Source organism: Schistocerca nitens, chromosome 5 (assembly GCF_023898315.1).
Source record: "Schistocerca nitens isolate TAMUIC-IGC-003100 chromosome 5, iqSchNite1.1, whole genome shotgun sequence".
In the NCBI taxonomy this organism is placed as follows: domain Eukaryota; kingdom Metazoa; phylum Arthropoda; class Insecta; order Orthoptera; family Acrididae; genus Schistocerca; species Schistocerca nitens.
In genome coordinates, this window is record NC_064618.1 from 716,045,790 (window position 1) to 716,189,968 (window position 144,179).

At 42.6% G+C, this 144,179-nt stretch overlaps 1 pseudogene; it reads right to left on the minus strand.

The window, feature by feature from the left end:
• Positions 1-101,337: 101,337 nt before the first annotated feature.
• Positions 101,338-101,455, minus strand: LOC126261112 (5S ribosomal RNA; annotated as a pseudogene).
• Positions 101,456-144,179: the final 42,724 nt, after the last annotated feature.

Here is a 144,179-nt window from a genome sequence, read left to right on the forward strand (position 1 = left end):
AAATAGTTGTGGCAGAGGACAAGATATAGTAATATATTTCAGCTTTGGACGTAGTCTGATATTTTAAGAAAGTATGTTTAATTTAATCTACGGAGGCTTTGACGGGCATGCTGCTGTATAAGTTTACTATATACTGCTACTTTAACCTCATCATGAGCTTTAATAATTTAAGTAGAAAAAATGTTGTGTAACTGGTTGCGGTATTTTTATAACCTTCTCGTATATTTGGAACAGTCACAGTCGATTAACACTAAGAGTCGCTTTAAACTGACAAGAGATCATTGACATGACTGTAGTTTTGCGTACATTGTACTGGGGAAGGCATTGGTATCCGGACCTATGTCTATTTGCTTGTTACATTGTCCTCTGTCGTCCCCTTTCGTTTGTATGAGTAAGGGGTGATCAAAAAGTTTTCGTTTGAAGGTCAGAATCGGTATGCCGATCAGGAGCTGGAGTTGATTTGGGGGAGGAGACAAACTGGGAGGTCATCGGTCTCATAGGATTAGGAAAGAAAGTCGGCTGAGCCCTTTCATAGGAACCATCACAGCATTTGCCTTAAGCGTTTTATGGACACCCCGAAAAACCTAATTTAGGATGGCCGGACGCGGGATTGAACCGTCGTCCTCCCGAATGCGAGTCCAGTGTGCTAACCACTGTGCCACCTCGCTCGCTGCACGCTGATCAGTAAAAATCGGCTTGAGCACTGTGGCAATAGTCCTATCGCCATACCAGGTTCAAGATATCCGTTTGATGGAAATAAAAGACTGATTTAGGAGTGGGATTAAAATTAAAGGTTAAAAAACATTGGTATCCTGACTGAAAGCGAAGAAGAATGAAATCATCTGTTGAGTGAGCAGTCCAGTGAGTATAAAATATTGACTGAGAGTAAATCGAAGATAGAAAGTAATGAGAAGTGGCAGAAATGAGAACGGCGACAAAACTCAAGATCACGATTTATGGTCACGAAGCAGATGACGTTACGAAATTCTACTATCTAGGCAGCAAAATAACCAACGACTAACTCAGCAAGAAGGACATAAGAAGCAGATTAGCACAAACAAAAAGGGCATTCCTGGCCAAGAGTAGTCTAATTGTTTGAATCATAATCCTTAATTTGAGGAAGAAATTTCTGAGAATGTACATTTTAAGCACAGCATCGTATGGCAATGAAACATGGACTGCGGGAAAATCGGCAGAGAAGAGCATCAAAGCATTCGAGGTGAGGTGCAACAGACGAATGCTGAAATTAGTTGCACCGATAAGGTAATGAAAGAGGACGTTCAGCACAGAATCAGAGAAGAAAGCCCTATCGTTTTTCCTTCGCCTTGTAGGCATGGTAATGTGTTCTGTTTGTGGTGTTTCCATATTTACGTGCACTCCATTTATGTCTTGTCCCGGGGTGTCAGTTAACTAAGTGTCACCACATTCTCGCTGAAATTTTCAGCATAAGGAAAGATTATTAAAATTTAAAGTTCTGTCGAGAACGACGTCTGTAGAGGCGTACTACCAACTTGAATCAATTTTCAGCATAAGGAAAGATTATTAAAATTTAAAGTTCTGTCGAGAACGACGTCTGTAGAGGCGTACTACCAACTTGAATCGTATATGGACGAGGAAGATATTTTTATTTTGAAAGAAATTAGTCTAGTTTTAGTCTAAAACCATTCGCGGAAGCCCCGGAAAACCAAACTCTGGATGGGTATTAGGGGGGCCTGATCTCAGCTTCTCCGTCCACTACCGTAAGCGCGGCTAGTCTTTGCTCGAGTCTTCGCATTATTGCTGCTGTTCCTCGCTCTAAAAAACAATGGAAATTCCGCATACCTTGTACCTACAAGAAGATTTTAATTTTTGACATAACAATAGTAATGAACTTAATGACTTCTGGAAGGAACTAGTCAATGAAGAAAAGGAGGTGCATAATTCTGTTCCAAAAAGAAGTGAACAAAGTCATTACTCGTTGTTATGTTTTGTGCCGTTCCTCAGTTACTGAAATCTTAATATTGTAAGAGTCATTTGCACGATGTACGCAATAGGTTGACAAGTTCTCCTGGGAGTGCGGCCTTTCGTATAGGGACAGAGGACTCACACCACCCCACTAAGACGTATGGGACTTCATAGATACACCCGACTCTTGAAACTTCCTGGCCGATTAAAACTGTGCCGGATCGAGACCCAAACTCGGGACCTTCACCTTTCTAGGACAAGTTCTCTACCGCCTGAGCTACCGAAGCACGACTCACGACCCGCCCTCACAGCTTCAGTTCTATCAGTACCTCGTCTCCTACCTTTCAAACTTCACAGAAGCTCTTCTGCGAACGTTGCCGAACTCGCACTACCGGAAGAAAGGATATTGCGGAAACATGGCTCAGCCACAAAATGGGTGATGTATCCAGAATGAGATTTTCACTCTGCAGCGCAGTGTGCGCTGATATGAAATTTACTGGCGGATTAAAACTGTGTGCCGGACCGAGTCTCGAACTCTGGCAGGTTCTGGAAGGTACCGGCAGAATTGAAGCTTTGAGGATGGGTCGTGAGTCGTGCTTGGGTAGCTCATTCGGTAGAGCCCTTGCCCATGAAAGGCAAATGTCCCGAGTTGGAGTTACCGTACCGCACACAGTTTTAATCTGCCAGGAAATTTCATATCAGCAAACACTCCGCTGCAGAGTGAAAATCTGGACCCTCTACTCTTACATGCCAATAAATCGGCCATAAAAGATACAGGTCGCTTCATGCAGTACGAAAATGTTGAAAGTCTATGAGTCGACTTCATCTTTTCGGGGCGCCGTGCTGAAAGAAGCAGTTGAAATTCGTTTGGCGAATAATTTAATTATCAGATAGCAGTTTCAATCGAGACAAATCATGGAATCCTGTCCTTTCCTTAGCAAACTCTCAAAGACTTCGCTATAGTTTAGGTAATGGAAGTAACCCTGTGTTGGTTACTGTTTAGGGCTGACTGATTTGCTTTCGTCAGTATGAAAAGGGAAGAAATTTGATATCCACCACCATCAAGAGGATGTACATTGTTACTGTGGCACAAGAGTTACGGAACACTAATTTACTTTGGTCGTCGTTCACATACTAATCAGATGCCTAATCTCTAATAAATACAAGTGTTAAGAAAATTATGTAATAACCCTACCAAAATATGTGAGCTGTAAAAAGATGTTAACTGTTGATCACAGACCAAAAAGACAACATGCTACTCTAAAACAAATATATTCATTTCTGTAAGGACAAAACTGATACTTCGATGATGACGCAGAATATTAGAGTGCCAGATTGTACAAAAATCTCAAAAAAGTCTCGCTGTTGTTTTGCTAAAAATACACGCCCGTGTTACAGTCCGATCCATAAAAGATAGCTGTTCGCACATGTCGAGGCACAGAAGGGAAAGCATCGTTGACCATTCCAAGCGACAGCTGCGGTGCGCGCATGTGCGTGCTTTGCGCTTGAAGAAAGCGTATATCCTGAAAATTAAGTCTCTCACTTGTTTATGCAGTGTAGGCTGCCACAAACAGCGACTATAGCTCGCAACAAATTCAATCTAAATTCAGTAAATAAATCGCTTTGATCAAGTTTAACGCTCGCATTATCTACAGCATTCACAGCACAGCGCTCACGAGGGAAACTCCACATGCCACCCTCCTCAGATTTAGTGGTAAGATGGCTCTGTGTATAGCCCGTCAGAAACTGAACACAGATCAAGCGTGAAAAAAAGCAAAATAGAAATAATGAACGGTCCAAAAACAATATAGGGCAAACTGAAACAGCGACTGCAACGTGGATAGGTGGTTATGATGTGGGTCTGCAAATCGGATGAGTCTTGTTCAAAACTCCCTCCTGCCCTTGTTTTCTTTTTCACAACATTATGAACTGTCCTTCCGGTCATTGAAATATTTGTTCTCGTTCTCTAGTCTTGGCAGTTGTCGTACTACACTTTGCTTATAGAATATTAGTCATGTGGCAACAATATGTTACCGTCGCAAGTAAATTTGATTAATAGTTGGAGCAAGCGAGATGCGATATAGAAGTTTTACAGAAATGAAAGCAACAAATAAACGTGTGTGAGATATGTTCCCATCAAACAGTTCAAGTCTCCAGTCGTCCGAAACAAAACGCAACTTCAAAAACGTTAAAACATGCGTTTTGGCAGAGCTTAGAGAAACTATGTGATTGTGAAACTGTAGGGTTCATTTGTTGCACTTCATGTGAAAAACTATTATGTTTTCATCATTTCCTTGGGAGTGATCACACTCACATTCATATGAGCACCTAATCGGGCAAGGAGTCCCTCTTACTGCAGCGGCGCGGTATTCTTTCGTCCTATACCAGCATCTACATACATGTTTGTGGAAAAAATGAAAGCCTCAAAGCCAAATATTTAATCACATAGTGTTGTTTGATCTTTGGTAAGAAGGGAATATTCAGGTTTACTGTGGATTTAGTTAAATTGTGGGAGGTAGTAAATGTAATTTTGTGAAGTTTCAAAGACACCTATTTAATCGTTTACTTGAAAGTAGAAGACTGTGGTAATAACGACAATTTTCTGTTCCTTTTAAAGATTAAAAGTCCTTAAAACTGAGGCTTATAAAGTTTTGCTTAGTTTATGATCATAGTGCTGCCTGCAGTAAATTTTAAAAGGTGAGTCAGTTTCTTGCAAATTTGTCAACGTTGTGTTTCACTGTAGCAAAAGTGGAAAACTACAATAGTAGAAAGTTATATATTCATGTTTGCTAAGTCTTTGTCTCTCTTGTGTATTGGAAGTGCATATTAATAGAATAACAGGATCCACAGTTTGTCTATTGTGCTAATGCTAGGTAACAAGTAACGGGAAGACCACTATTTAGGAAAACAGTAATTTATTTATTCAAAAGACAGCGAGAAGTAACCTGTTAGTGAATTCCAATTAATTTTCATTTTAAATAATAATGTATTCAATTGGAGAGAGATTTAACCTGTGATCAGCTCATAATTTTGCAGTAAACTACATTTACAATTTTATGTCAGCTAGGAAAATATGTGAAAAGTAAAACTGAACCTCTGTCCAATTTATGATCCTACAGTGAATATTAATAGTAATGTTATAATGACCATTAAGTTTGAATAAGCCCTGAAAGTAATAGTGTGTATTGTTATCTGTTATATTTATGCAAATACACTCCTGGAAATGGAAAAAAGAACACATTGACACCGGTGTGTCAGACCCACCATACTTGCTCCGGACACTGCGAGAGGGCTGTACAAGCAATGATCACACGCACGGCACAGCGGACACACCAGGAACCGCGGTGTTGGCCGTCGAATGGCGCTAGCTGCGCAGCATTTGTGCACCGCCGCCGTCAGTGTCAGCCAGTTTGCCGTGGCATACGGAGCTCCATCGCAGTCTTTAACACTGGTAGCATGCCGCGACAGCGTGGACGTGAACCGTATGTGCAGTTGACGGACTTTGAGCGAGGGCGTATAGTGGGCATGCGGGAGGCCGGGTGGACGTACCGCCGAATTGCTCAACACGTGGGGCGTGAGGTCTCCACAGTACATCGATGTTGTCGCCAGTGGTCGGCGGAAGGCGCACGTGCCCGTCGACCTGGGACCGGACCGCAGCGACGCACGGATGCACGCCAAGACCGTAGGATCCTACGCAGTGCCGTAGGGGACCGCACCGCCGCTGCCCTGCAAATTAGGGACTCTGTTGCTCCTGGGGTATCGGCGAGGACCATTCGCAACCGTCTCCATGAAGCTGGGCTACGGTCCCGCACACCGTTAGGCCGTCTTCCGCTCACGCCCCAACATCGTGCAGCCCGCCTCCAGTGGTGTCGCGACAGGCGTGAATGGAGGGACGAATGGAGACGTGTCGTCTTCAGCGATGAGAGTCGCTTCTGTCTTGGTGCCAATGATGGTCGTATGCGTGTTTGGCGCCGTGCAGGTGAGCGCCACAATCAGGACTGCATACGACCGAGGCACACAGGGCCAACACCCGGCATCATGGTGTGGGGAGCGATCTCCTACACTGGCCGTACACCACTGGTGATCGTCGAGGGGACACTGAATAGTGCACGGTACATCCAAACCGTCATCGAACCCATCGTTCTACCATTCCTAGACCGGCAAGGGAACTTGCTGTTCCAACAGGACAATGCACGTCCGCATGTATCCCGTGCCACCCAACGTGCTCTAGAAGGTGTAAGTCAACTACCCTGGCCAGCAAGATCTCCGGATCTGTCCCCCATTGAGCATGTTTGGGACTGGATGAAGCGTCGTCTCACGCGGTCTGCACGTCCAGCACGAACGCTGGTCCAACTGAGGCGCCAGGTGGAAATGGCATGGCAAGCCGTTCCACAGGACTACATCCAGCATCTCTACGATCGTCTCCATGGGAGAATAGCAGCCTGCATTGCTGCGAAAGGTGGATATACACTGTACTAGTGCCGACATTGTGCATGCTCTGTTGCCTGTGTCTATGTGCCTGTGGTTCTGTCAGTGTGATCATGTGATGTGCCTGACCCGAGGAATGTGTCAATAGTTTCCCCTTCCTGGGACAATGAATTCACGGTGTTCTTATTTAAATTTCCAGGAGTGTAGTTTGTTCCGCTCTGTCAGCTTACAATCTTACCGTGAACATATGCAAGTGTCGAAGTTCATTGCACTCGCATGTGGCAAAATATAGGTTGTGTTTGTCCGTTAAAGTTACTCATACCTAATTTCTTAAACAAGAATGTTAATCATTCTCTTGCCTAATTAGGCTGGCTACCGGTTTCTTTATTCTTTAAGCAGTGTAGCTAGGTAAAATATTGTTTGTTACTGCTTAAATATTTACGTAATTCTGCTTTTCACTTCCGATAAGCCACCTCCTTTCGGTACAACACGATCAACATAACAAAATTCCTCTCAGAGGGTAACACTGCTCTGTTGCTTTATACCATAATTGCTTTAACAATATAGTCTTATTTCACGACCCGCACCCAACTTTTAGGTTATGGTATAGCAGTAGCAGACGGTAGTGTTATAAGTTGTAATCCGTGAGTTTTTATATGCGGACAATGTAGATCTAGTAGCGAACACAGAAGATGAGCTGCAGTATATAATCAACAAATTATCAAATGCCTGTGAAAAATTTGGTCTACTCATCAGCCTTCAAAAGACTAAGATCATGGCGCAGAGCACTACCAACCTTCCATCCATCAGCATTGATGGCAATCCTCTCCAGGCAGTTGATGACTTTGCCTACTTGGGATCCACAATATGTAGCAACTTGTCCATGGACACTGAAATTATTAACAGAATCGCAATCATCTGTCATGGCTAGATTGAAAAACAGAGTATGGAACAACGGACTGCTTACCACAAAAACTAAATTAAAAGTCCACAACGCTTGTGTTATAAGCACCATTCTCTATAGCTGTGAGACATGGACAACTCTTTCTAGGCATGAATCTCGACTCAACAGCTTCTATCTCCGATGTCTCCGGAAGCTCCTTCAGATCTCTTGGAGAGATAGAGTACCCAACACCGAAGTCTTTCATCGTGCAAGTACAACCAGCACCTTTGCACTCCTGAGTCATCGACGTCTAAGATGGTTGTGACATGTCAGGCACATGGATCCTGAACGGATACCGAAACAACTGCTGTACGGAGAACTTCAGGAGGGTGTGAGGCCAGTGGGACGACCGCATCTTCGTTTCAGGGATGTCTGCAAGAGATACCTGACCAAGACCGGAATCAATCCAAGTCGCTGGGAAAGCATTGCAGATGACCGTGTCAAGTGGCGTGTAACTGTGCGCAACGGCGTCAAGCTCTCTGAGGACGAACGCACACAGGAACAAATCAGGAAGAGGACAAAGCGAAGAGACAGAGCGGCTTCTGTTCGAAGTCCCTCAAATTTCACATGTCCAAACTGCAGTAGGGACTGTCACTCTCGAGTGGGACTTTTCAGCCAGACGCTGCAGACTCTGAACCAAGAATGCTACACCATCATCCCTCAAGGATGGACGGATGCCATGCACCGAGGCAAAACCAGCTTTCATCAGAAAACACAACAGACCTACAACCTGCCCTCAAAGGAGCTCTCGCTTCATACCACTGAGCTTGCAAATGGCGATGGCTTGGGGTGAGTGGAACGGCATGCTACAGAGCGTCTGACTCGGTCCTGTTCTTGAAGTAGCCAATTTTTAACGGTTCGCTGTTCATCGCGGTGCCAGCTGCTGCTCAAAATGCTGCTGCAGAAGCAATATAACGCGCCAGAGACATACGCCGAACACGGTATTCAGTTGGCGGCCGCGGTGAGCGAGCGGTTCTAGGCGCTTCAGTCCGGAACCGCGCGACTGCTACGGTCGCAGTTTCGAATCCTGCCTCGGGCATGGATGTGTGTGATGTTCTTAGGTTAGTCAGGTTTAAGTAGTTCTAAGTTCTAGGGGACTGATGACCTCAGATGGTAAGTCCCATAGTACTCAGAGCCATTTGAACCATTTGAACGGTGGTCGGATTTCCCATTTGACCCTCTGGAGCACGGTCTTCTTTTGATTGTACTTTCTCCTGATCACCGCTGCCAGTAATCATTTACAGTGCTACATTCCTGTCTTTGTGCAATAATGCAAGAGAATCATCCAGCTCCTCGTAACCCTGTTACACAACCTCGTTTGAACTCAGTGAGGTGTTGATAATGGCGTCTTTGTCACTTTAAAAACGATTTTGCCTAACTTGTGCTCATCACGTCCAATCACAAACGAAACTAACGCTCACGGTTATTACAGCGTGTATTTCAAAAACCGTATTTGTATCCCCATATTGGCGCTACTAGCGTCACTCTTACGCAACTGGTGCGAAATTTGAATGGAAATAATATTTCAGATGTCGGAGCACGCCTAAACACCTTCGTTTATGTCGTGCAGCTCTTTCTTGGTGTTTCTTTTTTCCCGTATGTTTGGTATAAACGAGGATGTGACCGTATCGCCACTCCATCTTACCCATTAGTTAAATCATCATTTAGCGATCTGGCGGTAAAAATTTGTATTGTCTTCGTTATCTCCAGGAGGACTTCAATCAGTCAGTTGTGTGTGCCAACGACGAGATAGTGCCTAATCGAAACGTGAAATGCTTTGTGAAGAACAATACAGAGATAACGTAAATATTACGTTTTATTACAACCAGTATGTGAACTGAATCCTACGAACAATCGTATGAAAGTAGTGTTGTGATGGGTGCAGAATCCTTATACGAGTGAAAAATGTTTCTATCTTCACTGCTAATGTGCACGAGAGAATGAATCGTGAAACCTTCCCGTCTCCTCTATATCACTTTTTTTTTTCTTACGCAACTTTCCCTTCTACAATAACCTATGAAACCTTTCCTTAGGATTTCTATCTCTTGCTCAATAATAACAAATGAAATCTTCCCTTTGAAAATTATTCTCTTTCTCAATCTTCGCATAGAAAATTAGTTGCTGCTTATTAAAAGCGATTTTCTGATTATTTCGACGAAACATAGAATGTGTCGTCGTCGTGGCCCTCAGTCGTTATCTGCAATAACACAAAACTGTTTCTTAGATTTTTTACTGTTACTGGGTCGGCACCTGACTGCTACATCGAACTGCGACATGAATATACTTACTCTGGTTTATTATACTCTATTTTAAGTGCTGGTGGGCTGTCATAATAAGTGGCTGTATTTATTACCAAAGCTGACGTTATTCATTAATAGCAAAGCTGACGTTATTCTTTAATTAATTTGACTGAAGTTACGCAATTCTTAGCTACAATTTTTCTTGACAGCAATAAGAATTTTGCAAAGTTTTACGTTGATGGTTTTTGGAATGGATTATAATCAGTAATGTAACATTGCTGGCAAAAATTAATTATATTCTGAAAACGTTTCTTCAAATATTTACTGCTGGTAATGAAATGATTTATTCAAACGTTCAAATGGGTCTTACTTTTTACAATAATCTTACAACTAGCATTGCGCAAACATACCTTCAGTAGTCTTGAGTTTCGCAAAGAAAATAAATCAATAATATTAGTTCCTCTTATGATAATAGTTAGCTGATGTCTCTATACATCCGTTTATAATCTCTTGTAAATCATAGCTGGTGGCTGGCAGGCCCACTGCTCCTCTCAACCTCTCGCTTCAGACCTGCTTATTTGTTTATTTATCGTATCCAAGACATCACCATTTTACAAAAAAATTATATTACAATGCAAGAGAAGCAGTTATAATACAATAATACATGGTTATAAAGTAAATTAACTACAATAATATAGAAAAGTATGTAACATATAATGATAAGCGCTAAGGATGCGAAACAGAGCGATTTTCATATCCCACGTGAAGCCCAATACACTGCAGCTTGAATAGCCTTGTCATTTGCTTCAAATAGGTCTTGAGTCGAACACGGGTTGTTTAGTTTCCATATTACAATGCAAGAGAAGCAGTTATAATACAATAATACATGGTTATAAGGTAAATTAACTACAATAATATAGAAAAGTATGTAACATATAATGATAAGCGCTAAGGATGCGAAACAGAGCGATTTTCATATCCCACGTGAAGCCCAATACACTGCAGCTTGAATAGCCTTGTCATTTGCTTCAAATAGGTCTTGAGTCGAACACGGGTTGTTTAGTTTCCATATTACAATGCAAGAGAAGCAGATATAATACAATAATACATGGTTATAAGGTAAATTAACTACAATAATATAGAAAAGTATGTAACATATAATGATAAGCGCTAAGGATGCGAAACAGAGCGATTTTCATATCCCACGTGAAGCCCAATACACTGCAGCTTGAATAGCCTTGTCATTTGCTTCAAATAGGTCTTGAGTCAAACACGGATTGTTTAGTTTCCATATTACAATGCAAGAGAAGCAGTTATAATACAATAATACATGGTTATAAGGTAAATTAACTACAATAATATAGAAAAGTATGTAACATATAATGATAAGCGCTAAGGATGCGAAACAGAGCGATTTTCATATCCCACGTGAAGCCCAATACACTGCAGCTTGAATAGCCTTGTCATTTGCTTCAAATAGGTCTTGAGTCGAACACGGGTTGTTTAGTTTCCATATTACAATGCAAGAGAAGCAGTTATAATACAATAATACATGGTTATAAGGTAAATTAACTACAATAATATAGAAAAGTATGTAACATATAATGATAAGCGCTAAGGATGCGAAACAGAGCGATTTTCATATCCCACGTGAAGCCCAATACACTGCAGCTTGAATAGCCTTGTCATTTGCTTCAAATAGGTCTTGAGTCGAACACGGGTTGTTTAGTTTCCATATTACAATGCAAGAGAAGCAGTTATAATACAATAATACATGGTTATAAGGTAAATTAACTACAATAATATAGAAAAGTATGTAACATATAATGATAAGCGCTAAGGATGCGAAACAGAGCGATTTTCATATCCCACGTGAAGCCCAATACACTGCAGCTTGAATAGCCTTGTCATTTGCTTCAAATAGGTCATGAGTCAAACACGGGTTGTTTAGTTTCCATATTACAATGCAAGAGAAGCAGTTATAATACAATAATACATGGTTATAAGGTAAATTAACTACAATAATATAGAAAAGTATGTAACATATAATGATAAGCGCTAAGGATGCGAAACAGAGCGATTTTCATATCCCATGTGAAGCCCAATACACTGCAGCTTGAATAGCCTTGTCATTTGCTTCAAATAGGTCTTGAGTCGAACACGGGTTGTTTAGTTTCCTGCAGACCAGTAGGTGTTGTGGGTCTTGCTGTTCTCCACACTCGCAGGGCTCGTCTGCACTGATGTAGCCCCATTTTTCCAAGTTTGCTCTGCATCTTGATACGCCTGTTCGTGGTCTATTCAGGGCTTTCCAGGTCGTATATGGGAGTTCAGAGTCAGCTGTGGGTTCTTCCCTGGGGCTATTCCCTGCTCTTCCTGGGTCCACATTGTACAACAGCTCTTCTCGTCGTGCTCTAGGCGATAAAAGAGTTGCTTCAGTTGTTCGTAGGACACTCTTCCTTGATTTAAGTCGGCGAGGTTGAAGATTGTATCCAAACATTGGATGCCTGGGATCTGTCTCCTGTTTACGTTTCTCGATTTCTGCGGCAGTCCTTCTTCTGATGTCTGGCGGGGCTATGCCCATGAGGTGGTACAGCTGCTTTGTGGGAGTTGGGCGGAGGCATCCTGTCACGATGCTTCCAGTCTCATTCAATGCTATATTTACTTGTTCAGCGTGGGTGGAATTTTACCAAGTGGGTGCCGAGTACTCCGCAGTGGAGAAACATAAAGCTAAAGCTGACGTGCGGAGAACTGTAGGTTGCGCTCCCCATCTGCTATTTGTTAGCTTGCGGATGATGTTGTTCCTGGCACCCACTTTCATCTTTGTGGCCAAACAGTGTTCCTTGTAGGTGAGAGCACGGTCAAGTTTAATCCCAAGATATTTTGGTGTGTCGCAGTGAGATAGATGTTATCCCTTCCAGCTTATGTTGAGTTTCCTCCTTGATTTCTTATTACGTAGGTGAAAAGCACAGACCTGGGTTTTTGCTGGGTTTGGCTTGAGGTGGTTATTATCATAATAGTCACCCAGCTTTTCAATCGCTAAAGTTAATTTACTTTCTACCTCTTCAAAGGTTTTTCCCTGGGTGGCAACGACTGTATCGTCTGCATAGATGAAGGAGCGAGCGTCCATGCTGATCGGTTGGTCATTGGTATAAATATTATACAGCAATGGGGCGAGGACGCTACCTTGAGGTAGGCCTTTTTCTGGGTCAGCCATCGGCTCTTCTTCGACTGCAGCGTGACAAAATACCGTCTATTCTGCAACAGGCACTGGATGAATTGCGCCAGTCGGTAGTCTTTTGTGGTGTTATATATTTTTGATATTAACTTACTGTGGCTTATGGTGTCGTAAGCTGCTGTAAGGTCGATAAAGGCTGCACCTGTAATTTGTTTCCGCTCGTATCCATCTTCTATGTACTGTGTAAGGTTGAGGATTTGTCCACAGCATGACCTTCCTGGGCGGAATCCTGCTTGCTCTTTAATTATATTCTTGTCTACATGTTCCGAGATGCGGTTAAGGATCATTCTTTCTAAGACTTTATAGAGCTGACAAAGCAAGGAGATATGTAAAGTGCGGTCTCTCCTGCCAACAATGCTTTCTGGCGCAGACAATCCCTGCTACCATTACAAAATTTATCAATGCGCGGTCTTTCCCGCTCTTTTCTTAAAATGTATCCATAAGCCGTCTCTCCCGCCCTTTTTAAAATTGTATAAATTTGCGGTCTCTCTTGCCTACAATACTTTGGTGCAGACACTCCTTGCTACCACAATTATTTCCATCATTTCAAATATTAATTATTCCTACTTAATCCTATTAATAAAATATAAATATCTTTCATAAATTGTGGTTTGACAATAGACTATGGAAATATACACGTCCTCCAATCGTTATCGAGACTTGTGTAGTCGTGTTACTAACAAGGGAAACTCCCCACCGTAGTGCCCTCAGATTTAGTGGTAAGGGTGGATAGCCCGTCAAAAACTGAACACAGGTCAAGCATTAAAATTGGAAGAAGTTGTACCTCTAACACTACAATCAGTATTGTTAATAATTAATGGTTAATTCTGTATAATGTCAAGTGCATATTCTTTACCATGTGATGTCTTTGATCTACTTTAAAGAAGTGGAAAGGTAGTGTGACATGTTTACACTTCGCAAGTTAAGTTCTTTGTATTATTTCGATAGAAGTGGTATTTAATTATTTATATTTGTGTTGACTGCTTAATATGTTTAAATAATGAGATTTATTAAAATATGTTTGCTGGCAACTATGTAATAACTGATTCATACATAGGGACTTTGTATTGTATAAAGGGAAGGGGAAAGTAGTTCCCCTCTGCAACGGAAGTGAGTTGGCCCGCTAGGAAAAGGTGGATGTGGCGCTCCCTCTGGGCGGCAAGTGAGAGAGCACTGTGTGTCAGTCGGTAGCAAGTAACTGACGAGTAAACAGTGCAGGTGCCTAGTGAGACTTACAGTATTGCAATTGGAATGGAATGGCCTTGGATTTAAAACACTGCTGTTAGAATGGTGCTCTCGATTTGGGAAAAGCTCTAAAAATGATATCGACAACTCCAAGAAGAGATAAATACAGCTAAATACTGCCAATGGAAAGACCACCTAGCAGCCACATGCTCGCCACCACGATTGCGCAACCACTTCTTCACACATAAGAAAAGTCAGAACTGTACCACTGGATGAACCAGTAATGTTGTGTCTGCTTCTGTAAAAATGGAATCCTAATATTCAAAATGTGTTTGAACCATGTATCCATCCTATGCACTTATCTGACAAGGGAACCTCCCCATCGCACCCCCCTCAGATTTAGTTATAAGTTGGCACAGTGGATAGGCCTTGAAAAACTGAACACAGATCAATCGAGAAAACAGGAAGAAGTTGTGTGGAACTATGAAAAAAATAAGGAAAATATACAAACTGAGTAGTCCATGGGCAAGGTATGCAACATCAAGGAGAGTGTCAGCTTACGAGCGCCGTGGTCCCGTGGTTACCGTGAGCAGCTGCGGAACGAGAGGTCCTTGGTTCAAATCTTCTCTTGAGTGTAAAGTTTAATTTTTTATTTTCAGATAATTATCAAAGTTCAGGCACTCACACATAATCAACTTCGCTCTCCAAAATTCCAGGACATGTTCAGATTTGCTTGGACATATACAGGATTTGACGGTCTACGCACGGAAACATTTGAAAACGTAATAAACATATGTTTTGACAGAGCACAGGGAAAACTGTGCGACTGTGAAACTGTTGCATTCATTTGTTGCAGTTTATGTGACAAACTCTTATGTTTTCATCACTGTTTTGGGAGTGCTTATCACATCCACAAGAAAACCTAAATCGGCCAAGGTAGAAGAATCTTTTAACCCATTCGCCAAGTGTGCAAGTTAGGTGGGTCGACAACATATTCCTGTCATGTGACGCACATGCCGTCACCAGTGTCGTAAAGAATATATCAGACGTGTTTTCCTGTGGAGGAATCGGTTGACCTATGACCTTGCGATCAAATGTTTTCGGTTCCTATTGGAGAGGCACGTCCTTTCGTCTACTAATCGCACGGTTTTGCGGAGCGGTCGCAAAACACAGACACTAAACTTATTACAGTGAACAGAGATGCCAATGAACGAACGGACAGATCGTAACTTTGCAAAAATAAAGAAAGTAAAATTTTCACTCGAGGGAGGACTCGAACCAAGGACCTCTCGTTCCGAAATTGCTCACTCTAACCACGGGACCACGGCGCTCATTAGCTCATATTGTCCTTGATGTGGCCTATCTTGCACATGGACTACTCAGTTTGTATATTTTGCTTATTTTTTCATAGTTCCACACAACTTCTTCCTGTTTTCTCGATTGATCTGTGTTCAGTTTTTCAAGGCCTATCCACTGTGTCAATTTATAACTAAATCTGAGGGGGGTGCGATGGGGAGGTTCCCTTGTAAGTAGCATCCTCTCCTTTAAGTGATGAAATCCGAGAATGTCCTTTGCATTAAAAAGCATTAACAAATTTACAATGCATATTATTGATGTGTGGCGAAGTTTTATGCCAGTACACTTAATGTTCCCGACAAGAATTACTTTTTTCTCATACATATAACAGAAACTATCTATGTTTGAATATTTTGATATTTAACTAAAGAATGAACTTAAATAACAGTTTAGGAAAAAGTATTACTTGGATAGAAGTTTCTAATGTTGGTTGCTTTAAAGTTGTTTTCAAAACTACTTGCATCACAAGAGGTATCATAACATTTTGTCTTGAGGTTCTTTGAAGTAAAATTTTACTGGAGATTATGTCTGATTTGTAGAGGTTATTGTCAGGGTAAAGATTGTTCAATTAGTACAAATTTAATGATCTCAGATGAAAGAGTAACCCAATTCTACATTAATGCTACATAATTCTGGAACTGTGTATAGTTTTGTTGCTACAATGAAAGGGATAGTTTGTGGGACCATATTTCTATTCCACCATAACACAAAGGATAAATCAGAATACTACGTTTCTAGCTAATGAATCTTGAAGTCATTACTGAGAAGCAAAGGTAGGAGGTTTGTATGTTGAGTCTCTTTATTGATTTTGTATAGTAAATGTGTGTATTAATTGTACTTGACTATTATCATGTGCTATATGGTATTGTGTGGCTTGTGAAGGGCAAGTTTCGACTATATTAGTTAAAGACAAAAGTAAGGATTAAAGTAAACAAGAGAAAGGGCTCATTTTCAAATCTTGTGACGGCTTTACTGCTAAAGTGACAACTCCTGCTACGCACTGTGTATTTTGTACATTTGGATGTGTTTCATTGCACTTCACAGAACAGTATTTAATGAAAGTTCGCTTTGAATTAGTAAAAATACGCAAGGAGCACAAGACTACACTAAATAGGAGGGCAAGAAAGGTTGCAACGAGAGCACCGGCCTTTCAAGGCCGTTTTCGTTGGACACAAACAGGCAAAAGGAATATTAACACAGCAAGGTTAATTACGCAAAAGTAACAGTAACTAGCCAAACGACTCATGCGATACCGCCTCTACAACGACGATGAAAGGCAAGAAGGAAAACTAGCTTGCCAAACGCAACTACACAGTCTCAGACATTGCAAATTTTGAGACACAGGCCCCTCCTAAGCCCATATGATTAATGGAGAGATGACGTTTGTAATGCCCGAAGGTATATCTAAACCGCACCCAGCTATATTACAAGAGAAAGGTACTTCCCTGATGGTCGAAGACGTTTGGCAGGGAGGTCCACTAAAACCCAAGCATACGAGTGCAGCCATACCATAGAAGAAATACGTCATCGATCAAGCTCAGGAAACACCATTGGCTCACATCAGCACTCAAGAAAAGCAAACAGCCACATTTCAAGGAACGAACTGGTGGTGCAATAGATCAGCTAAGAAATCACAGTGATCGTAACAGACCTATGGGTATCGATAAGAAAATAACAGTTAAAATCCAAAACTTATCTTAAGTTCACGAATCTAAGCTGAAGCTTTAAGGTTCCAAATGGGGCCCAGAATTCAGCACAGCGAACCTGGCTTCAGCTCTCTCATCGGTGTACCACGTCCCAGAGCTGGCTGGTCAGGCTACGCACGAAGACGGCACTCGACGTCAGCCATGGATTCAAATCGGCACACAAATATGCCCAACAACCACTCGCCGGACTCCGTGCGCAAGACGATTGGCCAAGCGCTGCGCTTAGTTACAGGCCGCACCTCTCACACTGTCCTCTCTCCGTTACCACTCCCCAACCCGCTACACCACAACACGCCTTGACCCATCAACAGGCTTACGTAAAGATCTTAGTGGCCTGAAACCACAGGGACGTCACACGACAGATGGAGCTAATGACCCCAGCAATTCGAAAGCCGACGCTAGCAACCCAGCCACGGCCCACGGTCCACAGTACGTCCGACCATTGACTTATTCAAAATTGTGTCTTTGTCGTGGTGTAACGTCTATTTGCAACAGCGAGGTGTGACGAAGGGTCCTCCGGACGCTTTCTTTTCTTTTTAACTCTTAATTAAATTATTAAAATTATTAACAGCCGACCAGTTGCAATGCATAAATAATTCTTTACCTAGGTTTCAACAAATTTAAATTTGTCTTCTTCAGAAGGTGGCCTAAGGACAGTGAACATCATCGCTTACATTAGAAAGGTATGACACTTAAGTCAAGAATAGATTTTAAAACAAATCAGAGAGCTCTTGCATTACAAAAATATGAGAACGACGACTGGTACTTACAATTTTACATTAGTATGGACTGATGTATCATCGCCGTTTTTGGGTCAGGGATTTTCTCTGCCTCGTGATGGCTGGGTGTTGTGTGCTGTCCTTAGGTTAGTTAGGTTTCAGTAGTTCTAAGTTCTAGGGGACTTACGACCACAGCAGTTGAGTCCCATAGTGCTCAGAGCCATTTGAGCCATCGCCGTTTTTACAAATGTCGGCATAAACCCATTTGTCAAAATTAAAATATAACTCTAGAAATAGGGTTTGTCACGTAAATATAAATTAGTACATGGATGTTGCAGAGCTCACAACCAACTGAGTGTTAACGTCCTTAGATAAAGTAACAATAAAAAGAAGGAAAGCGTTTAACACTCCCGTTATAACAGTATGGGAGCCTTGGTACAATTAATGTAGTTATACATCAAAAAGGCAGGTGGCGCTTACGCCGAGAGAGTTACGCACAGTGGCATATACAGTCAGAATATAAAAATTACATTACTATATTAGTGAAGCCCACACACGGTATATATGTCAGAACTTTAAATTTGACAATAATGGCTCTTAAGACAGAATTACGAACCCTGGTCCACAATACAGTTAATACACATTCGCAGGGAACCAACGTTTTAGAGCCAGACAAAATCACTTAAGGGCCGATGTAGTGGCAGCCATTCTTAATTAAATCTTATGACTTGTTGACATTACTTTGATATTGAGAGCGTCCACTTGATCTGATAGACAAAGTTAAGGAGTTGCCTTTTAGATATCCGATGTGCTTTCATATTGACTTTAGTACACAGGTTTTGGTCACTTACAATTGTTTGCTGATCGCTGTCTAACTGTCTGCAGTCTCTCTCTACCTGAACAAAATGCCATCTCAGAACAACATAATCAGCGGATCGTTCTTCTACACATCCACAGATTGGTGTGTTAGTAGATCCGACTCGATAAGGATATTTGTGTTATGGACTGTAACGTGTTAATAGGTGGACCACACCTCGAGAAGGGGCAATGTCGCACAGTTTGAGCCTGTTCATGATGCTTGGGAATATGCTTTAAACACACCTTGCTGTGCTCCTAGTGTCCCAGTCAAACTGCCATTCATCTAACTTAAAGGTTCTTAATATTTATTAGTAATATGTGTTCCTCTGATCCCATACACACGATCATATTTCTCAAGCCTCAGCCTGAGCCAGGACGCTGGCTGCGAAGTCTACAGTGGCGTTGAAGATAGGTTCGTGGTGTGACCGCACCATATGCATCGGTGATTTCTAGTCAGCTGTGCCAGCACGGATGATCTTGTCCCTAACTTTGGCTGCTTTCTGAGTAGCAGATTTTACGTGTTCTACAAAACTTTCTTTTCCAGTCTAGAAGAATCCTAAATATTTACAAACAGTACTGTGTTTTACAGGTATTCTGTCAAGCCTCAGGGAAAGATTTCTGGCAAGATAACTTCTTGTCTTCAGAAGTATGTATGTGGTTTTATGAATAGCTACAGTCAGTTTGTTGCTCGTGCTCCAATGCTGCATCTGAGCAGGTACATCATTTGCCTTTTCCGCAAGTCCCGCCTTGGGAACAGAAGACACAACTACTAGGATATGTCATCTGTGTATGCGACAAAACCTTCAGTAGCATCTGCTGTGTCCATCAGGGGTTCAGTACTAAGACCCCACAACAGTGGACTACTTATGCAGCCTTGAGGACAGACCATGGTAACCTTTCTGATTATCTTGCTGTGCCCCGCAAGGTACTGGACGCTACGTCCACTACTACTATCTCTTTACAGACATCTGGAGACCTTTAGTTTCCGAAGCAGTGCGAATGTCGCAGGTCACTAAAGATTGTCGAATGCGCCTGCGTTGTCAATCATTGCATACTTCGTTATCCAATTTTATACGGTCTGTTGTTGTTGTGGTCTTCAGTCCTGAGACTGGTTTGATGCAGCTCTCCATGCTACACTATCCTGTGCAAGTTTCTTCATCTCCCAGTACCTACTGCAACTTACATCCTTCTGAATCTGCTTGGTGTATTCATCACTTGGTCTCCCTCTACGATTTTTACCCTCCACGCTGCCCTCCAATGCTAAATTTGTGATCCCTTGATGCCTCAGAACATGTCCTACCAACCGGTCCCTTCTTCTCGTTAAGTTGTGCCACAAACTCCTCTTCTCCCCAATTCTATTCGATACCTCCTCATTAGTTATGTGATCTACCCATCTAATCTTCATCATTCTTCTGTAGCACCACATTTTGAAAGCTTCTATTCTCTTCTTGCCCAAACTATTTATCGTCCATGTTTCACTTCCATACATGGCTACACTCCATACAAATACTTTCAGAAACGACTTCCTGACACTTAAATCTATACTCGACGTTAACATATTTCTCTTCTTCAGAAACGCTTTCCTTGCCATTGCCAGTCTACATTTTATATCCTCTCTACTTCGACCATCATCAGCTATTTTGCTCCCCAAATAGCAAAACTCCTTTACTACTTTAAGTGTCTCATTTCCTAACCTAATTCCCTCAGCATCACCTGACTTAATTCGACTACATTCCATTATCCTCGTTTTGCTTTTTTTGATGTTCATCTTATATCCTCCTTTCAAGACAATGTCCATTCCGTTCAACTGCTCTTCCAAGTCCTTTGCTGTCGCTGACAGAAATACAATGTCATCGGTGAACCTCAAAGTTTTTTTATTTCTTCTCCATGGATTTTAATACCTACTCCGAATCCTTCTTTGGTTTCCTGTACTGTTTGCTCAATATACAGATTTAATAACATTGGGGAGAGGCTACAACCCTGTCTCACTCCCTTCCCAATCACTGCTTCCACTTCATGTCTAAAGAGCTCTATTAATCGCATCACCTATAGACTTCCCTTCTCTGAATCAATACTGACAATGGCTTAGACGCAAGACTTTTAATAGGTAAATAGATCTATAGCTTTTCGGTGACGCCAAGTGTTTATCCTTTCCATTTTAAATCAAGCCTCTCTGTTTTCAATGTCTCCGGGATCCAATCTATTCGCAATGCATCGTTTAGTAATGCTGTCAATATTGCACTATCGCCGGACCTACCATCCGCGTAGCATTTGAGTAGACGCCATCTGGTTCAGGTGCCTTTCCAGTTTTGAGCTTGGAAATTGCGGAATCATCTTCTTGTTGAGCGAAATGTATCACAGACGTCCGATTGTCATATTTGTTATCTAGTTCATTTCTAAGATGTGCATGTATTTTCGTATTTGGGTCCGTGTTACAATCAGGAAGTAGGGCGGTAGGCAGATGTTCTGCTGACTGCCTCTATCCAGCCGTCGTTGATTCATCCTCCTTACAAATTGTGGACAACATAGTAGGTCCCTTAACATTTCCGGTCAATAATTTATACAGTCTTCCTTATATGTCATATTGCAGTTGCCTTTGTAGAAGTTTCTGCCAGTGTATTGTTTTAGTTTCCTGAAGCAACGTTTTGTGGCGCATCCTAATTCGACCATGTTCATGGAGCCTAGCAGTGCACTCGGATTGCCCTAGAGCACGATGATAAACTGTCGTTCTCGATCCTATCCTTCGACTCAACGTGGGAAGTTCTGGACATCAACGGAGTGTATCCTGACTGTTGACCTTTCGTTAGGAATATAAATGCCCTGTGCTCTTTGCTACAGTTCAGTTAGTAGTTTCGTAACCAAATCTACATGTACAGTAAGCTATTTCATTGGAAATGCTGTAAGGTAGGCAACTAAGTCATCCCAATCGCTTTTCCTGGGGTCTAACCCAATACTGCTTTCCTCTGTTTGCCTCCCTGTGTTATTGTCATTTCCTCCTTTTATGAAAATTGCATGTGGCCATTGGATGTTAGATACTAGAGCACCTGCCAACTATTAACCTTAGCTGCTGCCATGTGGGTTGATAAAGTGACATCTGCGTTACTGGCTACACCTGCTCGTCCCTCGAATGTTCTCGACAGGCCTTCTAAATCCAAAACAACAGTCCTGTACTGCATCCTCTAGTATCTCACCCCGTTCATTAGTTTGCCTGCTGGGCCGCAGATATGATTTTGCATTCGCATCTGTTGCCACAAGCAGACACACACCTCGTCCATATAGAGCAACTGCCCTGAGTTTTCTCCGGAAAGTACATTGGAATGAGAATGCTGCATGTTTATTCTTACTACAACCCATTTTGTCTGCACGTGGTTGCCACACAGCTGTGTCACCTCTGTCACAGTGAATTTCCTACTTGTAACGACAATGGCAGCCACTGCCTCATCGCGTCCAGCAACTGTTACTATACCGTCAGGAATATGTGGAAGATTATTGTTTCCACAGTACGGTTCTTGCAAACAGGCTACATCAACACTCAGCTCGTCAATTAGCTTTTATATTTCAGCCGTTTACTTCCAGCAGCATTTACCTGTAGTACCTGTATCTCTTTACATGTTTCGAGTGTAAACAAAGCACTTCGGAGAGGGGAGGGCTGGGTTAAGGAAAACGCATTCATACGCATTTACAAAATCCACGTGTGAATTCTCAATGACGAATGGTTCATGTTTGAACTCCGTTGGCAAATTATTTAGTCTCAAAAGAATCCTGTATAATGCTCCGGATGTAACATATGTCATACACTTCGATTTTAGATGGTCAACTCTAATAATATGTCTAAGAGCAACCTGCAGTTCATTTAACTTAACACTCACTTCTGAATTATAAGGACCCTTTTTTTAACTGAAGCACCTGATTTTCAATGCACTTGACTGTTTTGCGATTCTTGTATTCTTCAGTATTATAATGGTCACCAATCTCCACTTCATGCGGAAATAGTGGAGGCGCTACAGAGGATGTCGAAACTGCATGTGTGTCTGCTACTACTGGGGATGCGGTGCTGGTTGCATAACGATGACCACCGTCTTTATTATACCCTTCAGCAGCAGTCCCATGTAGACGCAGCGTCGAAGTGTACGGATCGTTAGTTGGGAAGCCTCCCGTTTCAGGCGTTGCTGCTCCAGGAACAACTCTTCTGTCAGCAGCCTCCACAGTTTGGACTGAAGCAGGTGTTCCCCACATGGTTTCCCCTTGAACGAAGTTGAAGGGTTTTATCTGGTGTTGTTTCGCAGTTGATGAAGATGTGCCACTTCGTTTGCAGCTGCTGTCTCCCTTCTGCAGTGTCGTGTTGTCGATGAAATTCACGAATTCAAGATACTGCTCTCAATAAACTCTGAAGTAATTCGTACTGGAATGTCGTCAAAACGCGACATTCCTCTCCCTTGCAGTATAATCTCAAGTTGCAAACACCAGGCTGTGGCACGACGCCTACTCCTGACTACTGTCGAAGGGGATTTTTGCTTCCGTTTCCTGTGCAACGTATCTTCTGTTTCTTGATTTACGTAAGTTGCAAACACCAGGCTGTGGCACGACGCCTACTCCTGACTACTGTCGAAGGGGATTTTTGCTTCCGTTTCCTGTGCAACGTATCTTCTGTTTCTTGATTTACGTAGGTTTGATATGGAGTTCACCACTCAACGTTTGCTTATATTTTAGAAGGATCCATAGTCTGTTCTAGATATTTCACGTTCTAAATGCATTGCAAAAGTTGCACAGTCTTTCCCTTGTGTACCACAGTTCTGTTCCTGTTTTGACAAGGGATGCAGACAAGTTTCCTGTTGATTTTTTGAGCGTGCACTTTTCTGGTGGTCCTTTGCTCTGTAGTGGGAAGACACTCGCTCCTTACACTTACAGATCTTCTTCGTGTGACCTAAGACACAACATTTATAGCATTTAGGCATGCACATGTAATCATTTATTCCTAAAGCATGGAAACGGACAATTACCTTTTCCATTTGCATCAGAAGCTGAAGAACATAAAGAGTGACTTCCATTACATGACTCACCTATGTTTTGTCGCAGGATCCAGGTCGCACCTCTCCATCATACTCCTCCTTTTGCATGTGCCAAGATAAGTTACCCTCTATCTTTGAGAAGTTCGTTGTCGTTAAGTTTCTTGGGCACATTGTACACAATTAGTAGATGCCTCTTCTTTTTCGGTGGTTCACATTTAATGCTATGCGTCTGATTTGCATTCTCTATAAGCTTTTTGCAGTCATCGTCATTTTCCGTTTCCCCTGTCCGGACTGATGTGATTCTAATCTTGTCTGTCGAATATATTGAATCGCTATGTTTCTTCTATACATCTTTGGCATCCTTGTTCTCTGTTGACCTAAGAAAGAATGTGTTGGTTTTCTTGTTTGATGATTTCTATATCTTAGATGCGCCACTTAGCATTGAGATTTTTGCGAAGCTGCGGTAGTGGCATATAAAAGAATAGACAAAGTCGCTTTTTATGTCAGCTTGGAATTCTCCTGCTCTAGAAACTTAACGTGATCTTTGAGTTCGCCCAAATCTCATCTTTCTTCTTGATTTCTTGACGTAATCTGCCATTCTCCCCTCACAATTCTTGTATCTATCCAAGCAACCTGGATTGAAACATAGTGCGTTTGGGCACTTCCTACATCACTTCGCTTTTTCCTGACCATGTCGTCGTACAATTCCCCCAGCGATTCTCCAGCCACATTCAGTGGTTGGTAAATATCCTGCCTTAAGCATCTGTTGGCACGGCTGCCGAAGCGCTAGCAATCCCTTTCTGTGAGATGGCGTTATCTTGTGGCTTCAGTTATTACCATAGAGAAGCACACTGGACTGCCTGCCTTGGTTGACGCACCCAGTAGTGGGTGTGGTCGCAGAAAGCAGGGAAGGAAGCTGGCAGCCGGTAAATCCTGACGCACCGTGGTGTCTCAGGTGCTGTTGCCGTTGCAGAAGTTGTGGTGACGTGCAGAGCGGCTGACGCAGCGATGCTGAAGCAACCGACTGCTGAGGTGGCGTAATGCAAACACACGCTTGACCGCCAGTCACTTCTCCACATATGCAGCGGCCTAACACACATCATATTTTAATGATGTGTAGTTTACCAAGTCTACAAATCTAACGAATAAACACTGCACTACGGAACACTTTAAGCTTACACAGCTTCAAACGCTGACTGTCAGTAACAAATTATTCCTGAAGAAAACGACACAAATCAGTTGCCACGTTGCCATGTTGCCAGTTGGCTTCATGGGGGTACAAGTGGACCTTTCAGTGCAGTTCAGTGCAGCATTCTGCAACTGAAATAATGTCCCCACACCCCCTCCCCTGTGTTTGTATTTCATTCCAACAATGTATCTAGAGGGGCCATTTCATTTCTTGACCATGTGCACTATAATTTGCAGAACCTTACAGTTGTCAGTAGAGAGCTAGGCAGTTTGCTGTATGGTGTGGTGAGGAAGTAGCTATGCTCAAAAGTGCCAATTGGCAATAACGCACTTATTAAGCGGAAATACAGGATTGTCTCCCAAGGCACAGTACCACAGCTGGGTTGGCGGAGCGGTAGCCTCGTCAGCACGGTGAGGCCAGGTACTGGTCAAATTTCAGTTATCTTGGCGCAGCAAGGTCAGGTGGCAGCATATAGAAATCTGCTCATGTCGCTGGTGGTCTCCACCTCTACCTATTGATATAAAAGCGCTGTTGTTGACAGAAGATTTGCACACAGGAGACAAGCTCCCAGGTCCACGTGGAGCACTCGCTGCCACACAGGGGTCAGCCCTCAGCCTCGATTAAGGGAACAGTAGCCAACACCATTATTGTATGCCACAGGAAAGGGATGAGCAGCAGCAGTGTCTCGCTCTCGAAGGCAAATGATGAACAGTGTCCTGGTCTCTCGGGTAAGGCCACCAGCAGCCCTGCACAGTGATAGCACTTCATCAGCGTTACATCACAAATTGACACTGCAGCTGGCAACAGCAAAGTCCTTCCAGCAGGACTCATGGCTCCAGGGAAAACAGAAGACTGCTAGGCTTGCCAAGAATCGACTCCCATAGCCCACTGGAGAGCTGTAACTGATACAAGTGGTGAAATTATGCATTAGTCAGTCAACAAACGGAACATTTTCTAAGAAGAATAAGGTATATATTCGAGACGTGACGCCGGCCGTTGTGGCCGAGTGGTTCTAGGCGCTTCAGTCTGGAACCGTGGTGCTGCTACGGTAACAGGTTCAAATTCTACCTTGGGCATGGATGTGTGTGATGTCCTTAGGTTAGTTAGGTTTATCCTGCCTTGGGCATGGATGTGTGTGATGTCCTTAGGTTAGTTAGGTTTAGGGAGCTCTAAGGGACTGATGACCTCAGATTTAAGTCCCATAGTGCGCAGAGCCATTGGAACCATTTTTAGCCGTGACTTCTTGCGATGCTCTTGACAGGATAAATTCTCTATAGAAGTTACGCGCTTTGCATCGTCCTGGTTGGCTAGCGCCCTCTATTTAGGACGCCCGCGACTCGCGACGTGGGACTCGGTCGGGAGCAGTGACGGAGACTCGGTAGGCGGCAATGACAGAGGGGTGGCAGCGCACGGAGCATCGCAAGTAGTCAGTCGGCGCTTCGTGTACTGCGACGATGCATGGTGTTGACATTCCGGTGCCTGGATCTGGCGGCGAGCGGAACTGGAGTGTGGAAGCAGTCACCGTTCATGTATCAATTTACATCGAAATATCCCCAGAACCTTAAATCGCAATCGGACATAAGACTGTCAGGTCATAAAGGAAGGTATATCCGTGGAAATCGTGTACTCTTATTGGTCGAGGATTGTAAACTGATGATCCAAAACATTGTGAACACCTGCTTCACAGCTTGTTTTTCGTGTCTGGAACGAAATACATAACTAATCTGCGTATCAGGGATCCGACAGATTGTTGGTAGGTTCGTGAATGTGGCATTAGACGTCTGCGCACAGGTCGCGTAAATAACAGGACGCTGATTTGCCTAGCGGTGATGACACCTGAAAGCGACTCAAATGGGTTCCATACGATGTACACCAGGCGAACTTGGTCGCCGAGAGATCAACGGGAGTTCAATATAATTCTCCTGAAACCACCGCAGCACAGTTCTGGCTCCGAGACACGGGCTCGTCACAGTACGCCAGTCACTACATCTGATGAACTGTGGTATCGTGTTGAAGCTTCATGGGCAGCTGTACCTGTGCACGCCATCCAAACTTTGTTTGAATCAATGCCCAGGCGTATCAAGGGCATTATTACGGTTCTGGGTACTAATTTCTCGGGATCTGGGCACCCAAACTGCGTGAAAATGTAATCACATGTCAGTTCTAGTATAATATATTTGTCCAATGAATACCCGTTTGTCATCTGCATTTCTTCTTGGTGTAGCAATTTTAATGGCCAGTAGTGTAATAATCTGCTTTTAGTCAAAGTCGCTTATCTCCGTGGATTTCTCCCTTTGCTAGCCATATTTTCGCTAGTGTGATGTCCCGTCCGTGTCTGCTCCGCTTACATATCTTTGTTACCACGTTACGTGCCCGCAACGTCACCAGGCGGCATCCAGCGTCGCGGTGGGCAGCGGTCATAACGTGTGTATAAAAAAAATGGTTCAAATAGCTCTGAACACTATCGGACTTAACATCTGATGTCATCAGTCCCCTAGAACTTAGAACGACTTAAACCTAACTAACCTAAGGACATCACACACATCCATGCACGAGGCAGGATTCGAACCTGCGATAGTAGTGGTAGCGCGGTTCCAGACTGAAGTGCCTAGAACCGCTCGGCCACACCGGCCGACTATCGGTGTATACTTGCCAAATAAACGACGGAGCGAGCTGGCACTCGGGACTAAAATTCGGGAGGCTGACGATTCAAATACCAGTCTGGCCATCTAGATTTAGGTTTCCCCAGATTTCTACAAACCACCCGAGGAAAAAGCCGGGATGGTTACTTTGAAACGGGCACGGACGATTTCCTTATTGATCCTTTCGTACTCCGATCTCGTGCTCCGTCTGCAACGACTGCGCTGTCGATGGGACTTTAAACTGCAACCTTCATCTTTCCTACTGAGTAAGTGTTTCCTGGAAATGACAGTGAACAAGAGCTCCCGTTGTGAGAATGTGACTCATGCCATCGACGGAGTGCTCCTTCTATATGGTGCTTCTTTTCGATCAAAACTTCTGTGCTACCTTATACTTTTTTGAGCTTGCTATCTTCCTCCATCTCGGTTGCTATCGCATTCTGCCTCCAATAATTTCCACCCAGCCTCTAAATACTATTTACACAAATCCTATCGCACAAAAAAACTTACCAAAAGCACAGAATCAGTGTTTAATCTGTATTGTTTCTCATTCGTCCACTACCTGCAAACATCATTCCAGTGCTTACTGGGGACTGATCGTCACACTTGGCAATATCCACAAACTACTTTCCAGAAACTGACTGTTATCCTCACTACAAAACAAACCATATAACCATTCATGATTCGCTTTTGTTCCACCCTGTATTTTATATTTTAATTGATAGGCTGAAGAGTGGAAATACAGTTGCTCACAGCAAGACAACTTGTACGTGGAAACGAAATTATCATCACCTGAAAACTCGTGGTAGAAGTTGTCGTTCACTGATTTTCCACCCTTTTTGCAGCTGGACGCCTGAGATGACATTATTGAACTGCTGCGGAGCTATACATTTGTATATTATGCTATCTAATTCATTCAGATTTACATATTTTTTTAGTATGTAAGCCGTCAGGAGAAACAAAGATAATTTCTAGGATGACTATGACTTCCTAAAAGAAGAGGTAAGGATTGTTTTCAAGTTCTACACCATCTGTAGCGCTTGAATATAACGCACAGAACAACAGAAGCCGCGGGTCAGATGGAAATATGTTTAGCTATGTTACATACAAAGTCAACATAAAGCTTTGACTATTCAAACGAAGTTCAGTACTTCATCGTTTTGTGGTTGGGTCGTATTGTTAACACCAAGTCTAGTGACCCGTGATAATTTCTCTCAGAAAAGAACCGTCCTCGTTTTACAGTTCATTCAAGTCGCATAAGACGTCCACGCCTCGTTATTTTTGTTCAAGAGTCAAGGTGTGCAGGATCAACTTTACACACATTTTTATCTTCTTCAAAAGATTCCGGAGAATACCTAAAACACGTCATTTAGAGATGTTCCACTGCGATCAGCGACACAACATCATATACGTACCATGGACCCATGTACGCCACTTACCTCTGCCGTCTCACAGCTGACTGGTCGAGTACAAATCTGTTGTTTACAGCCGTTAGTACAAGATCCCAACGCATTTGCTGTGTTGACACAGCTTACAAATGAAGCTCTACCTGAACAGGCCTCGGAAGACACATCGGTAATGGTATACCGCCGTGTCATCTTTGGCCAAAAGGCGCCATTGGATGCAAATGTGGAGAAGCAAGTGGTCAGTACACCGCTCTCCTGACTGTTGTCAGTTTTCGTGACGTGGGCCGCTACTCCTTAGTCAAGTAGCTCCTCTATTGGCCTGACGAGGGCTGAGTGCACCACGCTTGGCAACGTGGTCAGCGAACATAGAAGGCCAACCATTGAAGTTCTAACCAAGCCAGATAGTGCTGAAATCTGGCGTTCTGACGGGAACCGGTGGTACCGCTGAGGGAAGGCAATTGGCTGACAAAACTAATACGCCAAAAAGAGATCAGTCTCGTAACATTTTGGACGAACAGCGCGAACACGTAGAATATCGTCAGTATCGCTGGAATTCTTACTGATAACTTCCGTATCTGTCCATTCTACGACTCGTGTAAGTTGTTAATCGTACATTAGTGGAAACATATACAGGGTGTTTCAAAAATGACCGGTATATTTGAAATGGCAATAAAAACTAAACGAGCAGCGATAGAAATACACAGTTTGTTGCAATATGCTTGGGACAACAGTACATTTTCAGGCGGACAAACTTTCGAAATTACAGTAGTTACAATTTTCAACAACAGATGGCGCCGCAAGTGATGTGAAAGATATAGAAGACAACGCAGTCTGTGGGTGCGCCATTCTGAACGTCGTCTTTCTGCTGTAAGCGTGTGCTGTTCACAACGTGCAAGTGAGCTGTAGACAACATGGTTTATTCCTTAGAACAGAGGATTTTTCTGGTGTTGGAATTCCACCGCCTAGAACACAGTGTTGTTGCAACAAGACGAAGTTTTCAACGGAGGTTTAATGTAACCAAAGGACCGAAAAGCGATACAATAAATGATCTGTTTGAAAAATTTCAACGGACTGGGAACGTGACGGATGAACGTGCTGGAAAGGTAGGGCGACCGCGTACGGCAACCACAGAGGGCAACGCGCAGCTAGTGCAGCAGGTGATCCAACAGCGGCCTGTTCGCCGTGTTGCAGCTGCGGTCCAAATGACGCCAACGTCCACGTATCGTCTCATGCGCCAGAGTTTACACCTCTATCCGTACAAAATTCAAACGCGGCAACCCCTCAGCGCCGCTACCATTGCTGCACGAGAGACATTCGCTAACGATATAGTGCACAGGATTGATGACAGCGATATGCATGTGGGCAGCATTTGGTTTACTGACGAAGCTTATTTTTACCTGGACGGCTTCGTCAATAAACAGAACTGGCGCATATGGGGAACCGAAAAGCCCCATGTTGCAGTCCCATCGTCCCTGCATCCTCAAAAAGTACTGGTCTGGGCCGCCATGTCTTCCAAAGGAATCATTGGCCCATTTTTCAGATCCGAAACGATTACTGCATCACGCTATCTGGACATTCTTCGTGAATTTGTGGCGGTACAAACTGCCTTAGACGACACTGCGAACATCTCGTGGTTCATGCAAGATGGTGCCCGGCCACATCGCACGGCCGACGTCTTTAATTTCCTGAATGAATATTTCGATGAACGTGTGATTGCTTTGGGCTATCCTAAACATACAGGAGGTGGCGTGGATTGGCCTCCCTATTCGCCAGACATGAACCCCTGTGACTTCTTTCTGTGGGGACACTTGAAAGACCAGGTGTACCGCAGAATCCAGAAACAATTGAACAGCTGAAGCAGTACATCTCATCTGCATGTGAAGCCATTCCGCCAGACACGTTGTCAAAGGTTTCGGGTAATTTCATTCAGAGACTACGCCACATTATTGCTACGCATGGTGGATATGTGGAAAATATCGTACTATAGAGTTTCCCAGACCGCAGCGCCATCTGTTGTTGAAAATTGTAACTACTGTAATTTCGAAAGTTTGTCCGCCTGAAAATGTACTGTTGTCCCAAGCATATTGCAACAAACGGTGTATTTCTATCGCTGCTCGTTTAGTTTTTATTGCCGTTTCAAATATACCGGTCATTTTTGAAACACCCGTATAAAGGCGCGGATATTTGTAAGAAAATTATCTCGGTGGGAATAGCTGTGAACAATGTGAATGCAATAGTATAGAATCCAGAGTACCAACAAATGTAGTCAAATGGTATCGCCCTTGATGCCAGTAGTGTTGTATACATAAGACATCAAAGATTCATGTCGTAGACGGTGGAACTCGGTATAAACGCCGTGAGCTCTGTTCGGTGTTAGTGTTTGCGTGTGTGTCTTTACTGGAGACAAGAAATAGACACCATTAGTGACAATTCATGTTGTGTACGCAAACTACGATTGTGACAATACCACGTGGCAAACAGTTATCATGTGATAAAAAAAGCAAAAAATGGTGAATTCAAGGAAATGGGGCTCTCGAACCGTGAAATCGCCAAGAAGTTGAAGCGTTCAGGTACAAGTACAGAGATTGATAATTTCTTTACGTTGCGACTAAGGAATATACAAAATGGAAAATATGGGCACAGCAGAAAATAATCTGCGGCATCGAAACGGTTACTTTTAATCAGAACATGGGCCACAAACCGTTATTCTTCTCAACTTGTTATAGGTGCTACAGTCTGGAACCGCGCGGCCGCTACGGTCGCAGGTTCGAATCCTGCCTCGGGCATGGATGTGTGTGATGTCCCTAGGTTAGTTAGGTTTAAGTAGTACTAAGTTCTAGGGGACTGATGACCTCAGAAGTTAAGTCCCATAGTGCTCAGAGCCATTTGAACCATTTTGATTTGCAGTTGAAAGTAACTGCCAGACATGTATTACAAAAATTTTGTTTCATGACAGACATGTCGCATTCAAGAAACGACTGCAGAAGCATGCTCTAACATCCAGACTTAAAGAGTCTAGATTGTAATTTCCTGAAAAACGTATGTCACGGAACTTCAAAATGGGATAAAGTGGTCTTCAGTGATGAGAATTTAAATGGGTTGGATCGCTTTCAATATTACTACCATGATCTGGAACAGAGCAGCAGATAGAAATGAGCAGAAATATTGGTGTAGGAAGTGCTATGATTTGGGAAGGCTTTTGCACTAAACATTGCTTGGCTGAAAACAAGAATGAACAGTACGATGAGCACTGAGATACCAGAGACAGAACTGGTTAGAATGTATGGGAACCTAGAGGACTCAAGTCTAATGTTTCAATAAGTTAATGCATCTGTACATGTTTCTGCTACAAACAAAACATGGTTTGAAGATAAAGATATCAATATCTTGCTCAGTCTTGCATGTAGCCCGGATTCAAATCTCATTGAAAACTTGTGTAGAATACTTGCAATGTGTTTTGATACCAATGGAAGACACTTTGTGACCGTATGTGAACGGAAAAGAGCAAGTACCGCAAACCCTAACAAAATCAATACCGAAGCAATATTTTGAAGTAATTAGGAATGACGGAGGTCGGACAAAGTGCTAACAACGCAATAACGCTAAAGTACAATCTGAGCCCTTATGCTAATTCCACCCAGGAACTTCATACAGCATATTTGTTACTTGTGTTGTGAAAGAAATTGTGTAATTTCATCGCTACTGTTTATGTCATGTACATACCCACTGCTTTCATAATAAATTCGATACCCAAGCCTGAGACAATGTACATTTACTTTCGTTGAACCCTGCCTTCATACTGATTTCCACCACCGTATTTGTAAAAATGTTGTTTCTGAACCTGAAGAATGGAGAACCCATCGACAACTGTGGGAACTGATAGTAAGTGCCGCTCTGTTCACTTAGGTAACTGAGCGGAGCTCAGCCCTGAGTTGTGTGGCGTATACTGGGAAGGAGGCAGCTGTGCGCCCGCAGGTGCCGTGGCAGCCACTGGCGACCGAGCCGTGAGATGAGATTATGGAAACGATGACGTGGCGTGACGTCACGGCTCCCTGGTCCGCGCTGACAGCAGCCGCCAAATCTGGTGCCGGCAGCTGACGCGCCGTAATAGGAGACATTACCAGCTTCCAGGCGGCTGGTGAATTATTCACGCCCGCCGCTGGCCAGCTGGGCCGCCGCCAGTTTGTTAAGCCCTGGCCTGTCCCCCGAGGACAGGTCGCAGAGTCGGCAAAGTGCCTCTTCCCCAGGGGCTGGAAAGGGCTTTCGGCCACATTTGGTCCACTCCAACCGGAAAACAACTGGGTGACCTAACTTCGAATTGGAATTACTCAGCGTTCTTAGTTTCACAAGCATATTAGGTATTACCGATATGTTTTGCTTTGAATAAAACTGTTTTGAGAATTACACAACATGCAGTAAATTAAATAACAACTATCAAGGTAAACGTTAATGTTTCGGTCAAAATTTGGCGATACTCAACGGAGAGATGAAATTTCTTCTTTTTTCGAGTCTTCTGGCGGGTTTTATGTGGTCCACCACGACCTCCTAACCTGTGAGAACGTCTTCATCTCAGACTAGCAAAAATGGTTCAAATGGCTCTGAGCACTATGGGACTTAACATCTGTGGTCATCAGTCCCCTAGAACTTAGAACTACTTAAACCTACCTAAGGACATCACACACATCCATGCCCGAGGCATGGTCGCGGTCGCGCGGTTCCAGACTGTAGCGCCTAGATCCGCTTGGCCACCCACTTCGGCCAGACTAGTACTTACAACCTACGTCCTCAGTTATTTGCTGGATGTATCTCAATCTCTGTCTTTCTCTACATATTTTACCCTGTAAAACTCCTTCTTGTACCATGGAAGTCATTCCCTGATATCTTAACAGGTGTAATACCTACCTGCCCATACTTCATATAAGGATTTCTCATATATTGTTGTTGTTGTTGTGGTCTTCAGTCCTGAGACTGGTTTGATGCAGCTCTCCATGCTACTCTATCCTGTGCAAGCTTCTTCATCTCCCAGTACTTACTGCAACCTACATCCTCCTGAATCTGCTTAGTGTAATCATCTCTTGGTCTCCCTCTACGATTTTTACTCTCCACGCTGCCCTCCAATGCTAAATTTGTGATTCCTTGATGCCTCAAAACATGTCCTACCAACCGATCCCTTCTTCTAGTCAAGTTGTGCCACAAATTTCTCTTCTCCCCAACCCTATTCAATACCTCCTCACTAGTTACGTGATCTACCCACCTTATCTTCAGCATTCTTCTGTAGCACCACATTTCGAAACCTTCTATTCTCTTCTTGTCCAAACTAGTTATCGTCCATGTTTCACTTCCATACATGGCTGCAATCCATACAAATACTTTCAGAAACGACTTCCTGACACTTAAATCTATACTCGATGTTAACAAATTTCTCTTCTTCAGAAACGATTTCCTTGCCATTGCCAGTCTACATTTTATATCCTCTCTACTTCGACCATCATCAGTTATTTTACTCCCTAAATAGCAAAACTCCTTTACTACTTTAAGTGTCTCATTTCCTAATCTAATTCCCTCAGCATCACCCGATTTAATTTGACTACATTCCATTATCCTCGTTTTGCTTTTGTTGATGTTCATCTTATACCCTCCTTTCAAGACACTGTCCATTCCGTTCAACTGCTCTTCCAAGTCCTTTGCTGTCTCTGACAGAATTACAATGTCATCGGCGAACCTCAAAGTTTTTACTTCTTCTCCATGAATTTTAATACCTACTCCGAATTTTTCTTTTGTTTCCTTTACTGCTTGCTCAATATACAGATTGAATAACATTGGGGAGAGGCTACAACCCTGTCTCACTCCTTTCCCAACCACTGCTTCCCTTTCATGCCCCTCGACTCTTATAACTGCCATCTGGTTTCTGTACAAATTGTAAATAGCCTTTCGCTCCCTGTATTTTACCCCTGCCACCTTCAGAGAAACTTAACATTAGGATTGGTGAACGCGATGCCCAATTCCTTAGTCCACCCAATTTTCAACATTCATCTGCGGCAGCATATGTCTAACGCTTCGATCCCCTTCTGTACAGGTTTCCACAGTAAATGTTTCACTGCCACACAACGCTATGCTCCAAACATAGATTCTCAAAACTTTCGTCCTGAAGTTGAGGCGTAGCTTTGATAGTAGAAGACTTCTCTTGGCTAAGAGTGCCCTTTTTGTCAGTGATTGTCTGCTTTTCATGTCCTCCTTGCTCCATCCGTCACGGATTATTATACTGCCCACGGAGCAGAATTCCTTATCATCATATACATCGCGTTCATCAATCCTAATGTTAAGTTTCTCGCAGTTCTTATTCCTACCACACTAAATAATTTTGTGTTTCTTCGTTTTATTCTCAGTCCACATTCTGTACTCATTAGACTGTTCATTACATTCAGTGGAACCTGTAACTTCTTCACTTTCACTCAGGACAGCAAGGTCTTCTGTGAATCTTATCATTGGCATTCTTTCACCTTGTGTACTGATCCAACTCTTTAACCTTTCTTTTATTTCTATCATTGCTTCTCCGACGTATAGACTGAACACCAGGGGCGAAACACTTCACCCATGTCTTACATCTATTTTAATCGGAACATTTCATTGTTCGTCTTCGCTGACAAGAGGGAGATTGAGTTAATAATTAAATCACTAAAGACCAAGAACTCTCATGGATATGACGAGGTATCTAGCAGAATACTGAAGTATTGTTCTATGTATGTTAGCCCAGTTCTCAGCCATATCTGTAACTTTTCCTTTAGGAGTGGTCGGTTTCCTGACCGATTAAAGTACTCGGTAGTGAAGCCACTTTATAAAAAGGGAGACATTGATAATGTTGACAATTTTAGACCTATTTCTATGCCATCGGTGTTTGCTAAAGTTATCGAGAAGGTTGTATATACAAGGTTACTAGAGCATTTAAATTCACATAATTTGCTGTCAAATGTTCAGTTTGGTTTTAGAAATGGTTTAACAACTGAAAATGCTATATTCACTTTTCTCTGTGAGGTTTTGGACGGATTAAATAAAAGGTTGCGAACGCTAGGTGTTTTCTTTGATTTAACGAAGGCTTTTGACTGTGTTGACCACAAAATATTACTGCAGAAGTTGGACCATTGTGGAGTAAGGGGAGTAGCTTACAGTTGGTTCGCCTCTTACTTTAAGAACAGAAAGCAGAGGGTAATTCTCCACAATATTGAGAGTGGTAGTGATGTTCAGTCCCAATGGGGCACTGTTAAGTGGGGCGTTCCCCAAGGGTCGGTGCTGGGGCCACTGCTGTTTCTTATTTATATAAATGATATGCCTTGTAGTATAACAGGTGATTCAAAAATATTTCTGTTTGCTGATGACACCAGCTTGATAGTGAAGGATCTTGTGTGTAATATTGAAACAGTAACAAATAATGTAGTTCATGAAATACGTTCGTGGCTTGTGGAAAATAATTTGATGCTAAATCACAGTAGGACTCAGTTTTTACAGTTTCTAACTCACAATTCAACAAGAACCGATATTTTGATCAGACAGAATAGGCATATTAAAAGCGAGACGGAACAGTTCAAGTTCCTAGGCGTTCGGATAGATAGTAAGCTGTTGTGGAAAGCCCATTTCCAGGATCTTGTTCAGAAGCTAAATGCTGCTTTATTTACCATTGGAACAGTATCTGAAATAAGTGAAACTTCAACACGAAAAGAAGTCTACTTCGCATATTTTCATACGCTTATGTCGTATGGTATTATTTTTTGGGGTAATTCTTCTGATTCAAAAAGGGTATTTTTTTCTCAAAAGCGGGCTGTTCGAACTATATGAGGTGTAAGTTCGAGAACGTCTTGTCGACCCCTATTCAAAAATCTGGGAATTCTGACATTGCCCTCACAGTATATATCTTCCTTAATGTCGTTTGTTGTTAGCAATATTAGCCTATTCCCAAGAGTTAGCAGCTTTCACTCAGTTAATACTAGGCAGAACTCAAATCTGCATGTAGAATGCACTTCCTTGACTCTTGTGCAGAAAGGAGTGCAGTATTCTGCTGCATCCCTTTTCAATAAGCTACCACAAGAACTCAAAAATCTTAGCAGTAGCCCAAACTCTTTTAAGTCTAAACTGAAGAGTTTCCTCATGGCTCACTCCTTCTATTCTGTCGAGGAGCTCCTGGAAGAGCTAAAAAATTAAGCAAATTCCAGTGTTACATTGTTGATTTTCTTCATGGTAACTTACGACTTGTCACCTGAATATGTTTTTTTATATTTCATTTTATCTGTTTCTAATATCGTGTTATAATTTCATGTATTGACCCATTCCATGACCATGGAGACTTCTCCTTAATTTGGTCCCACGGAACAGTAAATAAATAAATAAATAAATAAATTGTTGAGTCTCCACACCTCTACATGTCGTATATTACCGATGGTCTAGGGGTAGCAAATTTAAATATTAATTAAAACGTCCTCGGTACCGGGTTCGGAACCCGCCAGCGTTGATATTTTGATAAATAATCGGCACTGGCAGCCAAAGACCTCCGGCATAAGAAGTGACCCTCATTCTCCGTACGGCTTTGTCAAAGAGGGCAGAGGAGCGGACAGGGTTTCTGGGAACTCTCTGTCATTGGGACACTGGGTGAGAAACTGTGTCCTTAAAGGTCGTAGAAGTATATGAAAATGTACAAGGAAGTAGTGGGCAATCATGCATTCTTCGAGAAGAAGTGTTGTCCTCCCGACGGAAAAGCTCTTCACATGAAGATTTCAGTTGATATTGTAAGATTGGTAGTGGGCCACAACAGAGCAGACCCATAGTAGTATCAGTGAAGTCTTGACGAATATTGGTAGAACTGATGCGTCATCACAGAGCAGGCCGACAGTAGCCCTTGTAGAGATTATGATAGTAGTGGGCCACCAAAGGTGCAAACCCACTGTAGTCCTTGTAGAGATGGCCAGCAGCCATCCATTGCGACTATGCAGGTACACATATTACAACTGAACATTCTTGAGGGTAATATAGCAAGTCCATGAACAACCATTGTGCAGTCAGTATTGAAGCATATTACAAGTCCCTGAGCCACCACTTGTGCACTCACTAATATTTTTTTTTCTTGTAGTGCCCTTACAATCATCAATGCTTTTAACCAGTCCCTTGCTGAATTATCAACACATGTGCAAGCAATAACACACTCATATAATCTCTGAAATTTGATGCATATAGTATGAACAACATACAAATGTGTGCAGTAAAATGAATCCTTAATATTAACCCAACTTGAAGAACTGGTGTGTATACAATTACAGTTTAACAGCATACGAATACAATTACAAATGTAAAGGAAACATCATTATAGTAAAGAACATGATAGTATAAATAACATTTGTAGTAATACTAACTTTACAAAAAGAATAAAAATAAGCATATATATGGGTATTACAGGAATTATGATATAAGTAAATAAATTAAAAATTAGAATATCAGTAGAAGTATAACAGAATAAATAATGTGTGAACATCTTCCTTAGGAACACGATACAAAAACAGAGATTAGATTTGAGGATAACAATATTCCTCATCATAGTCCACACAGCCTAGTATTGGAAGGAAAAAATATCTATCAAATTTATCTTATCAGGTAAACGCAAAGAGACAGGAAGAACACAGAGACATACCTGTACACATGAAAATATCGGAATAACACAAAGGAAAGGACAGGATCTGTTTTCAAATGTAAATGTGTCAAAGTGTAAGTGTAACATATGATGCTGCAGTGTATGTGGTGAGCATTTCATACCTCTATTTCATTTTCGTCTTTTTTCCTAATATACTTCATTACTTTCAACAAAAACGACTTAATTTCAAACTAAAGCTTCATTTAGTTCTTGCAGACCTCTCTTACTTCAACATTTGTTTCCACAAAAAATCCTATCTATCTGTATTTATACTTTCAACCAGTGCTTATAGTTCACTATTTTTCTTTCCTCATCATTCGTTTCCAAGAAGATCCAACCTAAACCTGTTGTCACTATTTCCTAGTTATATTTATTCATTTCTACTTTCAGAATAATTGTTTCCCACTATACAGTACTCTTTGGCCACATTATTTCCTTATAGCTTCTCAATGCATTTCTTCCCAACTCATCATAACTCATTTTCTTGTACTGTATACCCCCTTAAGCTAACTTAAATCTACTGAGCTCACGTAGATAAACTAGAGAACGAGGCAATGCAGCAGCACAAAAAAATTAACACAAACAACAATGACAAAAACGACAAATACGCAGATTAGCAAAGCAAGCAGCAGCATACCTAAATTAACAAAGCAAATGCAACATTACAACTAATATAAGGCAATATGCAGTAAACAAGAAAAATGAATCAGTGGTAAAACTTGCTTATCACAGTAATACAAAGTAAAATTCAGCAGGACATTGTCTGATGTATAGGAGCAGCAAATGCAATAACTTATACTTAAACATGACAAAGCACAAGCAGCAAATATATTACAGTAAAGACATCAGTGCACATAAGAGGAATATGTGTGTTACCTTACAATAGCATGTGTGCATCTGCGATCATGAAAACTATGCAAAGCGCCAGCACAAGGAACAAGATGTATACTATCTTCCATGTGAAATGCAATGATTCAGTGTCACATCTTAACAGTAAAGTGGTGTACCACAGCAACTTATTCTACCAAAAAAGATTACCAAGTCCGTGAAAAGATAATTATGTATGTAGTTCCTGTTACTAGTTTCTTCTCCTTGTTATTTTTCTTTCCTTTCCAAGTGCTCTTCTTTAAGAATGTGGATCATAAAGTTATTATTTAATAGATCCGTTGACAGAAAGTGTTCTCATTAGCATATGTACTGAATTTTATTTTATAAAACCAATGCTGCAGCGAAACTAGAAACCAGATATCCAATAAAATAACCAAATATGTACAAAGCAAAACATAAAATTATCATTCAACAGCCATGTGGCATTTCATAAGCCGGTAAAATTCTCTAAAGCCTTGTTGAGAGACACTTGTTATAATCAGGGGTGTAAATGTAAGAATGTTTCTCAACAATTCATAAGCTTTTCAGTATGTAGCACAAAGTAAAAACTCAAAAGTGTAATCATATGTTTAGAAGTAATAGTGTATCTCATGTTTGTAGTGTGTTCTGCAAAGAAATGTCAATAGTCAGGTCAATGGCCTCTCTTTTCTACAGCTATGAGAGAGCTCGTGGGAGTGCAGCGAGCTTAAAAGTGACTGAAGTGGCACAAGTAAAGTTAACAGGTAACACAACAATAGGTATATGTCTTGGAGGCTATCACACAATCCAGCGCAGCGGAGCATTATGTCAAGGTCACATACAATGTATATCACTCATAGCTCTCACAGTATCACAATGGTTCCTAAAGTATATGTGAACAGTTCACAAAATGCAGACAAAGTACAATTTTATAAACGCGAAGTAATCCACGTGTGTAATTACCTAGACATATAATACAGACGTAGCAAAAAAGTTTATTTCTCTCTGTTAAATGACCAGATAGCTGTGTAATTCTGTGATAGAGAACTATGGTACTGATTTATAAGACTGTATAAGCAAATACTATATTAACTAGGGCTCCTTGCCCTTGTCATAAGCATGGTATGCAAAGTAGGCATACCCCCATGAAGGATAATGTAATTACTCCTCAAATCTTACAGATTAAAACTTTGGAATGAAATAAATCACTGAAATTCTCCTCTGTATCATTGTAGTTCCAAAGTATTTCTAATAATATTTCAAGTACAAAATGTCATCAATCAAATGGATGCCATGTAGTGCTAACCTGTATTTCTAGCTGTTAGAAAATTTCTGTCATTGCTTGGCGGAAAAAAATGTGGCAAGTGTCGCAGTTATCGTCGTTCATAAGCCAAAGTTCTCCAAAAATCAACGTACCTCCCTTGTCATGTACAAAAGTAAAGTGCTATTCTTATAAATGTCATAGTTATTACGTTCATTGCCGTGACCTTGAAAGTATTGTATGGTATCGTATTGATGTAATACTTTGCAGACATTAAACAGGTACATCATAAAATCAATGAAGAAAATTATGTCACTCATAAGTAGGGTCGTAATATAATCGTGTATCTGTCAAACAAATCAAATGTTGTGTCATCTGTGACCTCTCAGAAACTACTTGAAATAGAAAATGTTTTTTTTCTTTTTCAAGTAAACACAAATGTTGCAGTAAAACCTCATTAGCAGTTATGTTACAAGAATGTGAGCTTTATAGTCGTGACGTAATCGTGCCACTAACAAGCAAAAATGTACACACAATAAAATTGTGTCCGCTGTTCCCTTTATAAATGAACTCGTGAAATTAGTATCTTAAAATGTTCCATAGGTTCTTGACTAGATAGTAAATTTCAAAACATCGCTGTATAGTAAGTGTGACAAAGTATAATAGTAACTTGAAGTGAAAAATTTTATAACAAAGACTAAGTCAGGAAGCAAATTATTTCTCAATAAACGGTTTTATGTGAGAAAGGTGGCGTAATCGTTTACTTTTCTTAGTACGCAGAGTTTCAACTTCAACGCAATTATAATGCGGTATACGTCGGAACCGGCGGTTAGGTCCATTGTAAATCAGAAAGAATTTGTGACTCAAATGTTTCTTCTTATATGACAATGAATGGGATTTAATGAGAACTTTTTACCATTGTGTAGTTTCTTGGCATTTGTCTTACCGTACAGTTTTTTCCTTTTGTTTGTAGCGGAATTTATAATAGCCAAATCAATTATGTCTTTATGCAGAAGTTTACGTGCACTCGGAAAATGCACAAGCTCTCTGATTCTGTTTGGTGGTTCCTCTATCTTCAGTACAAGAATAGGTGATAAGGCAGTACAGTCATGTGGCATTTCATTCAGTACTTTTTGAAATAAGTGTATGTGTCCCAATACTGATGCTACCTGTGACAGTAAAATCTGCAAACCTTATTAACTTCTTTCACAATGTGTTCAGATGGTATACGATGTGGAGCGTACAATTAAATAAAAACAGGTTTGATCTGAATTGTAGACCTTTATTTGAAATGACCTTCTCAAAGTATCCAACTTCACGCAAGAAATTTTTAACAAAGACGTTGGACACAGAACGTCCAGTGGCTTTGCCTAACGGTGTGAAAGAAACAAATTCTGAAGTAAGTTCAACAGAGACGAGAACGTACGAAAATCCATTCAATGTTTTAACAGGGGGTCCCAGAAGATCAGCAGCAGCTAATTCCTTTAATCTAGTAGGAGTAATAGGAAACAATTGGGCACGATGTGAGATGGTAGACAGTTTAGCTTTTTGAAAAAGTTTACTAATAGACAAAAGTCTCTTAACTCTCTCTTCCATGTTGTTAAAATAACAAGTCGTCCAAAGAACAGGACAACATTTTCGTGGACCAAAATGTGCGTAGCAGAAATGAATGTACCAGATGAGCTTATTAACAAATTCGTCAGGAATACAAACTACCCGTAGCTTGTCATCAACTATGCAACGTTTGAAGAGAATGTTATATCTAACCAGATAATAATGACGAATCTGCATGTGTCACTTTTCATGCCATTTACGTTCAGTATCTTTCTAAATCGGTTCCTTGTCTTGCTTATGCGCAGTGATCTTTAAAGATGCAGTGAAGAAGTTTTCAAAGGCTCTTTTTTTAATGTAAACAATACTAAAATTTTTTTGAAGTTTAGCTTCTGCTTTGCATTTCTCAAGGCCAGGCGTTGCAAGGGACAGTTGGTCCACAACAATGTTTTCCATGCCAGGAATGTAGATTATTGTGAAGTGGAATTCTTGCAGAAACAATGCCCAACGTTTCAACCTGTAATGATTTAATTTTGAAGGCATAAGAAATTGTAATTCTCGATTATCACTATAAACTTATACGTGTTTGCCAGAATGAAAGAAACGGAATTTGTCAAATGCCCAAACGATTGATTAAGTTTCCAATTCAGTGACGGAATAATTTTTCTTAGATTTTGTTAACAAGAAGCTAGCAAAAGCGATGGTTTTCTGAACAGTAATATCATTTTCTATAGCTTCTTGAAATAAATGGGCACCACGACCAACTTTAGAACAATACGTTCTAAGACAGAAATCTAGTGACAGATCTGGGTGAGCTAAGATTGGCCCATTACGTTGCGCTTCTTTGAAAGAACAACATTCCAACTGTGCCTGTTCGTCGCAGTTCCAAATAGTGCTTTTGCCAGCGAGAGAAAAAAAATTGGATCTACTAGAATTCATGAGACCTAGAAAACTGCGAACTTGTATTTTTGTGGGTGGAACTGGAATAGCTGTGATTGCTTCCATCTTTTCAGGATCCGACTGAATGCCCTCAGCAGAAATAATGTATCCTAAAAACTTTAACTTCGTCCTACCGAATTCAGATTTTTCCAAGTTAACTAATTCGTGATTCAGCAAAAATACGTAACAAACGGTTGAGGATAGAATTATGTTGTTCCCGAGAGGCTTCTGCCATTAAAATACCGTCCTCATACGAGGTGATGCGACGTTTTAAAATCTGAGGTAATATGGAATTAAGCTCAGGAATGAATGCTGCCGAAGAAATGTTCAAACCAAAAGGAAGTTTTTGAAATTTATAACAAACGCTGAAACAAAGAAAAGCCGTATATTTTCTACATTCAGGATGAAGTTCAATTTGATAAAAGCTGAATCTGAGATTAATAGAAGACAACACTTTTACGCCATTCAAATTTTGAAGTATTTCTTCCAAAGTTTGCAGCCTGTCTGTTTCAGGAATGCCTATGGTATTTATTTGTCTGGAGTCTAAGACAAGCCTGATCGAACCGTTTTTCTTCTCACAGACATTTAATGGACTATTGTATGAGCTTATCGCTGGTTAGATTGCATAGATTGTATTTCCGTTTTAACACAGTCCTTACAATGTGCCGGAATTATGTATGGTCTGACGTAAAATTTAGTATGCTCTCGAACACGAAATTTGTAAAGAAATCCTTTAATTGTTCCTATTTTGTGAGTAAAAACTGTGGAAAGGTCCTGCCTTTCAGTGTCACTACATTTCCCAATTTTCTGATTTTTTTTCGGAATTAAAACGTTAGTATCTAATACGTCAACAATATCACGTCACTACTCGTAAAGTGGTTATTAGTGTCAAATTCCACTGAACGTTCCAAACTGTGATCTGACTAAGGATAAAGCTGCTTGATTTCCTTTCCATGGTTTGTAAGTCAATCCTCAAATTTCAAAGCTATTGACTTACCTTCTTTCTCTAAAGTTATTACAACGCCATGAAAGTTTAAAACTGCTTTATACTCACTCAAAGAAATCTAAATCTAATATAATCTTCGTCGACAATAATGGAAGAATAAGAAAATTCATAATAAATCTGTGGTTTTGACAAAAGAATTCTAAGTTGGTTTTTTGGCGGACTTCTACACAGTTTCCTAAAATTATTCCTTATACTTTAATCTTACGTTAAGGAAATGTGGGGCAATCGTTCGATTTGTAACATTTACTGAAAGCTATTTCATCAATTACCGAAATAGGACTGCCGGAGTCAAGAACTGCCATAGATTTTATATCATTTGTTGTGAGGTGAATTACATGACACGCAGTATTGTTCTGTTTCATGTCATGTTCCTGGAGTAGAATGTCCCTAATGTCTTCCATTTTTAAGTAATTGACAGTCATGGCAGCTACGTCGTCAGCTTCATAAATACTTTTAGTGGCTGCCTGCAGTGTGAGTCATTGTCTATTATGTCTTTGTTGTCGCACATCGTTACTGGGATTTGGAGGTCTAATTTATACAATTTCAGCTTGTCGAGGGGGCCCTGCCCCATTCGAATCACGCCCGTTCTGACTAAATTGAGGTCTATTGTCATGACTAAATCGTCTGTCGTCTTGTCAGAAATATTAATTTTTTTTTCTTGTCGATTAGGTGGTGGAGACATTCTCCCTGAATCCTAATTACGAGGTGGACTGTTGCATCTGGAGTAATTTTGTCTCCCTTGATAATAACTATTCTGGTTCCCATATTGCCTATATCTGCGGTTGTCTCCACGGAAATGCAATCATTCTCTGTAATTATTGTTATTCTGCCAGTGGCTGTCATACGGGTGGTGTCTGTTTTGGTCACGATTTGCGTTATAACAGTAGACTTGCGTGTGGTTATTATTTCTGTCGTCATGAAATTCTGATGGATGTGACTGTAATTGTTGTTGTTTTCCTGTTTTCGCATCATGCGGTTGTCTGTGTCGATTCCCAGTTCCTGCAAAGGTCCCTGAAAAGCTTCCATATCATTAAGTCTTCAGGCAATTTAATCAAGCAAACGCGAATAAATTCCGAGGGGATGTACGGGTTTGACAAATATTGATTCTTGTGTAACGTATCTTCAAAATAATTTTCAGGGCTGGAAAATTTGGACTGTTCAAAATGCTTCATCATTATAATATTTTGTTTTACTCGATCTTGTGTAGCCTGAGACCAATATGATGAAAGGAAGCCACGATAAAAATCTCCTTCACTTTGACAGTCGCGAATAACCGATCGCATTCTTACAGCTGGTTCATTTTCTAAATAGCCGCACATAAATTCTAATCTATGCTCTAATGACCAATTAGGAGGAAAACAATGAGAAAATAGATGAAGCCAAGCTTGTGGATGTATATCGTTTCTAGAATTCTTGAATGTTTTAAATTTACGTGTTGTGATGAAGAGCTTATAGTCAAAGTCATCGTGTCACCGAGTAGCTAATCAGTCATTGTTACATCGTGTCGGCGGTTCCATCTCAAGGCACGGTGCCCCCTGCCGACTCCTTTCAAAATCTCCGAAATAGCATGTATAATTACTTTGTGACTTTTCCGTATTTCTAGATCCCTCTTGCCGTGTCGGAGCGCGAGTATCCATTGAAATATGTAATTCTTGTATCACTTTCCTCATTTCTCTTTTGTTTTGCACATTAATTCGTTCCTGACTCCGTTTAAATATCATAATTTCCTCGTCTCCTCTGTGTCAATAAAGGCTACCGGTCTTGTATCATTCAAACAATCTAACTTCGTAGATAAATTTGTTAACTGATCCGAAAGTTCAGCTACTTTTTCCGATAATGTGCTGATTTCCTCCGTGTGTTTTTCTTAGCCAAGTCTTAGGGTTTCCGTCTGTGTCTTAATCGTATCTAATGTGCTTTAAGTTTTCCTGGTATTTTTACAGGTTGCCCTACCGCATCGGTAGATGCAACAGAGTCAATTTTAGCCTGCAAGTTGTCGTGATTTTCATGTACAATGGTCTGCAATTATTTTATTGCTGCTTCATGGTTCTGTAATGTGTCTTCATGTCGCGAAAAAATAGGCTGAAAATGCTCACAAATTTTTGTCTATACGGCTTCAGAAATGTTTTGATATGTCGATTCGATTTTGTGTAACTCAGCGGTTAAATCTTCACTTGTTTGTTCCAGTGTTTTTTTTTTTTTAATTTCGTCAATTATGCCTAACTTCAGAAGTTGTTGCTGTGTTTGTTTCTGATTTTGTTCCATTTGTTGCTGTCTCCGTTTCTGATTTTGTTCCATTGTGTCTAACTTTTGAAGCTTTTGTTCTGTTCGATCCAGTACTTGAAAGAAATTGCAATAGCAATGCACTGGTGACTGAAACATGTGTTTTTCGTCAGTGCGGCTGCACCGGAAATATTCGTGTTTTGAAAGCAGATAGTGTGTCTTGACTTCATTGAGAAAAGTGTATGGACGCAAAACCTTAATCTACGGTATTTGCAATATTTTGTTCAGTTATTTCGCATTCCTGAGGCGAACTGTTACCGACATATCCATCGACAATAGTTCCCTCCCTGTTCACTAAATTGTTTCAATTTCAACCCCGATATTTACTGTCTGGTCCATGTGCCGATGCACTGTTACCAAATTATTGTCTTGAGCATTTGCCAGTTCTTTTCTAGGTGATGCTAACAAGCTACGATCGTCGTCGCTGTCGTTTCCAAGTTTGCTTTGCAGCCTAGTTTTACGCTTTTCACTCGTCATGGTTATCACACTATTTTCCACAACAACACAAAAAAATTTTAAAAACAAAAATAAGAATAAACAGTAAAATAGCACTGAAAATAATCCATATCTAATTACGTGCAAAAGCGATTGAGAGATATTTGGTGCAAATCCAAACGCATGCCACAACTACTTTGCTCATGACAATCCTGTACAACAATAAGAAACTGCAACTACGAAGGAAATTCCATACGTACAATTACGCGGTAGTAGGAAACAATAACTAATTTCTAATCACGCGCTAGTTATTCAAACTACATGAAAATCAGAAGATTCCAGTAAAGTATCATCGGCTAGGGGTCGACGGGTGAAACTACTATGTGACACTGAAACCATTGGCCAATTACTGAGTTGCTGACTTTTGAGTAGGTGAAACTACTGTCTCTTTACTTATTTTTATCGTTTCAACACTGACCTACGGAATTTTCCCTGACAAAGACAACTCAAACTTAATCTATTCATTTATTACCCACAACATACAAGCCCCACGCAATCTGACTGCTATACAGTGACAATATGGCTTCAAAGAATTAAAACAAAAGAATGGCCGCGAATTGCATGAAATCTTAATAGTAACCCATACTTTTTCATAAGTCACTTATCTCACAGCAAATCTTCATAACACGAACTGCAGCAATTACGGCAAGCAGCAACTACAGTCAGCTAAATAAAAAGATTCTAATTGCTATAGACTCTAACTACTAAAAGGCAAATGGTTAGCAAAAGAAACATTTAGTTGAAGAGCAAACAATCTGTTTAGAGGATTTTACCTTATTCCTGTGACATCCAGTGCCAAAAATTGTATGGTTGTCAATAATTCCACTACCCAAACATTACCAACTACATCCATTCTCATTTGCGATCCTACCAACACTGAGTCTACACTAAAAATCACGTCCAAAGCCTTCTCTCTCCGCTCGCTAACTGCTAGTCCATCCAACCACAAAACCTCTAGCAGATAGCGCAGAGCGCTGTCAGTGATATTAGTACAGTCTATAGCGCTGCCAACATACAAACGTGGAAACAGACTACTTACAAGATCCCGGAATCAGATACTGGATTCTAAGGCGTACCCAGGAGCAGATATGGACTCAGATCACAACGTAGTACGCTGAAGTTTAAGAGATTAGTCAAGAAGGGTCAGTACAGAAAGAAGTGGAACGCGGATGTACTAAGGAACGGCGAGATACGCTTGAAGTTGTCTAAGGCTACAGATACAGTAATTAGGAGTAGGTCAATAGGCAGTACAGGTGAAGAGGAATGGACATCACTGAAAACGACATTCTCACAAGTTGGAAATAAAAATACAGGTGCAAAGAATGCAACCGCTAAGAAACCATGGGTAACAGGAGACGTACTTGAGTTGATCAGTGAAAGAAGAAGTACTAAAACGTTCTGGGAAATTCAGGAATACAGAAATAAAAGTCGCTGAGGAATGAAATAAAGAGGAAGTGCAGGGAAGCTAAGGCGGAATGGCTGCATGAAAAATGTGAAGACATGGAAACAGAAAGGATTGTTGGAAGTACTCACTCATCATATAGGAAAGTAAACACAACATTCGATGAAATTAAAAGCAAGAATGATAACATTAAGAGTACAACGGGAATTCCATTGTATAATGCACAGGAGAGAGCGGATAGATCGAAAGAGTACATTGAATGTCTCTGTGAGTGGGTAGATTTGTCTGATCTGTTAGAAGAAGAAACAGAAGTCAAATTATATGAGATAGGCGATCAGTATTGTAATCAGATTTTAATAAAGCTCAGCAGGACTTAAGAACAATTAAGGCAAAAGCGATAGATAATATTCCACCAGAATTTCTTTAATCACTGTGGGAAGTGGCCACAAAACGTCTACTCACGTTGGTGTGCAGAATGTATGAGTCTGTCGTATAATCTGACTTTCGGAAAAACGTCATCTATACAATTCCGAAAACTGCAAGAGCTGACTAGTGCGCGAATTATCGCACAATGAGCTTAACAGCTCATGCATCCAAGTTTCTGACAAGAATAATATACAGTCGAATGGAAAAGAAAATTAACGATGTGTTAGAGGCTGACACTGGAAGTAAGACTAAAGAAAAATCAAGACACATTCATAGGATTTCTCGACCTGTAAAAAGCGTTGGAGGATGTAAACTGGTGGAAGATGTTCAAAACTGTGTGAAAAATTGAGGTAAGGTGTAGGAATAGACGATATGCTGAACTATATCTTCTGTTACCGACGGTGTCTTTGCAGTTTGTTTCTTGTACTAATGTTCTTCTTTTCAACTTCTATGATTGCCATAGTTATAGATGTGCATTGCTCTTCTACTCAACTTCCTACTGAACGGTTCCTCAACGCAGTATCTACAGCCTCAGAAATCTTTAAGCGTCTCTCTTCATTTCTTAGTATCCCTCTAGTTTACGGATTTAGTCTGCCTCACTAGTCTTGTAACTTCGACCTTCACTTCTTCAGCAATAAATTCTGACTAGAGTACACCTTGCAATCAAATATCTGACTTCGAGATCTCTGCCAGATTTTAATGTAATGTCGTAGTAGACTACCTATGTCTTCCGGCCTTTTCGTAGTATATTAATTCCTCTTGTGATTCTTGAAGAGGGTATTCGGTATTACTATCTGCAATTTATTGCAGAACTCAGTCTTTCATCTCTCACTTCTAGCACTAAGTCCATATTCTCCCGTAACCCTTTCATTTACTCCGTCCCCTATAACCGTATTCCAGTCCCGCATGACTATTACTTCTTTCTCTGTCTTTACGTACTGAATTACCAATGCAGTATCCTCATACCATCCTCTATCTCATCTTCGACATTCGATGTCGGCATGTATACCTTAACTATCCTTGCCACTGTTGGTTTGCTCTCGATTTTGATGAGGACAGCCTTGTCACTAAACTCTTCACAGTAACTCACACTCTACCCTACTTTTCGATTCATAGCATTACTTCTGTTACATAATTTTCTGCTGCTGTTGATACTACTGTACACACACCTGACCAGAAATCCTTGTCTACTTCATTTCACTTCACTTTTCCCTTACATCTGGATTGAACCTTAGCAGTTCCCTTTTCACATTTTCTAGCTTCCATACTAAGTTCAAACTTCTGACATTCCACGCTCCGGCTTGTAGAACTTTACCCTCTCGTTGGTTACTGAATCTTTTTCTCAATGTCACCCCCTTAGCACTCCTCTCCCACAGATCCGAAAGGGGGAATATTGCAGAATCTTTTGTCAATACAGAGATCATCATGACACTTTATCGATTAGAGGTCGCACGTTCCGTGGATACACATTTATATGTCTTTAATGCACTGGTTCCCATTGTCTTCTGCATCCTCATGTCGTTGATCATTGCTGATTGTTCCGCCTTTAGTGGAAGTTTCCCACCCCAAGGGCAAGAGAGTGCCCTGAATCTCTGTACGCTCTTCCACCATCTTTGATAAGGACGTTGACGGGCTGAGGGTGACATGTCGGAAGTCTCCTGCTGCCATTCATGATGTTTTTTATTCAGAGTTGAAATAGTGACTGGTCTCGAACTCGGGCCGAGGAGTTGCTCCATCAACTGTCAAGACAAAGATTAAGGTTTCCGTCGAAATTTTGCGATACGCCTCTGGAGCCAGATGTACTGTTTGCAAACTACTAAATTTGGCCGGTCGGGGTGGCCGTGCGGTTCTAAGCGATACAGTCTGGAGCAGAGCGACCGCTACGGTCGTAGGTTCGAATCCTGCCTCGGGCATGGATGTGTGTGATGTCCTTAGGTTAGTTAGGTTTAATTAGTTCTAAGTTCTATGCGACTGATGACCTCAGAAGTTAAGTCACATAGTACTCAGAGCCATTTGAGCCAACCAAATTTGGTCTTCCGAAATTGTTTCACTGCGGAATATCGTAATACTGTTCGTTTTTTAGTCATCATGCGAAAATCAAAATGGGAGACATCGAGATAGGCGACCACGTTCAGAAAATCAATCTGCTCAACAGTGTAAAGGCATGTGGCCCACATGAAAAATTTTTTAGGTACTGCATAAATGATATATCCGTCCTCCCGTTATAGAGGTGTTTTATCGTAAGTCACTGGAGCAACTAACATCACCTAACATTGGAAAATAAAAACACAAGTTCCTCCTGTCGCCAACAGGGGTCCTCCGACAGATGTTGATAATTATAGACACATATCTCTGATGTCAACATTCTGTAAAATTATGGAATAAATTTGGTGGTGACGAATTACGACAATATGGAAATTGAGAATTCCCTGCATAAAAATCAACATGGATTTCGGAAACAGAGGTTTTGCAGTAGTCGGTCTTTCTGTCTGTGAGATCGGGAGCACCGTAAACAAGTGTGTCTAGGTTGATGCCGTGTTCATTGACTTCAAGAAGGGACGTGATGTAGTCCTGCATAAAATATGAGCTTACCGCACATCGGTTTACATTTGTTACTGTGAAAGGGCTTACTTACAAGAACAGCTCAATACGTCTTTCTTAACAGAACCAAATTGAGAAGTATGAAGGTAATTTCGGGGATGTCCCAAGGGGTATTAACAGTTTATGAAACTATTCACCGACGATGCTTTCGTCTAAGGGAAGTTTGTAAAGCCAGAAGGCAGCGAAGTATCGATGACAGATACATGAATTTGCTTATAAATGCGTACAAACAAACGATGAGATCCGCCACTTTTCAATTATGCTGTTAGCAATAAACCACTGGAATCTGTAAATACACTCCTGGAAATTGAAATAAGAACACCGTGAATTCATTGTAACAGGAAGGGGAAACTTCATTGACACATTCCTGGGGTCAGATACATCACATGATCACACTGACAGAACCACAGGCACATAGACACAGGCAACAGAGCATGCACAATGTCGGCACTAGTACAGTGTATATCCACCTTTCGCAGCAATGCAGGCTGCTATTCTCCCATGGAGACGATCGTAGAGATGCTGGATGTAGTTCTGTGGAACGGCTTGCCATGCCATTTCCACCTGGCGCCTCAGTTGGACCAGCGTTCGTGCCGGACGTGCAGACCGCGTGAGACGACGCTTCATCCAGTCCCAAACATGCTCAATGGGGGACAGATCCGGAGATCTTGCTGGCCAGGGTAGTTGACTTACACCTTCTAGAGCACGTTGGGTGGCACGGGATACATGCGGACGTGCATTGTCCTGTTGGAACAGCAAGTTCCCTTGCCGGTCTAGGAATGGTAGAACGATGGGTTCGATGACGGTTTGGATGTACCGTGCACTATTCAGTGTCCCCTCGACGATCACCAGTGGTGTACGGCCAGTGTAGGAGATCGCTCCCCACACCATGATGCCGGGTGTTGGCCCTGTGTGCCTCGGTCGTATGCAGTCCTGATTGTGGCGCTCACCTGCATGGCGCCAAACACGCATACGACCATCATTGGCACCAAGGCAGAAGCGACTCTCATCGCTGAAGACGACACGTCTCCATTCGTCCCTCCATTCACGCCTGTCGCGACACCACTGGAGGCGGGCTGCACGATGTTGGGGCGTGAGCGGAAGACGGCCTAACGGTGTGCGGGACCGTAGCCCAGCTTCATGGAGACGGTTGCGAATGGTCCTCGCCGATACCCCAGGAGCAACAGTGTCCATAATTTGCTGGGAAGTGGCGGTGCGGTCCCCTACGGCACTGCGTAGGATCCTACGGTCTTGGCGTGCATCCGTGCGTCGCTGCGGTCCGGTCCCAGGTCGACGGGCACGTGCACCTTCCGCCGACCACTGGCGACAACATCGATGTACTGTGGAGATCTCACGCCCCACGTGTTGAGCAATTCGGCGGTACGTCCACCCGGCCTCCCGCATGCCCACTATACGCCCTCGCTCAAAGTCCGTCAACTGCACATACGGTTCACGTCCACGCTGTCGCGGCATGCTACCAGTGTTAAAGACTGCGATGGAGCTCCGTATGCCACGGCAAACTGGCTGACACTGACGGCGGCGGTGCACAAATGCTGCGCAGCTAGCGCCATTCGACGGCCAACACCGCGGTTCCTGGTGTGTCCGCTGTGCCGTGCGTGTGATCATTGCTTGTACAGCCCTCTCGCAGTGTCCGGAGCAAGTATGGTGGGTCTGACACACCGGTGTCAATGTGTTCTTTTTTCCATTTCCAGGAGTGTATATTTAAATACTAATGAGGACCGATCTTACGCGAAAAAAATGGTATCACAACACTAAACATATAGCAGGAAAGCAGAAGCTAGACTGGTGCTCGAAGAATTATCGAAGAAAGAAGTGGCTTATAGAATATTCATTCGCCTAAATCTTGAGTATTGTTTATCAGTCTGGGACCTTCACCAAGAGGGATTAGTGGAAGGCATAGAGAAGATAAACAATGGCGTCAGATGAAGTTATACACTAACACTCGATTTGGAGAATTTCATTTACATTCATTGCCCTGGTGGCATAACTTTAGGTGTGAGGTTTCAGTCACCACTTGGCACCATAGTCAACAAAAAGCTAAAATATTGTGATTCGAGTTTTAATGATTACCTTTGCCTGATACGGTTGTTATACACTGTAATTCCAAAAAAAATTGAGGATCATCGGGTCTGATGAGCCAAACTAGTCATTATATCAAATAATATGGAACCTTTGGTAGTCTTATTTATACGTTAAATGAAATTACTAATTCAGAGGTAAAATGATTGACATATAAATCGTCCATGGGATTGCTTCGCGTAAGCAAAACAAGCACGAACCGAAGAAAGAGGGTAGTAACTCAGTGGTGAAATGGGTCCATGCACGTACTTAGATTAAGAGTGAAATGAATGCATACCGTCCACTCTCCATCGTAAAATCCTATGATAACTCCTTTCGTTTGTGCATCCTAATTTGTAGGTTGGTCTCTTTTAAAGAAGAATAAGGCGAGAAAGTATCCTTTACAACGTTTACCAGAAAATATATCGGAATTAAGTTGTCTATTCTTATCGTAGCTCAGACAACCAACGATAATATTTTTCTGTTTTCAGTTCAATTTGAAATAAAAATTTTACGTATTAATGTACTTTAATGATGCTGCCAGATAATTACAAGAAATGCCTTTGGCTTACTTTCAATTAAAAGTGAGCTCCTCTCTTTGAACACACCAAATACGTTATTGGAAGTATGTCGCGGCTAATTATTTTAAAACCAATAATATTGTCTGTAGGCCTATTGAGGAAACGAATCAGTGGCCAGACAGCTATTTACCAAAGATAAATCCCCACACAGCTGTATGTCTGTTTTCTGCCATTTTCGGCACTGTCCCTTTTAGTACTTGTAAGAATTTAAACATTTTCCGTATCCTTACATCTTGTAAACGCTGTACTACTTCTGGGTTTGGCTGGAGACGCTACTCGCGGAATTTTGCCTAGCAAATGTGCACACTTTTCCTCATACGATCCGTATTCGGAAAGTAAGGTCCGATTAGGCGGCAAATGGAAACCACTGTGAAAATTCGATGGAACTTTTCACACATAGGTTGGGCAGTGCCTTTAGCGCCTGTGGATCGCTTCACTTCTCTCTTTTCACTTCAGAGCGCAAAGTGATCACGTAGAAATCCCTAAAATAACAGTGTCTTCCGCTAAGTATGTGGATGTGGTGAGAGATTTCGCCTGAAGCTATGCGGCCCACTTGACATAAATGGCATGCGTTGCTTTATTCAAGAAAATTTTCAGAGGCAATTAAGATGCTCCTGCAGCATTTCGGAGGGAAGGGTTTCAGCACCCACAGTATAGTCACTAATTGGCTCCCTCCTTTGTTCATCTCTTCTCACATGAACCGCTGGCTATGAAGACAACATTCTGGCACAAACAACGAAAGCCAGACCAGCGTAGAGAATTGGCGGAAGGTACAGGCGGCTGCGTTCTGTGACGAGGGTACTGGAAAGTCTGTACAACGCCTCTACAAATGTCTAAGCCGGAGCGGCGAGTCCTTAGAGAGGTAGATGGAATGTGTGGCTAACTTTTGGGAATAATTGTGGATTTCATTCGGTGAACGATCGGACCTTGCGTTCCGAACAGCCCTCATATGTATCTTCCGCGTACTGTCAGCACGAACCAAGCGCAACTGCATGTTCCGTCATGAGCACATGTCTGTCTGTTCCAGTCAAAGGCTGTTTTCTGTTGTCATTGTAGTTAAACTAGTCCTAAAATTTACATATTTTATTTTTTACGGAAACTAAAGTAATCAAGCTGTATAGAACTAGATTCACTGAACATGAATATGAAGGTTAAATATTCCCCTATTTCAGGGTTACAAGTAGATAAGATATTTATGTTTCACAGTTACGCTTATGGAAAATTAGAACACCTACATGCAGAGACATTGTGTCATGGGTTCCTCAGCCGCAAGTGAGTGAGGTGGATGCTTCCAGTTCAATGTGGCAGCACTGCTTTACACCATGACTTATATGCACACCATCCAGTCACGTGGGACGCGATTTTATTTGTCGTTTGTCACGACTCCGTGCTCTTTCGAAGTGTTAGTGCACTTGTTAATGGACTGAGTGTCGCGGCGGTTAGCAGTGAATGTATTTGATGTGAAGTATTTAAATTGAACAATTGTGCTATTGTGCAAGTGTAAACTTCAAAATAATGCCCCGCAACTGCAGTAACAAACGTGATAACTTACGTTAACTTTGTACCGATGTTATTTTTGGTTCAAGAAGGTTAACATTGACTAAGCCGTACAACAAGCATAAAATTTGTATTTCGAGCGTCCAGTTCGAGACCAAGCAACGTTGTTGTTCCACACGTGTGTTGCACCTTGTGTTCGTCTTCACTCAGTGCTTGTGTGCATGGTAATATGTCTCCATGATGTTTGGTAACCCTGCTATTCCGTGTGAGCCTACAAATCACGCATTTGATTGCTATATTTGTATGGTAACTCCCTTGAGTAAAAGATTCAGTACTACTAGGAAGAGGAATATTGAGTACTTTGACATCCCCTCTGCCATTTACACTGTGGCTTCTGGGGAAGGATTGTCAGTTGCCGTCATTCCCATGTACCACCATCAAGCGGTGATACAAATGACGCTGAACTGACTCGTACAGACAAAGAAGTGCAATCATCTGCCAGTGACATTGGCCTTATATTTGCACAAATCTAATCATGTGGAGAACCACACAAAATCACACAATGGGAACTCAGTGACCTGAATAGTAATTTAGTACTTCCAAAGCGCAAAGCCGAAATCTTGGCCTCGCAACTGCAGCAAAGGAATCTCCATGCCGAGACAGCACGTGTGTCTTTATATTGGGAGCATCAGGGAAAAAAACTTGAGTGTCATTTCAGTACAGAAGGCCACATTACATTTTACAGTTTGTTGAAAGTCTGGAACATCACAAACAAACCATAGAAGTAGTGACACTTTACGGATGGTTCAGAAACTAGCCTGAAGTCAGAACTGTTGCACAGTATTAATGAAAGACCATCCATTCTTGTCGCATATCCTGTCTCAGGTAAAGAAATTGGTACCATGTTGACATCCATTATGAACTGTCTTAATTACAAAAAAATTTTCAAATGGCTCTGAGCACTATGGGACCCAACACCCGTGGTCATCAGTCCCCTAGAACTTAGAACTACCTAAACCTAACTAACCTAAGGACATCACACACATCCACGCCCGAGGCAGGATTCGAACCTGCGGCCGTAGCAGTCGCGCGGTTCCGGACTGAGCGCCTAGAACCGCTAGACCACCGCGGCCGGCTGTCTTAATTACAGTTAGCATGAATGGGTGGTCGGCGGAGATTTCAAAGTCGCTGCAACGCTGTTGGGTTTGCAAGGGAGTTACACTAAGTATTTATGGTACCTGTGTTATTAGGACACTAATGCAAAAGGAATACACTACACACAGAGATAATACCCTCCATCAACAGCTGTATCGCCCAAGAACCTCTAGTGAATCCGAACAAAATTCTTGCCTGACAATTGCATATTAAGATGGGACGCATGACAGCATTTGTTAAGGCTGGGCACAGGAATGAAGCACAACTTCCGTATTCGTGTAGAAATTTAAACGACTCAGCACCAGATCACAAAAGGGATCTTGACTAGTCTTTTGGGGGACACATACGTTGTGTCGGCTCTAACCTCTTACGAGTTGCATCGTTTTCGTAATGAGACAACATTCTTCTAGGGAGACTGGGAACTTGTGGACGAAGGCAACTGGGTGCAAAATGATCCTGTAGGTGCACTTCCTTAACTACTGCCTCGATGTACAAATGAACAAAGTAAGAGCATATGGACTATCAGACCTATTGTGTGGTTGGATTGAGGAGTTCCTAAATAACAGAACACAGCATGTTATTCTCCATGGAGAGAAGTCTTCCGAAGTAAGAGTGATTTCAGGTGTGCCGCAGGGGAGTGTCATAGGACCGTTGCTTTTCACAATATACATAAATGACCTGGTGGATAACATCGGAAGTTCACTGAGGCTTTTTGCAGATGATGCTGTGGTGTATCGAGAGGTTGTAACAATGGAAAATTGTACTGAAATGCAGGAGGATCTGCAGGGAATTGGCGCATGGTGCAGGGAATGGCAACTGAATCTCAATGTAGACAACTGTAATGTGCTACGAATACATAGAAAGATAGATCCCTTATCATTTAGCTACAAAATAGCAGGTCAGCAACTGGAAGCAGTTAATTCCATAAATTATCTGGGAGTACGCATTAGGAGTGATTTAAAATGGAATGATCACATAAAGTTTATCGTCGGTAAAGCAGATGCCAGACTGAGATTCATTGGAAGAATCCTAAGGAAATGCAATCCGAAAACAAAGAAAGTAGGTTACAGTACGCTTGTTCGCCCACTGCTTGAATACTGCTAAGCAGTGTGGGATCCGTACCAGATAGGGTTGATAGAAGAGATAGAGAAGGTCCAACGGAGAGCAGCGCGCTTCGTTACAGGATCATTTAGTAATCGCGAAAGCGTCACGGAGATGATAGATAAACTCCAGTGGAAGACTCTGCGGGAGAGACGCTCAGTAGCTCGGAACGGGCTTTTGTTAAAATTTCGAGAACATACCTTCACCGAAGAGTCAAGCAGTATATTGCTCCCTCCTACGTATATCTCGCGAAGAGACCATGAGGATAAAATCAGAGAGATTAGAGCCCACACAGAAGCATACCGACAATCCTTCTTTCCACAAACAATACGAGACTGGAACAGAAGGGAGAACCGATAGAGGTACTCAGGGTACCCTCCGCCACACACCGTCAGGTGGCTTGCGGAGTATGGATGTAGATGTAGATAGATGTAGATGATGTGTCCCCAGAAAACTGTGGTGCATTCAGTGATGAGAACGACAAGCAGACTGACATGGCCAATCAAAACGCAAGAACAGTTTTAGAAACAATGCCAAGGGAACGTGAAAGGGCGAGGCAAGATTCAGGGGAAACATCTTTCACCCTTTAATTTACACACTTTATTTAAACAAGACCCAATTTTTTTAATAAGAACACATTTCCGATGCTTCAGTATGTAAAATATTGGGGTTTACATGATTTAAATAAATAACACATAGCGTAAACCACAGGGGTACTCAAGCGCGTGAGGGAAGTTTACAATTACACAGTTCTTAATTGAAGTGTTAACCACTTAAGGGGAAAAAGGATTTAAGGGACTCCGCAAAACTGTTTTCAAATCCTTTAAGATCCCCAATGAGTCCAGAACGTTTAGCTATAAACAAGCAGCAGTTTTTTTTAAAGGAATGAACCATTTCAGAAATTCATCGAAGGGGCACTCCTAAATGTTTTCCAGGTTTCCAGGTAAGCTCCTAATTATGTATAATTACTCTAAAATATTAAAGTCTCGATAGTAGGACCAAATTTAATAAAAGCTTACGATTTCCTTGTGGTAAACAAATAGGAAAATTCTGAAAGAATTATCTATTAAAAAAATGAAATTCAACAATAGCAATGTATATTAAGATGTTATTTTATTTTATTTTGAAGGCTATCTATTTCGGCATTTCACTATGCCATTTTCAGGCCCCATATGCATCTCTCCAAATAAATGAAAAAGTCATATAGAGCCGTAAATCATTGGATGTACTGAATTCAATGGTGACACTAGTGCATCATTCAAAGATTTTGTAGCTTGAATTGCTATCATGAAGTAAATGATGTTTAGGTGTTATACTGCCTTGGAAGGAAAATAACCTTTGACGGACGAAGCAAAGTCGACATAAAAGTAGATCAATGTAGGCAAAAATGGCATTTCCGCCATTAGATGTCTGCTGGCATAAAACTAAGTCTTTAATTCGCAGTTTAAATTTCTGAGAATGTACACTCCCCGTGGGGTACAGTCGTTTGACTACACACAATGGGTACCGCAAGAGACTACTAGAGACCAAAGGTCTTTATGGCAGTCAGTCTAAGCGTCAATTATATCTTCATACAAAACATATTAGAAAACACATTCTTAGCGATGAGAAACCTCATAACACTCATAAACTAACCTTAATTACAACAAGTGACATTCCAAAAGTTCTGAGAAAACAGATTATTTTACATATATCGTACAGTAGTCCATAGTCAAAATTAAATACTTGAGACAATATATGGAGTTGCAAAGCTGTACAGCAATTGGAAAAAAGTTTTTCGCTCTCTAAAATGTTTTCCATTCACTTGCTGAAGATCGGTCAACGGCGAGTGGCTCTGGAAACTGGATATTGGAAGAACCAGTAGAAAAACGCGATTAACGGCAACAAGCACTCTAAGGAAATCTCAACATTAACAGCGAATCACCAGTAATATCATTGTTCTCGTAACACATCAACAGATACGTGTACACAAATTTGAACTTTAAATGACCTGACCAACGTCGTCGTTCTGGACCTGGATTCAAACCCAGCACCTATAGCCATTGCTAACTAATCTAAGCTTTGTTTGTGCCTTATTGAGACCCGATCACTAGGCACAAAGAGACGTGAAGTATAGACGTTTGCACCAGTATCAGTTATCAATTCAGATCCTGAAAATAAATGACGAAAATGTTTTTACTGAACTGGGAATCCTGTCATAACAGTTACCTTCTTGGGAAGTACCCCCAACTTCGTTTAATATGGTGTCATTCACAAGGAAGAAGGTATGCTCATGTTTAAAATTGAAATGCCATCATATAAAGCTTGTGACAGGGACGCGAACCCAGCACCTAATCGGATTGTTAACGAAGTACATAAAATCAGAAGTTAAATATCAAATGTTTTCACCAATAGCGAGATGCTGGAACCTTAAATGACGATAGAATTGTTTTTGCCTGACTGGGATTCGAATCCAGCATCTAGCACCGTCGTTTTCTAGCCAGGAATAGACGATAAATAGCTATTGTTGGTTCACCAGTAGCGAGATGGGCGCATGTTTAGCTAGACATCAGGCGACGAAAAGTTCTGTGCTGAATGGAATTCAAATCCCGCACACGTGGTCCTGAAGAAACTTTAACTATCAGATTCTTTTCCGATAATAGCTAGGAATGGCATGTTTGTACTTTCAATGATGTGATGGAAAATACTCTGCTGGCAAGAAGTTGAATCCACAACATATCGTCGTTGGTGATCACAACGAACATAACGTCAAACCCAAATCCGTTTTCACCTGTAGGATGGAGAGGAATGTTTGAACTTGACAAGATGTAAGGAAAGGTTTGATCTTGTAATGTTGTGATAAATAGCTCATCATGTGGCTGTGAGTTGAAACTAACATGTTACAGCTGACAACGGACAAAGAGACGTTGAAAATGCAACTATTTTTCACTAGAAGTTCGGAGTGCACATGCTAGGGCTTGAAATGAAATAATGAATATTTTGTGCTGATCAGGATTCGAAACCAGATAGGTGCCTAGAAGAGTTTACAATCATTGGGAACACAGTGAAATCAAATTCTAATCCCAGTCCAGCATCACAATTTTCAACGTCTCAGTTTCAAATAAAGTAAGAGCCTTGTGAACTTCCATGGCCATTGTTTCATTAAATGAAATACGTTTTCTAGTTTACAACGGCTTGCTGGTGACAGAGTCTCTGCCTTAAGGGGTTTCTCCATCTGTCACAGCTCAAACGAATGTCACTCTGCCCCAGTCGTCAGCGAAAGGATGTTATCTTTACTGCGGATATTGAACTACGGAGGTTACTGGCGTACTGCACTTGGCGTTACTAGGGGTGAAGGAGAGCTACTTGTGTGTGTTAAAAATCGACGCCTGACGTGAGATGTGAACCTACACGTTTTACCCATCAATACAAGATTAATCCACTAGACCACAGAACCCCCTACCAAGCACATAATTATGAATTGTAGAGTATTCATTTAGATTTAGATGCAGATGTCAAGGGACGCGTAACACGAAGCAGGGCGGGATGTGGGAATGGATAGAAGTGGAGAAGTGCAAAATATAAGCGTGAAATGCTTGCAAAGTATTGCTTACTTAGATGTGTGCCACAGTTCGTTTTATTTAGGACTGAGAGATAAGGAAGGACTGTTCTCAGAACGAAGAATGGGTTATAGGGAGGGGAGGTCAAAGAATACGATTTCATAGGTGTTGAGAGGAATGATAGAGAGTAAAGACAGCAGCAATTAAAAGAGAAAATGTAGCGTCATTGGAAACCGCTAGATTTGTTTATAAAGTTTTGGGGGAGTGGAATAGAAGCGCACTTGCGGCGAAAGTGTCAGAGAGAGAGTATGTGAGAGAGAATAGAGGAGATATTAACAACGAGTAAACATAAATGTTCAAATGTGTGTGAAATCTTATGGGACTTCACTGCTAAGGTCATCAGTCCCTAAGCCTACACACTACTTAACCTAAATTATCCTAAGGACAAACATACTCACCCATGCCCGAGGGAGGTCTCGAACCTCCGCCGGGACCAGCCTCACAGTCCATGACTGCAGCGCCTTGGACCGCTCGGCTAATCCCGCGCGGCGAGTAAACAGAATATGAAATCGTTTGCGTATTTTGTTGAGGACGGAGGGTGTATTCATGGATGGAGGTGAAGAGAGAGACGTATTTGAAATAACAAAAACTACTGTGACAGAGTCCATCTACGCTGATTAGTTTGTAAGTACGTAGACAGGGTATAAATGAAATCAAAATAGAATACTTAACAAACTGTTTATTCAAAAGAAAGCCACTTGAATTAAAAGGGCAACTCAAAGGAAAGCTAACCCATATTGTATATTTTCTGTTGCCATGCGATCTTCCACTAGCTCCCGATGAGGAAAAATGACGAAAAAGAAGACATTAAAAAACATTTTAAGGACTGTAATATTTTATCCAGTATCCTTCATTATTTTGTACTTCTATCACGCATCTTGGCATAGAATGTATAAGCCGTCAGACGTAACAGCCTCAAAAGCAACTTCCTCCCAGGCTTCCAGGACGCAGTCCCAAAGTGCGTCCGCAGTAGTTGTTTGGTTTCGTGGCCAGTTCTCTGTTAATGTTCTGGCGACATCAGCCCACATGTTTTCCATGGAGTTCATATCAGCCGCCCGTGGCGGCCAGTCCATGACGTTGACGCCAATCGTGGAGAGCCGCTGCTGAACAAATGCAGACTTGTGAATGGGAGAATGGTCCTCTTGCAATGTGACGTCCCCTTCTGCGTACAGCATTCGCACTGACGGAAGCATCACATTTTCCAATATGTGGGCATACTGCACGCTGTCCAGAGTTCCTTCTATCCTGTGAAGAATCCTCGCCCCTCTCGCAGAAATCCAACCCCAGCAGGTAACAGATAGCCGGCCACTTCTTCTCGTCGTGGGTACATATTCGCGTCGGTGGCGAGTCCCTTCCGACCTGTAAACGATTCGTGGACCGTCGTTATTGGTGGAAAACACTTTCTCATCAGTGAAAATGACGTTGTCCCACGACGCCCTCAGATGGAGCTCCGCAAATGCTAGCCGGTATAAAACGTTGTCTTCGCTGAGCTCTTGTTTCACGGCGGATCGTCGTGCATGCAGTCCACCGTCCCTAAGCCTTCGGCGAATCGTGTCACTGGAGCCGGAGAAGTTGGCCTCCCGCCGCTACTGCCTCGAATTCAGAAACGGATTTTCTCTGCTCCTAGACACTAGGTCCCTTTCTTGCTGCTGTGAGCTCACTCTCTTCCTGCCTGTGCCACGAGTCCTGTTGGTGGTGCCTCTTTCAAGGCAGATTCTCCACCACCTCGTTGCAGTGGTGTGTGGTACGCCATACTGTCTGCCAGCTTCTCTGATGGAACATCCTCCTTCCTCAATGAGAGCGACGACTCTACCTCGGCCGGCCGGAGTGGCCGAGCGGTTCTAGGCGCTTCAGTCTGGAACCGCGCGACCGCTACGGTCGCAGGTTCGAATCCTGCCTCGGGCATGGATGTGTGTGATATCCTTAGGTTAGTTAGGTTTAAGTAGTTCTAAGTTCTAGGGGACTGATGACCTGAGATGTTTAGTCCCATAGTACTCTGAGACATTTGAACCATTTTTTGACTCAACCTCGAATAGACCTCTCCCAATGAGCCATTATGGCAGACAGACATGTGTATTTCTGCTTGCCGTTCTTATACTGATTCCAGGAGAGGAGGTAAACATATTTACGTCAAACGGAGCGGCGGAGGCAGAGGCATGCGGCGCAACCGTGCTGGCTCGGCCCGGGCTGTTGACCCACCAACGCCACCGCCAGCTCGCTCACTTCCGTCTCGCTTCGGCCAGCCGGGCTGGCCCTTAGCTCGCGAGCCGCGGCTAGTACAGACCCGTGCCGCAAGGCCACGATCACCCCTTGAAGGATCAAAAGTAACACCTAACGTACCCAAGTCTGTAGTATAAACTAACGCAGCTACAGCTATTATGCTATAGCATGTGTAGTCACACCTACAGTTGACGATTCATTCAAATATTTGACGAACAATACTTTCAAAAATACATTCATTTTTAACATAGGTACCACAAAATGTTTCACCTAGCTAATAATAGCGTGACGCCGGAAACTATACTTTCTTGTAAGCGCTGTGCATTAGATGAAGACTTAAGAAAACCTGTATTCAGCCACGACAACTAAGCGGAATGTAAAACTAAACAGGTTTGGCAGCAGCTTCTCAAATAATAGTATATACGTAGTATATAATACACGTTTTGTGCACTTATAACATGTACTCAGTGTCTCTGAAACAATACGTGCTGAACGACGGAAATTACTTTCTGCTGAGGCATTTCATTTACATCTCAATGATACACTACTACTAGAGAACATTGCTCTTTACGGCAGTCAATCCACTTGTAAATTAACAACATGATATCGCATATATTAGGCAACACCTTACTAGGGATGAGAAAGGCCTTAACGTCTGCAACTAAACATGCTACTTCTAGCTACTACTGAATATGAAGTTGATTATTAACGTGTCTTCATAACCATGTGTGTGGCGTTCGACTCTCAGTCAGCACAGACGTTTTCCTCACCTGATTTCTAGTTAAACGTGTGCACATCTAGCTGATGGTGGACCAACATTGGACATTTCTCGTCTGCTCCTGGTTAGACAACGTCGGCGGTAGGCGCCGGGTTCGAATCCCAGTCAGGCAATACAACTTCAGTCGTCATTTAAGGTTCCAACCCCATTACTGGTGACAAACTGTGATATCTACATTCTGATTTTACGTACTTATTCAACAATCCGATTAGGTGCTGGGTTCGCATCCTTGTCCCCAGCATTACTTGATGACATTTCAATTTTAAACATGTGCATCCTTTATTCCTTGACAATGCAACACTATACAATGTCTTTCGAGGTTAATTACCAAGAAGGTAATTGTCATGTTAGGGTTCCTGCTTTCGTACAAACATTATCGTCATTTACGTTCAAGTTGAGAATTGATAACTGATACTGGTGCAAACGTCAATATTTGACGTCTCTTTCTGCCTAGTGATCGAGTCTCGATAAGGCACAGTGCTTTGTTTGGTTAACAATGGCTTTACGTTCTGGGTTTGCATCCGGATCCAGAACAAAGACATTGGTCATGTCATTTAAAGTACAACTTTGTGTACAAGTAACTGTTGATGAGTAATGTGAACAATGATATTACTTGTGATTCGCTGTTAATGTTTGGATTTCCGTAGAGTGCTTGACGCCGTTAATCACGTTTTCTTTTAACCGCTTAGTATTACATAAAGTTGATGCGAAACCACTCCCCATTGAACGTTGAACGACGTGCAGCGTGTGTTGGGTAAACCTTTTAGACAGCAAAGAACTTCTTTCCAATTGCCATTCAACTTTATAAATCCATATACTGTCTACAATATTTAATTGTGCCTAAGGATTACTGAACGATTTATGTGACAAAACTAGTTGTCACATAACATTTGAAATGTCACTTATTGTAATTAAGTTTAGTTTACAAACGTTAAGGACTGTCTGATCTCATCTGTACTATCATGGAGTTACTTTACATCTGGACGGACTGTCATAAAGACCGGTGTTCTCTAGTAGTCTCTAGCAGTACCCATTGTGTATCTCACTGTGACTGTACTGTGGAGGGTTGCGATGATGTGCAACACAGATATGCTATGTTTGTTGCATACATTCAGGTGCAGCCTATACATTGGAATTCAGGCGTGACCCACTTTTTTTGCTGTCGAGTGTACGTTTCGAGCACAGTATTATGATAGTGAATCATGGACAGTGGGAAAACCGGATCAGAAGAGAATCGAAGCGTTTGAAATGTGGTGCTACAGAACAATGTTGATAAATATGTGGACTAATGTGAAAACAAATGAGGAAGGTTTCTGTAGAATCGGCGAAGATAGGAATGTATGGAAGAGATGACAAGAAGAAAGGGTAGGTTGGTAGTACATGTCTTAAGGAATAATGTAAGAATGCAGAGTGTTGTGGCGATAACATGAATAAAAGTTCTCGGGTTTCCAGCTGCTTCAAGTGATTAAAATTACATGGGCTTTCGGCCAAGCACTCCTTGGCCATTGTCAGTGGTATGACTGCCAGCAGGAATCAGGTACACCCTTTATATACAGTAGCTGCCGGCTGCGACATCACTCGTGCCTGCGCTTGGGCCTCATGCCAGCAGGTAATCGCTACGTACGGGCACCCCATCCGTTAACTCGGCGCTCAGTGCTCCCGCTTCAGTCACGTGATCGCTGGACCCCAAGCTGTGGTGACCTGCAGGCCACCGTCCCTATTTAGGGTGTTATCGGTGATTTTTATTTCAATGGCTTCTTTAATTATACAATCCCAAAACTAGTTAGAATGAGCAACAATGGATGTTTCGTCAAAATTTATCCTATGTTCTTTTTCCAAAGCAATCCTCAGCTTAAGCAGATTTATCGCAGTAGTGTAGTCGATTAAACCTCTTATGCTTTTTCCAGTAGAGCGCAGATCTGGACGAAGATATCCGAAACATCCTCGTGATCAACATCGAAAATAATAAGAAATACATTTGAACTTCTCAAGCACTCTTCGGTACCTATTCCAGCTACTGCTGACGCTTTACCGAAAATCCACAAGGACTGAACACTATTTCGCTTCAGTGTACCCACCATTGGTTCACCGACATACAGGCTTGAGAAATACATAGCCAATCACCTCGCTCCACATATGGGACACTACGAATATCATATTAAAAATTCAGCAGAGTTAAGCAGTCGACTTAACCGGTGAAGGTGACATCACGTTCAGTTTTGATGTGGTGTCGCTGTTGTCAAATGTGCCTGTGAACTGTTTCAACCTATTATTCCAGTTGTTTGTAACTGGAGTTGTATAGCGATTTAGGCACACTCTTACGTCTTCCTGTTTTCTGTACAACGGCCAGATTTACAGTCAGACGGAGGGCTTTGCAATGGGTTGCCCGTTAGCTACAGCTGTTGCAAAACTTTTCATAGAGAAATTTTACTATGTTGCCTGAGACAAGGCGCCATAGAAGCTTAGTTATTTCTTTCAGTACCATGACGATACGTTCGTTACATGGCCTCACGAAACTGAAAAACTCTACCTGTTCTTGGAGATAGAAAAACACGATGCATTACACTTCCTCGTCATCCTCATCCGCCACAAAAGAAATGGATTCGTTGACCACAGCGTCTATAGAAAACCCACCCAAATGCTCTGTACCTGCACGCCGTCAGCCATCATCACTGCAAGAATGATTTCAGATGCTGATAACCTGCCCCATGAACTGAGCAGCCTACACAATGTATGCAATGTTTGCATGAGCAACGGCTGTGGCTTCCGTTAAATAAATGAAGCGATTTCAAGCAAGGCCCACAATAAGATCATCGACGAGGGTCAGGAAAAGAAACTGGCCTTTATCCCAATCTGTGGCTCTGCGTCGGGCTTTGTGAGCCGCCTGCTGAATCGATACAGGATCAAATCGATCTTCAGGCTCCCGGCAAAAATCGGTTACTTTCTAAGACCAGTTGATGAAGCAGCGGGTTTCAGAACACCTGGAGTCTACAGATTCCTTGCGAATATGGCCATTACCACGTCGGACAAACAGTACGCACTGTGAAACAACGCAGGACGGTGCGTGAGAGGCTTTATCGCTTGCGGTACCGCGATAGATCTTAGTTAACTGAGCGTGCTTTAGAAAATGAACTCAGTATATAATCTGACGAAACATCACTTGTGGCTCGCACTAACGGCTTCTGGGATTGTGCAGTTAAAGAAGCCACTGAAACAAAAATCACCGTTATCATGGCATGGGATACAGCAATAGCAGCTCTGGCCGGCCGAAGTGGCCGTGCAGTTAAAGGCGCTGCAGTCTGGAACCGCAAGACCGCTACGGTCGCAGGTTCGAATCCTGCCTCGGGCATGGATGTTTGTGATGTCCTTAGGTTAGTTAGGTTTAACTAGTTCTATGTTCTAGGGGACTAATGACCTCAGCTGTTGAGTCCCATAGTGCTCAGAGCCAATAGCAGCTCTCTGGCAGTCCTTGCCACTTGGCCAAGGAGTGCTTTGCGGAAAGCTCGTGGAATTTTGATCACTTGAGGCGGCTGGAAACCCGAGAATTAAGTTCCATGACGCAAGAGCTAGCTGTAGGTGGGAATATTGGAGATAAAACTTTCGGACCACCGCTGGTGTTTATGAATGGAACGAGGGACGAATACCCGCTCCCACTCCATAACATCAGCACTTCAGCACGCCTTATTATGATAACTTGGTCCTTTGTCGACACGTGATGCATTTCTGTTCGTCCTAGAATTTTTGTACATCATTTTAGCTTTGACATTTCTTCTTCTTCAATTTTTTTCTGGTGGTAGTCCAGATTTAACGACGTAAGACGACACAATCAACTGTTTAATTTTCGACAGTAGCTTCTGCCTAATTTGTCAGCTTCATATTTGGCGCCCGATGTGTTGTGGAAGAAAAACAGTCACTAGTACTGCGCTAGTACCGCAAAACGGCTATAGATGACATTTTGGAACGTGAGTCCTGGAGCCAGAAAACTTTCCTTAATCTCACCAAAAAGAAATTACTTTGTAGTGTGTCACTGTAAATTCTTTGCGTGAAAAATCTCAGCTGATATATATGACCCACTAACATTTGTTCGCAGAACCAATGGAGAGCGTCGGAATTAACGTCTAAACGCGATATAAGTAGTTTTGTATGCTAATAATACAAAAACGGCGTAGCATTTCTCAGACAGGGAAGCCCATCATTAGGAATAAGGAATTTTTTGAGAGACCACAAAACAAGTTCCGAAGTTGTCGAGGTGAAGCATTGTAACACTGTTCGGTAGTGCAGAGTGGAGGTTAGGAAATGAATTCGATGAATAAAAACCGATAGGTTGAAGTATAACACGGGGAATTACTAATTGCGAGGCAGAAGAAAAGAATTATTGCATGAAACCATTTTTAAGATGCACTTATATTAACAGAATATTTTACAAGGTACTAAGGAATAGTTTACTATGAAACAGAAAGGGTGGAAAATGTGTGCAAATTAACATGAATCAGATAATTCAATACCGCTTATCTAGGCTCTTAAGCATAAATGCTACGTATAAATCGAATTAAGGCTGGTGAGTAAGATACTATTCACTGTTGAAGCTAAAGAAATAACCGAAGTTGTTCTGGAATTTTCAGAGCAGAACTGAACAAACACAAATATCTGAATTTGGAGCCACGGCCGTAGAAAAATTTAACGGTGAAACTGACAGATTTTTTGAGTACTTCATTTCTAAGAAAATATTTAAAAAATCGGAGAAACGTAATTCATACCACAAACGCTGGTAGGAACACGATCCCAAAACAAGAAACAAATTTTCAAAGATATTCGCAACAGGTCCATTTACTTCGGTAGGCGTTCCACAAAGGAAGAACTGAAATGTCTAAATAGTTGAAAATTGTTTGTTTCTGATGTTGTAGACCGATGATTACCCGAGAGGCTTAAATAAAACCACTTATTATGTCACGAAAAACGCAGTTTCATCATTTATACAACATTAAAGAAGAGGAAACCCTTTTCTCCAACTTGGTTACAATAATGAACACCATTTCTTCACTCTATACAGCCTAAGGGGACTGGATATTAGCGGACGCAAGTGAGTAAGGTTTTTCATTGCTGCTGATGGTACAACGACCATGTTTCAGACCGCACTGCCGCAGGGAACGCGACGTGTGCGAGCCTCGTGCTACAAAGAAAGCATTAAACCAATTCAGTGAACGAGGGAGGACTTCAAAGGGAATAATGCGGCATAATTTATCATACTCTAAGGGTGTGCGCCAGTTTTCCACAGGGAATTTCCTCTTACCCGAATTCAGTTTTCCTTTGTGTAATCTAAGTTATTGTCGGAAGAGCCGCATTGAAATTCACCAACTGCATAAAGTAGCAGTTCTTAGGAACGTAGTTAGAATCAATAAATCATTATTTAAAATTGCACTTTAGCTAGTATAGCATTAATACTGTTACGCGAGAACCTACTGTATTGGACCCAGTGGCCTTGGAGTAAAGCGTGTGACTGTCAGCTAAAAAGCAGCGAAATAGAATCAGTTGAACCACGGATATCTTTCAGTCTTCCTTTGTCCTAGCCCTCACCTCTCAACGAACTGAACATTCGGCAGGAACGATAAGTGGTTCGGATTTCACGTTAAACCGAATGTGCCATTTACACAGAGGTATGTGAGGGTATACGCAACTCGCCGACGTGGCGCCTACTTGAAAGACATTTTACATTGATATTTATGTATACCTGTGAAAACCAAAATTTAAAATTGTTAATGAGATACATATAAATGGCTTCATTCTGACGATGACAGTGCACTCTTCTCTAATGTATGTGATTTTCAGTAACGAGTAGAGAATCATAGTAGAGCTAGTCTGAAAGTTGACCAACATATAGACAAAAAAATCGAGTGACATTGTGTAAATAACATTAAAGTCATAAAATTAGATAAAATCTTGTGTTTAGGGCAGAAGAAGAAGACAGTATGAACAATGAAAAGAGAAGCGTTCAGTGGCTTTAAGCTCTTTTAATAAATTTCACTTCTGATCAATGCAATGGCAACACCACGAAGGTGGCATGTAACAACTGTCAAATATGCGCTGCATCTACTACATGACTGAAAATGCTAACGGTTATCATTTCAATGTAACTATACAAAGAGAACAGCATTTAAGCCATTTACATAATGTATATAAGGAAAGACTAAGCACCCGGTTTCAGAAACCGCATTTGAATGTTGCTTGGTGCCGGCCGCGGTGGTCTAGCGGTTGTAGGCGCTCAGTCCGGAACCGCGCGACTGCTACAGTCGCAGGTTCGAATCCTGCCTCGGGCATGGATGTGTGTGATGTCCTTAAGTTAGTTAGGTTTAAGTAGTTCTAAGTTCTAGGGGACTGATGACCACAGATGTTAAGTCCCATAGTGGTCAGAGCCATTTGAACCATTTTTTTTTTTTTTGCTTGGTTGTGAGAAAATCGTGTTATACTTCGTATAAGAAGGAGAAGCGTCTACCGGTGTTTGTTGGAATCGAGAGCGACAGGAAGATAGGCCCCCATGACTGCGGTTGAACGTCCATCGTTCCATAATATTGCTTCTGGGACCTATATATGCCCTCAAAAGCCGCAAGCGACTAACGCCCGAGAGGATCGTACAGCCACGGAACGAACACTGACTCAGGAAATAGATTCTCTGCTACAAGAGAGATATCTCCATGGGCAGTGCGACTTGACGCAGAAATACAAGCAGGCCAAAAGTGGTGCAACCTACGATAAAACTGGACACACGTGTGACACCATCTCGTCTTCTCATATGAGTCCCGGTTGTAGATACATCAACAACGTGGACGAATTTCACATATGGAGAACTAAAAGCGAATGAACATTGCCACGTTGCGTTCATCACCGTCGTGTGGGCCAAGCACCTGTTGTGATGTATTGCGGGTTACCACTGGGTAGGCCACACAATCACCTTTGATGCGAATGCTGTTACTTTGACAGCAGCCATTATAATTCTGATGTGTTAAGGCCGATGATCTGTATTCAAGATTTCCTTGACATATTCCAACAAGATCGCATGTTACCCGCGGTGTCCTGATCCATCTTTGTACATTATGTGTAACCACACTATAACCTACAAGTTTAATCGTGTATTCTTCCTACTGTATTGCGTACGCATAAAAAGTAAATTTTCATTATTTGCTAGTGATTGAATTTAAATTGTAAGCTGTGTAAACATATGAGATTCTTGAAATTTTCATACCGTAAGGAGTATTGCATGACGTTTCTGGATGGAAGCCGGATAACGTCGTCTTGGTGCCACGTTATTTCAGCTACAATCATTCAGTTGCGTTTTTTATTCTTGCTTTGTAGTAGATTTTAATCCATGAAATGTCCCGTCGAGAAACAATACTCTGCTGTGGTTGATTTACTGGGCTACGAAAGTTGAGTGTGGTGGTCATGTTCAACACTTCTCTTATGCACTGTGTGCGTCGTCTGATCAATGTAGGCTGTGCCACACTGGCAAGGCATTCTGTAGATTCCAGCCTTCCGCAATCCCAGATCATTCTTTGCCGCACCGAGGACTTGAGCAGGGAGCACTTGATTCGGCAGAACGTAAAGCAAAAGTGTTCTGGTGATAAGTGGATGATACGTTTGTAGCGTGGCCCTGCGGTGAAAAGAACTGTCAAGCTTTTTGCAGCATCTGCACACTACCTACGAGAATACGAAATTTACGATGGAAGTGGAGAAGGACGCCTGTCTGCCATATCTGGACGTCTTGGTCAAACGGAATGTGCATGGGTCATTGGGACATTCCGCCTACCATAAGCCCACACAAACAGACCTGTTCTTGCGGGGTCTAGCTGCCACCACCCATAACAAACTATGGGCTTCCTTCGAAAGTTGGTGCGCCGGGCACATGTTGCGTCGATGGAGACAGCCTTGCAAAGGATCTGGGACAGTGTTCAAAGAAAATGGATATTCACCACATCTGATCAGTAACAGCTTTAAGGAAGAATAAACGTGCCAACCCACAAGATCAAGAGGAGGATAAGCAGTTCACGTTCAGCAAGTTCTTCCCGTGCGTCGGCAATATTCGTCGAAATTAGACTGAATCTTTACAAAACATCACGTCAAAGTAGTACCCACAAAGAGAGACTAATGCTCTCCTCGATTCGGCAAAGAGTGATCTGGGGTTGCGGAAATGTGTTGCCATTGTGAAAAAGAATACATTGGCCAGACGGCGCCCTCTGTGCATGAGATACGCATTGAAAATTATCGGCACACTCGCTTTTCGCGGACCAGTCAGTCAGCCTCAGCCGAGCATTGTATCATCACAGGACATTGCATGGTTTCCTCTGGCTCGGAAATCTTGGACTCGACAAGACTCTTCCGGGATTCAGTTATTACGGAATCGGTGGAAATATTTTTAGCACAAGATCTTATTAATCGTGATGGCAGCTTTCAATTGGATAAGGCGTGAGATCTGGAAAGAATACTTTGCATGATCAGTAATACGTGATGAATTGTATTAATTTTGAACACTGAAATTTAATTCCCCGAGTGCGCATTCCGACAGAGAGTGCGCATGTAGTATACGCATGCGCCTGCGTGCCATGCACAAATATTCGAAGAGGACGCATAATACGACACAGGTTAGATTACATATATAGCGACTGAATTCGCGCATGCGTCGTCGAGTCTATATTCCGTTTAAGGGTAGCGATGTGGACTAGCGGTCCCCTGTGCAAAGCACTCGCCTGAAGATGGCTGAATGGTTGTCATCCGAAATATTAAGGCAGGAAGTTCACGTTATCTGGCTGTAATCCCGAAACAAATATATAATGGCGTAAACACGGTTTTAAAAACAGATCTTTCGATGTGTATGAAAAAGAGAGCTTACAATCTGAATGTATTAGCTGTTTTGACATAGTCAGTGCTAAAACTGTTAAAATAACGCAGAGCCGCTAAGTTATCAGTGGTGGAATGCTTGCTGGTAAATGCTATGAGAGACAGGACTACTAACAGAGTGATCAGGAAATGGAATGGAGCAAAAGACGTAATCACGGCTGATAGGATAATGATGGGAAAGTACTAAAATTGTTAACCCAGTATGTCGCTCTTAACAGAAAAGAAATCTGCAGAAGTTAATTTCCGGAGTAACACCAGGAAATGTGGTAGGACGTTTACTGTTTGCAACGCATATAAATGATCTAGTAAAAGCCTCGGATGTTCTTTAAGATTGTTTGCAGATTGTGCGACTGTCTGTAACAAAGTAGCAACGCCAGATTCCAATACTGATTTGCAATCTGATCTGCAGAGGACTGGTGAATAGTTCAGGCCCTGGCAGTTGATCCTATACGTAAATAAATATAACAAACGGGGCACATATAGAAAAAGAAAGCCGCTACTATACAACTGATGAGAAACTGCCGGAAACAGAATCTACCGTAAAATATCTATTAATAGCTGTCCAGAGGTACCGTCCAGACGCTGATGACAGCAATGTTATATTCACTCAGAAAAAAGGAGAACTCCTTGCAGAGAAAGCAAATGAAGCTCTCAAGGAAGTTTAGACTGGTCAAAAAGCAATAAAGTGACATTGAAAAAAAGAGAACTCTGCTATTAATTTCAGTTTGAAGAGGGAAAATGACAATGTTACATTAAATGTTGATGGCACCTCTATAGACTGTGTAACAAATGCAAAACTTCTAGGAATGAATATTTATTCTCTGTTGAAGTGGAGTGAACACACAAAGGTACTTGCAAACCGAATGTCATCAGCATGTTAGGCCCTTAGAATCCTATCATGAGTGTGTAACATGCAGTGTCTTTTGTTACATACTATTCATATGTGCACTCAGTTCTTAGTAAGCTGTGCTTAGGCTCGCGTTGGTGCTGTTTGTAGGTTTCCGCCCTCTGTTCGAGGCCTGACGGTATCGTTTAGTGGGCATGGTTGCAGTTCTTTGTCTTCTTCTCGTGTTGTATGTGACTGCAGGCTTTCTCGGCGCATTTCAACTATGAAATCTTCACGGGTTATCAGCCGAGTGGCGTCGTCTTCTAGTCGCAACGTTTCAATCGATTGCGTATTCATCATCTACAGGTGGAGTGTCGGGATGCTCAATCACTCTCATGTGGTACTTTCCCCTCTTTGGGGAAGTGTTTTGGAGAGTTTGTAGCCTTGCGGCTTTTACTCCACTTGGTACTTGTGTGTGTGTGTTTATTTCTGTGATTTTGGTTGTCTGTGTGATGTGATGATTGTTCTGTATGTGTCTGGCACTTGCCTTGGGTTGGCGAGATGATTGCTATTATGGGGGAAGGGAAGAGGAACGGGAATTGGGTGTAGGGATTTTCTCTTCGACTTAGTCATCAAAGATAGTCATTGGACGCTTGTGCCTGTCACGGGACCTTGTCATACCGACCTAGGGAGTGGATGAAGACGGTTCCTGACCTGGAAGAGCCCTCATAGAAAGCCCTTGCCAGATCTTGGAAGCGCTCTTTCTGGAGTGGGATTTCAGCAGAGGCGTGCAGATCGTCAATAGGGAATCCGAGGGGTGGGAGCAGTGCCCTCCTGAGGGCGCGGTTGTGCAAACTCTGGAGTTTGTCCAAGTGCTGCTTTGCCGCGTATCCCCAGACAGGGCATGCATACTCCATTACTGGCCGTTCACTCCTACAAGGCAGGGAAGAGAACTGGATGTGTTGAGGACTGGGTATAGGATGGACTTCTGGCACAGACCTTCGTGTGAACCTCTTCTATGTGGGGTTTCCACGTAAGACAAGAATCCAGGGTTACGCCAAGGTACTTGGTGGTTCTGCGCTAGGGGAGTTGGGATCCATTTAGGTGAGGGTGGAGGGGAGGGCGTTGCGATGGTCCGCGCCTTCCGAGCCTCCGGTTGATCAGCATTGCCTGCGTCTTTTCAGAATTGATGATAATGTGCCAGTGTCATCTAAAACCCTTTGTAGCCTACGGATGACCAGGTCCTTATACGCATTTCGTGTGTAGAACGCTGTGTCGTCAGCGTACTGCGCTGTGTGTACCAGGGGGGACGTTGGGTTGTCCGCTGTGTACAGACTGTACAAAACGGGCCCCGGGACCGATCCCTGTGGCACCCCAGCACGAATGCGCCTTTTGGTGGAGATGGCGGTTTCTACTTTGACAGTGCTATTCGTGAGATAGCTTTTGATCTGCTTAACTATACTCCCGGGGAACCCTTGTGTGTAAAACTTGTAGAGTGGCCCTCTTGCCATACGGAGTCAAAGGCTTTGGCTACGTTTAATAGCACTATCCCACGGTAGCCTCTGTGGTTGAATCCCTCTGTGGATGCTACAACTACTCCAGTGATCTGTTGTGGGGCAGAATGGTTCTGCCGGAATCCGAATTGGAAGTCCAGCAGAAATTGCTCGCTCGTAATATGTTCCTGTATGGGATTTAGCAGGAGGCGCTCATAGATCTTGCTAAGAGTTGGTAAGAGGCTAATCGGCCTGTAGCGCTGTGTGAATAGAGGGTCTTTCCCTGGTTTGTGTATCGCGACCACTTCCGCGTGTTTCCGGCAAGCTGGGAACTCGCAAGAACAGGTAATCTCGTTGAAGACGTTCACGAGGTGTGTGATCGCCTAGGGTGGGAGGCTTTTAACTAACTGATTGGTGAACTGTCGTGTACTGGCGCCTTTTTTGCGGGGAGAGACCTAATTACTTTCGCCACGTCCTCTGGGCCCTCCTCAGCGTTGAGGAAGATGGCCAGTTGACGACGGACCACCTCTTCATGCTCTTCATCCTGGGGTTCTGCCGCTTGAAACTGCTTCTCGAAAGAGTCGGCGAGGGCGCTGGCCTTTTCAGCGTGGCCTTGGGCCAGACTCCACTCGCCATGCAGTGGTGGCATCCTAGCGCGTCTTTTGGTCAATTGCTTGGTTGCTTGCCAAAGTGTGTGAGCGTCTACTTTGAGAGCTGTGAGGTGGTTGCCCCTAAAGGTGGAAGAATCAGCAATGATCAACGACATGAGGATGCAGAAAGCAATGGAAACCACTGCATTAAGGACACGTAACGTGTATCCACAGGACATGTGGCCTGTAATTGAAGAAGTGTCATGATGATCTCTCCATTGGCAAAAGATTCCGGAATAGTCCCCCATTCGGATCTCCGGGAGGGGACGGCCAAGGGGGAAGTTTCCATGAGATAAAGATTGAATAATCAACGAAAGGATAACGTTCTACGAGTCGGGCCGTGGAATGTCAGAAGCTTGAACGTGGTAGGCAAACTAGAAAATCTGAAAAGGGAAATGCAAAGGCTCAATCTAGATATAGTAGGGGTCAGTGAAGTGAAGTGGAAAGAAGACATTTCTGGTCAGATGAGTATCGGGTAATATCAACAGCAGCAGAAAATGGTATAACAGGTGTAGGATTCGTTATGAATAGGAAGGTAGGGCAGAGGGTGTGTTACTGTGAACAGTTCAGTGACCGGGTTGTTCTAATCAGAATCGACAGCAGACCAACACCGACAACGATAGTCCAGGTATACATGCCGACGTCGCAAGCTGAAGATGAACAGATAGAGAAAGTGTATGAGGATATTGAAAGGGTAATGCAGTATGTAAAGGCTGACGAAAATCTAATAGTCATGGGCGACTGGAATGCAGTTGTAGGGGAAGGAGTAGAAGAAAAGGTTACAGGAGAATATGGGCTTGGGACAAGGAATGAAAGAGGAGAAAGACTAATTGAGTTCTGTAACAAGTTTCAGCTAGTAATAGCGAATACCCTGTTCAAGAATCACAAGAGGAGGAGGTATACTTGGAAAAGGCCGGGAGATACGGGAAGATTTCAATTAGATTACATCATGGTCAGACAGAGATTCCGAAATCAGATACTGGATTGTAAGCCGTACCCAGGAGCAGAAGCCGGCCGAAGTGGCCGTGCGGTTAAAGGCGCTGCAGTCTGGAACCGCAAGACCGCTACGGTCGCAGGTTCGAATCCTGCCTCGGGCATGGATGTTTGTGATGTCCTTAGGTTAGTTAGGTTTAACTAGTACTAAGTTCTAGGGGACTAATGACCTCAGCAGTTGAGTCCCATAGTGCTCAGAGCCATTTGAACCAGGAGCAGATATTGACTCAGATAAAAATATAGTAGTGATGAAGAGTAGGCTGAAGTTCAAGGCATTAGTCAGGAAGAATCAATACGCAAAGAAGTGGGATACGGAAGTACTAAGGAATGACGAGATACGTTTGAAGTTCTCTAACGCTATAGATACAGCAATAAGGAATAGCGCAGTCGGCAGTACAGTTGAAGAGGAATGTACATCTCTAAAAAGGGCCATCACAGAAGTTGGGAAGGAAAACATAGGTACAAAGAAGGTAGCTGCGAAGAAACCATGGGTAACAGAAGAAATACTTCAGTTGATTGATGAAAGGAGGAAGTACAAACATGTTCCGGGAAAATCATGAACACAGAAATACAAATCGCTGAGGAATGAAACAAATAGGAAGTGCAGGGAAGCTAAGACAAAATGGCTGCAGGAAAAAATGTGAAGACATCGAAAAAGATATGATTGTCGGAAGGACAGACTCAGCATACAGGAAAGTCAAAACAACCTTTGGTGACATTAAAAGCAACGGTGGTAACATTAAGAGTGCAACGGGAATTCCACTGTTAAATTCTGAGGAGAGAGCAGATAGGTGGAAAGAATACATTGAAAGCCTCTATGAGGGTGAAGATTTGTCTGATGTGATAGAAGAAGAAACAGGAGTCGGTTTAGAAGAGATAGGGGATCCAGTATTAGAATCGGAACTTAAAAGAGCTTTGGAGGACTTACGGTCAAATAAGGCAGAAGGGATAGATAACATTCCATCATAATTTCTAAAACCATTGACGGAAGTGGCTACAAAACGACTATTCACCTTGGTGTGTCGAATATATGAGTCTGGCGACATACCATCTGACTTTCGGAAAAGCATCATCCACACAATTCCGAAGACGGCAAGAGCTGGCAAGTGCGAGAATTATCGCACAATCAGCTTAACAGCTCATGCATCGAAGCTGCTTACGAGAATAATATACAGAAGAATGCAAAAGAAAATTGAGAATGCGCTAGGTGACGATCAGTTTGGCTTTAGGAAAAGTAAAGGGACGAGAGAGGCAATTCTGACGTTACGGCTAATAATGGAAGCAAGGCTAAAGAAAAATCAAGAGACTTTCATAGGATTTGTCGACCTGGAGAAAGCGTTCGACAATATAAAATGGTCCACGCTGTTCGAGATTCTGAAAAAAGTAGGGGTAAGCTATAGGGAGAGACGGATCATATACAATATGTACAACAACCAAGAGGGAATAGTAAGAGTGGATGATCAAGAACGAAGTGCTCGTATTAAGAAGGGTGTAAGACAAGGCTGTAGCATTTCGCCCCTACTCTTCATTCTGTACATCGAGGAAGCAATGATGGAAATAAAAGAAAGGTTCAGGAGTGGAATTAAAATACAAGGTAAAAGGATATCAATGATACGATTCGCTGATGACATTGCTATCCTGAGTGAAAGTGAAGAAGAATTAAATGATCTGCTGAACGGAATGAACAGTCTAATGAGTACACAGTATGGTTTGAGAGTAAATCGGAGAAAGACGAAGGTAATGAGAAGTAGTAGAAATGAGAACAGCGAGAAACTTAACATCAGAATTGATGGTCACGAAGTCAATGAAGTTAAGGAATTCTGCTACCTAGGCAGTAAAATAACCAATGACGGACGGAGCAAGGAGGACATCAAAAGCAGACTCGCTATGGCAAAAAAGGCATTTCTGGCCAACAGAAGTCTACTAATATCAAATACCGGCCTTAATTTGAGGAAGAAATTTCTGAGGATGTACGTCTGGAGTACAGCGTTGTCTGGTAGTGAAACATGGACTGTGGGAAAACCGGAACAGGAGAGAATTGAAGCATTTGAGATGTGGTGCTATAGACGAATGTTGAAAATTGGGTGGACTGAGAAGGTAAGGAATGAGGAGGTTCTGCGCAGAATCGGAGAGGAAAGGGATACGTGGAAAACACTGATAAGGTGAAGGGACAGGATGATAGGACATCTGCTAAGACATGAGGGAATGACTTCCATGGTACTAGAGGGAGCTGTAGAGGGCACAAACTGTAGAGGAAGACAGAGATTGGAATACATGAAGCAAATAATTGAGGACATAGGTTGCAAGTGCTACTCTGGTATGAAGAGGTTAGCTCAGGAAAGGAATTCGTGGCGGGCCGCTTCAAACCAGTCAGTGGACTGATGACAAAAAAAAAAAAAGAGGCGGTTTTGCCATTGCTGGTTCCTGTGCTCTTTGAGCGCGACCATCAGCCCTCTGTAGACAACTGAGTAGCCTCCTGGCGGCCTGCTCACTGGTGATCTTCCACCCTTTGACACTCTGTTCTTATGTCGAATTTGAGCTAGCAAATTTTCCGGGAGCTGTATTTGCGGAGGCGGCCTGCCCATTTGCGGGCGCGTGGCCTCTTCCGCAGCTTTCAAGATGGAGCCTGGCTCTGCGGCAGCTGGTGCTCGAAACGCCGGGTACGCGGCCCGCGGTAACAACAAGCCACGCCTCCGATCGACAGCGGTAGACCGCTTCGACCCCAACGCACCACATCATGCAAATCGGAAAAGAACACGATAACTCTGCTGTCGGGCGTCGCCAAAAATATCCTGCCCCCCGTAATTGCTTACTGCAGACCTGTACTGAGATCCCGCCGATGCATTTATAAAACAAAAGCCGAGGGTTCTCCAGGTTTGTCACCCGCACAAGCGGGGGCCTATGGCTGACAGTGCACGAGTAAGAGGAGCGGTGCTCAACCCTTCACTGCCACTCAGCGAGTGTCGGAATGCTGCTGCTCTCATCTGTTACTTTCCACTCGTTGGGGAAGTGTGTGTGTGGGGGGGGGAGGAGGGGGGGGGGAGTTTTCAGCCTTTCGGCTTTTACTCCCCAGTGTACGTGTGTGTGTGATTATATCTGTAGTTTTTTGGTGTCTGTGAAATGTGATGATTGTTCTGTTTGTGTCAGGCACTTGTCTGAGGTTATCGCAATGCTGTCTGTCGCGCGCATTTGTAGCCAATGGACCGCTATGAGATTCCGGCCGCCGACCGATCACGTGCCAGCGGAACCGCACCGTTCGCTTGGCGCCACCGGTGGTGGGGGGACGCGCGTGCGAACGTCGATTCCCTGTGTCTGTTCATATCAGCGGAGGCCGCAGTCCCCTTCGAACCGGAGCGTTCTTGCCGAATTATCCTAATTACAGGGTCCTAAGCTGTACTGTGATGGTAACTACTGTCTCGATTAATTAATTTTCGTATAGACGAATCTCTACCGCTTCTTTTATCACCGAATCCCAAAATCCGCGCCAGCCGGAGTGGCCGAGCGGTTCTAAGCGCTACAGTCTGGAACCGTCCGACCGCTACGGTCGCAGGTTCGAATCCTGCCTCGGCGTGGATGTGTGTGATGTCCTTAGGTTAGATAGGTTTAAATACTTCTAAGTTATAGGGGACTGATGACCTCAGAAGTTAAGTCCCATAGTGCTCAGAGCCCTTTGAACCATTTGAACCAAAATCCGCTGGTGCTCCTAACGTTGAGATATAGGTCCGTATATGTTTCGTTTCTATATACCGAAAGTTCCAGTGTCCCTCCTGCGTTTCTAGTAACCAGGATGTCCTGGAAGGGTAGGCTTCCGTTTTTCTCTATCTCCATGGTAAACTTGATGTTTTCAGGTATACAGTTTAGCTGCTGCAGGAACTCAAGTAGTTTATATTTACCATGTGGCCATACCACAAAGGTGTCATCCACATATCTCTAAAATTCTTTCGGTTTAAGTAGAGCCGTGTCAAATACTACCTCCTCGAAGTATTCCATGTAGAAGTTACCCGTGCTTGGTGCTAAAGCGGAACTCATATCAACTCCATTTATTTGTTCATAGAATTTCCCACCACATTTGAAGTAGGTGGTGGTTAGTACATGCCGAGAAAGTTTGACTATGTCCTCATCGAAGCGTCCCTCGAGCAGTGCTACAGAATTTCCAGTGCGCTACAGAATCTTCCAGTGGCACCCGTATGAATAATGCCGTCACATCGAAGTTGACTAACAGATCATCCATGCGCATTTCTTGCTGTACCTTGACGAATTCCGGCGAGTTTTTCAAATGATTGGGACAGATCCCTACGAGAGGTATTAACAGCTGTTTGTGAGTTGCAGTGAGTTTTAAACAATTCTTAATTCATTGCCATTCCTGACGTGTAAGGCCTTCTGTCCAGATTACAGTTGCTTGCGTTTAAAACATTATCTGCTGTATCTGCATTTAATGGTGATTTGCTAAATTGTAACTCAGTGAAAACACTATTATTTACACACTTGTTTATTCCTTCATTAATAATGTGTGGTATTTTTCATTTATTGTTGAGTCTGGAATTACTGGTTTAAAATAATTGTGTGTAACTGTAAAAGGCAACTAACAGTAACTGATTACGGCTCCATCCACAATCGTAACCGAATCCTGCTTTCCCTTGACTATCAGGTTTCACTTAGCTATGGCGCCGGCCGCGGTGGTCTAGCGGTTCTAGGCGCTCAGTCCGGAACCGCGTGACTGCTACGGTCGCAGGTTCGAATCCTACCTCGGGCATGGATGTGTGGGATGTCCTTAGGTTAGTTAGGTTTAAGTAGTTCTAAGTTCTAGGGGACTGATGACCATAGATGTTAAGTCCCATAGTGCTCAGAGCCTTTTTGAACTTAGCTATGGCATTCTTTTTTCGGGAACAAATGCACAAAATATGAACACAATTTTCAAATTCCAAAAAGGACCTATACGAATCACAACCAAAAATGGTAGTCGAGCTCATTATAAAGATGTGTTCAAAACACTGGGGATTTTAAATGATCCGTGTGAATACATTTACCAGTCAGTCGTACATATCAAAAACAACATTGATATTTACTGCACAAACAGCTGTGAATATGAAAGTGGAACAAGAGATAGACTCAACCTACATTTTCCAAGAGAAAGTAAACTTAAAACTAAAAACAGTATTTTCTACCAAGGAATAAAACTCTACAATACATTACCACAAGACAAAAGAAATTGCAGAAATACACTTATTTAACAAGGCAGCTAAAAGATTCCTGTTAGGCATTGCATTTTATACATTGAATGATTACTAAGATAAAACAGAGTAGGGGTTTGGTAAAAAAAGTGTTATACAAATAAGTAATAATAATGATTATAAAACATCCAGCATTCCACATAACACAATCACACAGTGTTTTTGTCCTCCTTTTTTCGTTTTTTAGAAAAACGTACCCCTAAGCTATTCATTGCACAATACTAACACCTCTTCCTCTTTCTGAACTCAACATCTCACTCATTGTAGAGGGATGTTGACTCAATTTTTCAGGATAGCGAATGGGAAGTTGAGGTACAGAATATGGCCCAGAGATCACCAGTGTGTGTGTGTGTGTGTGTGAGTGTGTGTGTGTGTGTGTGTAGTGAGTGAAGTGTTATGTAACAATGTGTGTATATATTGTGCAGTGACTGATAGTGAGATATGAGTGAACAGAGTGGCATTACATTGTTTAATAAGTTATGTAAAAAAATATTTATACCAGGAGTAAATCTAATAATTGTCTGTAACTAGAAATCTGTAATTGTATGTGTGTACGAATTAGCTTATTTTAAATTGGTCTAAACCTGTAAATACTTTGACATGTCCTATATCCTTGTAAAAAGAGATCTACGCATAACTAAAGCTACTGCTACTGCTGCTACTACTGGTACTACTACTACTACTACTACTACTACGACTACCGTTTTTAAGTTGAATGATCACATAAAACTAACTATAGGGAAAGCGGATTCCAGACTGTTTATAGAAAGAATCTTAAGGAAATGTAACTCACCCACGAAGGAAGTCGCTTAGATTCCTATCAGACATCAATCTGTGGTCCTTACACGGAAGGACTGATAGAAGAGATAGAGAAGACCTAACGAAGAGCTAGACATTTCGCCATGGGACCGTTTATTCGGTGTGAGAATGTTACCGAGATGTTCAACATACGTCAATGGCAAACGTTACAAGACGGGCGTTATATGGTGACATTTACTATCGAAATTTCGAGATAGCACTTCCCGGGAAAGCTAGTACAACATATTACTTTCACCTACATACTCGTACATCTCGCGCAGTGACTGTAGTGGACTGACAAGGCCGCCAGTCCACAGAGACGGGTAGCCGAGAGGCCACACGTACACACACGCCGACTGGCGCGAAGTCTGGAACAGGATACGTGATGAATGTGATAAAGAAAAGAACGTAGCTACTAGAACACTTAACTTTTATATCGTCCTTTGGTATACAGCATTCTTGATGATACAAGTGAGACTCTTTAGATTCATGAAGTAACTAATGGCGCCTTGCTAGGTCGTAGCCATGGACTTAGCTGAAGGCTATTCTAACTGTCTCTCGGCAAATGAGAGAAAGGCTTCGTCAGTGTAGTCGCTAGCAACGTCGTCGTACAACTGGGCGAGTGCTAGTACGTCTCTCGAGACCTGCCTTGTGGTGGCGCACGGTCTGCGATCCTGACAGTGGCGACACGCGGGTCCGACATGTACTAATGGACCGCGGCCGATTTAAGCTACCACCTAGCAAGTGTGGTGTCTGGCGGTGACACCACATTCCTCCCCCGCAAATCGGCGAACGGTCGTGTGATAAGGCTTCCGCCCACTGTGGGGAGGACCCCATGTTGACGTATGCGAGGGGTTGGGGAGCCTAACAAAAGGCGAGGCTGTGCCACCCGCACCCTGCCATTCGGTCCGAGGGGAGCTAGGAAACGCCTGAAAACCTAGTCCAGGGTGCACGTCAACATGCGGTGTATGCGCCCGTAATGAGATAGGAGGGGCCGAAGGGTCGACCTCCATTGCGTCGGGGTATCCGACGCGCGACGACATCTGGTCCGGAGCGGGGAAGAGTTCCATGGCGGAGGACAGCTGGTCACGGGAAGCGAGCGGCGGCGCGTGACCCAGGGAGGCGCTTGGCGGCTGCAGCGAAGCGTCCACTGCGGGCGGCGCCGGCGGCGGCTGCGGCGGCGGCGGCAGCGGCAGCGGCGCGTCGCCATGAGGCAATAGGGAAGGCAGCGTCGGTAACACCTGGGGATGAGGCGAGCCATTACATGGGTCCCCAGGGCGCTGACCGGACGGCACCGTCGCTGAAAGCAGACGGGGAGCGGCAGAACCCAGGCGACGACAGAGGCGCAGCTGATTGAGATGCCGACGCACCTCACCAGAGGCCCCCAAAACCAAATACATCGCGCGGCCGAGGCAGCGAAGAATGCGCCCTTCGAGCCAACGCCGTGAACCTCGATAGTTGCGATAGAAGACAACGTCGCAAGGAGCAAAAGCAGGAGTCTGCCGCTGCACAGGAACCTGATGCGGCGGATGCAGCAAAGACATCAAGGTTCGATGAGGACGACCGTGGAGCAACTCAGCCGGCGAGCGACCATCGCGGGGCTGAGAGCAATACGAGGACAAAATGAGCAATAACGCGTCCTCCCGAGAATGCGACTCTCTCAACTTCAACATCTGTGACTTGAAAGTCCGGACCAATCGTTCAGCGGCACCGTTTGACTGAGGCGAAAACGGCGCGGATGTCAGATGTTGAATACCATTGGCCTTGCAGAATGACTGAAATTCTGCGGACATGAATTGTGGGCCATTGTCGGAAACAATAGTCTGTGGAAGACCTTCAATGCAAAAAATAGCAGACAACGCTTGGATGGTGGCAGCAGACGTCGTGGAAGACGGACAACAAATGGAAAATTACTGAAGGAATCGACAACAACCAACCATCGAGCATTCCAGAATGGACCAGCAAAATCGATGTGAAAGCGTTGCCAAGGGGAAGTGGCTTTCGGCCATGCAAAGAATTCCCGCGGCGGTGCGGATTGTTGTTCGGCACACGCCATGCAAGAAGAGCACATATTCGTAATCGCAGCATCGATTCCGAACCAAGTACAGTGCTGACGAGCAAGTCGTTTCGTACGCACGATACCCCAATGTCCTCGGTGGAGAAGCCAGAAGACAGAGGACTGTAACGAACGTGGGACCACGACTCTGGACTTATCATTATCAGAACGCAACAGCAAAACACCACATCGTACAAAAAGTCTCTCCTGGTGAGCAAAAAATCGGCGAACCAGCGGATCCGCGATCCGTGACTGCGACAAGGGCCATTGCGTAACAACAAAACGCAAAACAGTAGCAAGGACAGGGTCAGCAGCTGTGGCTGTAGCTACACGACGAAAATCAATCGGAAACGATTCGACCACGTTATCGGTTTCCGCATCAATGAACATGCAAGCAAGTTTGGAAGAATCGAATGCTCTTGCGACCTCATCACGCAGTGCGTGGGGAACATTGCGCGCCCTGAAAAATTTCGGTTGCGCGTTGACGTTCAGTTCCAAATGTGCTTCATAGTTCTTAGCGCAACCAAGGCCAGGTGCAAAAATGTCTGCAAATTCTTCACATAGACGAGAAACACTGTCTGTAGGCACAGTCTCGTTCACTGGTAGGACCTGATTGACTATAGACATGTTAAACAACTAAAATAAATCGAAACCAAACAAGTTCACTGCAGTAGAAGAACGAAGTATGTAAAATGACACAAGTTTTGTTTGTCCCTTGGACGTTGCAAGAAGGCTGCACTGTCCTAATACAGGGATAGCTTGTCCGGAATAACTATTTAACCGAACACGTGCAGCACGCAACGGTGGTGCTCCCAGTTGTTTGTACGTGGCGTGATTGAGCAATGAAACTGCAGCTCCGGCATCGAGCTGGAATGGGATCACTTGTCCGGCAAAGTCCAAATCTACAAAAAGTTTATTGTCCTGCTGACGACAAGAGCGACTGTTGTGTGCAACGTGAACAGACACTGGTACCGAATCACGTGCAACTTTACGGGATTTCCGGCGACGTCGACGACACTTTGTGTGGGAGAACACTGTCACTGTTAGAGATAGTTGCACTGGACGGGGTGGAATTAACTACATGAATGTCCATGGGCGAAAGTTCATGAGCCTGATTGTCCTTGGTTCTATTCCGGCGCGAAGCAAAGGGCCTGGAATGGTTCTGATTGTCTGATTTGAGCATTTTCTGGCAAACACTTTGAACATGTCCTTTCTTATGACAGTAAAAGCAAATAGCTTGGCGTGACGGGCAATTGTCACGCGAATGTCTAGTTGCACACCGCGGGCATGATTTCACTGCATTTGCTTGCCTACGCAGCACACGTGTGTGAGTGTTAGGCCGCAGCTGCGCGGACGTGCGCGAGGGCAGGTTAGCGTTCCGTGCAGCGGGCCCGGCGGGCCGGTTAATGTGACACACGGCCGGCGAAGTTGCAAATGATTCCTGAGCAAAGTCAAGTGTGTCTTGCCTATCCAATATGTCTATCACTTGTTGAAGGGAGGGATTAACTAGTTTCCTTGAAATAGGCATCTAACGCTGACAAAATTTCTTCATAGGACAGAGTCGCTACGTCGCGTCGGGCAAACAATTTCACTATCACACGGTAGGTGGACACACCTAGACACGAAAGCAAAAACGGCTGCCGCTCATTACCTTGAATTCTGTAGGCGGCGAGATGAAATCCAAATTGTCGGGACCATTCCGGCCATGTCTCGTTGGCCGCCTCGTAGGGCCTAAATTGAGGTGCAACAGCATGGTGTGGCTTCGGTAGCGATGAAGCGGCGGCGGCCGCATCGTTTTGCAGCGCACGTTGACCCTGGACGAGCTGTCCAAGGGCATCCAACAAGTCCTGCGTCTGCTGATTCTGCAAGCGATAAAATTCGGACAGTACATCTGGAGAATGTGGCGAAGCCATGACACAAGCAAATTAATACAATACGAACGCTAAAGTCCCTTTTTAGCCTCGTCGCCAATGTAGTGGACTGACAAGGCAGCCAGTCCACAGTGAAGTAGCCGAAAGGGCACACGTACACAGACGCTGACTGGCGCGAAGTCTGGAACAGGATACGTGATGAATGTGATAAAGAAAAGAACGTAGCTACTAGAACACTTAACTTTTATATCGTCCTTTGGTATACAGCATTCTTGATGATACAAGTGAGACTCTTTAGATTCATGGAGTAACTAATGGCGCCTTGCTAGGTCGTAGCCATGGACTTAGCTGAAGGCTATTCTAACTGTCTCTCGGCAAATGAGAGAAAGGCTTCGTCAGTGTAGTCGCTAGCAACGTCGTCGTACAACTGGGCGAGTGCTAGTACGTCTCTCGAGACCTGCCTTGTGGTGGCGCACGGTCTGCGATCCTGACAGTGGCGACACGCGGGTCCGACATGTACTAATGGACTGCGGCCGATTTAAGCTGCCACCTAGCAAGTGTGGTGTCTGGCGGTGACACCACAGTAACAACGAACAGAAAAATGAGAAATTGGACCCCATACAGTGGCTTACCGACAATCATTGTTCCCACTTGCCATTTGCAAGTGGAACAGAGTTGGGGGTATCAGTTAGTGATACCAGAACTACCCTCAACCACACACCATTAGGCGGCATAGGGAGTATGATTAAATATAGATACAGATGTAGATATAGACGTAAATAGGAGAACAGACGGAAGATGGACCATGGGATTTCTTTGCTCAATTCCAGGAGAGAAGGAAAGATCAGGGCATGACGTAACGGAGGGTAGGTACGTAAGAAAAGCCACAGTAGCAGCATTGATAACCTGGAAGATGCCTTTGCCCTCAGATTGACGTCGAATGGTTGCTAACGATAGTGTTGCCGACTGCGCATCATACATTGGGTTACATAATTTCGTCTTGTAATTCAAGTCACTGGGACGTACCGGCACACTCTTCCGTAACGATTCAAGACGTATAAAAAACGGAATTGCCAACCTTGCTCTGCTGAACTCCGGTTGTCAGTTTGATCTACGGAAGGACGATCATAATCTTGTTTGCACGTTCATAGGTGACGGTTGCTTATGTGTCTGAGTCTGAGTTGGTCGCTGTTATTGGAGCTAAATGGAGTCATTGTCGACGACATTTCCGACAACACTATACCCTACGAACCATAAGGGTAATCGATATAATATAGAGTGACTATGGATTACGAGCGACAGAGCCAGGGGAAATCTGAATGCTTGCTTATTCTTAAATACTAACACGAGGACAAAGAGGAAGGACCGTTTGCTTATATTTAACTGTTGGCAACTCAGAACAAATTCGTCTAAATGGATCTCCATATACTGATTGCTCATGAAGCCCGAATTCTCATTGTTTTGATTCATTTGTATTTAGGCTGCGGGTGAAAGGAAATAACAATGGATTCAAAAATCGATGTTCACGCAAGTCACGAAACGCGTGCTGCAGTTCGATATCTGATCGAAAAGGTCCTCCAGCTGTCTTAATTCATCATTGGCTGTGCTTAGTTTAGGGACCGACGCTAAGGATGAAAGTAAGGTTATATAATGATGTTGACATATTAAAAGTGACCGTAAAAATGTTCAAGACGGATAGCGCAGTGGCCCGTCGTGTATCCAGACCGCTGGCGTATGGTTGCAAGTGCTCTGAAACTGCGACCATTCAAGCTTTTCTCCCGTTTAGTCACTACCGTGTTCACGACTGCCACAGAGAAAGCTCGTGTTCGGCAAACTGCGAACTCAGTCCTTACCAACCAACCAACCAACCAGCGCAATGAGCGAAGGATGTCGAGCAGACAAGTGGTTCTGGACGGCTATGGAGAAGATATTTGTTTTTCCACATTGCTAAGAATAGCGAGATGAGAATATCGCATTCCAACGAAAAATCATAACTCCAATCTACATAGTGGCATCATCCAGTTTCTCGAAAAATTCAGCCTCCAATGGAAACGCTCTGTTTCCGTATGTTATTAGTATGTTTGCCTTTAATAGTCTTGTATGTTATACTGGAATTCATGGCATGCTCCAAATATGAGACGTGGCCATTACTTAAGTAATGACAGATGTGCTGTTGTGGCCTAAACCTAGTCTGTGAAGATGGTCTATGACTGAAACTGGTCGATATTTGGATTTTAAATAAAACAGCCATTGATGGTCAGACATGCATTTTATACTTAACGCCGCGCGGGGTAGCCGGGCGGTCTTGGGCGCTTGTCACTGTCCGTGCGGCAGCCCCGTTGGACGTTCGAGTCCTCCTTCGGGCATGTGTGTGTGTTTGTTGTCCATAGAGTAAGTTAGTTTAAGTTAGATTAAGTAGTGTGTAGGCTTAGGGACCGATGACCTCTGCAGTTTGATCCCAGAAGCCCTTACCACAAATTAAAATTAAATTATACTTTACTTGACGGCTGTTAGTAGTCCCCTTCCAAAAATGTTCACAATAGAGGTTTTTCTCCTGGCGCTGCTGTCAACAGCTCGCCTTGCTGACTCCAAGTTCTTGCTCGTTCCTTACGCTACACCGACCTGTTGTCTGTTGTCACTCATGGCCACTCCGTGCCTCGCCAAGGCACTGCACTGGGCATTTTGCTGTTCGTGCACGTTCTGCCAAGGCACGAATACATCCCAGCATTGGCGCAAACTTGTGAGACAAGACTTCAGCTATACGTGAATCGCCGGCCACTGTGACCGAGCGGTTCTAGGCGCTTCAGTCCGGAACCGCGCTGCTGCTACGGTCCCAGGTTCGAATCCTGCCTCGGGCATGGGTGAGTGTGGTGCCCTTAGGTTAGTTAGGTTTAAGTAGTTCTAAGTCTAGGGGACTGATGACCTCTGATGTTAAGTCCCATAGTGCTTAGCGCTATTTGCACCATTTTATACGTGAATACCTCATTCACGACATAGCAGCTTCAAGGAAACCTCGCATGACAGAAGCAATACTTCAAATAATAGCAGAAAAAAATAAAGGAAAATGTGCAAAAAAAGGTAATACTGCAGTATAAATCACTTAGGAATACAGTCAAATACAAGAAAGATGACGCATTGTAGCTGTAGGTACACTGTGAAGCATTCGATCAAGAATTGATCTCCATATGAAGATTCATTACACAGTAATGTCTAAACAACTTTCGGTGGAGTTAACAGCTTATGCATTAACATAAAGAGCGCAAAAGAAATTCCGCTTTTAAACCGAGTTCATGAGGAGAGTAAGTTGACAATTTCCATGACGGGGAGAACCTGCTGACGTGATAGAATAAGAAATGGATGTCACTTTGGAAAATGTAGGATATCCAGTATTAGAACGTGAGTTTCGTAGAGGTTTGAAAGGTAAAGCAGAATTTCCAGAATCATTGGGTTAAGTGACTCTCTAACGTTTATTCAAGTTAGTGTGTCGAATCTATGAGATGAGACACATAACATCAGATATTCGGAAGTATTTCACTCACATTAGAGCTATCACAATATCAATTACAGAGTATTTGAGTCAAATTTGCAGAGAAATGGAAAAGAAAACTGAGAATTTCCTAGATGACAATCAGTTTCGTGTAAGGAAAGGTAGAGGCAATGAGATTCTGAGTAGGAGATTTTTTTGATTAACCTAATGTTTCTTGTTTCAAGTGTAAATCCTTTTTCTCATTTATTGACATACTTCTAATTTTCTTTTCGTGCTGATGTGATTAATGTATGAATGTATTTTTAGTGTAAAATATGTTTCAGTAAAAGAAGTTGATGAATATAATAATTTGTTGTAAATCAATTTACTTGCTATGCCTAGTTAGAAGTAAACGTAATTTCCTTGAAATAATCATAGCTTCACTCCTATTTCGTGTAAAGGAAGATTATGTTTACTTCTAACTAGGCATAGCAAGTAAATTTATTTACAACTAATTATTTGTTAATAGTACTGTTCAGACGTATGTTGTGTGTAAACATCACGAGAAGTTTTACTCTGTCTTTTTGAATATACACTTCATTTTAAAATCATTCTCTTGGAATACCGTTTCATAGAAATAGTTACTCTTCCAATCGCACTGTTTATCATAACACGTTGTCAAATGTCTGACTTCGAATATAGTTTGGAAATTTTATTTTGGAATAGAAATCTAGCTTAGCTACCCTGCTTGTTGTCTGCGTTTGTGCTTTCGAGAAATTTGCAACAATACTGTTAAGACGCGAGATAAGTGGAAATTTTGATTAAGACCAGATGATTGCCTTACTTCCGTTGCGCATTTGATATAAAGACAAGCTGCATTCGGATCAGTTACAATTCGGTTTACATTAGGTTCTGTTTAGTCACAGATCAGTACAAGAATTTAAACTGGATGACAGTCTGTGGGGACATAATTTTGGTAATACATAGACTTTTACAAAGTAAGAGATAAAGTTGGGCTACATTTCAGAGCCGGCCGAAGTGGCCGTGCGGTTAAAGGCGCTGCAGTCTGGAACCGCAGGACCGCTACGGTCGCAGGTTCGAATCCTGCCTCGGGCATGGATGTTTGTGATGCCCTTAGGTTAGTTAGGTTTAACTAGTTCTAAGTTCTAGGGGACTAATGACCTCAGAAGTTGAGTCCCATAGTGCTCAGAGCCATTTGAGCCATACATTTCAGACAGAAAGAAATATAGACAGGAGGTTAGAGCTGTATTGATTAAAGGGGTATTCAGTTTAGTGTCTATCGTTATATGAAAGGATGAGGCTGGTTTTAAAAGGAGCTGTGGCATATTTGAAGATGTCATGGTGTTATCACATAATGGCGGTGCTTGTAGAACTCTTTGATGAACATTACACGCAGCAGTCGGTTGGTTTTTGTACATGAGGGTGGTGAAAGTGCTAAACGAAGTAAGACTAGATGAATTAGAACTGAAGAGTGGCCAGTTGTGTTCTCCAGGTGAAGATTCGTGGGGCTGTAACGAAAAACAGAAGATAATCACAAAACCTTTAGAGGCAGATAACATCCAAGTGAAACACAAGTATCTCCATACTAGATGAACGTTCTAAGAAAATGTACTGGGAAGAGCTGTGAAGAAACTATGAACATCAGACGTTAATGATTTTGTTTGGAAAGGGAGCTATGAAGTAAACGGTCTGTGGCTATTGAACTGACTGTGTACATTGCCTGTTAAAATTATATTTTAACTCACAGGTTAATTAAAACTATCCGATAAATCGTTAGGGTGTAGTCTGAGGCGTCATGTGAAGTGATTTTACTATGAAATTACATCCGGAAATAAATTCAACCTGCGTACGCTTTATTATGACGGTCTGACTTTCCTCGTGCAATGTCTCATCAAATCCCACACCGAGACATATGTTGATTATTTATAAATTTTGTTCTGCATGTAGCACTAGCAAGGAGCAAAGTTTTGGATAAAATAATTTCCAACGAAATTTTTTTGTAGATGATTGCTGAGGGCCACCATATGAAGCAGATTCAGTGACAGCGTAAGAGCAGCAAAAACCACACATCTTTCAGCAATGAAACTGAGGGTGACGTCAGCGAGGGGAGAAGATACATCGCTGTCTACAATACCAAAATAATAACTAATTCATCATTTGTGAAGAACGACATGCTGCAAAACTGACAAAAATCTTGCTGTTGGCTACCATAATGAGAGTTACGATTTATATTACCAGAAATTCATAGCTACATTTTTGCCCTATGGGATGTTAGAACATAATGGGCAAGGTAGTAAAGAGAGTTAATGATAGTGAAATGTGTTGCAACTGCTTATCCAAAACAGATAATCGTAAGTGCGAGAAATGAAAACTGTATAGTTTTAAATTGCTATACCGATAAATGTATATTTGCTCACATAGAGCCTGAATGTGGATTGGTAGAATCAAAGTTAACGTAATTATAATGATTATTTCTTGAAAGCGGATTATTAGAAGTTCACGTTTCTTCTGCTGTTTGAATTTGACCACAGTTTTTCATCTACGAGTAGCCTATTTTGTCAGAATAATAAACGAATTCGATTATTTTCAAAATCCTTCACATAGCGTTAACTACAACACAGTAGGTTTCATTTCTCGGTCCTGAATGATTTTGCTACTTAAAACAATATGATTAAGTAGTGTGTTTGATTGTATGATTCATTGTATGAATGCTTATGGTTTACACATTTCAACGAGAAGTAACTGAAGAAACAGCTTATTCGAGCATAACAGTTTGCAAATAAGATGGCAGCCGTGGTTTGAGCAAAAGTAAAGATTGAGTAGTAATGACAGCAGTAAGGATTTATCAGTAAATTTACAACTGTTACAGCAGAAAGCAGGAGGGAAGTAAAGAGAAGTGGATTCATGCATAGCAGCTGTCTACGATGAGGAGAAACTGTCTCCTTACATGATACAAGATTTGTACTAGATTTGTTACTGGTAGGTTTGATCATCACACGAGTGTTACGAAAATGCTTCAGGAACTCGGGTGGGAGTCTCTAGAGGAAAGGAGGCGTTCTTTTCGTGAATCGCTACTGAGGAAATTTAGAGAACCAGCATTTGAGGCTGACTGCAGTACAGTTTTACTGCCGCCAACTTATATTTCGCGGAAAGACCACAAAGATAAGATAAGAGAGATTAGGGCTCGTACAGAGGCATATAGCCATTCATTTTTCCCTCGGTTTGTTTGGGAGTGGAAGAGGGAGAGAAGATGCTAGTTGTGGTACGAGGTACCCTCCGCCACGCACCGTATGGTGGATTGCGGAGTATGTATGTAGATGTAGAGATGGATATCTCTCTGGAAGACACAGAGGATGAAGTACTAGAATCTGAGTTTACGACAGATTTCCAAGATTTGCGATCAAACAACGCAGAATACATGGAAAAAATTGCTTCAGAATTCGTTGGGCGATATTTTTATCTAACGATTATTCATGTAAGTGTGCACAATCTATAAGATTGGATACGTAACAATGGACTTTCGAAAGAATGTCATTCGTAGTGGAATTGTCGCAATATCATTTTAAAAGCACATGCAATAAACATGCAGAAGAATGGAGAAGAAAATTGAGGATCTATTCGGTGGTAATCAGTTTTGTACCATCCAGGCAGTTCTGACGTGGGGCTTGGTAACGGAATCAAAGCTTGAGAAAAATCAATATATAGTGTAGAATTTGTCGACCAAGGAAAAGCATTCGGGACAGGTGAAATTCCGAAAATCTAAGGAAAAAAGGTATGAGCAATAGGTAAAGATATGAATTACAATATGTACAAGAATCAAGAGTGACCGGTAAGACCAAAATACACCACAAGAGAAAAAAAAGCGAAACACCACGAAGGAATTCTTTGAGTGGGGAGCAAAACGGTAGATGTGATGTACACGTTCAGCCAAACAATTGATTATAATTTTAGAGAAAAAGGATTGTGTTTTTTAAGAGAGAGAGCTTCATAAACTGAGCAAGTCATTAATGCATTGGTCCACCTCTGGCCCAAATGCAAGCAACTGTTCAGATTGGCACTGACTGACACAGTTATTGCATGTCCTTCTGGGGGATATTGTACGAAGTTCTGTGCAATCGTTGCATGAGATCGCCAAAATCTAGAGCTGGTCACATTACTCTACGAACGTTCTCTTTTGGTGAGAGATACGGCGGCCTTGCTGGACAGGGCGGTGTTCGACTAGCAAGAAGACAAGCTCGCCGTATGTGGGCAGCCATTATATTCCTGACATGTGACCCCAAGAAGATCTGCCATGAGAGGGGACAAATCGGAGTGTAGAATACCGTAGACGTAACCGCTGAGCTTTAAGGGTTCGGCGAATGATAATCGAAGGGGCTCTGCTATGAAAAGAAATGGCACCCCAAACTATCACTCCTGGCTGTCGGGCCGTTTCGTGGACAGCAATCTGGTTGGTATCCCACAGCTGTCGAGTGGATCTCTAGAAACGTCTTCGCTGGCATTCGGGGCTCAGTCGATGCGGGACTCACAGCTGAAAATTTTTTCTCAGTCAGTAGGTTTAGGAAATGAGGTTCGAGGACGAAGGTACGTCAGGAGCTGCTGTAGGATTCCAACCTCATTGTTCCTTAGCTGTCATCAGGTGCAACCTTACAGCACAGGGGAACGTCAAAGATACTGCACGTCCCTTTTTGTTCCCCTTCATGCCGAGCCATCCTGGGGTTACTCAGCAAGATAGTGCTCGCCCGCACACAGAAAGAGTTTGTATTGTTTCCTTCGTACTTGCCAACTCTACCTTGGCCAACAAGGTAGCCATTTCTCTCCAAAATTGAGATGGGTGAAAAATTATGGGCAGGGGCTTCCAACCATCTCGGAATTTTGACAATCAACGCGATGGTACACAGCCTTTCTTAGACCATTACCTCTGAGTGCAGTCAGACATTAGCTAGTACCTCACCTACCCACCCACCCCACTCCCCCTCTCTGTCTTCTGTTGTTCCACTCTCCCATATTATCACCAACATGGGTGCCGAAATGGCTGCAGAATGAGAGACTATTCTTAGAATACTTTTGTTTCTAAAATCATGAAACACGATTGATATTTAGTTTGTGTGCGAGCGTGTGTGTGTGTGTGTGTGTGTGTGTGTGAGTGTGTGTGTGTGTGTGTGCGTGTCTAAGTGTGTGGGGTAGGATGTGAGGGATGTTAGAATGAATGACGAAGAAATTCGTGGTGCATAACAAGTGCTACCCACAACTCCTTCTGACATAGGAAAGCTAACTATCCGCATTGAAGGTAGACAGTTGTTACAAAGCTTATTTCCCCTGCATTGCTCGTCTCCATTGCGTCACTTGTTTGGCCTTCAAACTGCAACCTCATTTCAAATCACCAAATTAAAACGTGTGCACTATAACTACATTTCCTAATTTACCTGATTGCTACACTTCTCTCTTCTGAAATGATAAAAATGGGAAGGCTTTAGGCTGTTAATGCTATGTGTCTCACCACAGCCAATATTACCAATAGCAGTAATAACAGTAATCCGGTATACATCACTTTAGTATCCCTTACGTAGTCACTATTGTGTCGTACTGTCAATTAATTCATTTACCTGTTTCGAAGCGAGTAATGAAGAATATTATGGACTATTGCACCTACTGTCAGCAGTTTTAAGAAGACATTTGAGATATTTGGCATCTGTTACGTATATGTAATCAGAGTGCAACGCGAATTCGACTACTAAATGCAGAGGATAGAGTGGATATTTGGAAAGATTACATTGAATGCCTCTGTGACGGGGAAGATATGTGATAGAAGACAAAACAGGAATCGATTTAGAAGAGATAGGGGACCCAGTATTAGAAACAGAATTCAACAAACGAGGACTTAAGATCAAATAAGGCGGAAGGTATAAATAACATTCTTTCACAATTTCTAAAGTCATTGGGGAAGTGGTAACAGTACGATTATTCCCGTTGGTGTGTAGAATGTAAGAGGCTGGTGACATACCACCTGGCTTTCGAAAAAAATATCATCCAAACAATTACGAAGGCTGCACGAGGTGACAAATGCTAGAATTATCGCACAACCAGCTTAACAGCTCATGCGTCCAAGTTACTTATAAGAATAATATAAAGAAGAATGGAAAAGAAAACTCAGGATGTGTTAGATGACTATCAGTTTGTCTTTAGGAAAGGTAGAGGCACAAAAAAGAGAATCCCGACGTTGCGGTTGACAATGGAAGTAAGACTAAAGCAAAATCAAGACACTTTCGTAGTATTTGTCGAGCTGAAAATGCGATCGACAATCTAAAATGGTAGAAGATCTTCAAAATTTTGAGAAAAATTGGGGGTACGTTTTAGGGAGAGGGATAATATGAAATCTGTACAAGAGCCAAGAGTATATAATAGGAGTGGACGACCAAGAACGAAGTGCTTGGGTTAAAAACGGTGTAAAACACGGATGTAGCCTTTCGCCCCTACTGTTCAATCTGTACATCGAAGAAGCAATTATGCAAAAAAAAAAAAAAAAAAAAAAGTTCAGGAGTGGTATTAAAATTGAAGGAGAAAGGATATTAATGATACGATTCATTGAGGAAATTGCTATCCTGAGTGGAAGTAAAGAAGAATTTCATGATCTACTGAATGGAATGAACAGTATTGAGCACAGAAAATGGACTGACAGGAAATCGAAGAAAGATTAAAGTAGCGGAAATGAGAACAGCGAGGATTCATGGCCACGAAGTAGATGAAGTTAAGGAATTCTGCTACATAGGCAGCAAATTAACCAGTGAAGGACGGTGCAAGGAGGACACCAAAAGCAGACTAGCACTGCAAAAGGGCATTTCTGGCCAATAGAAGTCTGCTAGTATTTAATATAAGCCTTAACTTGAGGACGAAATTACTGAGAACGTACGTCTGGAGCACAGCTTTGTATGGTAATGAAACATGGACTGTGGTAAAACCGGAACAAAAGGCAAAGGAGATGTGGTGCTACAGGCGAATGTTGAAAATTAGGTGGACTGATAAGGTAAGAAATAAGATGGTTCTGTACAGAATCGAAGAGGAAATAGATACGTGGAAAACACTCACAAGGAGAAGGGGCAGGATGATAGGACATCTGTTAACACATCAGGGAATGACTTCCATGGTACTAGATGGAGCTGTAGAGGACAAAAACTGAAGACGAAGACAGAGATTGGAATACGTTCAGCAAATAATTGAGGACGTACGTTATGTGCAATTCTGAGATGAAGCGGTTGACACAGGCGAGGAATTTGCGACGGGTCGCATTAAACCATCACTTTTATCACCAGTGATGTACGGGAGAAAGCACAGTAAGTGTGTGTAGTGAGTGGTCTAATTGAGGAACGTGTAACCTCCACCGCATTAATTTTAGTAATTGAGAAAGATTACTTATTGATGACTTGTATAATCAGTATTAGAGTCTCACAAAATTGTGATAATATTAACGATCTTTCCAAAATAACTTACCTTCGTGACTGAAACAGAATCGAATGGTTTAGGTTTTGCCCCTCAGAAAATTTCATTTTAAAGCTCAGCCGGTAATTACCATCAGACTGGAAATCACTGATCGATGGCAACCACTGGGCAGTGCTTGACAAGATATCCCTCTGGAGGACGTCTAACAATTCTATGAATCAATTCCAAGCCGGACAACTGCTTGCGTAAGGGCCACATGAGGACCAAGGCGTGATAGACTTACTCGATTTGTGAAGCTGTTTCTCCTGAATAATCATAACATTTTTTTTTGAAATACAATCCTTTGTTTGACTGTACATGTACATCACATCAACCCATTGTATACTTCATTTGTGGTTCGTAAGGGAGGGATGGAGTCTTTCTCCTCTTCTTCTAAACCTGTACATTCACGAAGTAATGACTGATATAAGAGAAACGATCCTTAGTGGTGGATCAGTGATACCGACAATTAATGTGGGAAAACATACACGGCCTACTGCGTGAAAGGAAATGTAATGACCAATGAGCATATAATGTTGGTTCAGAGTAAACTAACGAAATATGAAAGTACCGAAGAGGAGCAGAAGTGAGATATACGATAAACTTAATATCATAATTGGCGAAAGAAGTAGTAGATTATGTGACAGATTTCTGTTACCTTGGAAGCATAGCAACGGCTGAGGAAGCAACTATCAGCAGACTGGCATGGGAATAGAGGCCCTTCCTCGTTAAAAGAAGCCTATTTAGTATCAAACATCGGCCTTGGTGTGATGAGGAAACTTCTGAAGAAGTACGTTTTGAGCACAGCATTGCATGTAAAGGCATCATGGATTAAGCGCCAACCAGAAATTCAGAGAATCGGAGCGTTTTACATGAAGTGATGCAGGAGGATGCTCAAAATTAACTGGACTGACCAGAAATCAGTATCTTCCCAGCAGAATGGGCGAGGAAATAAATCTGTATGAAACCAGAAGGGACAGGACGATAATTTACAGGTAGAGGCAGCTGCAGAGGTAGTGGAAGGCAGAATGGAACATAGCCAAGAAGTAGTTTCGCATGTTGAGTCATCTGAGGAGGAGAACGCGGCAAGTACCCCAACCTGATTTCCTAGAAACTTCGCTCAGTGCAAGAGCAGCCAAAATAAGTGAACACGTGTGTAAATCAGTTTCTACGTGATCATTGTAATCGTAACTGTTGTTGATGTTTGATCTATAACGGTAGAAATGTGAGACAGTCCGATTGCAGAAACAAACGGTCCAATCACATTAGTATGACCACCACCTATGTTCGATGTCGACGAGCAACAACCTCTCGTGGCAGCACTAGCAGTGGCGAATATACATCCGACAACCGTCTGAAAGGTCCAAGTCAGAGGGCATTCCCTGAGTGAATTCATCATTCTGGAAGGCGCAATGGGTCGATACATGTATGCATCTACCCTTGGTTACCATGTCCACCTCTACATGGAATTTGTTTGTCGTTGACACTATGACACTTACCAACAGGACAATGCAACATACCACACAGCTTGCATGATACGGAGAGCAATAGGATAATTTTAACATACTCATCTGGCCACTAGTCTCCCTGGAATTTAACCCAATGGAAAATCTGTGAGACCACCTCGGTAGGGCTGATCGCGTCACGGATCCTCAACTTAGAAATCTATCGCTACTGGCCACGGCACTTGAGTCGGTATGGCTCCACATTTCTGGTGGCATCTTCCAGAACCTCATTAACTCTCTTCCTGCACGACTCGCCGAGGTCCGCCCTGCAGGTGGTTGTTCTTCTAGTTTTTGACAAGTGGTCACATTAACGTGATTGGACAGTGTATGTTTACTAGAATTTGTGCATAGAACGGTACACTCAAAAACATTAGTTTCTTGAATAAAATAATATTTATCTGCCAGCTGCACTACTAATCAACTTTTAAAATATGAAGATTTTGGTGTTCCCGGAACTTTATTATCGTGCTCGCTTGGTAGTTGCTACGAGAAAAACAAACGAATCTCAGACATGTTCCCACATCTTCGGTCAGTATTTACTCAAAACCCATACTGCTAGCCTACTAAGCGGCGATCGGATTGATCTTTGGTGTCAGTCAGCGAACTACATATATACCAGTTTTGTCTTGGAATTAAATGTACGAATGTTGTCTCCTGAGAACTGTTATTAACAGCGTGGATCTTTGCTCACGCATTATGATCCGTTGCCTGACTTCTTACGGCGTTTTGTGTGTAGTTGGCCTACGTCAGTGGTTTCGACCCCACGCTCCGTTACTCCTGCCTTGAAAGCTTGGAGGTAGAGCATTTCGTTTTGTGACCCGTCAGGAACGGCTTGTTATGCAGAGACGGAAATGAATAATAAGGCTCTACAATTGAGAAGTTAGTACCTAAAACTGATTTTTTAAAAAGACTGATAAAAAGAAAGATAGGAAAAATCTGCAGCGTCTGGATTGTGGGCGCTCGTGGTCGTACGGTAGCATTCTCGCTTCCCGCGCCCGGGATCCCGGGTTCGATTCCCGGCGGGGTCAGGGATTTTCTCTGCCTCGTGGCGACTGGGTGATGAGTGATGGCCTTTGGTTAGTTAGGTTTAAGTAGTTCTAAGTTCTAGGGGACTGATGACCATAGATGTTACGTCCCAGAGCGCTCAGAGCCATTTTTGATTGTGGGCACATAACTACTTCTAGCCTTTCACCTCGACCGGCGGTCGCTGAACTGAGGTGTTTCTACCGATTCCCGCCATCTCCAAAATCACATCGCCGCTGCGCGAGGGGAGACAGTGTCATGTTTTTCTACGCCCTGCGACAGTTGTCCGCTGGAGTTTACCCAGCAGGGGCAGGTTCTAAAATGGCCCTTTTAATGAAAAAAACTTGAGAAACTCATGTTATTAACAAAAGTAACAGCGAAGATACTCCTGATTAATCTCCTCCTCAAAGTGAATAAAGGGAAAATACATTTTGGAAACACTTATTGGACTTATGCCACGTATAACACTGTTTGCTTACGACACTTCACATCTCAACTTTTTCACTCCGTCTTCAGGCCACGTGTGGCCTACCGGGACTATCCGACGCCGTGTCATCCTCAGAGGAGGATGTGGGTAGGAGGGGCGTGGAGTCAGTACAGCGCTCTCCCGGCCGTTATGAAGGAATTCTTGACCGAAGCCGCTACTATTCGGTCGAGTAGCTCCTTAATTGGCATCAAGAGGTGGAGTGCACCCCGAAAAATGGCAACAACGCATGGTGGCCTGCATGGTCACCCATCCAGGTGCCGACCACGCCCGACAGCGCTTAACTTCGGTGATCTCACGGGAACCGGTGTATCCACTGCGGCAAGGCCGTTGCCACATCTAAATTTGTTAATAGATATACTGATTTATTTTCGGGATTTCTATTTTTAAAGTTGATTGGCGTAATAACAATTTAAGAAAATGAATTCTGAACGCTATATTTCTGAAGCGAGTACAAGAATGACCTGAGCCGCAATTCGACAAGACGAATATGGGCCTCTCCTAAAACAATCACAAATCCCCAGTACAATTGATTGTTTGAAGAATCCTAATACTGAACCAAGGGTGAGCTTTGTCTCCCCACTTTCACACACTATTATGCAACCATGCCAGTTGTGCTAAAATCGTTATTTTATGAATGCCTACCGTGCTGTCTTCTACCACACAGACATTTAAAATACAAAATTCTTGAAGTGGACATCTTAGCCACCTTGACTTTTCACTCTTTTTCTCCTATTCTGATTTACAAGAAAGGATTTCCTCTTTGCGGTCGAGGCATTTGGGTCTGTAGATGAAGTGCAGTCGATCACACCTGCCACTATAAAACTGGCTGTGGTCTCAACAAGGCGTGATGGGTACGCTCTGAAGGAAACTGCTGCTGTAATAAAATTGTGCATCAGAAGGGGGAGTCGTCTTTGTGGGAATTGGGTTTAGATGTTGTGCCGTTAAATATACTGCGGCCATCTTTATTTTGTGCTGCTAATAAGCCCCGGATTATACGCAATGCATTTCGATAATGATAGTAAGAGGAAGGAACACAAGACAGTTTGTGGTTTATTTTGTATTTTGGCAATGTTCTGTAGATGTCGGCATCCGCCTTGAATGTAAGACAGCGCCAATATAACCGCCTAGTCAAAGAGTAAGCATAACTAGAAATGAACTGTCAACGTTAGATTTCTGTATCCCAGACTGCAGGAGAGGTTAGTGCGCGCTGTCTACCCCATCCCTTCCCAGCCCTCATGTGAATGCTCGTGCCCTCTACTATCGGTGTTCTTGAAGTAGGTGTAAACCCGCCTAAATTTTTATGTGTATGCTTCTCGTTAACTGTAATGACGGACCCATGTTTACAGATAGCGCGAGGACATCCCAGCAGCTATGGAATGCTGTTCGTTTTTGCTCTCGACAGAAAAGACGCGTAGGTGGTTAATCTACGACATCGCTGCTGTCACAAATAGGGGCGAGCAGTACCTATTTTGTAGTTATTAGTGATCAATATCTTTATTTATGGCAACAGCATGTAATCTTAAAGGCAACTTCGAACTACAGAGAAAATGAGATAGTGTGTTTATGCGCTCCAAATGGAGTTTAACACGACATTGGGACCGTTTCTCGCGAATTAAAGACATAAGAAACCTATTGTTAATTACTAAGTGTTTAACTTCAATATCCTGTTTTCATCGTGGTATGTTTAGTGAATTACGTCTACTGAAGAATGGCAGCCGCGGATTGAGAGGACATTGGCTTAGGTCATGGAAGTTAATATACTGATGCGTGTACCTCGGGTATAAGTTCTTCTGGTCATGCTGTCAATAAACAGCCTGATGCTGAGCAATACGACAGCCAACGAAACGAAAAGCAAAGGAACAGTCCGTAAAAGTAACAAGTAGATGTTTGCGGTTTTAGCTGCAATTGGGTACTGAAGTAACTCAATAGTGACCAACGAAAATTCGTGGCAGACAGGGATTCGAACCCGGGTTTCCTACTTTACGCGATGGGTCGTCTTAACAACTTCAGCTATTCGAGCACGTCTCCGTTTCCACACGGATCGGGGAGGTCTTGGCCTTCATGAGAGAGCGGTTGCCCTATTTGTGAGCACTTTAGCCATACTACGACACAGCCCTCCGGACAATCTGACGAGTTTCTTAATAGAAGAACTAGAGCCGCACTCCATGTTGCCACCTGTGCCGGTACACCACGTCCCCTCCTCGCTCTTCTACATCGGTGTCTTTTACCTCGAACTCAGTTACGTTCGACTTGCCTTACCAGCGACTCAACTGGCGACGGCAAAGACGGTTATCGGGTCCTGCAACGTGGACTACCCGATAACATCGTGGAGAGGAAGCACCCGAACGTCAACTGGCTAGCAGTGTGGAGGACAATTCACCACGTAACACTGGACACTGACGTCACGGCGATGTGGTATATCACTGTCAACGGTAAGCAGGTGACCAGATCAAGGCTACATGCGATCCATACGGTAGACTCACCCACGTGCACGAGCTGTGGCGTTCAAGACAACGATTAACACCGTCTTAACTGTGGTGAGTCTACGGCAGCGTGGCATTTTGTGAAGCAAAAGTCAGCATACTTCCTTCGAGTGACGCCGTATCATCTCGACTCCGAGTCTATCTTATTCCCGGATGAGACGTATCACCCACGTACGAAAACTAATGCCATGGCATGGCTTCGTGGACATGCAGTGCATTATTTGTTTCAAGATGGCTCTAAGGATACTTTAGACTTGGAACTATTTGCAGGTACGACATTGTAAGATCCTCTGTAACCCAAATTATCGACAATATATTTCCAATTATTTGTGGAGTGCGTTCCACGACCCTCCACGTAGCTGGAACATGACGGGTAAGAGAAGTTAAAATTACAAGACGACGATAGAACACTACACGCTGCAACGTGGGATCTACCTTGGTCATTGCGAGAAGTCAGCAGATGGAGAGCTTCGTCGTGACCCCACGCACTTTATAGCAGTATTTGCCCAGTTTCCTCTTTTTGTACTCGGTGTGAAAAGGTCTTCGCAGTTTTTGTATACCATCCGATACAAGATGTAGCACCAATTAACGGTGATAGGGATTCTACCCTTAGGTTTTGTTTCATGGCTTACTTAGCCCCACACATTGCTCTCTTTCTATATGCCCTTTGCATGTTTTTAGTGATGTGCGTCCCAAACTCAACGCAACGAGTGTACTTACTAGTTTCAGTTACTTACTGTTAAAAAAAATAATTACAAAAGTAAAAGATTAAAAATAAATAAATAAAATAACAAAAAATTCACAATAATACACCGATGGCATCCTTTGTACCACATCCCCAGGATGGGAGAGAGGAGACATCGTGGCCAGGCCTCGGGTTGCGACTCCTGCCCACCTTGCCTCCGTTACCCCACTACTTTTTCCACACAAAAAAAAAAAAAAAAGTGGCGTCAAATCGAAAGTCTTGTACCATGCGAACGGCCTACCCGACGGGAGGCCCTAGTCATAAGACTTTTACTTTTTTTTTATCGGTTGGTTCAAATCACAAGCTAAAGTTGAATATTAGTGACCCTTATCTTATCTTGTGATCGAGTTTTTGTAAGGTACAAAATAACAGAAACCAAATCTCTTAGGTGCAACAAATTATTGTGTAATCCTCAAGATACTTCTGGTGGCCGGCCTTCGCTGAAATAAAGGCGCTCATCAAAGACACACACGCGCAGGTGGCCTTTGTTGACTGTGCGCACAACAGCATTCTCCCCCTCGCCCGACAATGTCACCACCCTCCCGCCCGCTTTCCCCCTCACCCGGGCAGCTGCGAGTTAGTTTGATTACAGCGACGGGGCCCGGATGGCGCTGAGGGCACGTGCTAGCCGCCCCGTTTGCTCTTCCATTCCATTTAACTTGCCGCTAAGCCGCCTTCGCAGCGTAAGTTGGTCCGCCTCCCTGTCTAGGCGTGGGAGGCAGAGGGACGGGGAAAGGACGGAGCAGGTGAACCGAAGCCCTCTGCGCCGCCGGTCGGGAATTCGCAGAGAATCCCTGGGTCGCGAGGGGAATCCCCTCCCTGCCCTACCTCCCAACCCCTTCCCGCAGCCCTATTCTTGTGCATTAGCGTTGCTGCCTCTCCGCGGAGGCTGCGCAAACTTTATTCTCTCTGCACATGCAACGCTGGCGGCCCTTTGTCTACGTCGCTTTCTCTACCGGCGCTGTGTTATGCCTCTTAGAAGACTTTCCTCGTTATCTCTGTATTTGCATACCAACTAGGGACTGGCTTTTATGCTGTAAACTTCTGGACTCCGTATTGCGAACGTGCTGTGGGACATGGTGCATGTCAGCTACTTTCAAGGCTTTTCACATTTCTATTCTCTTTGTCGAAAATATGGGTTGATTCATAAGGTAACCCTCTTCACGCATTAAATAAAACAGAGCCATGTTTAAAACTATTTTCTCAAAAGACTTGAAACTACACCTCTGTATCACTTCTCTAGATACTCAACATTCGGATTTAAGCATTTATCAAATTTCTTAAGGAGCCGACAAATTTTTTCACTCATCCTTTGGCCATCGACGTCAAGCCGTTTCCGCGTCCCAGCCCAATGGGAAGTAGGCGTTCTTATCTCTACATTGCTTCTTTCAAGATAATGATACACCCATCAATTTTGGCTGAAATCGACATACCACTTCCTCCTCTCTGTGTCCTTCTTCCATATCTCACGGTCATAATTTCCTGTCCCCTCTCTCTGCCCACTCTTCCTCCCTGACTCTCTTTCAGTGAGAGACGTAGGTAGGGCTTAACACATTGGACTCGCATTCTAAAGTACGATGTTTGAACTCCGTGTCCACGCAACTGGATTTAGGTTTTGTGAGACTTCCCTAAATCACTCTAAGCAAATACTGGGGTGGTTCCTTTGAAAGGGCATGGCCAAATTCCTTCCCCGTCCTTGAAATGGCCGGCCGAAGTGGCCGTGCGGTTAAAGGCGCTGCAGTCTGGAACCGCAAGACCGCTACGGTCGCAGGTTCGAATCCTGCCTCGGGCATGGATGTTTGTGATGTCCTTAGGTTAGTTAGGTTTAACTAGTTCTACGTTCTAGGGGACTAATGACCTCAGCAGTTGAGTCCCATAGTGCTCAGAGCCATTTGAACAATTTTTTTTCCTTGAAATGTTCTGAGCTTGTGCTACATCTCTGATCACCTTGATGTCTGTGGGATGTTAATCTTCATTCCTTTCTCGCTCTCTCTTTCCATTTCTGTCACCACTTCTTCTCCCTGTCCATCTCTTCCTCATTTTCAGTCTATCTATACCTCTCTTTATCCCTTTACTCTTCTCACTTTACCGAGCGAGGTGGCGTAGTGGTTAGCACACAGGACTCGCATTCGGGAGGACGACGGTTCAATCCCGTCTCCGGCCATCCTGATTTAGGTTTTCCGTGATTTCCCTAAATCGCTAGAGGCAAATGCTGGGATGGTTCCTTTAAAAGGGCACGGCCGATTTCCTTCCCCATCCTTTCCTCACCCGAGCTTGCGCTCCGTCTCTAATGACCTCGTTGTCAACGGGACGTTAAACACTAGTCTCCTCCTCCTCGTCCCTCTTCTCACTTTCTCCACCTCTTTTTTTCCCTTCTCACTTTCTGTGTCATTATCTTTCTATCATCCTGCCTCACCTCCTTCCCCCACATCTTCTGTCTCCGTCCTCTCAATCCATCCTTTCGTCCCCTCTTTCCGTCCATCTCCTTGTCCCAATTTCTGTGTCCACCTCTCCCCTCTCTAAATCCTTCAGCTCCCTACTGATGCCCCGATCACTCTCCTCCCTCCATTTATATTTCTCCCAGCTCCCTCTATCCATCGCCTCACCCTCTACTGCATCCCTGTCCTCCCCCCCCCCCATGTCTCCATCCACATGCTCCTTCTCCCCCCCTCTCCCACTCCTCATCCCTTTCTCTCTGGCCATCTCCTCTTGAGCCTCTTTCTCCCCCACTCTGCCTCCCACACTCTACTCAACCGCTCTTATCCTCTGTAAACTTTCTCCTCCTCCCTCTTCCCATTATCTCCACCTGCCCTCCTTTGTCTGTCGATCTTCCTCCCTGTGCCTACCTTCTCCTCCCCTTTTTCTGTCCACTGCCTTCCATCTGTTGATTGAATGCTCCTTCCCCTTCTTCCTGTCCATCACCCCCTCCTACTGCTCTCACTGTCCACGTCTTATGTCAACCCCACCCCCATGGGATGGAGTGGTTCACCTCCTCAGAACTTCGTTCCATACTGTGTCACGTGTACCACATTTGGTTGAAATCTATCCAGAAGTTTAAAAGCATATATGTGTGTGTGTGTGTGTGTGTGTGTGTGTGTGTGTGTGTGTGTGTCTGTGTGTGTTTGTGTGCATGTCAATTTTGACTATGTGTAATTTTTGCAGTGATGTTGGCTTTTCTGAAAATTCACTTGTTTTTATGGCTCTCATTATTTCGCTCACTTTTCAGCAGATCAGGGTGCAGTAAATGTCTCTCCATCTCTAGTTGGCGTAAGATGAAAACAGCGTGAGGTACGTTTACTTTTTCATGTGTCAGTTATTCAAAGCGATGAGTGAGCTTGTATAACTGTTTCATTAATTAAAGTGATCGATTTTATCAATATATTTATTCTTCAGCCAAATTTTTGCACTGAAAAGGCGTCCCTTGCGTCAGAAGATACTTATCGAGAAGTGTAGAGCTGGACACTTTATGCTGAAGGTATTAGTGTACTGTGGCAAGTCCAAAGAAATGGTGACGGAGACGGATCTCATAGTCCAGTTTGTAAACGTGAAGTTGCAACAAAAATCGTTAGAAACTGAAAAGGAGATGTGATAATGTTTCCGAACATATACGGAACAGATGCTCTTGAGCAGCAACGTGTTTTCAGTCAGTTCAAATGCTTTCAGGACGTAAAAGAAACTGTTTGGTTTAACATCAACAAACACAACAGACACCAGGAAGAAAATGTGACTGATGGTGGTAACATATTAAAAGACTTCGATATATACTGGAGAAGTAGGCTACTGTCAAAATCAGCGTTGATGCCACCATTCTCAAAGTGATTAATTAGCACATTTCAACATGTATGGATGCTACTAGAGAGATTTCATTCACCAGTGTGACTAAGATTCAGATATTGCTGCAGTTGACATCGTAAGGATGGGTTCTGGAGAAACCACTTCAACGAGTAGTGTAGACAATCGTCACTCACAGAGCACTGCTTTGTCATTATGTGTAGATGGTCAATCATAGATGCACGATTGCTTTGTTTAAAAAGATTTCAATAGAACCTTACGACAAAATTCTGAACTGCTAAACTAAATTGAGTTTTTAGCTGTCAGATCTTACTTGGAAGACACATCTCGTAATTGTCTTCTAGTATCTTATAACAATGTCGCAGAACATTTTAGTCGCAGCCAATCATGTCCTGACACTCCAAAAGTTTCTTAGAATATTTAAATCACATTTTTCTGGTATAATAAAGTGTAATGGTTGAAGAACAGCGCAATACAATTAAAGTAAATTTGTTACAATAATATGAATGTCCAATGCTAGGAATCACTATTCATTTATCAACTAGTTTAAACCACAAATTATTCGCAAGCATCAAGCAATTGTTTTCAAGTTAAACGTGTTATACAAGAGATGGCTATCAAAAAACTACAGAACATTAAAGAAGATTGACACTAGAATTATTCAGAAACTACAAGACTAATCCTTAGTTCCTTAGTATCCATAACACAACATGTGACTGTGGTGCGCTCTAGTTCTGCCTGAGATCTTTCTTCAACTCTTGGGTAGAGGACGTAAAATTTTTGATGCATCGAATTTGATACATCGAATTTAATGCAAGTCGTTAAAAGGAAAAAAGGGATGGAACATACAACTACTCATCTAACGAAATATTTTAGGTGATAAAAGTATCTCAGTGAGTGAAACTGGGAAAACGAAACTTATTTATACTGAAACAGGATCAGAGTTACTTAAGACTCATGTGTTAATTGAAAACCCTTCTAAGTGTTTCGAGGACTGATCCATACAACAGAGAGTTTTCCTACGACGAAACAGCCATTTCATTTATACTTGGGCTCAAAAAATAGTAGCAACAGGCGCTGCAAGCAGACAAGAAGATACAGGTGGGCGAATCGCGAATGAGGATGCAAGGTCAATAAGAATGTTGTTTTCGGAATAAAAAGTAAGCATCGAGTAAAATCAATGTTGCCTGATAAAATGGCAACGTATTGAGTAGTTAGGAGCCGCTTTAGATTCTCGAGTTAGCTGCGTCGCCGTTGAGCCTCTGGAAAAGTAGGATCAAGATTTCAGGCACCGTTAGGTAAGTGGTAAGAAAATGAAAATTACTAGGATTTTAAGACAAAGAAAATATAGGTGAATGCTGTATAATGAAATACACTACTGGCCATTAAAATTGCTACACCGCGAAGGTTACGTGCTACAGACGCGAAACTTAACCGACAAGAAGGAGATGCTGTGATATGCAAATAATTAGCTTTCCAGAGCATTCACACAAGGTTGGCGCCGGTACTGACATGAGGAAAGTTTCCAACTGATTTCTCATACACAAACAGCAGTTGACCGGCGTTGTCTGGTGAAACGTTGTTGTGATGCCTCGTGTAAGGAGGACAAATGTTCACCATCACGTTTCCGACTTTGATAAAGGTCGGATTGTAGCCTATCGCGATTACGGTTTATCGTATCGCGACTTTGCTGCTCGCGTTGGTCGAGATGCAATGACTGTTAGCAAAATATGGAATCGGTGGGTTCAGGAGGGTAATACAGAACGGCGTGCTGGATCCCAACGGCCTCGTATCACTAGCAGTCGAGATGACAGGCATCTTATCCGCATGGCTGTAACGGGTCGTGCAGTCATCCCTGAGTCAACAGATGAGGACGTTTGAAAGACAACAACCATCTGCACGAACAGTTGGACGACGTTTGCAGCAGCATGGACTATCAGCTTCGAGACCATGGCTGCGGTTACCCTTGACGCTGCATCACAGACAGGAGTGCCTGCGATGGTGTACTCAACCGAAACGTCATTTTTTCGGATGAATGCAGGTTCTGTTTACAGCATCATGATGGTCGCATCCGTGTTTGGCGACATTGCGGTGAACGCACATTGGAAGCGTCTATTCGTCATCGCCATACTGGCGTATCACCCGGTGTGATGGTATAGGGTGCCATTGGTTACACGTCTCGGTCACCTCTTGTTGGCATTGACGGCACTTTGAACAGTGGACGTTACATTTCAGATGTGGCTCTACTCTTCATTCGATCCCTGCGAAACCCTTCATTTCAGCAGGATAATGCACGACCGCATGTTGCAGGTCCTGTACAGGCCTTTCTGGATACAGAAAATGTTCGACTGCTGCCCTGGCCAGCATATTCTCCAGATCTGTCACCAATTGAAAACGTCTGGTCAATGATGGAGGAGCAAATGGCTCATCACACTACGCCAGTCACTACACCTGATGAACTGTGGTATCGTGTTGCAGCTGCATGGGCGGTTGTACCTGTACACGCCATCCAAACTCTGTTTGACTCAATGCCCAGGCGTATCAAGGCCGTTATTACGGCCAGAGGTGGTTGTTCTGCGTACTGATTTCTCAGGATCTATGCACCCAAATTGGTTGAAAATGTAATCACATGTCAGTTCTAGTATAATATATTTGTCCAATGAACACCCGTTTGTCATCAGCATTTCTTCTTGGTGCCGCAATTTTAATGGCCAGTTGCGTATTAACAGCTTGACGTGTTACTTTCCACATACTTAACATTCGCCGCCATTTGAGTGCCTTAATTTTTTTATAATTACTCGTAATCTCCATACGAGAGATGCAATATGTCCGTGTCGATAATCACGGTCAGATCAAGTCTTTATGGAACGTTGAATTCTTGGTTCTGGAACGGGAGAGCGTCTTTGGCGCTCGTAAGATGTTAAGTACTGGCGCATGCGTGCCAAGTGAAGAGTGCTGCTACGGTGGATGTCACAGGAGGACAGTTGTTCACGGTAACTGCTGTCGCCAGTAAACAGCGACGTATGGAAGAGACAGTCGCTGATCCGCATACTTGCATGTGCGACAGAGAATTACAAGAGGATGGTCGCATAGTGTGGTTCCTGTTTCACGTGCAGCTAAGTCTGTGTTAATGAAACTGTCTGTCTGCCTCCTGCTGCGTGTCGACTGGCTGACCACATCTATACGGACGTCAGTCTGAGAATGGTGAGCCACTTTGTGCCACCTTGTCTTTTGGGTTCCTTTCACACTGTAATATCAGGTACCAAGTGGTACTTAGGTCATTCAGTCCCTGCTCAAGGTTAAAATTTTTTGCATCAAAGGTTACTGCAGCTGCTGCTAGTCTCCGACCAATGATGCGGGAGGACACAGAAGGTTGCAGCGGGACCATTATTTGTTCTCGGACGGCAGATGGACATGCGAAGGGACTACGATGTGCATGGTCTCTTGTGGTGCTCAGACGTGTTCGTATGGAACGTTGACGACGAGTCTGCTAGTCCTCACATTCCCATGCAGTCCAACAGTGGGCTACTGTCCCATCTGAAGGCCCCGAAAGTCGGGATATTGCACGACAGGCACCAACGCTGAGCTGTTATTCCGGCTTCTAAAAGTGGTACCCTCACTTAGTCCGTTGGTTAGTGCTACATGCGTCAGTAAATTGAACTGTGCAGCATCTGTGACTCATGCGCTGCTTAACAATGGATAATGATTTTTTAAAGACAAAAGGTTTCTGGTAGTGTGTACGTAGTTGTGTCCAGTACTTTCTCAGAGTGTCACGACATCAACCATGGTAGATTTTCCTCTGTTCAAGGAATTTTGCCTTTTGGTCTTGTTACACATCTCCTCTTTTGTGGCGTTGTATGTGCTACATGTACCATGAGCTCCTACTGGGAGTGTATGGTAGGGCAACTTGCGTTCTGGCTGTGGGTAACTATCGATGGGCCAGCATGTCTATTATGTGGATTCTAAATTTGTTTGAAAGGATTTGCATTCTTAAAAGGTTCCTTGTTTATGAAATATTGATTCGGCGATGATGGCGTTTGTTTTAAGGAGTTTATAATAGTTAATTATTTTTCTTGTGTTTTTAAAAGTCTTCTTCAATATTTTTAAAGTTGTTTTAAATTCTCTTCAAATTTTGCATTTGCTTAATTTTTTTAAATAGTTATATTAAATGGCCCTTTTAAATCTGATTAAGGTATTGATTTAAAATGATATACTGTTGCAGAAATGATTAAACCAGAGAACTGAGTTTTAAAAATGATTGTTTCTTGCTTATTCATTTAATATAAATGCTCTTAGTGATATTGTCAAGTGTACTTATTACTGGCAAACAGTTTGTTTTTTGAACACTCATTTAATATATATAGCTGGTACTGTATTTATTACTGTACAGTTTGTAAAATAACGATTGTCATCCGCCTTTTGCTTTGCTGGCTCAGTTACCTCAGCTCCAGGATCCCCATTTCGTGTTCTCACATTTCAATGATAGTAGGTAACGTGATTATCCAGTGAATTAGGTGGGGGGTATAAGCAAATAATGTGTTACAACTGATATGCTGTTTTAGCGTCTAAATGCATTTCATTTAGAAATTTTGTTATGTTACAGAGCGTAAAACCACGGGAACAAGAAACGTGATGTGATGGACTTACTTTATTGCCTGCAAGTTATGGTTGTACAATAAACGAAGACAAAGTATTGGAAATTTGTAGCAAAGTTACGTCAATAGCGGATAGGTAACACATATAAATGTTGCGTCTCTCCCACAAAAAGCAAAAAAATTAAACTGTTAGTACGTCGGTAGGTAGTATAAATATATGTACTGGTATGACAAGGATCTATTAGGAAATACGAGGTGTATTCGTAAAGTAAGATACGATTGGCGCGAAATGGGGACCACTGTGAAAATCTGATGGAACTTTGCACAGATGTGTCGGGCAGAGTGCCTGTCGATCGCTTCACGTCACTCTTTTCAGTTCAGGGCGCAAAGTGATCACGCAGAAATGCCTAAAACAACAGTGTCTCCCACCAAGTATGTGGATCTGGTGAGAGATTTCGCCTTAAGCTATTCAGTCCACATATCGTAAATGTCACGCATTTCTTTCTTCAAGGCAATTTTTAGCCGCATTCTGTAGGGGCAATGAAGACGCTCCCGCTGTGTTTTTGATGGGAAGTGTTGGATCACCCACAATACAGTCATTAATTGGCTCCATCCGTTGTTCATCTCTGTTCACACGAACCGCTGGCTACGAAGACAACATTTTGGTGCAAATAATGAAAAGCAGACCAGGTTTGGCGGAAAGCACAGGTGGCTGCTCTGTGTGACGATGGTACTGGAAAGTTTGTACAACGCCACGAAAAGTGTCTAAGTCGGAAGGACAACTATTTAGAGAGGTAGCTGGAAGGTGTGGCTAAACGTTGCGAATAAAGAGTTTTTGAATTTCACTGTTATTATCATTTCTCGAGCCATCGAATCTTACTTTCTGAACAGCCCTCGTATTTTGCCTGAGTATTAACTTCATCTGTTATTTATTTAGCATATGGCATTACATATGAACAGCGACTGACAATTGTTGATTACATAATTTTACAAAATTAAAAAAAATATTTTAATTACATTGTTTATAATTTAAAAAATAAATCTGTAAATTAATGTCTAATCTGTCGATCCCTTCAAGGGATGCCTCTCTCACTTCAAAGAAATCTACCAAGTTTCCATGTTAGGCACCTCTGCAACAGCTTGTGACAATGTGATGGATCGTCTGGTATTAATTTCCACAGTCACACTGAAAAGACGAAGCCCTTCCCCATCGGTAGACGATTTTAGTACAGATGCCGTGGCCTGTGAGGATCCTATTAATTGTTTGCCACGCACGTCGCGTTAATTCCATACCGGCCGATCTTGTGTCAGGTTTTTGGAGGGTCTGATGTTCCTCACGGGCGATAGTGTTCCATATTTCTGTCTACTTTTTGTTGACACTGAAAGTGGCTACCTATAGCGATTCTGCCATTGGGACAGATGGTTGCCTGGATTTCAAATGGTTCATTCGGGGTGCAGGAACATCAGACTGCATTGGAAGCTCGAGGATTTTAAGTAATTTTTGGTATTTACTGAGGAGGGCGTCCTGTCTTAGGAGGTCTGGTGGCGCAACCTCGCAGAGAGGTAGTAACCAGTATAGAGGAGTAGTTTTCATGCAGCCTGCTATTGTCCTCATTGCTGTATTTAGCTCTACGTCAATTTTTCTCACTTGTGTGCTGTTACGCCACATTGGGGCATAATATTCGGCAGCAGAATAGACCAGCCCTAAGGTGGCGTATCAGAGTATCGTCGCTCTTGCACCCCATGTCGTACCACTCAGCTTTGCTGCGGTGTTTTGTATGTGCTTCCTGTAAGAGATGTTTCTATCTAGAGTGACTCCTAGATACTTTGGAGAGTTGGTGGTGAAGGACCTGACCATTTAAGTTGAAATTCAACTTCCCATTGGCCATTCTGTTGTTAATGTGCAAACAACTGACCTCAGTCTTCGTTGGATTTGGTATAAGTCTCCACTCTTTGAAGTATTCATCTATCGTTCTTATATCAGCCGATTGGATCTCCTCACCAACTTCAAGTTCTCTGTTGGGTGGCCAAGGCCAGATCGTCTGCATATAGGAACTTCCTTGACTCTGTTTCATGCAGGTCAAATGTATACAAATTGAACAGGATTGGTGCCAAAACTGAGCCCTGAGAAGACGATTATGAAGTTGCTTCAGTCTGCTTAGTTAGTTGCCAAGGACAAGTTGGTAGTATCTCTCAAATAGCATGTTGTTTATGAGCCTGATTGTGGTTTGGCAGTGTATAACTCTGGCGAGGTTGTACAAGAGTCCTAGTCTCCATACTATATCGTAGGCAGCTGTAAAATCAATAAAAGCCACTGATGTTTTAAGGCGACGTTGGAACCCAGCTTCTATGTGTGTAGTTAAGCTGAAAACTTGGTCTGCGTGGCTTCTGTTAGGTCTGAATCATGCCTGTTAGATTAGAATAACTTCATGGATCTTTGGACCGATTCGGTTGAGGATTACTTTTTCCAAAAACATGTAGTAGAAGCTCAGGAGGCCGATTGGGCGATAGCTAGCAGCTTTGTTCGCTGCTATATCTGGGTTCAGTACAGCTATGACCTTTATCCTTTTGAAGGCGTTTTGAATGTTCCCTGAGAGCACAATACTGGTGAAGAAACTTGCAAGCTATCTGCGAGTCATGTTTCTACAATTGATGAAGAACTCTTGGTGTATTCCATCAAATCCTGGAGTTTGGCCTTTTCTCATTTCTTTGATTGCTGCAGTGATCTCATCTAAAATGAAGTCTCTGGAGTACTATGATTTCGTGGATGCCTTCTGCTTCAGTTTTCTAAGGGGTGCTTTGGAGAGATTCTATTCACAATCTGGTGTTACTTCAGGATCTTTTCGGGTGGGTGGTCGACTTCCTACAAGTTTTCGCAAGAGGCTCCATGCTTCTCTGCTTGACCTCTTAAAAACTAGGCCTTCTGTTTTTTGCTCCCAGAACATTTTGTCAAGGTGTTTAAGGCGTTCTGTAGCATTCCCGCTGTCATTGGTGGTTAAATGAGACTGATAAAGTCCTTCGCAGTCATTACGTAATATTTTATAATTGATACAGAGCTATGTGGCACAATGCTAACAGCATTAGAGCAGGAAGGCAAAAGATAGAAACAAACGGCTAGACAGCTACTAGCTGCCCTCGAAAAGAATTAAAGACTGCACTTTCGTTTATTAGTTCCGATAATATAAATATTAACATAAGGACTCTTTGCTACGGAATCATTACACAAAATTTTAGAAAAAAAATTTTTTTTAGAAAGGCAGCGTCGCCGATTAGTGCAGGAGTTGCAGGCTTCCTTCGGTTTACGGGTAAAAATCACCTACTCGCCTGTCGAGTATGTATGTGCAGCAATCTCTGCATGTAGGGCACTACTATCTGATGCACAAGAGGATGTCTCCGCATTTGGTGTCGCTTTACCCTCCCGTAAACCAGTCTTTCCATTGCATACCTCTTTAGATACGTTGTGTTAATAAAGATCCTCAAACGTTGTCGGAATTTAAAAGTTGGAAGAGGAAGTGTTATCAGCTCAACCTCAAGCGCGGCGCTTGTGGTTGGCACAATGAAGTTTCAGTGGGACATGCGGGCCGTAGGGCTACGAATCAAAGGCTTAATCCATGTAAACAGTTATGTAAATTAACTAACGCTTTAGTTGCCGTCATTTAGGGTGGTCAGTACCGACAGGTGGTGCAGTTAATGTGGTTCACGGGTAAAGTAGAATAAACTGATGCACCGCAAGTTCCCTGCAGTGTATTTTTTTTCCAGGTTATTTTTAATTTAACTCTTGGATGACTGAGTAGAATAACAGCGGAAACCTCAGCCCCTAAGTGGGTTCCACAAGTATATTGTTTCTGAACACGTAGAAGGAACGAACTGATGGGCCAACATGTGTTTAGAGTACAGGGATGTAACGACAGACTAGCGAATATGTTGACAGTGTGCGAATTATCATTATGGCCCTGTGTGTTGATGCACTCGTGAGAGTGATGCAGTAGGTAGTATTCTTCAGGGTATGCAGTCCAAAGAATTTTTGGAGTGCTTTTTCTGATAAATCACAGGCGTTTTCTGATTTAAGCTGGTAGTAGGTATCGAGAATAGCCGTAAATACGGAGATGAAAAGTGAGGCAGTCAGGTATCAAGGTGTCCGGAAAATTTAGTTTGTGGTACAGAATTGACTAACCAGACGAGGGCGTGGATTGTTCCATACGACATGTGTTTTCGTTGTGTGAAACAGGGGCAGTTAGTGAGATACTGTTGGGTGCCAGACAGATATCTGAAAAGCTGTTGCCGCCGAGGAGGGACGCCCCGGTGTGGCCCTATGACTCCGCTGTTACACGATCGTAGATTAAGCACAGTGAATAAGCTGCGTTTACCGTTCGTGTGTGCCGAGTTCGTCTTTGTGTGCTCTGCTTGATTCCGGTAGCAATGCTTTGTTGGGTGATTATAATTGATATCAGAGATACCGCCAAGTAACTAGGTTTCCTGTATTGCGAACCTTACACCAGGACTGCCGTTTGGTGTTAGGGCAATCATTACAGGTAGTAGGACGAGTTACACATTCATAATTTCACATGGCTGGTGAAGCATTTGGTCAAGGGATTAACTGCAAAGGCGTTTTGTGGTTGAAATTTCTTAGGAACTGCACAGTGCCTTCCTGATTCTGCTGAAAGGGGTGGGCGGGGGAGAGAGGGGGGGAGGGGGAGGGGACAGCCTGAAAAAAGGTATACACTTAGTATTCCTGATAGAGGCACCAAGGTGTGTAGTGTTACTACTAACAGGCCTAAATTTGCGTGGGGTATCTGCCTAAGATGGAGGCCCCCCAATTGGTGGAATTAGTAAATTCCTGCGGTCCTGATATATCGATTGGGGGTTGCATTACTGTATGATTAAATGATGATGGCGTCCTCTTGGGTAAAATATTCCGGAGGTAAAATAATCCCCCATTCGGATCTCCGGGCGGGGACTACTCAAGAGGACGTCGTTATCAGGCGAAAGAAAACTGGCATTCTACGGATCGGAGCGTGGAATGTCAGATCCCTTAATCGGGCAGGTAGGTTAGAAAATTTAAAAAGGGAAATGGGTAGGTTAAAGTTAGATATAGTGGGAATTAGTGAAGTTCGGTGGCAGGAGGAACAAGACTTTTGGTCAGGTGATTACAGGGTTATAAATACAAAATCAAATAGGGGTAATGCAGGAGTAGGTTTAATAATGAATAAAAAAATAGGAGTGCGGGTTAACTACTACAAACAGCATAGTGAACGCATTATTGTGGCCACGACAGACACAAAGCCCATGCCTACTGCAGTGGTACAAGTTTATATGCCAACTAGCTCTGCAGATGATGAAGAAATTGATGAAATGTATGACGAGATAAAAGAAATTATTCAGGTAGTGAAGGGAGACGAAAATTTAATAGTCATGGGTGACTGGAATTCGTCAGTAGGAAAAGGGAGAGAAGGAAACATAGTAGGTGAATATGGATTGGGGGGAAGAAATGAAAGAGGAAACCGCCTTGTAGAATTTTGCACAGAGCATAACTTAATCATAGCTAACAGTTGGTTCAAGAATCATAAAAGAAGGTTATATACCTGGAAGAATCCTGGAGATACTAAAAGGTATCAGATAGATTATATAATGGTAAGACAGAGATTTAGGAACCAGTTTTTAAATTGTAAGACATTTCCAGGGGCATGTGTGGATTCTGACCACAATCCATTGGTTATGAACTGCAGATTGAAAATGAAGAAACTGCAAAAAGGTGGGAATTTAAGGAGATGGGACCTGGATAAACTGAAAGAACCAGAGGTTGTAGAGAGTTTCAGGGAGAGCATAAGGGAACAATTGACAGGAATGGGGGAAAGAAATACAGTAGAAGAAGAATGGGTAGCTCTGAGGGATGAAGTAGTGAAGGCAGCAGAGGATCAAGTAGGTAAAAAGACGAGGGCTAGTAGAAATCCTTCGGTAACAGAAGAAATATTGAATTTAATTGATGAAAGGAGAAAATATAATAGTGCAGTAAATGAAGCAGGCAGAAAGGAATACAAACGTCTCAAAAATAAGATCGACAGGAAGTGCAAAATGGCTAAGCAGGGATGGCTAGAGGACAAATGTAAGGATGTAGAGGCCTTTCTCACTAGGGGTAAGATAGATACTGCCTACAGGAAAATTAAAGAGACCTTTGGAGATAAGAGAACCACTTGTATGAATATCAAGAGCTCAGATGGCAAATCAGTTCTAAGCAAAGAAGGAAAGGCAGAAAGGTGGAGGGAGTATATACAGGGTTTATACAAGGGCGATGTACTTGGGGACAACATTTTGGAAATGGAAGAGGGTGTATATGAAGATGAAATTGGAGATAAGATACTGCGTGAAGAGTTTGACACAGCACTGAAAGACATGAGTCGAAACAAGGCCCCGGGAGTAGACAACATTCCATTAGAACTACTGATGGCCTTGGGAGAGCCAGTCATGACAAAACTCTACCATATGGTGAGCAAGATGTATGAGACAGGCGAAATACCCACAGACTTCAAGAAGAATATAATAATTCCAATCCCAAAGAAAGCAGGTGTTGACAGATGTGAAAATTACCGAACTATCAGTTTAATAAGTTACGGCTGCAAAATACTAACGCGTATTCTTTACAGACGAATGGAAAAACTGGTAGAAGCTGACCTCGGGGAAGATCAGTTTGGATTCCGTAGAAATGTTGGAACACGTGAGGCAATACTAACCTTACGACTTATCTTAGAAGAAAGATTAAGAAAAGGCAAACCTACGTTTCTAGCATTTGTAGACTTAGAGAAAGCTTTTGACAACGTTAACTGGAATACTCTCTTTCAAATTCTGAAGGTGGCAGGGGTAAAATACAAGGAGCGAAAGGTTATTTACAATTTGTACAGAAACCAGATGGCAGTTATAAGAGTCGAGGGGCATGAAAGGGAAGCAGTGGTTGGGAAAGGAGTGAGACAGGGTTGTAGCCTCTCCCCGATGTTATTCAATCTGTATATTGAGCAAGCAGTAAAGGAAAAAAAAGAAAAATTCGGAGTAGGTATTATAATTCATGGAGAAGAAGTAAAAACTTTGAGGTTCGCCGATGATATTGTAATTCTGTCAGAGACAGCAAAGGACTTGGAAGAGCAGTTGAACGGAATGGACAGTGTCTTGAAGGGAGGATATAAGATGAACATCAACAAAAGCAAAACGAGGTTAATGGAATGTAGTCAAATAAAATCGGGTGATGCTGAGGGGATTAGATTAGGAAATGAGACACTTAAAGTAGTAAAGTAGTTTTGCTATTTAGGGAGTAAAATAACTGATGATGGTCGAAGTAGGGAGGATATAAAATGTAGACTGGCAATGGCAAGGAAATCGTTTCTGAAGAAGAGAAATTTGTTAACATCGAGTATAGATTTAAGTGTCAGGAAGTCGTTTCTGAAAGTATTTGTATGGAGTGTAGCCATGTATGGAAGTGAAACATGGACGATAACCATTTTGGACAAAAAGAGAATAGAAGCTTTCGAAATGTGGTGCTACAGAAGAATGCTGAAGATGAGGTGGGTAGATCACGTAACTAATGAGGAGGTATTGAATAGGACTGGGGAGAAGAGAAGTTTGTGGCACAACTTGACTAGAAGAAGGGATCGGTTGGTAGGACGTGTTTTGAGGCATCAAGGTATCACAAATTTAGCATTGGAGGGCAGCGTGGAGGGTAAAAATCGTAGAGGGAGACCAAGAGATCAATACACTAAGCAGATTCAGAAGGATGTATGTTGCAGTAGGTACTGGGAGATGAAGAAGCTTGCACAGCATAGAGTAGCATGGAGAGCTGCATCAAACCAGCCTCAGGACTGAAGACCACAACAACCACAACAACACAGTAAGATCAAAAATCAGATCCAGTTAACTGATCAGAATCTGGTGCACCAGAAGTCGTAATTCCCTCCCCCCCCCCTCCCCAACTACCCAATATACTGGAGCAGTTGCATAAAATTATGAATCAGTTGTTAGATGGTGGTGAAATGAGACCGATTGTTTCACCAAATGCCGCTATTATATTTTTGGTCCCAAAGTAGAATGATGAGGCATATGGGCTTGTCATTGTCTATCAGAGGCACTGAACTAAAGGGTGGTTTCGAAAACGGTAGCAGTGCCCGAATTACACAATTGTTTTCCATTGTTTGCACGGAGTAAAGTCTTCACCAGAGTAAATCTCAAGTAAGCATATTTCCAAATATCCCTTACAGATGATTTCAAGTCAGTAACTGACCTTGAGTTCCGTAGTCTCCTTTGTTTCAACAATGGACACGGTGGGGTTGTCTTGCCTGTTGGACTCTGTCCTATTGCATCTGAAATGCAGGTTTGTGTATGACTATTTGGACAATGTGGTTGTGTATATTGCTACTTTTGATGAAAATCAGGATCATCTGAGCTACGTTTTGAGACATCTGGGAGAGAGTGAGCTTGCAATTCAGCTCTCAAAGGTTGTGACACATTGTATTCATCAACGGGATTAGGATTTATCAAACCGGTACCGTGGCAATCTATGTTTGCAGTACTTTGGGATACGAAGGCGTTGTCCAGTTTATCGGGATGGTCCTTTCTTTTACGAAATGTATCTCAAACGTTGCTCTATTGTCGGGTCGTCTCAACCTAGTAAGTTTTGGTTGGAGATCGATAATCAGGCGCTGAGTTGGGTACTAGCTTGGCCACGTAGGACCTGCCCTATTGCACACTGGGCCTCTCAGATACTGGCTTTTCAGTTGGAGGTTGTTCATATTAGGGGAAGGCAGAACCACGTGGTTGATATATTGAGTCGAATGTTTCGGGAGCCTGAGGTGCACCCCAATCAGAATGAGGCAACTGAGCCTCTGATGGTGTTGGCAGTAATATCCGGGAGCTGATCATTGTTTACAGATCTTGAGGAGACTTAACTAGAAGATCTCAAGCTATATTGTAAGCTCCCCATTACATGTTTCTATACGATATTTAGCCCAGAATTATCTCCCATTCTCTAAAAAGTCTCTGTGTTGCCAAAACTATGTACCCACAAACTTATCCGAATTAAACTCTATGTTAAACTTTGACAAAACAGAACCTCATTTGAATGAGCCTGTAACTTGTCTGAATACAACTTGTCTTTATATGAAATTCGCAACTGATGTAAAACAATGTTATCTGGCCCTAATAAAAATGTCCACTTACCTCGCATCTTGACAACATTGTTGCAAATTTCTCGAAAGAGAACAGCAAACAGGAAGCAGGCAGCGGCTAAGCTAGATTTCTATTTTTTAAATAAAATTTCCATGCCATATTCAAACTGTAGCGTACCATATGGTGCTATGTGATAATGCGTAATGGTGAGCCTTCTTTAAACAGCGGGATGGGGAGAGCAACATTTGGTATGAAATAATATTGGAAGACAACGATTACAGAGTGAAGTATGTATTCAAAATGACAGAGTGAAGCTTCGGGTGATCGTCACACATATATTGGTCTGAACAGTATAGTGCTTAGCAAAGTGAAAAAAGATCTGAAAAGGCTACAGTCTCAACAGAGAATTTCTATAAAGATCAAACAGCTTTATCAGTTGACATCATAATGCATGACGCAGGGAAGTGGGCGGAGAGGGGTCTTTCTCTCAGCTCTGTGCAAGTTAACTAGCTGACAATAATTTTTCCAACAAATTAGCTTCGCAATGCTGCAGTCTTACCTCAACGTTCTTGTCTTCAAAAATAATAGCATTATTGAAAATGTATGTTCCTTCCGCCTTTCAGTACATACGTCATATTCATCGTTGCTGTCCTTTGTAATAAATCTTTCGTCATCTAACAGATACAATTATAAGTCAGCACTACTGAATAGGTCCACAGTACAACCAAGAATCTTTCAGACTGCGCAGAGGCAAAGACTGTGCCACAACAAGACCAAAGATTATTTAACCGTGTCACAGCTTAGGGACACGCCCACCTTACAACACGATATTCGACATAAGTTGGAGCAGGGCGATAAACTGGGGGCATACTCTTTGGAAAGGTGAATCTTTCAGTTTCAGTAACGCCATAATGACAAACTGAAGGTCTGTCTGCCTGGGAGCTTAATGTTTACTGTTATTATGAATTTCCACCATTCGTTTTGTGGGGGGCACCTTGCCTCCGACAAGACGAGACTTAAATTTCAGGAAAAACTATTGTGGATACTAGTTCACGTTGATATCTAGAGGTTTGTGGCACAATGTGAGGAATGCAAGGCTTAAGCCTGGTATTAGAACCAAGCAGGGTATTTTACAATCGAATTAGGAGTATCAGCCGATGAACAAGCTATTTATTGATTGTTCAGGTCCACTGCCATGAACGAAGAGGGCTGATCGTTTTGTTTTTGTGGTGGTCGACACAATTACAAGGTTAATTTGGTTGATACCTAGTAAGAGGCTGTCAACGAATCCAGCATTTCCAGGATATGTTTGCCAATACAGTCCCTCAAATGCCTTGGTGAGCGATAATGCCCCTGCCTTTATGTCAAGAGAATTTGAAGTATAATATTTCAATTATGACATCTCCCACATAGCCAGTACACCCTACTACCCCCAGAGTTACTTTGCTGAAAAAATTTATAGGAACCTTAAGTCAGCCATGATAAACTACCGCTTGTGCCCTCAATGATATTGGGGTAAGTGGATAAGGTATCTTTCATTAGCTTTCAGTGCTGCCAACTAATAAGGGCATTAGACCACACCCACGAAACTCATGTTTGTCTTCCCAGTCAATTCTCCCCTTTCCAACGTATGGTCGTTAAATGATTTAGGCCAGTCTATATTAATCCTGTGGACATCACAGGGAAGCGGGACACAGCAAAGAGGAATATTAGATTTGCTCATGAGAGAGAGAAGTGGAAGTACGATCGGACGAGGCAGACCTTTGCATGGTAGAAGGTGATGGTGTGTAAGTATCAGATCATAGGGAATAACACACAAATTTAGCCACCGGTTTTGTGTGGGGTTGTAAACAGGGTGTCACCCATCACTTTTTTGCTTCAATATTTATATATTAGAAGAAAGAATAAATTACAACTGCTTCAAATGAAATGTATAAATGTTGAAAGTGAAATGATGTTACGAAGGAGCAGGGAGTTGGGGTTACTTCCTAGGTTTTGGATTAATGGTGGGAGTTTGATCCATCCTCAGGACCAGAGCAGATCTTTAAGGTGTGTTAAGTTTTTGGTTCCGGAACAGGATGGCGTCACTGGTGCTTGCGGGAAGTTAAGTGCCTGTGAATGCGCTCCAAGTGCAGAGTACTGCCACGGACGATGATGTAAATGAACTGTTGGTCGTGAAAAGTGCAGAGGGTAGTACAGAGGACGCATGGAGAGCCAGTTGCTGTTACGAATACTGGCGATTTGTATCGGGTAATCACTGGAAGGTGGTCGGATATTGTAGTTCCTGTTTCTTTGCGAGTAAGCCCTTGTTAATCTGTCTGCCTGTCTCATTCCTGTTGTTCGTCGAGTAGCCGGCTGTATCCAAATGGATATCAGTTGGAGAACGGTGAGCTTCCTTGTGCTTGGAAATACTTTGACACTGTAATGTTAGATTACCTGTGATAATGATCCATGTTGCTAATTGGTACTTGTGTCATTCAGAAAGACTTAGTAAACACCAAGACTGAGCTGTTTTTCTGGCTTCTAAAAGTGGTACGGTTGCAATGCTCTTTGACTAGCGCTTAATGCTGCCAGTAAATTTAGTTCTGTAGCTACTCTCTCCCCTTCAATGCATTACTGTGTTTTCCTTAATAGCCATATTTCATTAAAAGGCAAAGCGTTTGCCGTTGGTAAATTTACCTGTGCAGCACCTATCATCTGTGCACTACTATACTATGAGTCATGTTTTATTAAAGGGAAAAAAATTCTGCTGACGTGTATTCAGGTGTGTCTGGTACTTTGTCAGAGTGTCAAGAACTTAAAATTAATTGATCTTTCTCTGTTTTAGAAAGCTTTTTTATGCTCTTGTTACGGACCTTGTTTCGTGGCTCGACAGCTTGCATGTACAGCGAACATCTAATGGAAGTGAGGGCAGCTGGGTCCCGATTGTGCGTACCCGTTTGTGGGCCAGTGTACGTCTCGTGGTATTTATGCGGTCATTAATTTTTTTTAAATTGATTCACCTCCTTAAAGAGATCCTCTCTTATGAAATATTAACTGATTTGGTGACAGTGGCGTATGTTTTGGGTTTTTCTAGTTGTTTGACTTTTCTTGTGTTTTTAAAAGGGTTTTTAAAAAGTTTTAAAATTTTGAAATTCTTTTGAAATGCTGTATTTGTTTCAAAAACTTTGCTAATAGTTTTCTTAATTGGCTGTTTTAAATAAATTCCGATTACAAGCTTATTCTGAAATGATAGACTATTTGAGAAATGATTGAACTAGAGTACTGATTTGTGCAACAGATTCTTTCTCGGTCATTCTAAGACATATACTGTTGACGGTATTAACTGCTTAACGTGCTTACTACTGGCGAGTACAGGTGGATGTTGTGTGCTATGATGGTTATTAACTATTTTTTACTTCTATTTTTTAGCCTCCATCCCGGGACCCCCATGTTCTGTTATCATATTTCAGGATGGATATTCGGGGACACTTCACTCCAAATACTGTGCAGTATTGTAATAGTTTATGATTATCACTCAGCGTACAAAAGCACATTGCCAGAACCGTAAATGTGATTTAGGGTTCCTCAAATTTTGTATTATTTCAGATTTATGATGTGCGCCGTGACACACAGCACAGAATAGTTTACTTTGATACATCATAAAGAGTATAACACATTCTGCATCTGCTTTAGTATTCACCTTTGACAATGAATACCACACAGTCGACAACGCAGTTTCGTAAACAGCTACTCTCTATAGAATGACAAAATTCGCGTGAGCTAGCCCACACACACACACACACACACACACACACACACACACACACACACACAGTGACAGAAAGAGAGAGACAGAGAGATAATTACGTAATACCGCACTCGCACGTCATACGTGCCGACGCATCATTGTCCGATATATCCTCTAATGTTGCAATACTTAGTTGTAATTTCGCTGACACAGAGATTTTCATTTGATCACCATCAGTTAATTAAAATTCAGCAAACAGTGTAATTTAACGTTGCTTTTGCCACACGCAACGCACAGCAGTCATTCGCATTATTTCTGCAGTGCAGCAATGCTCTCTCACACTAAGTGCAGATGCTGCAGATTAGTATTGGTCGGTAACATTCATATAACATTTCAGCATAAACAGAGAAGTCCATTTCGCGGGTCACACGTTAATTTTTACCTATAACGGCCTGCAAATGTTATCTGTCACGTAATGAAGTCCTCAGTACTATGATCTTAATTCAATGCTGATTATTCAAATTCAAATGGCTCTGAGCACTATGGGACTTAACATCTGAGGTCATCAGTCCCCTAGAATTTAGAACTACTTAAACCTAACTAACCTAAGGACATCACATACATCCATGCTCGAGGCAGGATTCGAACCTGCGACCGTAGCGGTCGCGCGGTTCCAGGCTGTAGCGCCTAGAACCACTCGGTCACTTCGGCCGGCGCTGATTATTTTTGCTACACTTGTTTCCTGACTTCGTCTCACTCTCTTATCACGATTAATTAAGAAAAAAATTTTTATTAGCCAAACATCCTGTTTCTCTCCATCTATTAAAGGCTATCCCATTTGGCTCGCAACTCATTAATAATTTATTTCCGAAACATCTTATTCTTAACCCGAATGTTCCGTAACTACTTCCAAATATTTTTTTCTTGTTTTCGTATTTACCTGCGACATTGGTGAATGAAAACCTGATAATTAAAGGTTGCTCACGGTTATATTTCTATTTCATTACAAATATTACCGTAACTAACTTCACCTGACATAAAATTACTCACTTCCGTTACAAATTGCGTTAATACCATCCAAAAGGGGCTATAGAATCTTTCTTCCGAGGAAGAGAATCCAAACCTTCTCGAAGTGTGCTACACCCAGTTTAAGCTAGTCGTTAATTAAAAGAACTAGCAAGCCTTCGAAAACGCGAGGATTGCTACGTTTCAATCACTGTTTAAATTACAGAAATTTCCTATCACAATTAGATGTGGTGACTTAGTGGGCCATGGGCCTGGGAGATTACCTGGGGGAGTCGTTGCTACAACCTTGTGACTCTGGCTAAAAATGGACGTGAGATGCTAATACAAGAACTCAACAAGGAAGTTCTCTTATCCCCTCTCACCTCAATTCTCCACAATCCTACCTACACGTGTTGGCCTCGTCAAGATGAGCAACGAAGTGGAAGGTTGGGTAACTAACCCCAGAGGGAAACTGGGTCAGCGAGCCGACAGGATGTGGAAGACAGTGGAAGGCGATGGGATACCACCACTAAAATTACTTCCCTAGACGTTCGTGGGATGGACCTCTTTGTACAATATTCCGGAGGTAAAGCTTCCCCTCAATCGGATCTCCGGGAGGGAAATACAACGAGGACTCCAGAGACTAGGGCAAATGTAAAAGGAAGGAAGGAGAAGGAGAAGCAAGACTTATTGACGATTGGGACTTGGACTGCTTTAACCCTTCTCCAGGAAGAGGAATTAGAAAACGCCAAACATGAAATGACAAGAAACAAATTTTATGTGTTCGGAAAATGTGAGGTGAGATGGGGTGGTTGTGGAGAACTAGAAAGTGACAACTTCCGATTGTACTATTCTGGTGAAGATAAAAATGGGATGTTTGGGGTTGGAATTTTGATAGGTAAAAGACTAAAGGACAAGGTTATCAAGGTTGAATATGTTAGTGGAAGAATGATGATAACGAGACTGAAAGGGAGAAACGTTTCCATCCAGGTCTATATGCCAACAAGTAATCATTCAGCTGAAGAGATAGAAGAATGTTATCACATGAAAGGAAACTTAACGGAGAGAGAGAAAAGAAATTCATGTATTGTTATAACGGGTGATTGGAATGCCGTAGCTGGAAAAGGAAAAGAGGGAGAAGCTCTGGGAAAATTAGGACTGGGAGAAAGAAATAAGAGAATGCAAAGATTGTTGGAATACTGCAATGAAAATTTCATGGTAGTTGTAAATACTCTATTTGATAACTACAAAAGACGACGGTATACTTGGATATCTCGATCTGACAACAAAATATATCAAATTGATTATATAATGGTACAAAATAGATACCGAAATTGCCTAAAGAGTGTCAAAAGCTATCCAGGGGCAGATATTTATTCGGATTATATATTAGTAATAGCTGAGGTTCTCGTTAAATTGAAAATAACCTGGAAAGGACAGAAGAGAGAGCACCTTAATTTTGAGAAACTGAAAGACAAAGGCAATTGTGAAAAATTAGAAAATGCATATTGTGAAATCATGATGAAAGGACAGGACACGGAATACACAGAAGGAAGATGGGATCGTTTTAAAAATGTGATCAAAAAGGCAGCTAAGGAAACACTTGGAGTCAAAGAGAGGAAAAAAGTAAAGAAAGAATGGGTAACACCAGATACGATAACCAAGATGGATAATCGCAGGAAATGGAAAACTGTTAACAAAGAAGGAGGGAATAACAACTACAGGAGAATAAATAATGATTAAGAAGGGCGACAGAAAAAGAAAAGGAGAAATGGCTGACTGAAAAGTATAACAAGATAGAGAAATTAAAGAAAGAAGGAAAATATGATTTCTTGTTTAAAGAACAATATATTTGACATTCAGGGAAAAGAGAAACAACAACGTACTAAAGGAAGTAGAGGCAGCAGATGGTAAAATGGTGAGTGAGCCCCAAGAAATAATGAGAAGACGGGAAGAATATATAGGATGGCTATAGGCTGCAAACAGCGACCAATTGAAGAAGACCATGGGATAGAAGAAAAAGATAAAGTTGCTGATGATGACAATGGAAATGGAACACTAACTAGTGAGATTGAAGAGTATATGAAGGAGATGAAAATCAGAAAGACAGTGGGAATTGATGAGATTCCTGGGTAACTGTTAAAGTCATTGGAAAAAGAAGGGAAAAGGGAGTTGATTGAATTGTGAAATCAAATATACATGACAGGAAAATGGCCAAAGCACTTTACAGAAAGTATCTTAACACCTATAGAAAAGAAAAAGAACAGCAACAAGTATGAGTAACATAGAACAGTAAGCCTGATATCGCATGCAGCCAAAGTCTTGCTGGGGACGCTCAACAGAAGGCTATATGGGAAGCTGAATTGCGTAATAGGAGATGAACAATTTGGTTTCAGGCAAGGAGTGGGAACTAGAGATGCCATTGGGCTACTGAGAGTGATATGGGAGAGGTACATAGAGAAGAAAAGGAAGGCGATCTTGAGAAGACTATTGACTGTGTTAGATGGAACAAACTGATGGGAATCCTGAGGAGACATGGAGTTGACTGGAGGGATAAATGGCTAATTAGAAATTTATATTTGAGCCAGAGAGCAAGAGCAAGAATAGGTGGTGTGATGAGTGAAGAAACTGATTTGGGAAGAGGTGTAAGAAGAGGTTGTTGTTTATCACCAACACTGTTCAATATATATCTGGAGGAAATTATTAGTGAAAGTTTTGATGGAAGGAGAGGAGTTGGTATAGGGGGTCGGAGAGTGGAGTGTATAAGATTTTCAGACGATATGGTTGTAATGGCAGAGAGTGCAAGAGAAACGGAACAAATTTTAGATGATCTAAACAGAAAATTAGAAGAATATTGAATGAAGATTAACAAGAAGAAAACGAAAAGCATGGTAACTGGACGAATGGGTACAAAATGCCGTATGAAAATAGGGGGAGAGGAAATAGAGCAAGTGAATAACTTCAGTTACTTGGGTAGTGTAATAATGGATTATATGTATTGCTCAACAGAAATTAGGAAAAGGATTGCAATGGAAATAGAAGGGTTCAAGGGGAAACAGAAATTACTTTGTGGACCACTTAACAAAGATCTGAGGGAAAGACTTGCCAAATGTTATATCTGGAGCCTTGCACTATATGGTGCGGAGACCTGGACATTGAGGAAGGAAGTTGAAAGAAGATTGGAGGCACTAGAGATGTGGATATGAAGAAGAATGGAAAATTGAAATGGGAAGACCGAGTAAGGAATAGTATTAAGAAGAGTTGGAGAAGAAAGAATCATGCTGAAAGTCATCAGAAAGAAAAAATGGAACTGTATGGGGCATTGTTTGAGGAAGGACTGTTTATTGAAGGAAGGAATAGAAGGAATGGTGGAGGAAAAAATCGGAAGAGGAAGAAGAAGATATAAAATGCTGGACAATATCAAAGGAGGCAAATATTCAGAAATGAAAAGACTGGCTATGGACAGACAAAAGTGGAGGAGGCTTAACCCATGACAAGACCTGCCGTAAGGCAGAATAAGATACATACATACAGTGGACCATTCTGAGCGCCTGAGTGTCGTCAAACCAGAAATGTGTGCATGCAACACTGTGAACACGGCTGTTGCCACTGCGGGAGACGTCAGTGTACATATCATAAATATGAGGGCAACTACACTCTGCCTCGTGATGACTGGGTGTTGTGTGCTGTCCTTAGGTTAGTTAGGTTTAAGTAGTTCTAAGTTCTAGGGGACTGATGACCATAGATGTCAAGTCCCATAGTGCTCAGAGCATTTGAACCATTTTTCACTCTGCGAGAACTTTGAAATAAACTTCCTTGTTCATATTCAGGGTAATCTGAAAGGGCTTAAACTACGGTACGAATAATACACCACAGAACAACTTCCTGCCTGAACTATTCTCACGCTGTCGGTTAAAAGCATAACTGGGCGCTCGTTGCACTCGATGCCTTCAATCATTCGAAAAGGTGCAAAATCTTGAACTTTTGGACAACTCTGCTTGTTTGTAGTGAGCTACTGTTTAGTTTGTGTGTTGTCTGGCCCACTAATGACGTTCGCTTTTATGTGCCGCTGTCAGTAATGGCCTCTCGGGGCGTGCACAACTTCATATGTCCACTGCATGCAGTTGCCTTCGCGCTGTACGCTCGTATGCCGGATAAAATAAACCTACATTCGCCGAAAGCTACCTTTCTGTTTGGTTTGAAACCTGACAAGGCATGAGACTTGTCATCGGTTCCTGTCTGTTCGGATCTCTTTTACGATCAATGTGCTTACGCCACGATATATGGCTGCTAGTGGTACACTATTCCTTGCAGACACTTTGAAAAATCCATTTCGATACAACAACTCTGGCAACATCATTCACGGTGAAATCATGGGCCATATAATCACGATAGCTGCGTTGTCATTCGGTAGCGCATACAAATCGAAACACTTTACTGCGCTGATTGCACACAAATGATAGGTTCACCCACACCCTTTCACACCACTAACTGGCCACCACTTACATGTTTCGCCGATTTTAACACAACAATCAAAGACTATATAGCGCGTTTAAAAATTGAGATGGTTACAAGACTTAAGTAAAGCAATCCTAATTTTTATTATTAAGCGTATACTGACCAATCCACCGAAAGAAGTAGCTTATTTTTTTCACACCAAACGTAGTTCATGAACGTAACTGACCGAAAAGAGTTATTGCTTCGTTAAATCAATTGGGAAGTATACAGCAAGATGTGAGAAGTACGTGCAGGAGCGACAAAAGTTTGTGTATTACAGTCAGCGATTAATGTTGCTCTTTTTATTCCCTTCTTCAGGAACTGTAGTTGGTGGATAAATTTACCCCCTTAGTGAAACTTTACTGCACCCCAAAGAGCGACAAAATTTTATAAGTGGCTTAGAATTCTTCCAGCGTCTAGCTTCTTATAATCTGTCGACTGGGGACTGTAGCCTATGAGCACACCAACGTAGGAAAAAACCCACAAAGCGTTCGTACTCTCTCAGGAAACTTGTGGTTGAACAGAAGTGCTGAAGTAGTAAGCCCAGAAGTCCGGTAGGTTAATGACTAGGAGGCTTAGATCTACATCTACATCAGTACTTCGCAATCTACATGACGATGTGAGGTAGACAGAGGTTCTGGTATCACTAACTAGTGCCCAGCTTCCCCGTTCCATTCGACAACGGCTCTTGGGAAGAGTAAGTGTCACTACGCCTCTGTATTAGCTCTAATTTCTTGGATTTTCTCGTTGGGTCAAAAAATGTCTCTGAACACTATGGAACTTAACATCTGAGGTCACCGAGCGAGGTGGGCTGTGATTTTTCCTAAATCGCTCCTGGCAAATGTCGGGATGGTTCCTTTGAAAGGGCACGGCCGACTTCTTTCTCCCTCCTTCCCTAATCCGACGAGACCGATGACCTCGCAGTTAGGTCTCTTTCCCCAAGCAACCAAACCACCAACCAACTGAGGTCATCAGTCCCCTAGAACTTAGAACTACTTAAACGTAACTAACCTAAAGACATCACACACGTCCATGCCCGAGGCAGGATTCTAACCTACGACCGTAGCAGTCGCGCGGTTCGAGACTGAAGCGCCTAGAACCGCTCGGCCCCACCGGACGGCTCTCGTTGGGTCATTTCGCGAGTCATATGTGTGAGAAAGTATATTATCTGAATCATCCCGATTAGTACTCTGTCGATATTTCATACAGACGTGTGAGTGAAGATATAATCGTTCGAAAAGGTGTCATGTTCTATTAAGAACCACAACATGTCGTCTGATTCTCTTAAAGGTAGCACTATGTAATAATTCTAGATTAAAGCACTATAAGCTTGTTACTGATTACAATGGCTTATTATCAATAGCTTCAGTAAACAGTAAGGAATCCCTTCATCTGTTTATTTTAAAAATATGTTAACTTCATTTCAAACCTACCGCCAAATCATTCGTCGATCCTATGGGGTTCATATTCGTGCATTTCGCTACCGCGTATTAGCGTTGCATCCCTCCTCTCGCATTGTCTACATCTACCCTTAAACCCAGACGCCCTAAGTCAGTTTGCAGTGCATGGTCAAGGGTACAATGCAGCAGCATTGTCGATTTTCTTTCCTATACCATTTCAACATATTGATCGAGGAAAGGTGATAATCCATATGATTCTGTACATGCCCTAACCCCTCTTACGACAGCTATGCCGGACACACAACGGTGCTGATGTAATTAATTGCGGTCGTCACTCAAAAATGCCTCAAATGGCTCTGAGCATAATGGGACTTAACATCTGTGGTCATCAGTCGCCTAGAACTTAGAACTACTTAAACCTAACTAACCTAAGGACATCATACACAACCATGCCCGAGACAGGATTCGAACCTGTGACCGTAGCGATCGCGCGGTTCCAGACTGTAGCGCCTAGAACCGCTCGGCCACCCAGGTCGGCCAGTCGTCACTGGATGAGTTTTCTCTCAGTAGTGTTTAGCAAGAAATACTTCGTCTTTTTTCCGGTCATTTTCCGTTGCAATCCGTATGTTAAAGTGACACTTATAGTACATTCCTGCTAATTACATCTATACGAGAACAAAGATTCATAAATCTGTAACGTTGTTTTTGATGACTGCGTTTGGCTTCTAAGGCGGTATCCTCACCAGACGCACAGGGCACACGTAGGATAGATGTAAGATTATATGCCGTAAGGAGTGCTACCACGTCCCATACAACAGTGTCTAGGCCACGCGGAACAGGAAACAAAAGAATTCAGAACATATATAAATTAAAAATCAAGACTATTGATACTGTTTGTCCTCGTCTACAGTATTTATGTGATAACCCGTGCTTCTCATTCTTTGGGCAGTAAATGTCACAGAATACATTATTTTATATGATAAAAAAACTATGTCAGTTTTTAATCGATTTTCACCATAAATAATTAAAAGTGTAGTCAGGCAGCAAACATATATTCTTGGGTGCATGTCAGCAACTCTTTTCAAAAAATGGTTCAGATGGCTCTAAGTACTATGGGACTTAACATCTGACGTCATCACTCCCCTACACTTAGAACTACTTAAGCCTAACTAACCTAAGGAAAACACACACCTGCCCGAGGCAAGATTCGAACCTGCGACCGTATCAGCAGCGCGGTTCCGGACTGAGGCGCCAACTCTTTTCCCTACATTCTAGTGTATATTACAGAATTTCTAGCACTTTAAGCAAAAGTAATTTCAAACTGATGCGAAAATTTAAAGCCACTGCCATCTAGAGCAAATTGATTTTCATGTAATGTGTAGCACTTTAAATACTGCAGTAAATTTTAGAGTAATTCAATAATTTGAGTCTTGTTTTGAACACTTTAATTACTGATGTGATTATGGACTCGAATAACAAATTTTATTCTCATAAATACTAAGACACGATCGGGATCAGGAAGAGGACCCTAATGATGGTGACAAGATGTAGATCAATGACGTTCTCTTAATACATTTACTTTAAAATTCACACATGTAGAGTAGCTACAATAGAATTACTCATTCCTTTGCTGATAAGAGTCGGAACATTCTGTTCCTTGCCTGGAGGTGTGGACCTGTTGATCTGCTGTGGAGGTGGCGTTGGACAGTAGCACTCAATAGTAGGTTTTCAATTTGCTCTAGCAACTTCTTTCCCTGGCACTGTCACATGGTTTTAGGCATGCCACATTATTCCACCTTGTAATATGCAGATATTATTGCCACAAATTTTAATAATTTGACAATAATTTAGACCCACTTTCTGCTCTTGGATGTGGACACCTCGATGACAGGCTACCGACTGTCTATCGTATTCTTGGCGCATTCTTAGCACCTCTCGCTCTTTCCTTTGGTCTGTTAACACCTCCCACATGTACAGGGTATTCTGTTCACCTTTTCTAATCATTGCAATGTTAATGTTATTCCTTCCAACTTTTCCAATCATTGAAACAAAAACTATCGACTGATGAATGAGCATAATTACAAAATTGCTTATTATGAAAGTATATCTCTTAATAAAAGCAGTCAGCAATTCGAAGATTGTTTTGAACACCACATTGATTTACTAGGCTTGGTCCTGTTGGAGGTGGTATGCTGTTGGCTTCCTTCGACCACTGAACTGAGTTACACATTCATTTATAGCTACAGTTTAACGTGGATTCAGTATCACGGTACAACTCGGCATAGCGGTCAATGTAAGGGACGCATACATTTGATAGCATACAATAATAATTAAAATAATAACACATAAATGCAGTTGTAGGGGAAGGAGTAGAAGAAAAGGTTACGGGAGAATATGGGCTTGGGACAAGTAATGAAAGAGGAGAAAGACTAATTGAGTTCTGTAACAAGTTTCAGCTAGTAATAGCGAATCCCCTGTTCAAGAATCACAAGAGGAGGAGGTATACTTGGAAAAGGCCGTGAGATACGGGAAAATTTCAATTAGATTACATCATGGTCAGACAGAGATTCAGAAATCAGATACTGGACTGTAAGGCGTACCCAGGAGCAGATATAGACGCAGATCACAATATAGTAGTGATGAAGAGTAGGCTAAAGTTCAAGACATTAGTCAGGAAGAATCAATACGCAAAGAAGTGGGATACGGAAGTACTAAGGAATGACGAGATACGTTTGAAGTTCTCTAACGCTATAGATACAGCAATAAGGAATAGCGCAGTAGGCAGTACAGTTGAAGAGGAATGGACATCTCTAAAAAAGGGCCATCACAGAAGTTGGGAAGGAAAGCATACGTACAGAGAAGGTAGCTGCGAAGAAACCATGGGTAACAGAAGAAATACTTCAGTTGATTGATGAAAGGAGGAAGTACAAACATGTTCCGGGAAAATCAGGAATACAGAAATACAAGTCGCTGAGGAATGAAATACATAGGAAGTGCAGGATCAAAATGGCTGTGAGCACTACTTAAACCTAACTAACCTAAGGACATCACACACATCCATGCCCGAGGCAGGATTCGAACCTGCGACCGTAGCAGTCGCGCGGTTCCGGACTGAGCGCCTAGAGCCGCTAGACCACAGCGGCCGGCAGGAAGTGCAGGGAAGCTAAGACGAAATGGCTGCAGGAAAAATGTGAAGACATCGAAAAAGATATGATTGTCGGGAGGGCAGACTCAGCATACAGGAAAGTCAAAACAACCTTTGGTGACATTAAAAGCAACGGTGGTAACATTAAGAGTGCAACGGGAATTCCACTGTTAAATGCAGATGAGAGAGCAGATAGGTGGAAAGAATACATTGAAAGCCTCTATGAGGGTGAAGATTTGTCTGATGTGATAGAAGAAGAAACAGGAGTCGATTTAGAAGAGATAGGGGATCCAGTATTAGAATCGGAATTTAAAAGAGCTTTGGAGGACTTACGGTCAAATAAGGCAGAAGGGATAGATAACATTCCATCAGAATTTCTAAAATCATTGGTGGAAGTGGCAACAAAACGACTATTCACGTTGGTGTGTAGAATATATGAGTCTGGCGACATACCATCTGACTTTCGAAAAAGCATCATCCACACAATTCCGAAGACGGCAAGAGCTGACAAGTGCGAGAATTATCGCACAATCAGCTTAACAGCTCGTGCATCGAAGCTGCTTACAACAATAATATACAGAAGAATGGAAAAGAAAATTGAGAATGCGCTAGGTGACGATAAGTTTGGCTTTAGGAAAAGTAAAGGGAAGAGAGAGGCAATTCTGACGTTACGGCTGATAATGGAAGCAAGACTAAAGAAAAATCAGGACACTTTCATAGGATTTGGCGACCTGGAAAAAGCGTTCGACAATATAAAATGGTGCAAGCTGTTCGAGATTCTGAAAAAGTAGGGGTAAGCTATAGGGAGAGACGGGTCATATACAATATGTACAACAACCAAGAGGGAATAATAAGAGTGGACGATGAAGAACGAAGTGCTCGTATTAAGAAGGCTGTAAGACAAGGCTGTAGCCTTTCGCCCCTACTCTTCAATCTGTACATCGAGGCAGCAATGATGGAAATAAAAGATAGGTTCAGGAGTGGAATTAAAATACAAGGTGAAAGGATATCAATGATACGATTCGCTGATGACATTGCTATCCTGAGTGAAAGTGAAGAAGACTTAAATGATCCGCTGAACGGAATGAACAGTCTAATGAGTACACAGTATGGTTTGAGAGTAAATCGGAGAAAGACGAAGGTAATGAGATGCAGTAGAAATGAGAACAGCGAAAAACTTAACATCAGAATTGATGGTCAGGAAGTCAATGAAGTTAAGGAATTCTGCTACCTAGGCAGTAAAATAACCTATGACGGACAGAGCAAGGAAGACATCAAAAGCAGACTCGCTATGGCAAAAAAGGCATTTCTGGCCAAGAGAAGTCTACTAATATCAAATACCGGCCTTAATTTGAGGAAGAAATTTCTGAGGATGTACGTCTGGAGTACAGCATTGTATGGTAGTGAAACATGAACTATGGGAAAACCGGAACAGAAGAGAATCGAAGCATTTGAGATGTGGTGCTATAGACGAATGTTGAAAATTTGGTGGACTGATAAGGTAAGGAATGAGGAGGTTCTACGCAGAATCGGAGAGGAAAGGAATATGTGGAAAACACTGATAAGGAGAAGGGACAGGATGATAGGACATATGGTAAGACATGAGGGAATGACTTCCATGGTACTAGAGGAAGCTGTAGAGGGCAAAAACCGTAGAGGAAGACAGAGATTGGAATACGTCAAGCAAATAATTGAGGACGTAAGTTGCAAGTGCTACTCTGAGATGAAGAGGTTAGCACAGGAAAGGAATTCGTGGCGGGCCGCATCAAACCAGTCAGTAGACTGATGACCAAAAAAAAAAAAAAAATTACGTCGACAGCACAAAAGTGTTTGCCTGATAACACTACTCACATACTCTAAGACCAAAAAAGCGACGCACCACCAAGGAATTATCCGAAAGGGGTAGTATCGGTAGATGTATATATACAGACAAACTTATGGTTACAGTTAGCGGAACGTGGGACAGCCCTGGTCTTCCCGTTCACCTCTGCATCGGAACGCGCACCTGCGAGTGCAGGACATCAGATTAGCTCGCCTTTTGTCCATGGGACATATCACTCTCAGCACCCCGCTGAGTCGGTTAGGCTCGTGAACGTCAACTGTTGCGCCACATGAAACGTTTTTTCCTCGCCTAGCGGTCTGACGGGTCGTTGGCCACTAGGGTGGTGTTGTCAGAGCGTGTCCGCGTCCTGCTCTCTGCGCTGGCTTGAGACAGGTTGGCGACCGGACTGCGTGACGTAGGCGGGTCAGCTGGCAGCAGCTGGTGCTGTCGCTGTGCATGGTGCAGTCCCCCTCACCTGGGCTGCCACAGCTGACTCATTACGCCTCCCTGCTGCACTCGATCCTCGCTGGCTGGCGTGGGTTGCGACGTCCAGTCTGCGTGTAGGTTCCGGAGTCTGCACAATCCTCAAGTGTGGTCAAGTGCCGTATTCTCTCATAAATGTCATTACATGGATATCATCAGTTTACAGAACAAAACTAATGAAGAGTATAAATGTTTCTTATCTTTTTTGTAATATTACTAACGAGTCACATCGAAAAATAAATTTAATGACTGCAGGGCTCTGTTGATATTGTATGTACGTAAATTATGTGTTGTGAGGTGTCTTTGTTTGTGTGTGCATGTACTTTTCTTAGTTTTTAGTTTGTTCTACTCCAGTCATGCACCCTTGTTTTGCGCTCCCGCTACCTACATCCCTCCTCCAAACCTGCAGACCTCCCGATACTAAATTTTAACTTATTGTACTACTGTATGCCTTCTCTGATAGTACCGAAGCGATATTTCATGCATTTTATTCCTTTCCTTGTATACGCCTCTTTTATTTTTCGATGTCTGGCGGTGATGTCTGTTGACGCTGAAGTTGTCAGGAAGTGCGTCTTCTTACTCAGGTGCTGGTGATTTACCTGAAATCTTTGTAGTGCCATTTATGGTTGTGTACACGTGATTTTACATAGTGTCATGACCGCTGCTGCTGAAATGAATCACAAGCATACTGCATTATATATTCTAATGTAAGACTCATCCATGGTGCATCATTTCGTTTCAGCTTCCTACTTCTGGGCCTGGTGTTCGCCACTCTACGCTGACTTGCACTTGTCCGTTCTAATTCCCCTTACACAATATTTCGACTACCGCGCTCACATGGCGCTGGCAAAATTCCACCACGTGACGGACTACACCGCACGACAGGTTATGGCTCAAAACACACCGAGTCTTAACGTCGACACGCGCTCAAAGTGTGTACCGCTAACACCATACGAAACACATCCGAAGATCGACACGCACATGCTCATAACACACTGAGTCTCAGCGTCAACACGCGTCATAAGCGTGGATCGCTGTCACCTTACGAAACACATCCAAGAAACGAGACTCACATGCTCTATTGCACGATTTACCGTCTTGACACAACGAAAAACATAGTGACGTACATCCGTCCCTTGGGAAATGTACAAGAAACCACGGAAAGCAAAAAGAAACAATATCATTGGCCATGGTGATACCTGTGAAGGCTATTCTACGAGGTTGCTGCGACAGAGTACGATGCTCAATTTCGGTCCAGTTACGACGGATCTCCTTGCTCTCCTGGGAACGGAAATCGGAAAACAATAGTGAAATCCAAAGAAATAATAGCGGTACTCAGTTGTTTGGAGTACTCAGTAATACAAAGTGGTTTGGCATGGCACAAAAAGTGCCAATTGTTGATGAATATAACTTGCAACGAGTTTTAATTCACTCTGCCACCTACAAGTGAATGTTGGCGTGAAGATGTCAAAATACGCAACTCATTTGACCACGTTCAGCAAGGACTCATGCTGGAAACTAATGGAAATGACAAACAGATAAAATAACACTGAAATAGAACAAATGGAAAATTACGCTTACGAACACAATATCAACACTAAATTAAACTACGCTAAACGGTTCATCCGTGGAGACTATTTACATAATGCACCTTCTCTTCCTGTGGCAGTTCTCTTTTATCTTAGTACTCTAAGTGGTTAATATCGCTCGTTCTAATAGTTTCTGCGGCATTGTTTTGAGCAGAGTCCGCAGCGGCTGTGAATCAATTTCTGTTTGAATTTTCTCTGCGTGACCCCTGCGATATGTTAGGTGCCTCAATTCCACGTATTCGCGGCATTGGTCATTCCACTGATCTTGAGCGTTATAAGCCCTGTTCTCGCTTTGCTCTTGGTCCCTGGAAACCTGTGGCCCTTTTTCGAGCTCTGTTGCTCTCTCCAGTTTCCGTTTCGTCGGTAGTTGTTGTTGTTATGATTATAATTTCCTCGTCTTCTTCTACTTTCCCATGATGGCTGGTTATTTTCGTTGAAGTCTGAATTTCGGTTTCGATTCGATCGATGTTTTCCTCCATATCGTTCATTGTCATTCCTCTCTGGCGAATCTGGGCAGTGACGTTCATTATTTATACTTCTGTCCCACGAGTTGTGAATTTCATTCACGTACTCGAATTCGCACAGCGAACTCTTGAAAGCTTCGATTAAATCTCTGTATCTACCGATGAGCAGTTACTGGTAACGTAAAGGTAATTTAACGTAGCAGTGTCTTATAATTTCCTTGGGACTGTACGGTTTATCCAAGAATCGGTTCTTCTTGACCAGGGATTCCAAGAACTCGATAGGACTGCGGAATCCTGACGCTTCTAAGATCTTTCCTAACATGATCTCCTGTTTTATCCTTTCCTGTGTGTCTTGCGACGAGTATGTGGTAAGGAATACGTCCTTAAATTCTTCGTAGGAACGAGAACTCTCCTCAACTCGGTGCATATGTTCTGCAATCGGCCTTTCTAAGAAACCACAATTAAACTGGAGCTTGTACATCCATGGTCAAGATTCTGGTAGCACGTGATCGTACTGTGCCGTCCAGTTCTTTGGATGTAATGCGTTGTTTGCCTTCTTGTAGACTTGACAATTTTGGATCGTCAAGAAAAGTTTGTGGTCGAAAGGTTCGACGTATCCGCCGTACGAATTTTCCCTCTCATCTGCAGCGCGTGATTCCTTGAATCCGTGCCCAAAGGATCCTCGTGCACCGTTATGATATCCCCTCGTATTGTCAGATTCACGTAATAACGTTTATGACCTCGTAGGAGCGTACAAATGTTTTCCGGCTCAGTCTCTGACATGGTGAGTGTTACCGACGGAGCGTGTTCTATTACGCGTTTCGCCGCGGCAGGAGTATATTCCTGTTGCATTCGCCCATGTGCAGGGGGTGTGTCCTCATATAGCGTTTCGGAGAGTCGCAAAACATTTTCTTCACTTCTGTGATGCTCTCGATTGCGCTCTACAGGACAAGATTGTGCTTAGAACTGCGCGACCAGCCCGTGTGCATGCTGAAAGTCCTTACAAGGAGAGGCCGCCAATTGTGAAATTCAGATTCGATTCATACTGTGCATAATAAAAGCTCATGGCCAGAGGTGTAATGTGGCAAAGCACCAAGATACACTTCTCAGCCATTGTCGAGAAAATCGACAGTTGAAAGAAACCGTTGCGGTGAAATACTCTCTACGCTTAAAACTTTTTTTACAGCGTCGTGGCGCAGCGGTAAGCGCTCGGGTTCGTAATCCGAAGGTCGTCGGATCGAATCTCGCGCCACGCAACTTTTTTTTATTATTTGTTTTATTTTTTTTTGTAATTCAAATATATATATATATATATATATATATATATATATATATACATATATATATACTTGAAAAAAATCCAATCCATCGTCCACCACCAATTGTCTTCTCCGATTTTTGCCGATATGATACGATACGCGTGGTATGCATCAAACCTGACGAACGATAGAACAATTTTTCAGAATGTCAATCAGGTGTGTGTTCCCCAACAGATAATTTAAAAAACAATTGTTCTTGTAAAAACGCATCGTTTATCAGATGTGCTCGATGTCGTGCTGTTTTCTGCTTTCCATGTTTCTATGATAACTATCACTCTGGTTAGTGCGATACTGCAGCTACTTCTGGTCACTAATTGTTAATTATGTGTGAGTGTATACCGAACTTATCAATAAAGTGTATCCACTTGAATATTATTTGTGGTATTGCGTTTTATTTCAAGTTTTATTTTTCCACGACAAACGACTTTCAACAACTTATTATAAGCACAATTGTTGCAACTGATTGCCGGGAATTATATATATATATATATATATATATATATATATATATATATGAATTACAAAAAAAACAAATAATAAAAAAAGCTGCATGGCGCGGGATTCGATCCGGCGACCTTCGGATTACGAACTCAAGCGCTTACCGCTGCGCCACGACGCTGTCGAAAAGTAGTAATCGTAGAGAGTATTTCACCACAACGGTTTCTTTTAACTGTCGATTTTCTCGACAACGGCTGAGAAGTGCATCTTGGTGCTTTGCCACATTACACCTCTGGCCATGAGCTTTTATTATGCGCAGTATGAATCGAATCTGAATTTCACAATTGGCGGCCTCCCCTTGTTAGCCAACTCGTTTTGCAGCGCGGCGACTCGGGTCTGCTGATCTTTAATTTCAGAGATTTCAGGCTGTTTGATTTATATCTATTCATTTCGCTAGTCAGGCTCACTCATTTTTTCCTACGTTTCTTGAACGATTTTCTTGCCTTGCTTTTGCAGAGTTGCAAGTGCCTTTTTTTGTCTTACACACCGCAGTTATTGCCTGTTTAACTTGTTCTTTGGCCACTGACGCTTCTTTTGTGCTACTTGAACTACCAATCGCGCTGTTTTGGCGTAGCGCTTCACCTGGTCCGCGACCTCACGCGTTTCTGCTGTCATTTTCTTAGCATTCTCTAGCTCTTCTTGGATTACTGCCATCTCTTTCTTGACTCCATCTATACAATCCGTGACCGTTCTTATGAATAATTTGTGTCTTTCCTCCTCTTCCTCCCGTCTCTTTTTCTCTGCCTCTTGTCTCTTCCTTTCTGCCTCTTCCATGAATTGCTTAAGAGCCTCAACCTGAGATCCACCGCTAACACCTACCGCACTAGATGAACGAGATTCCATCATTCTGTGACGTCTCCTTCGTAATTCTTGTTTGCCAGTCTCACTAATGGTGCATCTCGTACCAGCAGCGCCTGCATTTCGTTCTGCTGCGGTCTCCCGTTCACTTTCGTCAGCTGACTGAGACATGTCGTCATACTGTGCAGGTTCTACGTTCGACAATTCTGCCCGGTATGCAACCACCTGAGAATCCCGTGCAATATCTGCCTGGTCACCGCTAATAACCTGACATGGATCCGTAGTTAACAAAACACAATTACTTCCGCTACTCTGTAGCAAACGTGCCTTGCTTCTTGTAAGCATCCACTCTAATTAACACTACATATTCCTATGCCACACGGATTCTACTCTAAATTACGTTAACGTCAGGTACTGATTGCTAGTTATTGACAACGAACTCAAGTAACAGCACACTTCTCTATGCTCACAAAGGTAAATCTCAATCTATCCTAACAAATCAGCACAACGCCGTTCGCTGTCAGAAACAAACAATAAAGTGACACAGAAGTCACAACCACAATTCGAAAATACACACATACAATAATTAAGTATCAGAACTACGTCTAGCTGCCAAGAAGGTGAAGAAACTCTACCCAGTGCACCTCATTAAACATGGGGATCAGAAACTTCACTAGGCAACGCTATCTACGAGATGACGGTCACAGACGGTGCATTCAATCTGAGTTCCTGGCATGGGACGCCACAATGAAAGGTAACCCTAGTGGGACTATACAAATGATCGAGAATGTTTGCAAAAATTTTGTCTACTAACAAACAGACAAACTATGCTAAACAGGTTATCGACCAAATACAGTAAACAACTAACAAGTGATTAAAGACTACACTGGACAAAGATGCTAGGTGGCAGAGACTGTTTAACTAGTGGAGTGAGTCAAGCATTCTGGCCCTAAAAATGTGGATAACGCGATCTGAATTGATCTGACGGTGAGCAGATTTTGATTGATCGAATCTACTGAAGATTCTCTGTATAAGTGCCGCTGAGAGCAAGTGGCGATTGAGATCTGTATGCCCTGACAATGCCGGAGTGGCAGTATGTTACCATGTTTGCTTCTTACGGCGATGTAACTTGCAGCTGGCTAGATTTGTGTGTCGGAGGTGTTACGTGGAGGCGGCACCTTTAAACTGACCGCGCCCACGAAAGTAATGCAAATATCTCACGATCTAGCGATAAGGCAGACGGATCGCTATTTACTCTTTACCAGAGCCCAGAAATCATGGTAGATTTCAGTGTGTGACACACCCATTCACTGGTCGTGCCAAGGACAAATTTAGCTTACTTATACGACAGAGTGCACAAGGTTACCAAACGTCAGGACTGGGCAAACGATTAATCTGAGACGTTTGAAGTCACACTGTCCGTACAGTAAGAACTTCCCCATGGTCTCCACAGTCTAAATTACTCGCAAGTGACGTCAGCCTCAGGACAGGTACCAAGTACCAACAACACATGCCAGAGCTCCGGTCAGAAGTGCTTACCAGAC